A 144,179-nucleotide genomic window follows, 5' to 3' on the forward strand; every position below is an offset into this window, starting at 1 on the left:
GTGGCCTTTTCCTGATAGATGGTATTGAGCTTCTCCATTGTCTCTTTCCACAGATGTAGTTGATTTGATTCCTGTCTATTCCATCTGGTGAGATCCATATGTATAGTCACTGTTTGTTTTGCTGAGAAAACATATTTGCGATGAATAAGTCATGCGTTTTGCAAAATATATCGTATAATCTTCAACATTCTTCATATCACCATTCTTTATTTCAACTACTGCTCCTTTTTGTTTCTGATTTTTAATTTCAATCACCAGTAATTATTATTAGTGCATCTTGATTGCATGTTTGATCAATTTCAATTTACTCGTTTTGAGGATTAGTTTTTGATGCCTAAATTTGAATACTAGTGATATTGACTGGTAAACGGATATTATCCTATTAATGACTACATTGCATTTCAGAATACATATTGAAATGCTCACTTTTGCCAATGACTGTAATGCCATCCTCCTTCAGTTTGTCATTCTCCGCACAGAACACCATATGGTTGTCAGATTCAATAGCAGTTCATTTAAGCTCAGTAATGCCTAGGTTATTGATCTTTATGTCATTCATTGCATTTTGATGACTTCTTATTTCCCCAGATAGTGTGACTACATGTCATGACTGTTAATAAGTGTTTTCAGCTGTTTCTTCTCAGTGTGAGTCATGCCACAGCAGCAAACGAAGGTCCCCAAAGCGTTACTCCGTCCCCATCAGGAAGGCTGGCTCGAATCTGAGGAGGCAGCTCTCTCCTCCAGTCATATTTTGAGTCCCTGTCAACCCGAGGGGCTTATCTTCCAGCCCTCAATCAGACAATGCTTCACTTTTGTAGGTCATTTACATTTTTGTTTTTTTTTCAAAAGTAGATTTCCGTGCCATTCTTTCAGTCCATCTTAGTCTGAAAGCTCCACTGAAACCTCTTAGTCATGGGCATCCCTGCCAGAGAGACTAGCACAGGGATGTGAAGAGGATGGCTTCAGCCTGACAGTTGGCTTCTAAATAGCAATCATGGAAGACAATAATTTTGAGATGCTATTTTAATATGGAGGGGAGGATATTTTTTAAGACAAGCAACACAGGACAGTGTGACACCATAGTCCACCTCCAAAGAGCAAAGATGTCACTTTGAGGACTGAACTGTAGCTGAACCTGCACAGCATCTTCCACACCAGAGGACTCGATGAACTGGGCTTCATCTCAAACTCACCTGTAAGCTTGGACTTAAGGCTGAAACACCCTTGAGTGAGAAGAAATGGATGACTGCTAGCCCAAGGACCTAGAGCTGGTGAGCATTTTACTTTGGTTAGGACCCTTGCCTTGAGGGTGCCAATGAGTGACAAGGTAGAAATACAATATACTTACCCTTGAATGCCCTCCTTGACTTATTATGACATATATTAGTCTGATAGGCATGGCCATGGCATTATGAATGAATATTATATAAAGTTTTGCCCTCTCACCAACCCCTGTTGTTTGTGTAAAGTGTCCAGTCACTTAAGAGTTTCATCTGTATAAGCCAACAAGTCGTGTATTACAGTTCATAGTTGACCTATACTCATATAATTTCTTTTTCTCAACAGTGTTTTAAATTCTATATCATTGGATAAATTAATAATGCTACCAAGAGAATTACTTTATGCCCTCAGGGAATGATTGATAATTTTTTTCTGAGATAAAATGGCAATGATATCTCTAAGATAAACATATATATATATATATATATACACACACACACTACAGATATATGAATGGATGTGGTACTCACACTTTTCTCTAGCCCCAGTATAAGAACAATTATTTCTGCTTGATGGTCACCCTTATGACAAGATCACTGAATATATGGGTGCTATTGCAAAGTATGGTGAACAAATCAGATGGTGCCCGGCTCCAGAAGGAATACTATCTGGTGTTAGAGGCTTGTCTGCAAAACAAACAGCCATCTAAGTGAGGTGTCAATTAAGTCTACATGGGAGAAGAACAACAGCCTATGTGATCCAAAGATTGCGAATAATAAAGCCCGATTCCAAAATCCATTTGCAGGGTGCACCTATGGAGTAAGTCTCTGATGAATCACTTTTGACCATAAATGAGGGATGTGATACATTTAAACTACCGTGTTGGTGAAGAATATCAAAATTACCATGGACTGCCAGAATTACTGAATAAATAAGCCTGTCTTGGAAGAAGTAACCAGAATGCTTCTTAGAAGTGAGGATGGTCAAACTTTTTTTGAACATGCTATCCCTGAAAATGGACCGCGCACTTGGTAAAGTGGCGGGTCGGGAAATAGAGGAAGACCTTCAATGGGAAGAACAGACACATTGGCTTCCCCAAGGGACTCAGCCATAACAACAATGAGGAGGCTGGTGCGGGCTGGAGAGTCTTTCCTTCCATTGTGCATATTGTTGCTATGGATAGGAAATGGTTCCATGCCACCTGTGCTAGTCTGGGTACATTAGAGAAACAAATCCACAGAAACTCATATGTATAAGAGAGAGTGTTATATAAAGGGTAAGTGCACATCAAGAAAACATCCCAACCCAGTGCTGCCCAAGCCCACATGTCCAGTATTAACTCATATGTCCCACACCAGTCCACAAAGTCCTCCTCCATCTCACAAAACACACACTATGATGCCAACTGCGGGAGGAAAGCCGAATCAGTGAACGTGTAAGCATCTCAGCACTGGCAGGGGTCTCCACACAGCTGCTCCAGCACCCAGGGCTGCATCAGGGTAAGTCCATGGGGCTTCTCCTCGGGGGTGTCTTGCAGGAAGTGAGCCTTGCCAGCTGAAGCAGGGAACTGACTAAGGCAGCTGCACCCTGGTCCAACCATCACAAAGCAAGAGACCCAAACTAGAAAGGTGAGGCTCACGGAGCCATTTATCTCTCCGCCCTTCAATTAACCCCACATGTGTTTATGGGCCAGGTTGACACAATAAACTTTAATTCTCTCACCTCCTAACAGTATATTTTATAAATATTATTTTTATACATTGCGCATTTACTAAAAAAATTAAGTAATGCTTAAAAGAAAAGTAATGATAAAGAACTCAGGAAAACCTTCTTAAGTCCATTGTTAGTGTTGATAGCTGCATCAGGTTGGTTCCAGTTGTGTACAACAGCGTGAAACACCTCCCAGTCCCACTCCAGCCTCACCACTTTTCGCGTGTTTGAGTCCCTTGTTGCAGCCACCATGTCAGTGCATCTTGTTGAGGGTCTTCCTCTCTTTCCTGCTCCTCTACTTGACAAGCATGATGTCCTTTTCAGGGACTAGTCTCTCCTGATAATACGTCCAAAGTACAGGAGTGGACGTCTCATCCTCCTGACCACAAAAGAATAATTGGACTGTACTTCATCCAAGACATTGTGGCGCTGGGCAAATTTTTAAGTGGGAATGCCATCATTTTTAATACATATAATAATGATGAAAGTTAAATCTTGAGTTGGTCGGGAAAATTCTATTTATATATTATATTAAAGTGCAAGGGAAAAATCTATTAAAATTAGATTCCTTGCAAAACTTTCTAACTAGTAAAGAGAAACACTTCAAAAAGTAGTAGCATAAGCATGTTATCAATTTTTGGCATCTAATACATAGGGTTTAGTGCCATCAAATCAATGCTGACTCATAGTGAGCCTGTAGGGCAGGGAAGAACTTTGAGTTTCCAAGACGGTTTACCGGAGTAGAGAGTCCTGTCTTTCTCCCAGAGAGAAGCTGGTGGTTTCAAACAGCCAACCTTATAATTTGCAGCCCAGCACGTAACAACCACAGGCTCTTTACTCCCATAAAGAGTGAAAGTCTTGGAAACTCACAGAGGCAGTTCTAGCCTCTCCTGCTATGAATTGGCAGGGAGTAATACATGGAAGGGTAAGTAAAAACTATTGATTCTAGAATTCTGCTTCACGTACACAGATTATTCCAAACAAAACGTGTTTAAACGTGTCTCTGTGATCAGAGGACGGCTGCAGAAGAGGTTTCTCTAGGGATTTTCTAGACCAACTCAATTCAAAGCAGAGCGGTCAGCTCAAAACGTATACTGACCAGGTTGGGAGATCCTAAAAGGATCGTCCGGATAGATTTTTCTCAAAGAATAGAGGAAAATCACTGGACCTACTGTGACTAAGTCTGAAGAAAATGGAAAACAGCTTTGGGGAGAACAAGGCCAACAAAGTCGCACCAGCCATGTCTCCCCAGCACCATGATGCACCTGCTCATTTGATGTGAGTAGCGGGGGCTGTCCTAGGAGATTTGTGTTAGGAAATCTTATCCCATTCACCCAATGGCCCTGATCTTGATCTTGAGATATTTTTCCCCCAGACACAAAAAACATTAAAGAGGAACACTGCTTGCGTCTTTTGAGGATGCCCAAACCACTGTGTTTTGACAAACTGTTCACCAAAGAACACAACGTTCTCGGAGAAAAGGTTAAAACCACTCCCACTGAGTGGATTCTAACTCTAGCAACCCTATCAGAGACAGAACTGCTCCTTTGGGGTCTGATCCATTTGATACCTCATGACCATACAGGCTGGTGTGCTTCATCCATTTAGGTTTTGTTGCTTCTGAGATAGATGGCCACTTGTTTATATTTAAGCCTTTAAGACCCCAGTCACTACATCTTTTGATAGCCAGGCACCATCACTACATTTGCTTATGCACCCATTTGTCTTCAGTGATCATATTGGGGGAAGGGAAACACACAATAATGTTTTTTTGTTCTTTGATGCCTGATAACTGATTCCTTCCGCACCTTGTGATCATGAAGACTGGTGTGCTTCTTCCATGTGGGCTTTGTTGCTTCTCAGCTATATGGCCACTTATTTACCTTTAAGCCTTTAAGACCCCAGACACTCTATCTTTTGATAGCCAGGCACCATCAGCTTTCTTCACATTTGCTTACGTACCCACTTTGTCTTCAGCGATTGTATTGGGAAGGGAAGCATCGTGTTATGCCAGTTTAATAACACATCTGCATTGAGGAAGTACTTGAGTGGAGGCCCAATGTCCATCTTCAGCAAATATTTCTTGTGATATTAATGCTATTGTTCTATAATTTGAGCATTCTGTTGGGTCTTTTTTCTTTGGAATGGGAACAAATATAGATTCCGTCCAGTCAGTTGTCCAAATAGCTGTCTTCCAAATCTCCTGGCATAGACCAATAAGTCTTTCCAGTGCTTCAACAGCTTGTTTAAACATTTCAATTAGTATTCCATCAATTTCTTGATCCTTGTTTTTGGCTAATGCTTTCAGTGCAGCTTGGCCTTCTTTAAGCACCATTGGTTCTCGCTTATATGTTACCTCTTCAAATGACTGAATATTGACCAGCTCTTTCCGGTACAGTGATTGCGTGTATTCTTTCCATCTTCTTTTGGTGCTTACTGTATCAGTCAATGTTTCACACATAGAATATTGCAATTGGAGGCCCGAATTTTTCTTGAGTTTTTTTTTCAATTAAGGTATGCTAAATGTGTTCTTCCACATTTAGGTCTTTAGAGTTAATTTGACTTTGTTTTCTCAAGCTGCCCTTTATATTCCTCTGTTCAGCTCTTTGACTTCATCATTTCTTCCATGTGCCTTAGCTACTTTGTGCTTAATAGCAAGTTTCAGAATCTCTTCTGACATCCACTGTGATCCCTGCTTTCTTGTCCTCTCAGTGGCCTTCTGCTTTCTTCATGTATGGTATTCTTGATGTCATTTCACAACTCATTAGGTCTTTTGTCATTAGTGTTCAATGTGTCAAATTTATTCCTGAGCTGTTCTTGAAATCCAGGTGGGATAGACTCAAGGTTGCATTTTGACTCTTGTGAACTTGTTTGAATTTTCTTCAGTTTTATCCTGAACTTACATACAAACAAGTGATGATCTGTCCCACAGTCAGCCCTTGGCCTAGTTTTAGCTGCTGATATCGAGCTTCTACATCTTCTCTTCCCACATAGGGAATCCATTTGATACCTGCATATTCTGTATGGAGAAGCACACATGTATGGTCACCTCTCATGTTGTTGAAAAAGGTCTTTGCAACGCGGAATACAAGGAAGAAGAAAATGTACTAGAATCGACTGTGGTGATGGTTGTACAATTCTTCTTGATACGATTGAATTATTGAATTGTATGACACGTGGATGAAGTGCCAATAAAATTGTTTAAAAGAGAAGAAAAGAAAAAGGTATTTGTAATCAAGACGTTCTTGGTCTTTGAAAAATCTACCATGCAATTTCCAGTTTCCTTTCTTTCACTATGTCTCTAATTTCCAACAACTGTTCCTTCCTCCATGTATCCAACTTTTGCATACCAATCATCAATAATTATCAATGGGTCTTGATTGCCTGTTTGACCTCTTTTATACTGAAGTCATTTGTAGAATTCTTTCATTTCTTCATTACTAGCTTTTGTGGTTGGTGTATACATTTGGATGATTGTATTGATTGGATTCCCTTTGAGTTGGATAGATATAATCCTATCACAGACTGGGCTGGAGTTGGGACATAGAATCTGTATTTTTAGCTGATGTCCTGCCAGATTTGAGGACCATTGAACTCAGTATTCTCAAAGGTTCCTTCCAACTCAGATTGTCCATTGCTTTTGAAGTGTCTCTGTCCAAATCCATTTTTCCCAACAGCCTCCGGTGAGCTTGATGAACAACCCCCAAATCACTTTCTCTGGGCTTGGATGCATCGTGATTGGCATTAGGCATTTCCGTTTTCGCCCTGAGCAATTGCAGCTGTTGCAGTGGGCACAGGGAGACAGGAGAGCAGATACAAAGTGGATGAACACATGTGCTTACTCACAGGGGCAGATCTCATTTGCCTTAGAAGAGACTCGAATGTGCATCAAGGAACTCCAGCGAGCTGCTCTGAAATGAATGGCCACTGGAGTCTCATTGGGTATGAGTGGACCCTGACCGATGTGTGTCACACCAGGTAAAGTGAGATGCCAGCAGTCAGGAGCAGCTGACAATTCCTGTACTTGGCAGTCTTGCCTGCATCTAATAACCCAGCAGATTACAGACAACTTGCTATGGAATGTAAGTCAAAAGCCAAATGGGAATGGAATATGATGTACACCCCAACCCAGCAGAGGTGACAGCTTCTCCCCCATAGCTGCAGAGAAGACCACGGACTCTGAACAGGGCAGGCGCTACCTCTTCCTGGCAGTGGCTCAAACAGAGACCTGGCAGTCTTTGCAGATGTGTTAAAAATCTTAAATTAGAGGAGTGTTTGGACTAGACGAGCCCCCAGGGATCATCTAGCACCAACGGCTTCATTGTGAAAAAGATGAAGCTGAACCCCTATATGTGTTGAACCACTCAAGCCCAGCCTGGTGCACCCTCTCTACTGCCTCGGATCTCCTCAAAGTTCAAATCTGCTTGCGGCAGCAATCTGGGCCACAATGGGAGGTGAGATTTGTAAAGGGATCATAGCAAGAAGAGAGGCCTGAAAGCTACTCTCAAGGTGTCAACTTGCTTCTGCCATGCTTAATCATCCATTGGAGATGAAGAGAGATAGTGACCTGGAGAAATAGAAGAGCACTCTACAGATTCCTTTTTCCAGGCAAGCAATCTCCAAAGCAAACAGCCCCCAGATAGAAATTGTTTCCTCTTTCTCTGATACCAGATCATCTTGAGTACACACACGTTTGCTTAGACATTGGGTCCACGGCAAACTCAGCAGCTTTGGAGATATGGTATATGCCTAGCAACAGTTTCTAGACTGTCAAAGAATGGGGTTGGGCAAATGAAAAAGAAGGAAGAAAGGAGTAGACAGAGGAAACCTTTGGGTGTCAACCTGGCTCAAAAACTGCTGATCCTGTCTCAGTAACCTCTCGGTCATTCTTTCATCAAATCGTTTGAGTACCTGCTTGCTCCACTCCAGAGTCAAGATTCACAGAGCCCTGCTTTTGAAAGTGGATGAGCCCTGCAGAAAAGAAACCCTACCAACTATAATACAAAGTAGAATAAAAAGTAGAAAGAGATGGATGCCATGATGAGAAATATACAGCACAATGAGGGTCCAGAGGAGGAAGCAATGGTTTATAGTTGGAGAGGAATCTAAGGAGGAGGTATCGTTTCAATAGGGCTCCAAAGTGATGGGGATGAATGAAGGTAGAGGTGGAATGTAGGTGTTTTGGGGGGAAGTATGAAAGGAAGCATAAAAGAAGAAAGGGCATCAATGGAAAGAGAAGGGAAAGCAGAGTCTGAGTCCTAAGGAGTGGTTATTCCATCTGGCTGGGACACAGGATACAAGAAGGGGAGGTGGGCAATACAGCATGTGTTAGTTAGTCCAGGTTGACTAGAGAAACAAATCCAGAGACACTCATATATGTGCAAGAGAGAATTTTATATCAAGAAGGAAGTATGTGCCAATAAAACACCCCAGCCCAGTACAGATCAAGTCTATAGGTTCAATATTATCCTGTGTGTCTGATATTATCCGATGGATTCCTCTTCAGACTCACACAGCACATGCAATGATGCCGAATTCAGGAAGATCACAGGCTGGTGGGTAGAAATTCCTGTGGATCCAATGACAGAGGACACATTTCCAGGGCTCTGGCTGCCATCAGTGTGGCTCCATGTGGCTTGTCAACAGGAGTCTGAAGCAGAGACAGTGTCCCCGCCTCCAGGGAAGACGAGCAGTTCCAGAATCCTCATGAGAATACCATGCCCACAAGAAGGGATCAGGCTAGACTCCACCCTTTCATTCTTATTTATCAAGTTGACATGAAATTGTGAAACTACCACACAGCAGAAAGGGTGAATGGGGTCAAGCCAAGGAGCTGGATGGTAAAGCAAACTTGAAAGCCAAGTTAACTCTATTCTGTAGGCTGGTGCAAGTCACTGCATGTCCCTAAGCCCGGGAGCTACATGACCAGAACTGTGTCTAAGGAAAACTAGTTCAACAATGGGGTGAAAGAGAATTGCACTGGAAGGGAAAGGAGGTCATGTATTCATGAAAAGCATCCCTTGTCCACCGGGATCTTATTTTGCAATTCTACTTAAATCGCTACACAATCTGTCCCAGGGTTCATACTGCCCGCATTATATCGGCCACTTACCACTTCCTGTGCTCTCGCTGCCAAGTTTTCGCTCCCTGAGCAGCCCCAGAGAACAATAACAACATCCTCTGCTTCCCACTCGCCCCCCTTTCCTCCCAATGTCTTAACAATTAGTTGGTCTCTGCTCCTCGATGGGTCAGGGCTGGGTTTCTGACTGATGCCACAATTGAAGTTACATGTAAGAAACTGTCCTGGAGGAGCTGCCTGTGGGAAGGACCATGACTAGGGCAAAGACCGGGGCTCTTTGCTCAGATGAAGAGTCTTGTGCAAACCCATATGGTCAAGATGTGCTGGATTTCTCGGGCTCCTTCTCTTCCCACCCCTTGTAAAATGGTGGCACTGAACCATGCGAGTCGTGAATAAAACACTTCAGAACGTGCAGGGGATGATCAAGGAAACTCCATCACTGCTGTCAGGGGAGGCTCCTCCCCAAACGATTGGTTCATCGAACGAAACATGTCTGATGTCTAAACTTTCCTTTTCGGTGACTAGGTCTTCTTGTTGTTCATGCTCAGATAACCAAATCCAGCCTGTTAGAAGCATGTTCCAGTTTTCTCCTGGTTCTTTCTTTCAATTTTAAGTAAATGATAGTTCTTTCCCAGGCAGTTTTTTATTGCCTGTTTCCTGGCCTGATTAATGACAGGCTCAGCTCCTCAATGGCAAAGGGAAGGGGAGGAACAAATGTGAAGCCCCAGTCAATGCAGTTCTTCTCCGGCCTCCCAGGAGGGGTTACCTGCTGCCAACTGGTCCCTGGTATGAAGCCAGCCTGCAAGCTGACCTGGAGTCCACGGATGGGACTGGATATGGCGTGCATGTGCAGTGGAGCTAATTATCCTTCAGGGCAGTGGTTCTCAACCTTCCTGATGCCACGGCCCTTTAATACAGTCCCTCATGTCGTGGTGACCCCCAACCATAAAATTATTTGCATTGCTACTTCATCACTTTCATTTTACTACTGTTATGAATCATAATGGAAATATATGATATACAGGATGTATTTTCATGGTTAAAAACAGAACATAATTAAAGCATAGTGATTCATCACAAAAACAATATGTAATTATATGTTGTGAAATATTTATTTATAATGACAAATAAATGAAATTTTGTCTTGAAGTATGGTGTAGCATGGGTAACAGTCTTCACGTCGAGTATTCGTATGTGAGACTCGCCTGGAAATGGATTGAGGAGCGGTGTCTCGGTTCCTGAGACCATGAGAAATATGTTTTCCGATGGTCTTAGGTGACCTCTTTGAAAAGGTTGTTCGACTCCCAGAGGGGTCAAGACCCACAGGTTGAGAACCGCTGCTTTAGGGTCTGGTCTAAATTTTTTCTTGAAAAGCCAAGTGGAAACAACTCCCAGGATCCCCAGATCTCTGAGCCATCATGTTGTGTTTTCTATGGGATAAATATGAAGGCATCGATGGAGTGTTACCAATAGCAACCGAAGCCCTGGGTCTTCTCATTCCTGGTGGAGGGACTCAAGTCACTGGCCTTGCTAAACCTCCATTTGGTTTTTTGGTTAATTTTGGTTTTATTTTTACTAAAGCAAGTTTCTTTCAGGCTGGTTCCAAAGCTCCTCTTAGGGAGAGTCTCCCTCTGAACTCGCCTGAACGGCTTTACACGCGAGGCACTTACAGTGCGAGACAGTGAACATTCTTGGCTGCTAAGCAAAAGGTTGGTGGTTCAAAACTATGCAGAGGTCCCTCTGAAGAAAGGCCAGGTTATGCACTTCTAAAACCTCAGCACTGACAATCCTTTGGAGCATGCCCTACTCTGATGCACACACCCGGGGTGGCTGTGACTGGGAATCAACATGATGAACCTGGCTTGGTGCTGAAATTCAGGAAGAAGAGTAAAGCTTCTCTTCTTGAGGCAACATGAGGAATCCCTTAAAGAGAGAGAACTCGTGGTGGAGAGAGAAGAGGCAAGCCAGGGAGATGCTCAGAATGAATGTAGAATAGAAGGCACCCCCCCCAATTTCCCGGTGCCATCCCACCCCTCAACTTCTCAATCAATAGCAAAACTACTAACTAAGAAGCCAAACTGTATTGCAAACATCTTGGAGTGAGTGGAGCATGCATGTGTGGGAGGCTGACTTTCCCTGTGACCATGTCAGGGCAGCTGAGAGGCAGCACTTGAGGCTCCATGACCATGACACCATGAGAGAATAAACCCACATGAATTTGCAGAGATCTTGAAGACTGGTCTAGGGCATCCCTAGGCTTTTGAGGCCCAGTTGCCACCTCTGTTGAATCATTATGGGCACAAGGAAAAATGAGTGTGACCCACTTGGAACACTTCATTCAAACAGTCAAACATCCCAAAGATGGGCTTCCTTGCTGCCATCAAGTCCGTGCCCACTCACAGCAACCCTGTAAGACAGAGTGGAACTGCCCCCACCCCCCACCTCGTGGGTTTCCAAAACTGTACATCTTTACGAGGACTAGAAATCTTCATCTTCTCTGATGTAGCATCTGGTGGTTCAGAACTGCTGACTTTGCAGGTCACAGCCCAACACATAACCCTCTCCACTACCAGGTCTCCAAAGACGAGCTCATGCGGAAAGAATTAGGATGTTTCTCCATTCTATCTTTGACCATTTCCTGACAAACACAACATAAATAGGAACCCCCAGCCCACTGGGCTTGGTAGAAATGAGTGTTCCCCATCCTTTCTTCCTGTGTTATTAAATTTCTGGTAAGGAGGTGGAAAGAAGCGCTTTTGTTTGGGGGACTCAAATGGTAAAGAAGACAGAGCTTCCACATTAAGAGGGGTGGAGGTGGGAATTAAAGATCAGTCCTCATTTCAAGAGGAAACATAACTAACAATTTTACAGACAGGTTTGTTTTATGAGGGACCTGTTCTATAGGTATCCTAACTTCTGCCTCAGTGACATTTTGCACATTTTACCCATGGTGCCTTGCAATAGTCAAGCTTTCAACTGGTGATTGTTTGGCTCTTCTAGCCTAATTAGGAATCTGTCTAAGCCAAGGGAGTGATGCATGTTCTGGCTGAAGTCGCCACCTCAGGACCACAAGCACATGCAGCACACCCACCCAGGGCGTGGAGGGGACATCTTTATGCGGCATTGAAAAAAAGGCTCCCATCTTTCATCTTTGTCTGATGTCTACAGTCTATTCGACTTCATTTGGAGAACATTATCCATGGTATTGCCCAGCAAGTTATTTATCCATTGGGTTATTGTACTAAACTTGTAGGCAGATGGGGTTTTAGATTTTCCATCCTGTCTCCAAGAAAAATGAACAAGGAACGCAAGACACCTAAAATCCCTTATCCATCAACGGCGGCTGACAGGTGATCTGCTTTAGTGATTCACGCTGTGCACATCTCCTGCATTTCTCTCTTTTATTCTGCTACAAGGGAGAGATGTGAATCAGCAGCCTGTCTGATGTCAGCAATGCCCAGATGTGGGACCCGCCCCACTTCCTCTGCAGGTCACACCGGGCTTTCTTTGCAGCGCTCTGATGCTGAAACTTGTTCGTCAGTCCTGGCATTCTCTGCCCTCTTTTCACCTCCCGCCACCAATCGTGGCTCCTCTTTCAAGGCTTCTTGGCTCTGCTCTGACAGATCTAAATGTTCTTATTTCCATCAGGGTCTACTTATACAGGGACACTCATTAACTTCTGGCTCTTCAAATCGCAGAGTGTGTTTGCTGACTCACAAGACACAACCAAAGGAAGCCCATCATTAGCATTCTTGAGCTGCTCTGCTCTGCTCGTTAGCCGACAGGGGAGACTCGAGCCAGTGGAACTGACAACCCCACCCAGACTGCAAGTGACTCTCCTTAGATTAATATCACTACCTCTGCAAGTATTCACTGGGCAACTCCCAAGGACTCTGCACTGCCTAGGTTTTCTTGAGAGATGGGTATCAAGGCGAACTCCTGCCCTAAGGGGCAGGGGCAAGGCACACAGGAATAGATCAAATATAATATAATTCCAAGCAGAATTTAAAAGGCTTAGAAGTTTGTGGGTCTTTCATCCCACCCATCAGGGTGGACCCCAAACCAAACTCAATTATCTGCCATTGAGTCAATTCCAACTTAGGAAGGCCTGATGGGTAAGTCAGAGTGGAACTCAGCACACCGGACTTTCAATGGTAGATTTTTTCAAGTAGATCTACATGCCTTTCTTTCCAGATACCTCTGGGTGGACTTGAACCACCAGCCTTGCTGCTAGCACCCAAATGTGTTCATCTTTTACACCACCCTGAGACTCCTCAGTGCCTGTACAGAGTTGATGAATAATTATTGAATTGATGGTTTTGAGGTTAATGCTTTTAGCTGTACAAAGAACCAGGAACTAAAGGCAATTCATGAAAGAGGTCTGACTGGGAGTATCTGAAACTCTCCTTAAGAATAAAACATTTCACCTCGACCTTGGGCCCCAGTTCTTCAATACATGCCATCTCCACTGCCACCACTGCTCAGGACACTGCATTGCAGTAATTCTGTCCTTTACTTTGTCACAATCTTTCCTACACTGAGACCACTGGTCATGTTTTCCTCTGCCTGGAATGCCTTTATCACCAATTACCCCTGGTTTGTACTCATTCATCCTTCAGGTCCCTGTCCCAATTGCTTCACAGGGACATTCCATGACCTGTCAACTAAACTAGAGTCCCTACTGCATACTCATAATGCCAATGTTTGTCTGCTATAGCACTTCTTCCAGTTTGTAGATTAAAAGACTATTATATTGTTTCACAGTTTGGGATATAATATGTTGAATGACCATTAGGGGGTACCATTAGGGGTCTGTGAAGGGAGTGTAAATCGTGTCTGCCTGCTGGTCTGATAGAAATGTGATTCAGCTCACTCCTTAGAGAACTAATACTAGATGATGAGTCTGTGCTCTGAAAGATCCTTTCTACTGGTGTCCCTGGTCTGCATTTCTTGCCTGGAATGTCCTCAATCTAAATGCTCTCATGTATATACTGTGTCTGCCGTGTTTAGGAAAACTACAGGATGCAACAAACCATATTTCAATGTAAGTGTTTCTCATGCAATATGTGGGACACACAGTGACAAGTCAAAAAGTGTTGCTAGCAGACAGACATTGGGCCTCTACTCAAGCCCTCCCACAATGCAAGAACACTGTGCTTTAATAACCTGGCATTCTGTTATGCTCACCTTCCCAACACGATCACTGAAGGCAAAATGGGTGCATAAGCAAATGTGGTGAAGAAAACTGATGGTGCCTGGAAATAACAAGATATAGCATCTGGGGTCTTAAAGGCTTGAAAATAAACAAGCAGCCAACTAGCAGGGAAGAAACAAAGCCCACATGGAAGAAGCGCACCAACCCGTGTGATCATGAGGTGTCAACGGGTTCAAGTATCAGGCATCAAAAGACCCAATACAATCATTTCAATGCGAACGAGGGAGGTTGGAATGGAGAACCAAAGTCCAAGTGTAGACAATTGGACATTCCCTCACAGAAGGGTCACAAGAAGAGACAAGCCAGCCAGGGTGTGGTATAGCACCATGGAAACACACAACATTCCTCTAGTTCTTTAATGCTTCTTCTCCTGCCCCTGCCCATCATATCCCCAGTTCTATCTTTCAAATCTGGCTAGAGCATGTACACTGGGACAGATAAGAACTCTCCACACAGAATTCAGGACAGATAAAGCCCACAGGGCCAATAATGAAAGTCACGTTATCATGAGGGTAGGGGGAAGGTGGGGAGAGAAGGGGGAGAAAAGGGGAACCGATCACAATGATCAAGGTACAACACCCCTCCCCCAGGGGGACGAGCAACAGAAACATGGGTGGAAGGAGACAATGGATGATGTAAAATATGAAAATAAAAATAATGTATAGATTATCAAGGGTTCCCGAGGGTAGGAGGGTTGGGGAGGGAGGTGAAAAAAGAGAAGCTGGTATCGAGGTCTCAAGTAGAAAGAAAATGTCTTGAAAATCATGGTGACAACACATGTACAAACGTGCTTGACACAATTGATGTTTGGCTCATTAAGAGCTGGAAGAGCTCCCTCCAAAAATGATTCAATTTTTAAGTATTGCTACACAATCATAGGAAAGTTTAAAAAACAAAAAAATCAAAATTGGAGGCTATTATTTTTTTTACTTTTAAAATTTTTGACATAATTCACATATCATAAAATTCAATGGTGGGAAAGATTTTTAAAAACGTGTTCAATCAAGGGAACAACAAGTGATCCAAATTGGTGGTGAGGAGGGTGTAGGAAACCTGGTAGGGTGTGATCAAGGGTAATGTAACTGATAGGAATTACTGTAACCCAAAAGAAGGCTGAGCATGATAGTGAAACATGAGGAAAGTAAAAGAAAATAGAGGAAAGAGCTATGAGGCAAAGGGCATTTATACAGGTCTAATTAAAGGCATGTACATATGTAAATATATTTATATATGAAGATGTGGAAATAGATTTATGTGCATATATTTATAAGTTTAGTATTAAGGTAGCAGAAGGACATTGGGCCCCCACTCAAGTAGTCCCTCAATGCAAGAATACTTTGTTCTATTAAACTGGCATTCCGTGATGCTCACCTTCCCAACAAGATCACTGAAGACAAAGTGGGTGCATAAGCAAATGTGGTGACGAAAGCTGATGGTACCTGGCTATCAAAAGATATAGCATCTAGGCTCTTAAAGACTTTAAGATAAACAAGCAGCCATCTAGCTCAGAAGCAACAAAGCCCACATGGAAGAAGCACACCAGATTGTGTGAATACAAGGTGCTGAAGGGATCAGTTATCATGCATCAAAGAACAAAAAAACAAATCATTGTGAATGAGGGGGAGTGCGGTGTGGGAACCCAAAGCTCATCTGTAGGAAACTGTACATCCCCTTACAGAAGGGTCACGGGGAGGAGATGAGCCAGTCAGGGTGTGATGTAGCAATGATGAAACATACAACTTTCCTCTAGTTCCTCCCCACCGACTACCATGGTCCCAATTCTACCTTACAAATCTAGCTAGGCCAGAGGATGTACACTCGTACAGATAGGAAATGGCAACACAGGGAATCCAGGGCGGATGATCTCTTCAGGACCAGTGGTGAGAGTGGCCATACTGGGAGGGTGGAGGGAGGGTTGGGTTGGAAAGGGGGAACTGGTTATAAGGATCTATATGTGACCTCCTCCCTGGGAGATGGACAACAGAAAAGTGGGTGAAGAGATATGTCGGACAGGGAAAGATATGACAAAATAATCATTTATAAATTATCAAGGGTTCATGAGGGAGGGAGAAGGGGGAAGGGAGGGGGGAAATGAGGAGCTGATGCCAGGAGCTTAAGTGGAGAGCAAATGTTTTGAGAATGATGAGGGCAATGAATGTACAAATATGTTTTACACAATTGATGTATGTATGGATGGTGATAAGAGTTGTATGAGCCCCTAATAAAATGATTTTTAAAGAGTTGTATGAACTCCCAATTAAATGATTAAAAAAACTTGTCCAACCATCACCACTATCAATTTTAGAACATTTTCTTTATTCTATTGATCATTCTCATTAGATCCTAATTTTCCCCAACCTTCCCTATCTAAACCCTAAGAAACTATTAGTCCCTCCACTATTTCTTTTTTTTTAATGGACAACTTTATTGTTCCTTTAGCAGATCATCGACTTGTTCCCTTACCTAACACTGGAACTTCATCATCTTTCCATGACAGTAATGAAACGGCAGCAAAGCTAACCGGTGTAAGCTGCTTCAAGAGGACTAACACAGCCTACTTTAAGCAGCAAAACATAAATATACACCTAGAAAGCACAACGGGTCAGCCACTACAAATTTAAATGGAACTTGAACAATGTGGGAAAAGCAAGGTGTGGTAAAGATGAGCTGAGGTTCTGTGCATCAGTTATGGGTTCCTGGTGTTTCATCTCTCGGCCACTGGCTGAATTTTGACATGGGAGACGATTTTTGCTAATACCAAGTGGAGATATGAAAGAAAGCACTAGTTGCCAGGACTGCACAGGAACCAAGGGCCGGCAAACACTAAACACTGCTGAGAGCATCCACCCCAGGAAGGACTTGACCTTCCAGGAGCTCCAGACTAGCGCCACCCCTAGTGCTCACGTGGCTGACTCTGTCCTCAGTGTTCCATTTGGCACAGCAAGTGGCAGTGTCTCCACCACCTATGATGGCGAGGCAGCCCCTGGAAGTGGCTTTGACCACCTCATCCATAAGAGCTTTGGTTCCCCGGGCAAAACCTACCCATTCAAATGCCCCCACCGGTCCATTCCACACAATCTGCTTAGCCCGACCAACAGCCTCAGCATACTTCTTGCTGCTCTCAGAACCACAGTCCAAGCCCATCCATCCAGCAGGTATGCCTTAGGCCACAGTGGCTTGGCCAGTCTTGGCATTCTCATCAAACTTGTCCGTAGTGACAAAGTCAACAGGTAAGGTAATCTTCACGCCATCCTTCTCCACTTTGGACATTGGGTCCTTGACAATCTTTGCTCCCTCGTCATCAAACAGAGGCGTGCCAATCTCCATGTTATTGAGCACTTTAAGGAAGGTAAAAGCCATTCCACCGAAAATAATTATCTCATTAACTTTATCCAGCATATTATTGATCAGTTGGATCTTATCTGCAACTTTAGCTCCGCCCAGGGTAGCCAGGAAGGGTTTCTCTGGGCTCTCCGAGGCCTTGGCAAAATAATTCAGCTCCTTCTTCATCAAGAAACCACCAGCCTTCTGTGGCAGATTCACTCCCACCATGGAACTGGGAGCTCGGTGAGCAGTGCCGAAAGCATCGTTGCCATAGACATCCCCGAGCTCGCAAAGGGAAGCCTGGAAGGCTTCGAAGTCGGCTGGCTTGGCTTTCACCTTGTTCCCAGAAGCATCTTTCCCCTTCTCTTCCTATGGAAGTGGAGGTTCTCCAGCAGGATGACAGACCCAGCCGCTGGATCAGCACAGGCTTTCTCCACCTCTGGGCCCACGCAGTCCTTCAAGTAAAGGACATCCTTGCCCAGCAAAGATCGCAGTTCTACAGCAACAGGCTCTAAGGCGTATTTGTCAGGCATGGGGATGCCATCCGGGTGGCCCAGGTGGCTCCTAAGAACAACTGACTTGGCTCCATTGTCCAAGCAGAACTTGATGCTTGGGATGGCAACCTTGATCCTCTGGTTGTTTGTTATCTGGTTATTCTTCATAGGAACATTAAAGTCCACCCTCATGATCACGAGCTCCCCTTTCACGTCCAACTTGTCGAGCATAAGCTTGTTAGAAAGAGACATTTTGGCAATACAGCAGTGGCGAGTGGCTGGGAGCTAGGCAGCGGCAGCGCCCGGAAGCAGGACAAGCGAGGAGCACTCCGGCAGCGCGTGGGACCCTCTACTATTTCTATAGATTTACTTATCCTGGGTTTCATTGAAAAAAGGTCCACATACAGAGGTATTGTCTTCATCTATCTAACCCTTCCCCAAAGAATTCTACACTCTTTGATTTGTCAAAACTCAGCAGGTTTGACACCTTTGAGGGTCTCAAATTGCGTTTCTTTTGTGAACAAGAAGTCCAAAGGGGCAAGATCCTGGCTGTAGGGTGGATAGGGTAAGGGTTCCCAACAAATCCTTGTAGGACATCCGTGTCTACCCTGGAAGAGTGAGGAAGTACACTGTCAAGTTGGGAAGGGGTGGGGTCCTTGGCAGAACTTTCCAGGCCTTTTTCTCGCCAATACAGCTTTTTCATTTCCTTAAAACGTCTTCATAAAAACTTCCATGACCATCCTGTGTTTTTCAGGATGAAATTCCACCAAGATTACCTCTTTGAGATCTAAATAGAAAAAGGAAAACAAAACTATAGACTTTTGAGCTAATACCCCTACCTTGGAATTAAGTGCCCCAGTAGAATCCCGCTGAAAACTGGCTCCTTCTTTGAAGGGCTCCTAATAAGACTTGGACCTGTACTTGACTGGGATCACTTGTCTACTGCCACCCGCTGGCTGCAGAGTCATAATTAAACATGGTTTACTTGGAATAAACCCTTGCACGTATGATTTACGGCACAAGTAGCAATAATTTTAAATATACTTATAAAAAATTGTGTATCTGGAATTCAAAAATTAGCTAGGCACCCTTTATTTTATTTTTTTCATTCTAATTTCTTTTTTTAATCATTTTATTAGGGACTCATACAATTCTTATCACAATCCATACATACATCAATCGTGTAAAGCACATTTGTACACTCATTGCCCTCATCATTCTCAAAACATTTGCTCTCCACTCATAGGCACCTTTATTTTATCTCAAAATCCTCTTCTAAGAGTTTCCTTTCTTTTTATTTCCTAATAACAAAGATAGTAAAGAGGTGATTCTATAACCATAATTCCACATTGCCCTCTACTAAGCTGTATTTTATTTTAAAATTCATTTTATTATTTTATTATGGTTCTATTTAATTTACCAATAGTTTTTCCAGTTTTACTTTTTCTTGATTAAAAACACCATTTTATTGGGGGCTCGTACAACTCTTATCAACATCCATACATACATCTATTGTGTCAAGCACATTTGTACATTTGTTGCCATCAACATTCTCAAAACATTTTCTTTTTACTTGAGCCCTTGGTATCAAATCCTCATTATTCACCTCCCTCCCTTCCCACCTCACAAACCCTTGATAATTTATAAATTTTTTTTCATGTCTTACACTGACCTACATCTCACTTCACCCACTTTTCTGTTGTCCACCCCCAGGGACGGGTTATATAGAGATCCTTGTGATTAGTTCCCCCTTTTGCTTCCACCTTCCCCTTCCCCTTCTGGTATTGCTACTCTCATTATTGATCCAGGTTTATCTGTCCAGGATTTCCTGTGTTTCCAGCTCTTATCTGTGCCTGTGTACATCCTCTGGTTTAGCTGGATTTGTAAAGTAGAACTGGGATCATGATAGTGGGGGAGCAGAAGCATTAAAGAACTAGAGGAACATTGTATGCTTCATTGGTACTCCACTGCATCCGGAGTGACTCATCTCCTTCCTGAGACCCTTCTGTAAGGGGATTTCCAGTTGCCTACAGATGGGCTTTGGGTCTCCACTCCACACTCCCCCTCACTCACGATAGGATTTTTTGTTCTTTGATGCCGGATACCTGATCTATCCACACCTCCTGATCACACAGGCTGGTGTGCTTCTTCCATGTGGGCTTTATTGCTTCTGAACTAGATGGCCGCTTGTTTAGCTTCAAGCCTTTAGGACCCCAGACGCTATATCTTTTGATAGCCGGCACCATCACTAAGCTGTATTTTGGATAGGCACATCTGGGAAGGCTTGTATGTTCTTCTCTACTCAGGACAGACTTAGTTTCTATACCGTTTACCAAGTCAGAGCCAGCATCATAATAGTGGAAGTCAGCAGCATGGCAACAACATAAAACCATACCTAGGATCATACGTATAGATGTTACATCACAGATGTCACAACAGACCTTGAAATGATCTCTTTAATGGTTATTTTGGTGTCATTCCTCTTGAATTTGTTTTTCTTGGCATGATAAATCATATGATTAACTCAAAGGGGTCAACCCAGTTTGTATTTTATCACTAATGCCAATTATATCTATCACAATGCACTTCATTTCACTTATTACTTCTACTTTTCCTGTATTCAGACTTCATATATTCCAAATATTCACACACCTTCAAAGAAAATCAGTCAACACAACTGTAACTCAAATTTTCGTAAGAACCACTAAAGGCAATGATCAAGAAATTGGAGAATTCCCCGTCTTCTTCGGTGTAAAATTGATTGAATATGTAATCAAGGTTCATAGGTAGCTACTGGCAATTGGAATGTGAAAGTTAGAAACAAACAAGATGTGCCCGTAATTGAAAAACAATGGCCTTGGTGACGCAAACAAACCTGGAGATCACATGAAAGGATTTTACAAAACCAACACCTCATTCATTACAAATGTCTTTTTAAAAAGCAAAAATGATGACTATATGCATGGACCTTACCAGATGGCATATGCAGAAATCAAACTGACCACATCTGTGGATGTAGTGTTTTTATTTGTTGGTTTGTTTGGATGGGTGGAAAGAGATGATGGAGGAATTCAATGTCATCAGCTAAAACAAGGCTAGAAGCTAGTTAGAGGAATAGACCTGCCTGAAGAAAATTAAAACAAGTCGACAAGAGGGAAAAGATAAGCAGCTTGATTTTAGAGAGCATCGCAAGGACAGATTGGGTGCATTGAACTCAATAACCAAGACCAGATAAGTTGAGGAATTAGATGAAAAATATCATACATAAAGAAATAAGGTCATTAAAAAAGATAGGAAAAAGAGAAACAGTCAAAGTAGATGTGAGAAGAGACTCAAACTTGCTCTGAGTGTACCAAGTTAACATGAATGGAGGAAATGATGATGTGAAAGAGCTGACACACAACATCAATGGAGAGCTAAAGAAGACAAAGTAAGATATTAAAATAAAAAATCACAGCTACAAACCCAGAGAGGAAGAGATTACATGCAGAATTCCTCAGCTGAAAAAATGAAGAAATATTTTAACCTTCTAGTTTCAATATTGAAGCATTCAATGGATAAAATATTGAAGGACTAGGGAAGTATCAAAAGAAGGTGGAAGGAATGAAGTCACGCAATGTCACTGTACCAAAATTAGTTGACATTCAATCATTTAAAGAGGTGTATTCATCTATGTGTGTGCTGTGATCGATATAAATATAGATATATAGATACATGCATATACATATGTAAATACAACAAGGAAGCAGATGGGACTTTGGACCTCTACTTAAATCTTACCTTAGTACAAGAATAGTTATCTCTAATAATGTGGCAATGTATGATACTCACCTTCCCAATACAATCGCTGAAGACAAAATGAGCGCATAAGCAAATGTGGTGAAGAAATCTAATGATGGCAGGCTATTAAAAGATATAGCATCTGGGGTTGTAAAGACTGGAAGTTAAACAAGTGGATAAAGCGCACAGAGAAGAAGCACACCAGCCTATGTGATTACGAGTTGTCAACGAGAATAGGTATCATAAGTTCAAAAACAAGCAGTCAAATCTATGTGCAGCAGTGTGACAAAGTGGAGACCCAAAACTCACCTGTAAGATAATTGGGCAGTTCCTCACAGAGGGGCTGCATGGAAGGGATGATGTATCCAGGGTACAGTACAGATGAAACACATAAATATCCTCTAGTTCTTTAATACTTCCTTGCCTTACTATTATGGTCTTTGTCTCACCTCATTAATCTTGTTAGACCTGTGTATGTTCATTTGTATCCTTAATATCATTTAATACATGATATCCAAGATAAACAAATCCTTCAGAAACAGTAATAGGAGTAATGAATCCCTGAGAGTACAGGAATAGAGGAGGGGGAAGGGGGAGCAGGGAACTGATAGTAATGATGACTGTATAACCCCACAGAAGGGAAACAAATAATAAAAATTTAGGTAAACGGATACATTGAATGGTTTAAGATATGGCTAATCAATATAATTAATATAGTATAATAATAAAGATTCTTGAGGGGTAAGGTGGGAGGGGATAAAGGTAGGGAGGGGATAAAGGGAAATGATATCTAAGAATTCAAGGAGAAAGTAAATATTTTGAAACTGATTGTGACAGCAATTTTATAATTATGCTTGATCTAAATGAATTATGGATTGTTAAAATATCTGTAAGAGCTAGCAACAAAATGACTTTTTTAAAAATAGGCAACATTTGATCAAGAGTAACTGGTATTGAAGGAAAAAGTCCAAGAAATGTGGAAGGCATTCGTGGAAAAGAAGAGTTTATAGAATGCCAATTAAAATACTTCAAAAAACTGATGTGGCACTCACTGAATGCATTCACTACTCTATGCCAAGAAAATTAAAAGTTGACCAACCAACTGAAATAGAGCCCATTCCAAACAAAATGATGACCCAACAGAATGCAAAAATTATTAAGAAATATCATTCATATTACAGGCAAGAAGAATTTTGTTGATAATTCAAAAACAGTTATAGCAGTACATACACAGGGAGATACCAGAAGTTCAAGCTGGATCTAGAAGAGGTCATGGAAAAAGGGGTATCACTTTTGACATCAGCTGGATCTTAACTGAAACTAGATAATACCATAAAGATGTTAACTTGTGGCTTATTAACTATGCAAAGGCATTCGACTGTGTGGATCATAGCAAACTATGGATAACTTTACAAAGAGTGGGAAATCCAGAACACTCTGGTTCTGTTCATACAGAAAGTGTACATAGGCAAATAGGCAGGTGTTTCAACAAATCAAAGGAATACTAAATGGTTTAAAGCCATTTATATCTTCTCACCATGCTTAGTCTGTAAGTGAAGCAAATCACTTGAGAAGCTAAACTATATGAAGAAGATGACATTGGAATCAGAGGAAGGTCACTAACAACCTTCTACATACAGATGACACACCATGCTTGCTGAAAGCTAAGAGAACTTGAAGCACTTAACGATGAAAACCAAAGGCTACAGTCTAGGAATATTGAAAGAACCACGGACTGCCAGAAGAACAAACAAATCCGCCTGGAGCAAGTACAGAGGAACGCTCTTGAGAAGTGTGGGTGACGAAGACGTTGTCTCACCGACTTTGGACACGTGATCAGTAGAGACTAGTCTCTGGAGACATTAGGTGCGATAAAGCCGATGATGAGCAAAAAGAGTAAGACCCTCAATGAGATGACTTGACCCAGTGGCTGCAACAACAGACTCAAAAAGAACAATGAGCATGACACAGGGTGGGCAGTATTTTGTTCAGTTGTACTTAGGATCTCTTTGAGTCAGAACTGACTTGCTACACTTCACAACAGCACTGTTTTCCCTTAAGACCAGTGGTGGTTCAGTAGTTGCACAGTCATCTTCCAAAGAATTGTTTCATGAACTTTTGAAGTCCCTTTGTATCTACACTTCACTTGATTTGTGTCAAAGGAGCCTGGTTGGCATACTGGAATACTAGTTGTGGGTGTCGTTAGATGCTGTGGAGTCAGTGCCGACTCCTAGCCCCGCTACATACAACAGAACCCAACCCATCCAGGCTTGAGTCATCCTTGTATTTTTGTCTTTGTGTCTGAGTCCATTATTGCAGCCACGTCATCAATCTTTCTTGTCAAGGGCCTTCCTCTTTTTCCTGCCCCTCCATTTTTACCAAGCATGATATCCTTCTCCAAGAACTGGTCTCTCCTGAAGATATGTCTAAGGGATGTAAGACAAAGTCTTGCCATCCTTGTTTCTAAAGAACATTCTGGCTGGACTTCTTCCAAAACAGGTTTGTTTGTCCTTTTGGCAGTCCATGGTACTTTCAAGATTCTTCGCCAGCACATCTCAACTTCATTGATACTTCTTTGTTCTTCCTTATCTAATGTCTAACTTTTACATATATATGAAGAAACTGAAAAACATCCTTGCATTTTTACACTTTCAAGAGGCCTTGTGCAGCAGGTTTTCCCCATGCAATGTATAACTTGATCTCCTGAGTGTTGCTTCCATGAGCACTGATTGTGGATCCAAGCAAGACAAATCCTTGACGACTTCAATCTTTCCTCTATTTATCATGATGATAGCTATTGGTCCAATTGTGGGGATTTGGATTTTCTTTACATTGAGTTGTAATCCATACTGAAGGATGTAATCTTTATCTTCATCAGCAAGTACTTCAAGTCCTCCTCACTGCCAGCAAGCAAAGTTGTGGGCATCTGCATATTGCAGGCTGTTAATAAGTCATCCTCCAATGCTGATACCTATTCTTCTTCATATAATCCAGCTTCTTTGATTATTTGCTCAGCATATAGACCGAATATGTATGGAGAGAGGATATAACACTGTCACACATCTTTCCTGGTTTCTCTAGAACAGCAAAACCAAGCTCACTGTCATTGAGTCAGTTCCAATTTAGAGTGATCTTCTAGGATGGAATAGACCGTCTCATGTAGGTTTCTAAGGCTGTGCATCTTACAGGAGTAAAAGCTTCATCTTTTTCTCATAGAAGAGTCAGTGGTTTTGAACTGCTGACCTGGAGGTTAGAAGCTCAACTAGTAATCCAGCATGCCAATCAGGCTCCTTTGACACAAATCAAGTGAAGTGTATATACAAAGGGACTTCAAAAGTTCATGAAACAATTTTATAATTTTTGCTTCCCATTTTTGAATATATGTATAACTTACCAGCTTCAATAACTATATGAACCACTTTCATATAATGAAATTGTTCAAGGGAGAGAGATTTATCCCATCACAATGGTCCCTATAGTTATAGAAGCTGGCAAGTCCCAAGTCTGCATTTCACGTAAGGCTGAAGGCTTCTCTTAACTCTCCCATAGTGGCAGGTGCTGGTGAATCCAAGAACTGGAAGTCAGATCATGATGAACAAGAAGCAACATCCAGAGCAAGCCAGACCTTGCTGGAACATCCATCAAGATAGTGGAATCAGATCCCATCCCAAAAGAAACTCCCTTTGAATGGATGGGTTACTCAAAGCAGATCTCATCAGAGAATTAATGAAATATCAGATCGAAAACTGGAGACTGACTCCATCATTATACATCTGCCAAAATGTCCTTATCTAACTGTGAAACTACATCACGGCCACTGAGAAGCGTAGGCCAGTCAAGTTGACACACAGCCATTTCTCTCATAGGTCTCATGCACAGCCCCTCCTCATCTGTCAGGAGAGGCTCACATGATGCTGGGCAGGTTTCCGTAGAGCTTCAGACTAACACAGATCAGGGGAAAGACTTGGCAATCTACTTGCAAAAGAATCATCCAATAAAATCTAGATGAGTCACTAATGTCAATCACGGGGATGAGACTGGTGTGGACAGCATTTTGTTCCATAAGCCATGGGGTCACCATAAGTCGGGAATTCACACAATGGCATTTTAACAACAATCACTTTGCTTAGCCTTTATGATTATGAAACAAAATTGGATGTTTCCTTCACCAACTACCTAAGATTACCTATAGCAATTTGACCAAGGAAATAATGAAGAATACGTACTAAAATAAGGTATTCAGCCTTCCAAAATGGAAGAACAATTGAATTAAAAAAATAGAAAAAAGTCACAATAGTGAATGGTTGTAAGAGAAGGAGGAACAAGTTTCAAACTACTTAGGGGTGTAAATATCCTCATGCAACAGGGAGAATAAAATGGAGATAGGCGAGACCACAGGTAATGGATAACCTACCTCTGGTGTCTGTTATTTTAAGTGGAAGTTAGCCTAACCATCTGTACTAATATCCCTTCCCTCCCCCATAAATTGACAGCTGAGTCTCAATAATGCTGACTACTTACAGAGTATGCAGCTTGCCTCTAAAGAGGTTAGAAATAAAATTATACGGTAACTAGTTATTTTGTGACTGGGAGTGTGCTAAAGTTTATTAGTCTGATGCTTTGTTTCTTAAAATGTGGTCCATGATTCTTAGCTAAGATAGTGTTATGGTCCTTCCCTAACACATAGCAACTATGACATCAGATTTTAAATATGGATTTAAAATTCTTAAACTGTTCCAAATCAATATAAACACTTTGAGGACAAGCAAAGGAAGAGAAATGCCCAGAAGCATAACAAACCCATAGATCTCATGGCTGCAATAAGAGAAATGAGCAGAGGCAGCGAAGAATCAGAGTTAGGTTAGTTTTATAAAATCTGGGCCTGGAACAGACAGTGCCATGAATAAATAGACACTAAAAAACATTTATTTTTTTTGCTGCTTTCCTTTCAGTGCTGTAGAAGATCCAGGTTCCTGCTTGGTCGGAGTAGTTGGTACAGAGAGACCCATGAAACTAGAGTGTCAGGCAAACCTCCTGTGTGCTCCACACCATGACCAGAGAGTCCCAAGCAGTAACCTTAAAACCGCAAGTCATGAAAGGATATAGGTAGTAAGTTTGAAAATCGAACACATAAACAAAAACCCCACATGCAGGAAGGGCTTGCAAATCCAAATTTCAACAAGGAACTACAAAACAAAACCAGGGAGATATAAATCAAATATATATATATATATATATATATATATATATATATATATATATATATATAGAGAGAGAGAGAGAGAGAGAGAGAGAGAGAGAGAGAGAGAGAGAGAGAGAGAGAGAGAGAGAGAGAGAAAGAGTTAGTTCATTAGGAATTCCTGATGGATGATCTTTGAAATTAAAAACTAAATTTAAAAAGATATGCTATTCTAAAGGTAAAAAGATCATGCATAAACCAGAAAGATCGTACAAAGGTCAACATCAAGGGTTAAGGAATAAGGAGCCGTCTGTGAGGCTTAAGACTTCCATGTGAAGCCGCAAGGAGCTAGCAATCCAGTCTGCCCTTCCTTCAAGCTGGTGTACTGGGACACTAGGACAAGAGAACTTGCCCAAACCCTAATCTCTTCGACCACTTGGAGCCCCTTCCAACGGGAAACAAAGAGTATGATAGATAGGTAGGTTGTTTTTTTTAATCATTTTCTTAGGGGCTCATACAACTCTTATCACAATCCATCCATACATCAAGTGCGTAAAGCACATCTGTACATTCATTGCCCTCATCATTCTCAAAACATTTGCTCTCCACTTAAGCCCTTTGCATCAGGTCCTCATTTTTCCACTCCCTCTTCCCTCCCCACTCCCTCATGAATCCTTGATAATTTATAAATTATTTTGTCATATCTTGCCCTGTCTGACGTCTCCCTAGCCTTCACCCACTTTTCTGTTGTCCGTCCCCCAGAGAGGAGGTCACATGTAGATCCTTGTAATCGGTTCCCTCTTTCCAACCCACTCTCCCTCTACCCTCGCAGTATCGCCACTCACACCCCTGGTCCTGAAGGTATCATCCACCCTGGATTCCCTGGGTTTCCAGTTCCTGTCTATAACAGTGTACATCCTCTGGTCTAGCCAGACTTGCAAGGTAGAATTTGAATCATGATAGTTGTTGGGGGCGGGGCAGAGGAAGCATTTAGAAACCAGAGGAAAGTTGTATTTTTCATCGGTGCTACATCGCACCTTGACTGGCTCATCTCCTCCCCTCGACCCCTCTGCAAGGGGATCTCCAGTGGCCGACAAATGGGCTTTGGGTCTCCACTCTGCACTCCACCCCCTCATTCGCTATGTTAAGATTTTTTTGTTCTGATGATGCCTTATACCTGATCCCTTCGACACCTTGTGATCGCACAGGCTGGTGTGCTTCTTCCATGAGGGCTTTGTTGCTTCTGATCTAGATGGCCACTTGGGTACCTTCAAGCCTTTAAGACCCCAGACACTATACATTTTGATAGCCAGGCACCATCAGTTTTCTTCTCATTTGCTTATACACCCATTTGCCATCAGTGATCATATCATGGAGGTATGCACCCAATGATATGATTTTTTTGTTCTTTGATGCCTGATAACTGATCCCTTTGGTACCTTGTGAACACACAGGCTGGTGTGCTTCTTCCATGTGGGCTTTGTTGCTTCTGAGCTAGATAGTTGCTTGTTTACCCTCAAGCTTTTAAGACCCCAGACACTATATCTTTTGATAGCCGGACACCATCAGCTTTCCTCACCATATTTTCTTATTCACCCACTTTATCTTCAGCAGTTGTGTTGGGAAGGTGAGCATCATAGAATGCCAATTTAATAGAAGAAAGTATTCTTGCATTGAGGGAGTACTTGAGTGGAGGCCCAATGTCCTTCTGCTACCTTAATACTAAACCTATAAATATAGGCATATAGATCTATTTCCCCATCCTCATATATAAATATATTTGCATATGTACATGTCTTTATCTAGACCTCTATAAATGCCCTTTGCCTCACAGCTCTTTCCTCTATTTCCCTTGATTTTCCTCCTATCCCACTATCATGTTCTGTCCCCACCTGGGTTTCAGCAATACCTCTTCATTATATTACCCTTGATCATGCCCTACCAGGCCTCCCACACCCACCTCAACACCAATTTGGATCACTTGTTTTTCCCTTGTCCTTGGGTTTGTTAACACCACTTCCTTTGCCCCCACCTCCCCCTATCCCATGAACCCCCAGAACTGTCGGTCCCGTTGTTTTCTCCTCCAGATTGTTCATCCAGCCTATCTTATTTAGAGAGACCTGCAGAGATAATAACATGCACAAAAACAAGACAGAGCAAAACCAAGCCACAATATGCAACAAAACAACAAACCACTAACAAAGAACAAAACAAAACACAACAAGAAAGAAAAGCTTGTAGTTAGTTCAAGTACTGTTTGTTGGCCTTTAGGAGTGTTTTCCAGTCCAGTCTGTTGGGGCACCATGCACTGGCCCCAAAGTCTACCTTCAGCATTCCCTAGGGACCTTGCCACTCCATTCCCTTGCTATTCCGCTGCACTCCCCCAGTGCTTTGCCTTGGTGTGGCAGGATCAGGTCAGGTGCAATTCCCACACTGTGTCTCTGGTGCTGTCCCCCGCTGGGCCATTGGTCAATGAGGGGGGTCATGTCTCATAGTGGGGCTGGCCATTTGGTCCTCTCTGTGGACTGGCATCTCTAAGTGGGGTCATTTTCCTCAAGGCCTAGTGGGCCAGGATGTGCTCCACTCTCTCCTCCTCTCCCTTCATCTGCTCCCGTGTGCTCCCATCAGATATGTCCCTCTCCTGGAGCTGCAGATTCAATGCCGTCCTTTGAAATAAATTATTCTGGGGGGAGGTACAGGCTTCTACTTAGTATTTGGTACTGGGATCAGCCCCCCAAACCTCTCCACTGGTTCCCTACTCCGTGCCAGAATGTTGTATTCACACCTTGGGGCACTGGGTTGAAGTCTGGTCCCTCTTTCCCTGTGGAGATAGAAATAATACCCTCCCCTTGGGTGGGTGAGTGCTCCATGCCCCCGCTACCCATTTCTTCCTTATTTTCATCCTTTTTTTTTCCTTTCTCCACCTCCTCCCCAGTGCCAACCTGGTCAATAAGAACATGTGGGATTAATAAGGTCACAGTTTGATTGGAGGGCAAAGAGATAAATGACTCAGCAAGTCCCGCCTATCTCTATCTCTATCTCTATCTCTATCTCTATCTCTATCTCTATCTCTCTCTCTCTCTCTCTCTCTCTCTCTCTCTCTCTCTCTCTCTCTCTCTCTCCCTCTCTCTCTCATGATGGGACTAGTGTGTGGCTGCCTTCCCTAGTTCTCTGTCCCACTACCTATGGGACACCCAACCGTGTCGCTAGAACTTGAGAGTCCTTTGAGACTTGCTTCAACACACTGCTGGGGCATACATCACTTGAGCTTGGGACTGTTGGATCCTGTCATCTAGCTGATTGTTGGTGACCCGCCCTGCTGTTTGCTGCCTGTGGCCAGACTGCCTGCATTGCTCCACAGAAGACTCAGCTGTCTGCTTCCTTGACCTTGGACCAAGCAGCCCTCATGAGTTGAAGGACTTCCAGTATATTAACTGTTTCACAGAACTGAGTTGAGCTGAGCCCTCTGTACCACTGTATGGACTAATTAGCTGTTATATTCCTTTTTGCTGTATATATTTATTCTTATATAAAGAGCAAGGGGTAACGGCCTAGTCATCCACCCATCCCATCTTTGTAAGTCTAAGTGTCATGATATTTTCACCAAGTACAACCTATCCTACATTGGAATGAGATCTACTAGTGCAGTGGGTAAGCATTGGGCTGCTGACTCACAAGGCTGTTTTAAACCCACCAGGTGCTCCGATGGAGGGAGATGGGCTCAGAATCCCTAAGGGGGGTTTGGTGGGGAGGGTGGTCCTGTAAGGTCCTCTGTTCTGTAAGGTCACTATGAGTTGTAATGGACTCAATGAAAGTGGGTTTGGTTCATTGGAAGGAAGATCCCATATTGATGCCCATTTGGGATGTTTCAAATGTTAATGACACTTGCAAGTATGGATTCCAACCAATGTAGAAAATGACAATGAACAATAGATAGGACATTAGGAATAAAAATGTCACTACTGACTTGCTGTGCAAAGCCACTTTGGTGCCTGCTTGGCAGGTGCATAGACGCTCTTATTCGAATGATCTGTTTGTCCTGTCTGTTATAAACACTTAAATTCTTTAACCATCTACTGAAGTCACAGCTGTTCCTTTCTTCCACAAGAAACTGAAGAATTGATGGAAAATATAAGAAGAAGAAAGATAGCATAGAAAGAATGTTATATATAAAGAATAATAGCAAATATAAAATGATTACTAGAAAAAAATGATTACTAGAATATGTGAAAATCAGATATAAAAATTTTAGCTCACACCCCAAAAACTCTTTTTCCAAGCATTGACTCTCTCCCCCATTTCCTGAGGCCTTGTTAAGGACACTTGAATAATAACAAATATTCAATGAAGAAGAAGATCAGAAAATTGAGTCCTAGAATCCTTTATTAAACAAAAAAGTGCAACTATTGTTTCCTGACATATCCTCCATCCAGGTGTACACACTTCGGAGGGCAGTGTTTCCACCTCTCCAACCTTCCCCCAAGCATCCTTCACTCTTTGATTCCCACCACCTGAAGCGAGCGGCTTTGGCGCCCTCACGGCACTCTCACTGTGTTCCTTTTAAATACTGTTGGAGTTTTGAGAACAAGAAGAAAATCGAAAACCAAGCTCAGGTCTGTCGGAGGTTAGGGGAAGATTTTTCCAAAGAATTTTTATAGGATAGCTCTGACTACCCTTGAAATATGAGCCAGGGATTGGGGGGAGGGGGAATCTTTGGTGAAATTTTTTAGTCTTTTCCTCACAAATACATTTTATTAAGAGTTCTTTATATTAAGTTCCTATGATTATCTTGTGCCTGTCAAGAAAAGAAAGATTATCTCCTTGGAGGTGGATGAAAAAAGGGAGACATTGAATATCACCTTCTGAGTTAACCTGTCTGCCTTTTAGTTTAAATACTCCAGCAGCTCCCCTTGGAAGCAACTGTATAGATTGTATTTTTTGAAGTCACCCTAATAAGATTAAGACAAGGATATTCCTAAGACAACATGTCTTCAGCTACGCACTGACCACAGAGACATATTTAAACATGCTTTGCTTGGAATAAACCCGTGCATGTACAAACTGAAAGCCAAGAAGCAATACATTTTTGCTTCCCATCACAATGTGTAGGGAAAATAGAATGGAAATTGAAATATAGTATGCTGACATACAAATCTATTACTAACTGTGTCATAAGCAAACCAACCACATTCTAAAATGAAAAAGACAAATATTTCCAGGCATGTTTTAAAAATTATGAAATTCCTTAAAATAAAAACACCTTGGGCATAAGGACACAGGGAATTTGGAAGTTAAGGGACAGAAAAGATAAACCTTGCCAACAAAAGCAAAAAAGAAAAGAAAAACCTAGCCATCCGAAACAAATGGGACACCAAATACACAATGAAGAATATAATGAAGGCAAAAGGTTATCTAGCTGAGAACATGATGGCGCCCTAAGAGAATGGCCAGGAAATAAGAGAGAGACAAAGGAAAGAAGGAAGAGAGAGAAGGCGCTCATGATGATCATAAATGGAAAAGATGAAGTTATTTCAGCTCCTAGAGCAGCCACAGTGTTGAGTCTGATGCACGGCGATGCTAAGGAACTGCCCCTCTGAGTTTGTGAGACTGGAAATCTTTACAGGAGCAAGAGCCTGTAGAGGTCTCCCTCTGGCACAGCGGCTGGTGCGTGGTTCCCACGACTGACCTTGTGGTTAACAGCCCAACGGGAGGCCCTCTCCACCACCAGGGCTCCTGCCTACAGACATTAGGAATACAGTCAACACATCCTACAAATGACATCATGCCAGTAAATATGAAAGTGAGAAATCCCTTATAAAGTACAAGGTGCCAAAAACGACCCACAAAAATAAAGCAAAAAAGAAAATGAATCCATAATTCAATTACATCTTCCAACTACAAAACCCTAGGCTCAAATGGCTTCACCCCTGAAGTATAACTTTAAGGAAGAAGTAATGTTATGTCTTAGAAACTCTTCTACAGAAGAGAAGAGGAAACTTGTCACAATTTATTTTGTGAGGGCATCATAATCTTGATACCAATAATGAAATTAAAAGAAAGAAACCACAGACAATTTTCCTTAAAATTAAATATAGAAATTATGAGAAAGTTATTAACAAACCAAGTCTGGCAATGCATTAACAGATAATACATAAGGACCAAATTATACTTATGCTTCTAAAAGTTGGTTTAATGTTTGAAAAGCAGTCGATGTAATTCACTAGTTTCATAGGAAAAACTGATGCAAAAACAAACTCACTGCAATATATGAAGATGAGATTCAACATTAATTCACAATTTGTTAGGAAACATCTAAACAGCTTTTCAGCCAACAAGCATTAAGAGGGAGGTTTCTTCATCTAATAAAGGAAAGTTCTCAGAAAATTCTACAGCCAACATTGCACTTAATGGTGAATTGTTGAAAGATTTTTATCTGAGCTTAGGAACAAAACAAGAATGGTCATTACCACTATTTTCCAGTTACTGGATATAATGGATATCCACGTGGCAAAAAAATTTGACCCCTACCTCACATCACACACAAAATGCAATTTCAAGTGGATTAGAGATTTAAACATAAGAGGCCAAACAATAAGGCTCTAGATAATAGCATAGAAGAATTGGCCTTATTGGTAGCAAAGATTTCTTAAGATACGAAAAGTACTAACCATAATGAAAAGATGGATAAATTGATCTACATTAAAATGATGAACTTCTGTGGTTCAAAACCCACAACACTGATAGATGAAAAAGCCTTAGAGATACCTGGGGGTAGGAAAGGGGGGAGAAGCTTAACTAGAATATATATGTAACTTACAAATCAATTATACAGACAACTCAATTATAAAGTGGAATATAGGACATACACAGGCATGTCACAAAGGGGCACTCCAGATGGCCAAGACACATGAAAAGTTCCTTAACCTCGGTAGAGACCAAGGAAATGCACATTAAATCTACAATGTGATGTCACTGCCTTCCTTCCAGAATGGCCTAAGCTTTTACAGAGAGTTGATCAGTACGTGGAGCAACTGAACCTCATGTGGTCTGCGGATGGGGGTCAATGGGCTGAATCGTTGTAAGAAAGCAATGAAACAGGAAGTCCCCAACTGTGATGGGGTTCTACTCGGGCAACTCCAGCAGAAGTCAGTTCTGCTAGAAGTCGCATCTGTACCTTTTTTAGAGTTTTCATTATTGTTGTCTGTTATTGTCCAGAGCTTTCTAAATAATAACACTGGATATCATCTAGTGACCATCTGAGAATGATAAGAGCAGCCAATTACCCACTACACCATGATATGGGGCACATGTTGCTAACAGTTCTAAGCACTGCCCCTCCCACTACCACAAAAAGTACAAAGAATGAGAAAAGAGAGAGAGAGAGAGAGAGAGAGTCATCAGTGTGGTCATCACAACGCGAATATGCTGTAACTCAGGGACACCTGCAGCTACAACTTTGAACATGCACTTACTCTAAGTCCTTGTAAACATACTTGCAAGTATGCGTAGACTCCGCTCTTCATAGCAGCACTGTTCACAATAACGATACAAAAATGGAACCAAACCAAATCACAATCGAAAGAAAAAAGAGTAAATGCCTTCTGGTACATTCATACAATGACGTATTATACAACACAAATGAACAAATTCCTACTACCTACAAGCCCATGCAGCTCACACACAGAAGGCCGAGCAAAAAGAGTCAGAGGTTAAAGGTACAGGCTGTAGGATTCTATTTACATACAGTTAGGATATAGGTAAAACAAATCGGTAGTATTGCAATGGAGAATATAAAGGGGGTGGGTGCTGTAGGACAATCTCCCCCCTCCAAAAACCCAAACTCACGATCATCGTGTTGCTGCTGACTCGTGGTGAGCCTGTAGGCCAGGGCAGAACTGCCCGTGTGAGTTCCTGAGACTGGAACTGTTTGCAGGGGTAGAAAGGCCTCTCTGTCTCCGTGGAGAGGCTGGTGTTTTCCAACTGCTGGCCTTCCAACGTGTGACCACTACCCCACCAACATCCTGCAGAATGATTTCTTACGCAGCATTTCTGGGGGAAGGGCAAGTGAAGATCAGTACCAAAATTATCTTCAGGCATGAACACACGTAGAGTTTCCAAGAGTCAGAATCCAGTCCGTAGTTGGTTTCCTGGACATTAGGCAAAGAAACCAGTGCCCTAATTCAGCCAGGGTGCAGTATGGAACTGACGAAACACACCGCATTCCTCTGGTTCTTTAATACTTCCTCCCCTCACTATCATGATCCCAATTCTACCTCACAAATCCTGCTGACTGGAGTATGTGCATTGGTTCAGATAAGAACTTTCAACACACAGAAGTCAGGACAGATAACCTCCTCAGAAACAGTAATGGGACTAGCAATACCAGGAGGGGGTGGGGTGGAAGGAGAAAGGAGGAACCGATAACAATGATGGATGTGTCACACACACACACACACACACACACACACACACACACCTGAGGGGGACAAAAAGCAGAAACATGGGTAAAGGGACACAGGGACAGTGTAAGATATGAATATATATATTCATATATATAAATTGATCAAAGAGGAGCTAATTATAAGGGCTCAGGTAGAAAAATTATGTTTTGAAGATGATGATGGCAACATATCAAGTTTGCTTGATATACTTGATTTATGGATTGTTATAATATCCATAAGAGTCCCCAATAAAATGACTTAATAATTGAATAAATAGGAGAATAAATAAATTTTAAGTTGTTGAATAAAAAATGATGATTTGTAATGTAAAGCCCCACTTAATTCACAATAAAAAGTCAGAAAAAAGAAACCCAGTCCCATTCGCTGTCCTCACATGGAGTTCCCACAGAGCTGGAGACCCAGCAGGGAGTCGAAGGCAAGCTCAGACAGAGGTGGAATGTGGTAGAGGTAGGGGTGGAGGGAGGGCGGGCAGGGAGGGGGATAAACAAGCGTCTGCTCCATCTCTAATAGAGCTGGAGTTTAAGTAGCAGGCAAAATGATTTGGGGCCTGGACCTTCAGAGGATGCTTCTGGAAATCCATCTGGACATTTGTGGTGCTGAAATTAGGTCAAGCCAAGGGGAAGGGTCAAGTGGAGGGGTTGCAACCAAAAGGAAATAAAGCAATTTCCAGTCATGTCTGTTTGTCACTTCTGGACCCACCAGTAATGCGCTTGGCAAAAGAAGCCACCTTTGAACAATCAGTGGGAGACTCACTTAGGCAGAGAGCTCCACACCCTCTGGATAAGTGCATAATGCTCATTTTAACCCGAATAGCACTTAGCAGTTTACAAAGTACACTTAAATATAAGCTATTCCTTTATTTCCCAGGCCATGCTTAGTCAAGTTGGCAGGCTTTATACTGTCCCTTGCTTCTCATGATAAAAATAATACACAGTTAAGTATTCATGAAAGCTGAGAAATAGAGGATAGAAGAAAGGAAATAAAAACCACCCATAGATTATCATTCCTAACATATTGTTACAGTATCTCCTGCTCCATGAATTGATTTGGGTTGATTGATTTCCTCTCATAAATTGCAATCGCACTAACTATACAGATTGGCAGTGGCAGGGATTATAATGCCTATTTTAAAGATAGGGAAAACAAGCTTCAAGTAAGTTCAGTAATTTAGCCAAAGACACGAAACTAGGGAGTAAAAAAACTGGGTCTAGAACAACAACAACAAAAAGACATGCTGTTCTCAATTCTGATGGATTTGTGAGATGGGTAGAATTTCACTTCTTTGTTATTGGGGTGCTTCAAGCCAGTCCCTGCCTCTGTCATACGCTCTTTCTGGCACAAAGAAGCATGGCAGCAATTGCTATACACTTGCAATCAAGAGCAGTGGGGTCATTTGAGGAAGTCACGGTTCACGCACTCCTTCATTTCTTCCATTAGAGTCTACAGTTTAGACAGTGCACTGTTCAGGGGCCTGGCAGAGAATAGATGCTCCCTCTAAAGCAGGTAGATTAATGCACACAAATGTGAAAAGAACTAAGAGATCAAACCCGAAACTTTAAAGTTTAAGGCATCTTGGGCCCAGAGAGCGGTGGCTAGAAAAAGACCTCCTTCTCCCTCAAGCAGACCAGCTGGGAGGGAAAATGAAAAGCCGCCCAGTCCTGAACGATCGTTACGCTCCTCAGAGCACCCTCGCTGGTCTCTCCTGCAGTGTTCAGCATGCCCACCAATGCCTCTTAGGCCTGAAGCCAACCAGAAGAGAAAGGCCTGAGGACTTGGGATGAAGCCCTCGGAAAGTCAGCCTCCAAGGACACATGCAAGGAGGGGACAATGCATCTGGAGAGGCCGAGAGAAGATATCCGAGCCGGGCCTTGCTGTTTCTCCTCGTGATGTTGATTTGTTCGTTATCATCAAATTGGCTCCAATTCACGGGACCTTATGCTAACAAGGAGGCCTATTGGCTTGATGAGGTAAACATTGGGCTGCTAAGTACCTGACTAGCAGTTCAAACCCACTGGTCTCTCAAGGAAGAGATGAGCCCTGCTGGTGTAGTGCCATAAGGCCAATAGTTCAAAACCAACATCTGCTTCACGGAAGATAAGGCTTTCTACGCCTGTAAAGCTTTGAAGCTATCACAGGGGCAGCCCTACACCATCTGAGAGGGTTGCCACAAGTCTAAATTAATTCAGAGACAGAGAATTTTGAGTTTAGTCTGCTTCTGGAAAGATCCACAATCTGAGAAACCCTATGGAGCAGTTCTACTTTCCTACAGGGTCACTATGAGTCAGAATTCACTCCAAAGAAGCGGGCTTGGGTTTGGGGGTTTTATGCTTAATAGAATGAAAAAATGCTTGGGTCAGAGTCATATTCATAATCGTTAGTATGGTTGAGTCTCCTGTTACAAATGCTGAGGACCTTTTAATCTAGAGGACTCACCTTCTGGCAATAGAGTGGGCAATCTTCTCTTAGCTTCTATGGGGCTTTCTTTGACTAATTTTAAGAAGTAGATTGCCAGACCTTTCTTCCTAGTGGAGTGTTGAAGGTCCGCTCAAATTTGCTCACTGTAGATGACCCCGCTGCTATTTTAAATACTGGTGTCACAGCTTCTAGCATCATAACAACATACAATATACAACTGCCCCAAGAAAGGAAGTGGGTGTTAACAAACCCAAGGACAAGGGAACAACAAGTGATCAAAAATTGGTGGCAAGGAGGGTAAAGGAGGCTGGTAGGGCTTGACCAAGGGCAATATTACCAAGAGGAATTACTGTAACCCAAATGAAGGCTGAGCATGATAGTGGGACAAGAGGAAACTAAAAGGAAATAAAGGAAAGAAGAAGGAGGCAAAGGGAATTTATAGACGTCTAAACATAGGCATGTACATATATAAATATATTTATATATGAGGATGGGGAAATAGATCTATGTGCACATATTTATAGGCTGAGTATTAAGGTAGCAGATGGACATTGGGCCTCCACTCAAGTACTCCCTCAATGCAAGAGCACTTTGTTCTATTAAACTGGCATTCCATGATGCTCACATTCCCGACACAATTGCTGAAGACAAAGCAGGTGCATAAGCAAATGTGGTGAAGAAAGCTGATGGTGCCCAGCTATCAAAAGATATAGCATCTGGGGTCTTAAAGGCTTGAAGATAAACAAGTGGCCATCTGACTCAGAAGCAACAAAGCCCACATGGAAGAAGCACACCAGCTTGTGTGATCATGAGGTGTCGATAGGATCAGGCATCAGACATCAAAGAACAAAGGGTCATATCATTGTGAGTGAGGGGGAGTGCAAAGTGGACACCCAAAGCCCATCTATAGGCAACTGGACATCCCCTTACAGAAGGGTCTCAGGGAGGAGGTGAGCCAGTCAGGGTACAGTATAGCACCGATGAAACATACAACTTTCCTCTAGTTCTTTAATGCTTCTTCTCCCCTACTATCATGATCCCAATTCTACCTTACAAATCCAGCTAGACCAGAGCATGTACAGATAAGAGCTGGAAAAACAGGGAATCCAGGACAGATAAACCCCTCAGGACCAATAATAAGAGTAATGATACCAGGAGAGAAAGGGGAAGATGGGGAAGAAAGGGAGAACTGATCACAATGATCTACATATAACCCCCTCCCTGGGGGACAGACAACAGAAAAGTGGATGAAGTGAGACACTGGACAGTGTAAGATATGATAAAATAATGATAATATATAAATTATCAAGGGTTCATGAGGGAGGGTGGATGGGGAAGGGAGAGGGAAAAACTGAGGAGCTCATACCAATGACTCAGGTAGAAAGAAAATGTTTTGAAAATGATGGTGGCAACAAATGTAAAAATGTGCTTGGACACAATGGATGGATGTATGTATTGTGATAAGAGTTGTATGAGCCCCCAATAAAATGATTTATTTTTTTTAAATTGCTATTAGGGGCTCATAAAACTCTTATCACAATCCATACATATATCAATTGTGTAAAGCACATCTGTACATGCTTTGCCCTCATCATTTTCAAAGCATTTGCTCTCCACTTAAGCCCTTTGCATCAGGTCCTCTTTTTTCCCCTCCCTCCCCGCTCCCCCCTCCCCCATGAATCCTTGATAATTTATAAATCATTATTTTGTAATATCTTGCCCTGTCCAACATCTCCCTTCACCTCCTTTTCTGTTTTTCATCCCCCAGGGAGGAGGTCACATGTAGATCCTTTTAATCGGTTCCCTCTTTCCAAACCCACTCTCCCTCTACCCTCCCAGTATCGCCACTCACACCCCTGGTCCTGAAGGTATCATCCACCCTGGATTCTCTGTGCCTCCAGCTCCTACCTGCACCAGTATACAACCTCTGCTCTATACAGACTTGCAAGGTAGAATCCGGATCATGATAGTGGGGGTGGGGGTGGGGGAGGAAGCATTTAGAAACTGGAGAAAAGCTGTATTCTTCATCAGTGCTACATCGCACCCTGACTGACTCATCTCCTCCCCTAGGCCCCTCTGTAAGGGGATCTCCAGTGGCCAATAAATAGGCTTTGGGTCTCCACTCTGCACTTCCCCCCTTCATTCACTCTGGTAAGATTTTTGTTGTTGTTCTGATGATGCCTTATACCTGATCCCTTCGACACCTTGTGATCGCACAGGCTTGTGTGCTTCTTTCATATGGGCTTTGTTGCTTCTGAGCTAGATGGCCGCTTGTTTACCTTCAAGCCTTTAAGACCCCAGACACTATCTCTTTTGATAGCCGGGCACCATCAGCTTTCTTCGCCACATTTGCTTATGCACCCATAAAATGATTTTTTTAAAAGAACTTCTCCAAAGGGTTTTCAAGACTTCAGTCTTTACAGAAGCAGATTGGCCCATCTTTCTTCTATGGACTACCAATGAGTTTGAACTGCCAACCTTTCAGTTTGCAAGGAAGCACTACCAGTAAATATTCTTTGAAGAAAAGGAAAATGAGACTCGAATGCAAATTAGACCAATACTGCACAGCTAACCAATGATTTTGCTGGGGTTTGAACCTAGGTCTTTGCCCAAAGTCAGTGCTGTTACCTTCACAACTATCATCTCCTGAAAATGCAAACATAGCCTCAGACAAGCAATGTAAATTCTGATAAGTTTCTTGTTGGTGCTGAGAGGTAGGTAAGGCTAGTTGTTGTCATTCTCCTGAAGTTGACTCATCCAAGTGCACTCTGTGAGTTACCCACCTGGTAATCCTTTGAACCCCAATCTCCTGAAGCCATATCTAGAGCATCCAATCTACAATAATCAAACAGAATCCTTAGCAGGAAATGCTTTGAGAGGATGACTGGAGTTGGGGGATTAAAAACCAATGTGTAACACTCACGGAATGCAAAGGAGTATTTCTGAGACCATAAACTGGTTTGTCTAGAGAGGCAATTTAGCAAGTGATCATAGAATGGCATTGCTACGGAACACATACTTCCTTAAAGACCAGCTGAGGATTCTAGCAACATCATAGCTATTAGTTTTTCAAGGTCAGACTTTCCCAAATACTTCGAGCCAAGTGTCCTCCTATCCTCCCAAGGCTAGATGACAACCACCTTGATAAGTAGGTTTTGAGGCAAAAGAATATCTGAAGATGACTAATCACAAAACCGAATACCTCTCACTTGTTCATTTCACGATGGCAGCAGCTCCTGTTCTTGAGTGACATGGCCTAGGGAGTTCTAAGTAGGAAGCACTGGGTTATAAAAAGCTTATCATTGATGCTCCCTTAAGTCCATGAAGTCATCAGGCTACCGGAGCTATTCCATTTCAGTGCCAAGTATTAGTACCTTTTCCTGGTTGTAATGATTCAGCCCCTAGTGAGGCTGAATCACAGGAAGAGTTGGAGAGCTGAATGTGGCTCTGGAGCCCAAGCGGTAGTGTTCATGGGCATCATCTGGCATTTACATCAGTCACGCCGCTGGGCCTCTGGAAAAACAATCATCAGCATCATTCCATCTGCCCACCATCATTCCAGCAGGCATGGGTATTTGGTTCTTGCTCCAAAGCTGGGACACACCATATCCTAAAAAGGATGATGCCAGGGACCATGTGAATCCCTGAAGGCCATGCATGGATATTCTAGGACAAAAAGGAGACGTAACAGCATAAATGGCCAAGAGTAGAAGGGTGCAAGAAGCGAGTTACAGGTGAAGGGGGGAAAGGCATAGATGATATCTGCATAACTGGGTTGAAAGAGAATGATATGGAAGGGAATAAGGCTTTTATAATGTGGTGTAGCTTGTCAAGTTGACTGTCATCAGGCAGCTTCTTAAGAGAACTGCAGGAAGCCAGATAGCAGTCACCCGTACTTGTAAACACAATCTCCATGGTGTGCTTCCCACTCCCATGAGTTCTTACAGACACTGCCCCATCCACAGGCCAGCAGTGGACACCTGAAGGCAGGTATCTAAATTTCGATCATGAGTGATCAGAAACATGGGATAAAAATAATAAATAATAGACTGTGCCACTGAGATCTGAGGAAACAGTTAGGGTGGTTTACATCAGAGGTTCCACTGGATGAAAGCCATCAGGGGCTGTGGGCAGAGAAAAAGTGGGCTGATGGCATTCAGTTCGTCTGAGCCTCAAGAGAAGTCAAATGGCATTGTTAAAATCTCCCTGGAGTCTTCAGCTTGTTGGAATGGATTTCTCTTTTTTGAAACTTACCCATGTTGGCCTAAAAGGTTTGTGCCCTCTGTTGGCCTTTGTGGAGCTTGCAGATGAGGGGAAGGGATGCGTTTCTTTTCAGAAAAGAAGACAGCAGATAAGGAAGAAAGGGTGACGCCAGAAGAAGAGAATAAAGAAGAAGGAGAAGCAGAAGAAAGAGTTTCCCAGAGTCTGTAAATCTGAGTTTATAAACAGTTTCTGAACTATTTTAACATAAAGCTTTGAGTTGGCCCCAACTCTTCTCCTAGTATTAATTTCCTATTCAAGAAAAATAGGGGTTGGATAAAATCAATAGTTCCCAGCATGAAGCCCACCAACTCACCCTACTTGCAGTAGGGACTTGCAGATAATAATAGTGTCTTATATTGCATGATATAAGAAAGATCACATGATGGAACTTTGCAAGACAAGTGACTTCTTTATTGAAAATGTCTATTTTCATCAACACAAACAGTAACTAGACATGTGGACTTCTGTAGATGGAATACACAGAAATCAAACGGACACATCTGTGAAAAGAGGCCATGGAGAAACTCAATATCATTGGTCAAACGAGGCCAGGGGCTGACTGTAAAACAGACAATCAATTACTCATATATAATTTCAAGTTGAAGTTGAATAAAGTTAAACCAAGTCCATGAGAGCCAAATTATGGCCTTGGGTGTATTCCACCTGAATTGTGAGAATATCTCAAGAATATATTTGACTAATTGAACACTAATGACAGAAGACCTGATGAGGACATCAGGAATATCCTACATGAAGAACGCAAAAGATCATTTAAAAGACAGGAAAAAAGAAGAGCTAAAAGTGGATGTTAGAAGACACGCTGAATCATAGGAAAACTAAACAAGTAGAAGATGAAAAAGAGCTGAGCAGAACATTTCACTTTGAGGCCCCTTTCTCCAGGAAATGAGCATTCAATATCAACGGGCCCAAGAAGAAGGAAAATGTCCCCAAATTGGTTTTGATGATGATGACACGCCCCTTTTGCTCACAGTGTGGATGCCCTGAAACACTTACTGATAGGAATCCGAATGACAGTCTTCATCTAAAGAAAATAAAAATCTTCCCAACTGGGCCAACAAGCAATATCACAGTAAATGGAGAAAAGATCAACATTGTAAAGAATTTCATGTTACTTAGATCAGCAATCAATGCCCATGGAAGCAACAGTGATGGAATCAAAGGATCTATTACATTTGACAAATTTTCTGCAAAATACCTCTTTAAAGTGTTAAAAAGCAAAGAGCACCCTTTAAGAAGTCAGGTGTGTCTGACCCAGGGTCATGTTATGTATGTGAAAGTTGGGCAGTGAGTCAGGAAACCTGGAGGAGAGTTGATACCTGTGACTTACGGTGCTGGGCAAGAATACTGAGTATACATACCGCCAACTGCCAGAAGAGAGAACGCTTCGGTCTTAGAAGGAGTACAGCCAGAATGCTCCTTAGAAGCAAGGATAAATGAGACTTGGTCTTAGGGACTTTGGACATGTTATCAGGGGGGGTCAGTCCCTGGAGAAGGACATCACGTTTGGTGAAGTGGAGGTCAGTAAAAAGAGGAAGAACCTTCCTGAAGTTGATTGGCAGGGTTGGACATAGCAACACTGGTGCGAATGGTACAGGACTGAGCAGCGTCGCATTCCATTGTCCACAATACGGTCACTGTGAGTCAGAACCAACTTCCCAGCGCCTAGCAACAGCAACGACGTATCACACAATATCGTCAAAAGCTTAAAAAATATTATGTACACTTGCACTGAAAGATTGCAGGCTCTCACCCTACCTCCTTCCTGGGCACACCTCTGTGACCATATTCTCCATCCACCCACTCTAGCCCCACTGGCTGCTCCAGTCAGAAGACTGGAAGAGCACTCAGAAAACAAGGCCCGTGTTGAAACCACATGATAGCTGTAGGGAAACCCTCTGCTCAGGCACTTCCTAGAGAAAGGGTCGAATGATAATGTTGTTGAATCACCTCCGACCCTGACACTAGGTGAGCCCCGTCACTCCCCCATAGGCTTCTATTTTTTTATTTGCCCAAAAAGGCAGGCTAGTCACTTAGTTTCATCATTGAGTTTCCTATTCCTGCATAATAAATTGTTGAAAACTTAGCTGCTTAAAACAACCCTTGTTTTTTTAGCACATCCTTCTGTGAGTTAAAAGTCCCAGGTGAGGGTTGGATTTTATGGGTTCCAAGCTGAATGAAGGAGCCATTCAGAGAAAACACTACCTTTAGGGAGTTCTATAATTAGGTTTACCCTAATCTCCAAGGAGCCCTCATGAGGCTGCCAGGTAAAGGTTGGACTGCTGACAGCAAACTCCTCTGTTCAGAGCCAACAGGTACCCTGAGGGAGAAAGGTGATATGGTCTACTTCTGTAAAGGTTTACAGCCTTAGAAACCCTAAGTGGACTCAGTAAAAGTGAGATGGGGGTAGGTAACCATCTCCAGTCCATGGTGGTGCCAACAATTAAGCTCTGAGCTGCTCACCAAACAGTTGGAGCTTTGAGTCCACCCGGAAGCACCTAAGAAGAAAGGCCTGGTGAACTACTTCTAGAAAATCCATCATTGAAAACCCTATGGAGCTCAGTTCTATGTGAAGACATGAGTTAATGTTGCCATGAGTTCATTTAAAGGCAACTGGATGGTTCATCTAATGCCTGTCTTAAGGTTAACTGACCAAAGCATTAATTCCATCTGTGCGATTTGCTTACCGTGTAAGATAGTGTTATGTCCAGGGGTGAAGGTCAAGGTTGTGGAGACCATGTTAACATTCTGGCTACCACACTCTACATAGCTAATTCCTCCCCCTTCCTTCATCATATTCTCATTAATTAGACAAGAATGAGGACACCAGCTTCTTGCATTTGTATGCCAGCACAGCATCATGGGGTGACGTCAGCTTGTCTTTAGCATCAGTAGAGTCATTTTTAAATAGGTATAACACCTCCTTAGTTGAAAGAGAGAGAGAGAGAAGAAATAAACATCTCTGAATGTTTTCAATGATGGATTCTCTACTGAGCTCATGGAAAACAATAATGATGTAAAACCCTCTGTCTTAATATTTTGGAATCATATTTGCTGAAATATATTCTGCCGAACACTAATCTCGCCAGAATCCCCTTAATGTGGGTGAAGGGAGACATCAATGTAAAACATGAAAAAATAATAATAATTTATAAATTATCAAGGATTCATGAGGGAGGGGGTGGTGGGAAATGAGAGGAAAAAATGAGGAGCTGATACCAAGGGCTCCAGTAGAAAGAAAATGTTTTGAGAATGATGATGGCAACAAATGTACAAATGCACTTGACACAATGGATGGATGGATGGATTGTGATAAGAGTTGTATAAACCCCCAATAAATAATGTTTAATTAATTAAAATATTAAATAAAGAAGTTCCATGGTTAAATCCGTTTTCAATACGTTTCCATGCCTGTCCTCTCCCAGTGCCTGGCCTGCTCCTTCTGCCCTCTGGAAATTCGTAATGCATAATCACATATTAAAATATGAAAGTCCACAGTACATAAATGTATTTGGCCAGAATTTTAATTTTTAAATTGGTTCATATCTTCACAACTAAATCATAAATCTCCCAGCGAGTACAGACTTTGTTTGAGCTCCTACTGTAATCTTATTACAGAGTCGGGTACATAGTAACGGTTCAAAATGTGGGCATTAAGAAAAGGCAAGTACTAGTGTGGCAGTGAACACACTGCTTGTCTTAGAATCACACATGGTAGTTCGGACCACAAAATCCTGTCTGGTGCGAAGAGAGGAGAAAACGGTGCTTTGGACTCTGTTAAGGTTGCTTGCCCTGAGACTGATTTCCAAAGCAGGCAAGGAGCAGTGAAAAAGTATTCCCAACACGAAGGGGACTAATTGCAACAAAATGAGTCAGAGTCGTTGGCTATGACCAAGCAGAGTCAGGTTAGAGCAACGTGTCTCAGACCTGAATGGGCCCCACCTGAGGCCTTGTTAAACGGCAGGCTCTGATCCATTAGGTCTTGGAGGGAGGACTGAGACTGAGCACGTTGAATAAGTCCCAGGTGACATGATGCAGTAGGTACACAGATCACACTTTGATTGGGAGTGGTAGAAGATTCCTGGGCTGAGGCTGTGCAGCACTCTGGGCTCCAGCCTAAAATTATGTAACAAAATTCTTGCTGCATCATAGTGACATGTTTTCTGTTCTGTTCTGTTATGACGCACCATACTCAAGGAAGAAAACTCAACCTGTTTGGGAATAACATTTACCCATCGTGCAAACCCTCAGCCAAATGGGTCCACCAAATTTTTAAAAAGCATTGTTCCTTTGGCTTAAGGTATGGGTGTTTCTAATCAAGACTTTAAAATGCTAAAATCCACATACTGAGCTGCTTTCATTAATGTGCTAAGAGGACTTGAAAGGCTTCCTTTCTAAGGCTTAGATGGATAAAGAGGGTAAAAGGAAGTCAGTTATCTAAACAACAATGGCTTGAAAGTGTCAATGTTCCAGAGAACCTACCAAATTTTATTTTAAAATGCAGATTCCTATTGAAAATACAAAACGCAACACACATATATATCTGTGGTCAACTGATATTCAACAGGAGTGCTAAATCCATTCAATGAGAGAACTGTCTTTTCAATGAATGGTGCTGTCTAAACTGCATTTCCATGAACCTGCAACAATTGATTTCTTCCAGCCCAAAGCAGAGTAAAGAAATTCAAAGATGCATATCCTACAAAAAGTCCAAAGAACTAGTGGACCGCAGAAACCCCAGTCACCCATGTCCCTAGGACAAGAAGAACTATGTGGTACTAAGTAACCAGTGCTGACTGCTATGAAATGGATCACAGTAAGGGGTACTGAGTAAGTGGGGAGAACTGCAGAACAAAACCCAGAATCATAAAAAAAGACTGATTCATTTGTTCAATAGAGACTTGTGAACCCCCTAAAACTTTAACCCTTTTCTATGCTTCAAGCCTGCAATTGAACTCACCCCATGGCTCAATTTTGACTCAAAATATAGAGGCTCTCAGGTGAACAGCAACACCAGGAAGGGACACACTCACTGGGACAGCCAACCTGCAGGGATAAGAGGGGCAGCTTTGGGGTAGGGGTGGGGGAGGGGGGTCAATAAAGCTCAGAGAGCAGGAAGGGACAGAAAGAAGAGCCAGGGGCTGGCGGGGAGTCCGGATGGGAAGTGCAGGGAGGGGATTACAACAATATTAAACATTTTTCATATTGGGGTTTATCTCAGATGCATTTTGTCATTGGGGGTAACCCTCTCGAATTTTTGATATATGTTTTTCAGGATATGAAACCCAGGATTAATGAGCCCATTGAGATAGCAAGTAGAATAAGCGGTCCTGGGGGGGTGGTCCAATGGGGTGGTGGGTGCAGTAAAGGTAACCTGATATCAAGGAGTTCAAGAAGGAAGAGAATGTTTGAAACTGCTTGTGGTAGCTGTTGTACATGACTCCTGCTGTGATTGAACTATGGATCGATATGCTATCTGTATTAGCTCCTAATGAAATGATTAGAGGGAGGAAGAATAAAATAAACTATGTATGAATTGTTGAACGCAAGAGGGACAACTCAGAAAAGATGGGTGAGACAGCTTACACAATTTGAACATAATCAGTGTCGAGGGATTACACATGTAGAAATTATTGAATTGATATGTAAAAAGTTGCCAATTTCTGAGCCATGCATACCCCCAGAGATTCTGATTCAGCCAGTCTAGAGTGGTATATAGATTCTCATGTTGCCAGCCCTCTGGGAAAAGACTCTGTAGGAATTCATCTGGGCCAATCCTCTATGACCAAAGAGCGGCCAAGAATATTTCCCGAGGCTAGTTTAGGTGCCTACCCAAGTCACTCAATCTGCTCAAGCACCGGCACTTTTGTATTTGCCCAGGACAAAAGAATGAGGCATCTTCTCTTCATACGCCTCTCCCAGGCTCCTCTCTCACTGGAGAAACGCATTCATCATGAAAAGTAAGAGATTTAAGTCTAAATTTACTCTGACATCATTGAGTATTTATAGACCCTGGGGGTCATATAAAAATGATTATATGCTTTGCTTTTGGGTGAGGGTTGCTATTAAAATGGCTTGACAATTTGAAAATAGATCAATTCATGATTTTGTGTGTGTGTGTGTGTCTTCTACATTTCATAAAAGAAACTATTTCTGGTCACCAGACAGAATAGTTTTGATAGATAAAATCCATTACTAGTTTAGGCAACAAAACTCAATCTCTGAAGAAATATGAATAAAAGAGCACCATCGGCATAACAGTGCTGCTCTCCTATCTTATTGTTATGCCTGCTTCTACTTATAGATTGTTTCCTGACTCGCAATTGGTGACAAAAGTAATAGTCCATTAGATTCATCACCCAGGCAGTGATTTTTCTTCTTTGCTATTCCGCTTTTGTTTGTTTTGGTTTTTTTTAAGAGATTGGTTAGTGTAGTAGATTGAATAGAAAGAAGCCTCCTTGAGCCCCTGTCCATACCCTCACCCCTCAGACCTGTGAACGTGACCTTATCTGGTAAAAAAAAGAATCTTTCCATATGGGATTAAATGACGGCAGTTCAGATTAGACCATCCCAGTAAAGCCAATAGGAAAAAGAGGGAAGACGCCACCTGGAGACAAAGACACAAATTGGAATTAAATGGTCACAAGCCAAGGAAAGACATGCCTGGAGCCACCAGATGCTGGAAGAAGCAAAGGAGAAGGGGCGTGGCCCTGCAGACTTCTGGATTTCAAACGTGTGCCCTCGGAACTGTTTGAATCCTCCAAATAAATAAACAAACCCCTCACTGCTACTGAGTCGGTCGACACATAGTGACCCTACAGGACAGGGTGGAATTCCCCCTGTGGGTTTCGGAGACTGAGACTCTTTACCGGAGTAGAAAGCCCCCTTTTCTCCCAAGGAGCAGCTGGCAGCTAGCAGCCTGACGCATAACCAAGGACACCGCCAGGGCTCCTACTTCAGCCAACAAGTTGGTGGCAGTTTGTTACAACAGCCCTAGAAAGGAGTACACGTAACGTTCCTTTACTTACTTTTTATGGGCTATTCATGGAAGAACATTTCAGAAGCAAACAAGCAAAGAGATGAACAGCTTCAAGCTCCCACTTCCAAGCCCCTGACTATTTTAAGCTCTTGCTTACCATTTTCAGAGGTCCATATGCCTACTACGTAAACATATAAATGCCACCACACTATGCGCTCTGGACTACAAAATGACCCTTGGAGCGGCGAGGTCGAGACTTCATTTCCTGAACAGCAGACGTGTTATCAGGCGAGACCAGACCTGGTAAAGGACATCGTGCTGGGTGAAGGGGAGGGTCCACCCAAAAGAGCAAGGCCCTCGGTGAGATGGGTTGACCTGGCAGCGAGAACAAGGGACTCCAATAGAACAAGCATTGGGAAGATGTGCAGGATTGGGCAGTGCTTCATTCAGCTGTACACAAGATGAAACAGGAGCCGGAACAGACTCTACAGCGCCTAACAAAAAATAACAACAGCATCCTATAAAACAGATTAACACGCATAATCTAAACCTATATCTTTATTTTTTCTATTATGAATATTCACTGATTTAGTATTCTGACGCCATGGCTCCTTGTCTGAAAGATCACTGCCTCAAACTCATCCGTAGTTCCAAGAGAGATATGCTCTCCTAAAGCATCTGGCCTAGGACACCCTGTGGAGGATACAGGATGCTCATCACTGGTTAGTAGATTCTGTCTCATGGTAACCCTAGAGACCAGAGAAAGAGCTGCCACATGGAGTGTCCTTGCTAAGTGCTTAGTGCCACATCACTCTCCTATGGGGCAGCTGATGGGTGTGCTCACAGCGCTTTTGGTTAGCGCCTGGGCACTTAACAACTTCTCCAGCAGGGCTCCTAAGATGTGCATCTACCTGGGTTCAAACCTGGCCTTTTCTGCTTGCCTTCTAGGGGCTTTGGAGTGAGTTAATGCAGCTGCTGTCACTGCCTAGACTCATTTCCCTCTTGGGACACAAACATTTTCATCAAATAAAGGCAAAACATTTCTCATTCCTTAATGAAAGCTTAAACTTAGCTTCCTCAGTACTTTCAAAATATCTCATCAGCCATTGTGTGGTGGCTGCCGTTCAAGTCCAGAAGACATCATCATGTAAAATGTGGAAGTTTTTCACTCCAGGAACATGGTCATTTTTTTAAATTTTTGATCAAATTGAGCGAAAAACTTTTTTCATGCTCCAAAAGCCATTTTTCACCTGATAGAAAATAAGAACACACCCCTCCCAAAAAATTCTCCACAGAGCTACAAAGAATTTTAAAAAGAAGTTAAAAAATGGAAATTTCAATCCTAACCACAATTTTATGCCTTGTAAGAAGCGTGCATTAGGCAGAACTAGCACAAATGACTAAATTATCAAAGTTTCCTTCGTAATGAGTGGTTTTGTATGTATATATATGTGTGTATATATATATATATGTATATATATATAGAGAGAGAGAGAAAATGAAAGTAAAATGCACTCCCCCATTCTACCTGTAATCCTATTTCTGAGAAGAAAATGGTTATTTTTTAAATTGTTATTTAGAGACCTCTCAATGACTATTGACAAGGAAAAGACAGGCATTTCCAGGGAGATAAACCCCTGGTATTTATCTGTGCTCCATGTCATTTAAATGACAGTTAAAGACTATGAAGGCCAACAAAGAGAACAGCATGCCAACAACATGTGTGGGCAACAAAGTTCCCAACATGTCAGAGGATGGGAATAAGTCAGTGAGTGCCATTGTATCCAGACCTGAGATCCTGACTTGTCCACTTCACGTGCTGCTTGGTGGGGGTACGTAAGATGCCGCCACCAAGCAGCAAGCTAAGTAATGATGCATATTTAGGCGGGGAATTCATCCCTGGTCATGACACGCAGGAGAAAGCTAAGCATTCCATAATTTGAAGAAAGTGTTATTATAGACTATCTAGACCCCCGGGGCCCTCCTACAGTAAATGCTGACTACCCTACCCCCAACCCGAGAGAAGGCAAGAGGTTTGCTGTCTGGAAAGGCTACGTAGAGGCTTAAAACTGGGAGACACTAACACATGGTTTGTGCATTACACAGAAAAGAGAGAATTTAGGGAAAATCAAGGTATTGAATGAGGAAGTCCCCACTTTCCTTCCCCCACTGTCTATACAAAGAGAGTTTCAGGTTTACTTCACTTCATCCTTCGGGTAAGAGATCAAGTCTTCTTTTGGGAAACTGACCAGTCCAATGAAAAAGATGTACAGACACTGATATCTGAGGCCCCATCCTGAGCTGCATGAGTGAGACTACCCTCTGAGTCTCCCTACCACACACTGAACTTCCAAGCAGTCCTCTGGGGCCTCCCTGTTAAAGGCTAATGAATAGACAAAGAGCAGCAAACATTTATGGGAATGAAAGTCAGCAGATACTGTATAAACTCATAAAACATCAGTATAGTGTATATTATTACAAGATATAGCATCTGGGGGTCTTAAAAGCTTGAAGGTAAACAAGCGGCCATCTAGCTCAGAAGCAACAAAGCACATGTGGAAGAAGCACACCAGCCTGTGCGATTACAAGGTGTCGAAGGGATCAGGTATAAGGCATCATCAGAACAAAAAAATCTTACCAGAGTGAATGAGCATGGGAGTGCGGAGTGGAGACCCAAAGCCCGTTTGTCGGCCACTGGAGATCCCCTTGCAGAGGGGTCTAGGGGAGGAGATGAGTCAGTCAGAGTGCGATGTAGCACTGATGAAGAATACAGCTTTCCTCCAGTTCCTAAATGCTTCCTCCCTTCCAAGTATCATGATCCGAATTCTACCTTGCAAGTCTGGATAGAGCAGAGGGAGCTGGAGGCACAGGGAATCCAGGGTGGATGATACCTTCAGGACCAGGGGTGTGCGGGGCGATACTGGGAGGGTAGAGGGAGAGGGGGTTGGAAAGAGGGAACCGATTACAAGGATCTACATGTGACCTCCTCCCTGGAGGACGGACAACAGAAAAGGAGGTGAAGGGAGACATCGGACAGAGCAAGATATGACAAAATAATAATTTATAAATTATCAAGGGCTCATGAGGGAAGGGGAGCGGGGAGGGGGGGGCAAAGAGGACTTGATGCAAAGAGCTTAGGTGGAGAGCAAATGCTTTGAAAATGATGAGGGCAAAGAATGTACAGATGTGCTTTACACAATTGATGTATGTATGGATTGTGATAAGAGTTGTATGAGTCCCAAATAAAATGTTTTAAAAAAATATATATCACTGAAAATATGAGTGCTACAGCAACAGCATAGTGTGGTAAAGAAATTAGATGGTGCCTAGGAACATTAGCACCTGGGCCTTCAAGGCTTGTCTTAAAACAAGCAGCCATCTCAGCCAGGCATCAACTAAGTCCACATAGAAGAAGCCCACCACCTTATGTGATCCGAGAATTGTAAATAATGAAATTCAAATCCAAAGGAAGAGCTTAAACTCTGAGCACCCAGTTTGCACAAGGCTATGGATGGCAGCAGAGTCCAAATCCAATTGCAGAGGCCACACATGGACTAGCCTCCAGAGAATTCATTCTCAAAGCAGTACCGGAATGTGAGTCACCGTGCTATCACATAGCGAACATTGCAAAGTTCATGGTGGCAGATAGAGTTAGGTTCAAATGCAACACATTATCTCCCTTTGACCCATTTTAAAGTTGTTGCAGTTTTTATTTATTTATTTTTAATCATTTGATTGGGGCTCATACTACTCATCACAATCTACACATCCATCCATTGTGTCAAAAACATTTGTATACAACGATGAAACATACAACTTTCCTCTAGTTCCTAAATGCTTCCCGCCCCCGCGCCCCCGCACTATCATGATCCCAATTCTACCTTACAAATCTGGCTAGACCAGAGGATGTACACTGGTACAGATAGGAACTGGAAACACAGGGAATCCAGAACGGATGATCCCTTCAGGATCAGTGGTGAGAGTGGTGATACTGGGAAGGTGAGGGAGAAAGGGGGAACTGATTAATAGGATCTACATATAACCTGCTCCCTGGGAAAAAGTGGGTGAAGGAAGACATCAGAGAGTGTAAGACATGACAAAGTTATAATAATTTATAAATTATCAAGGGTTCATGAGGGAGGGGGTGGCAGGGAGGGAGAGGGAAAAAAATGAGAAGCTGATACCAAGGGCTCAACTAGAAAGCAAATGTTTTGAGAATGATGATGGCAACAAATGTACAAATGTGATTGATACAATGGATGGATGGATGGATTGTGATAAGAGTTGTATGAGCCCCAATAAAATGATTTTAAAAAGACAACATTTGTACATTTGTTGCCATCATCATTTTGAAAACATTTTCGTTCTGCTTGAGCCCTTGCAATCAGCTCATTGCTTGCCCAAGCATGGAAAGTGCTATAAGAGAAGAGTCTCACCATGCCTCCTTTGCCCCAGTCCGTTTCCCACCCAGTGTAAAGAAACTCACCTGGCAAGAATCGAGGAAAAATAATACGCAAGTGGACTTCAAAAAGTTCATGGAAATTTTCATTGTATTTTAACTCCGTTTTTCTACCCACGTTTTGAAGGCCTCTCGACTATGGGGAAAAAATAAGAAATAATAGAAATAATGGAAGTATGCTTTCTAAGGTGGCTTTCATGGCTCTTAGAAGAAATTGACCGAGGTGTTTACTGATACCCAGGTGTCATCTTGTCTACAAAAGTTGAAACATAGGAGTGCAGAAGTGATATTCCCTGGAATATGTGATTTCTTGGCTTTCAAGGTGGCAATGCCGGTGTCATGAGAATCCGGGTGGTGAACCTGGGCACAGCATGTGCCACACTCACCACCCCGGGCCCCTCACTTGTAACCTGCACCGTCACAAGACAACCCTCACAGACGGAGCCTGCTCAGCTCTGTTTGTAGCCTTTGGAAAAACAAAACAAAGCATTTTCCGTGACAGCATTTGCAAATCATGTTTTGTTTTTCTTCTGCAGAACAATTTGCACTGCTGAGATTCTTCCATATGTCAGAAGTTGGTCTCATCATTTTGCTTGGAGGAAGGGGGCAGGGAAGAAGACTATAGTTAAGGAACTCATGTAAACCGGTCCATGTTTAAATTTTATAAGGGAATGTTCAAAACTTACTGTTCCTAGAGGCAGTACCTCATCTCCATTGCGTCAGTGATTTCACATTAAACAACAGGCTCTGACACACAAAAAATATGGCAATACAACTGAAACATAGCTTAATATCCTGAAGTTTGAGAATACAAATACCTTAACTGTTATTACATACTACGTTAGCTAACATGATCATAACAATACTGTGAGGGTTGCAGGCAAAGTTTTACTTTACTAAATAAGGTATCACATTGTCTTCTAGATCACTATGTACATTATCTATCACCATTTCTTCATTGTGGTCATTAAGGGTTAATGGGAAACCGGGTCATATCATGAACTGCCAATGAGGGTCTGCTTTGGTGTATACCTCTCTCTCCCTCTATCCTGCCTCTCAGACCTGGAAGCTCCCAAGCATCATAAGTGCATGAACAACGAGTACCTATGCACATGCAGAGCAAATAAAACCCAAGGATAGCTCAGTACTTCTGTCTATCTCCTCTGTCAGCAATGGTATGTAGAAATCAGGATCCAACAAGGCACAAGGAATGAAGGTTTATTTATTCCTTCTGCATCCGCTCTTCAAACTCACTGTCATCAACTTGATTCCATTCAATAGTGACCCTGTGGATTTCTGAGACTACAGCTCTTTATAGGAGTAGAAAGCCTCATCTCAACACATTATGCACTGTACCACTTAGGTTCCTGCAGCCCCTCCTCCTCCAAACTTCCGTGTCCTCCCACACTGTGGGGACTGGCAGGGGGGGTGGGGGCTTGCATATAAATAAACTATGAAGAACATGCCAACAAATATTTTATACCCTCACTTTTTATCATTTTGTATAACTTGACCACGGTTTTGCTTTATAGAGACTATATACAACAAAACATACATCAACTCAATCATTTCTACATGAACAATTCAGTGGCATTGATGACGTTCTCCAAGTTGTGTAAACCTCCTCACTCTCCTTTCCCCCGATTGCTCCTCCCCCATTGGCATAAACATAATGTCCAAGGCAGACAGTTTTCACTAATTAAAATAAGCCAATATTTGATTTGAAGAAAACTTCAAAGGATATTTTTTACTTAAGTTTGAAAGATGATCTCAGGGCAATAGTTTCAGAGATTCGTCCACTCTCTATGGAACCACAAAGTCTAGGGTCCATGATCATTTGAAATCCTGTTGTGCATCTCAAAGGAGCCCAGATTGTGCAATTGGGTGAGCATTGGGCTGCTAACCACAAGGTTGGAGGTTCAAATTCACCAGCCACTTCTTGGAAGAAAGTTGAGGCTACCCGCTGTTTTAAAGATTTATAACCCTGGAAACTAAATAGCGTTGCTATGAGTTGGAATTGAGTTGATGGCAATGGGAATATGTTGTGCATCTTTCCCCTCTGGATGGAGACTATGCTATGGAATCTTTGATCAAAATGTTCATAATGATCGCTGGGCACCATCCAGTTCTTCTGATCTCATGACAAAGGAGGTCATGGTAGCAATTAGCAACATATTCCTTTATCTTCCTCCTAATTCTAACTCTCTTTCCACTGTTGCAGATGTTTTTAAGTGTTTGTTGTTGTTGTTTTGTTTTTTATCAAAGCAATCCAAGTCAAAAACTTCAGAAAGCAGCATCAATAGAGATTCTAGTAAGATGGAAATCTCTACAATTACCTGACCTTCCTGGTAACCTCATGAGGCCTTTGTTGCCCACTTGTTTCTAGATCCGTGACCATCAACCTTAACATTAGGCTATTGTCACTGCCCTTTATGTCTCCAAGGCCTGGGATCCTGTCCCAATGACGCTGTCAGAATTTCAACTGCCACTAACCCATCTGAGCCTCTACCCATACACTCCCCGACCTCCACACAACACTACCACGGCCATCGCCTAACTGGGATTGTTGCCCTCTGACACCATCCCCTGCATAGTATCAGTCAATGTTTCAATCACAGTTCAAAAAAGTCCGGTGCTATTTGTCTGACCAAAAAAAATGTATCCCTCGTTCCTCACAGTTCCTTTACCTGCCTTCCACCAATCTCTCAAGTGGGCAACCTACTGCCTCCAATAAGACCTCTTCCTGGCTGGTCAATTGAATTACACACTAATGACCAACCTCCCACGTGTATCATTGTTTACTTAGCACACAGTTTATTAGCCCGTGTTCACAGTTGACTTAGCTTTAGTCCAGTGCTCTCAACCCTGGATCACATTTAAAATCACCTGGAGAGCTTTTAGAGCACGCAGATGCTTGGGCCCCACTCCTAGAGCTGCTAACTTAATTGGTCTTGGGGAAAGCTAGGGCACTGGTATGCATTCCAAATGAGTCTGGTATATAACCAGATTGAGGACTACTGTTTTATTACCTTTATGTCCCTGTCTGTACGCAGCAGCAATTGTGCTTATCAATGCTACGATGTCTTTAATGCTGCGTTGGTCTGCCTAGTCCCTTTGCCATGCTAACAATCATTGCTATGTTTGCGCTCGTTGTTGCAACCACTGTGTCAACCCATGTGTCAATTCCTTTTTTGCTGGTTCTCAACTTTACCAAGCATGATGTCCTTCTCTAGGGACTTGTCCCTCCTGATAACTTGTCTAAAATGTGTGAGTAAAAATCTCATTAAATTGTGCTGCTGACACACCTAATCGGTGAGCTTTAGGTAGGGTCCTGAGTTTATGGTCCAGTGGCACCCTCCCTCGGGCTTCACCATAGGGTCACCACAGTGATCAGAACAGCATGCTAGAGTAACCCAGAGGTGCAATCAATGCCCTTCAGGCTCTAATCATCCCTGATTGTGAAAATCCCCACTCACTAAGAACAGGTGATAGAAAACAACTTGTAAAGGTGAAGAGAAATGTGCACATCATCCTCAAAGGGTATGTGTTCATCAACATGACGAATGGAAGATAATTAACTGCCTTATTGGATTTATGGATTACTTCTTACCTTGTGTTGACCCCCACCCCTCCCTTCCAACTACGTAGCTCTGAGAGTTCTGGGAGTGGAAGATTCTCTGAGGACAGTGTTGGGAAAATGTTCTCTGCTTTCCCATCCAAGGCATAGGCTAAGAGAATGCTCATTCAGCTTCATGGAGTCCAACAGTCTCACCTCAACATTCCAAAATCACAAAAGAGCTGCCACTGTGGGGTTCATGGTCTGAGCACCCAGGCAATGAGTCAGAGCATCAGAGCATGAACTTTGAAGTCTTAGGGTTCTTCGTTAATAGCCCATCCTTACTACTGTTCATGGGCTTGGATGCTAACTGTAAGGACAAAAGTTTATGTCCTGATAGTGGGACAGGAGGAAAGTAAAAGGAAGCAAAGGAAAGAACGAGGAGGCAAGTGACATTTATAAAAGTATAAATATAAATATGTATGTTTGCAAATATATTAACATAGAACTACATGGATATAGGTCTACATACATATATTTATATATTAAGTATAAAAGTAGCAGATGGACATTGGGCCTCTATTCAAGTCCACCCTCAATAAATTCAAGAACACTTTGTTCTGATAACCTGGCATTTCTGTGATGCTCACTTTCCAGACACAACCCCTGAAGACAAAGTGGGTGCATAAGCAAATGTGGTGAAGAAAGTGGATGGTGCCCAGCTATCAAAAGATATAGCATCTGGGGCCTTAAAAGCTTGAAGATAAAGTGGTCATCTAGAAGGGAAGAAACAAAGCCCACATGGAACACACCAGCCTGTGTGATCACAAGGTGTTGACAGGATCAGGTATTAGGCATCAGAAGACCCAAAACAATCATATCAATGCGAATGAGGGGGTTAGAGTGGAGACCCAAAGCCCATCTGTAGACAATTGGGCATCCCCTCACAGAAGGGTCACAAGGAAGGAACAAGCCAGCCAGTGTGCAGTATAGCCCCAACAAAGCACACAACATTCCTATAGTTCTCTAATGTTTCTCCCCCCGACTATCATGACCCCAGTTCTACCTCACAAATCTGGCTAGACCAGAGTATGTACACTGGTACAGATAAGAGCTCTTAACACACGGAATCCAGGACAGATAAACCCCTCTGGAATAAGAATGGGAGTAGCAATACCACAAGGGTAGGGGGGAGAAGGAAGGGAAAAGGGAAACTGATTATAATGGTCAATGAATATCCCTACCACCCCCAGCCCCTGAGGGGGATGAACAACAGAAACATGGGTGAACGGAGACAGCGAATGGTGTAAGATGTGGGAAAAAACAATAATTTATAATTTATCAAGGGGTCATAAGGGTGGGAGGTGGAGGAGGGATAAGAGAGGAGCTGATACCAAGGGCTCAAATAGAAAATGTTTTGAATATGATGATGGCAGCATATGTACTAGTGTGCTTGATACATTTGATGTATGGATTGTTATAAGAGCTATAAGAGCCCCCAATAAAACGATTTATAAAAAATAAAATAAAACCAGGTATTGAAGGGGGAAAAAAGTTTATGTCCACCCAGAGATCCCTGCAGAAGAACAACCTGACCATCAACTACTGAAAGACCCCAGGAACACAGTTCGACTCGAAACACAAGTGTAGTCCCGAGAGACAGAACCAGAGGGACCACAACTGGACCTGGGAATGAGAACCTCAACTGGACCTGGGAATGAGAAGCTCCTCTGAGCTACTGCACGTCAAGCCACCAACTCTGTGCAGTACTGCAGTCAGCAATGACTGTTCCATCATCGTGCACATCAAAGTTTTCACATTGCCTAACTTTAGAAGTCATTTTGGGAATGAAAACTAGGGCTGGGTGACAATCATATCCTAAACATGATCTTTACTGTTCATTTTTTTAGACAATTTCCTGTAGAAAAAAAGTGAGTCCTTGCAGAAGATGAAGATGAACGGGCAAGAGGTGTTTCTGTTTCGTTGCGGTGGTGATTCTTGTTTTGTTTTGGTCTGACACCTTGCTCCTGTGAGTCGCCAGGAAAGCTCTTCTGACCCGGACTGAACATCTCTCTCCTGGTGAAAGATGGGGGTTGAGGAGGAAATAAGGAGAAGGCTGAACCCGGAAAGTCAACCGAATTGAAGCTAAGCGGATGGCCTTGGCCCCCGACAGAGGCCGGTAGTGTGGGTAAGCTTGGTGACTGCCCCCAAGGCCTGTGGCAGAGGCCGCTGAAATCACCTCCATGTCAGCAGCTGAGCTGCCACACAACCTCGGCAGCCAGGACCAGCGAGAAAAGTTCACTGTGTTCACTAGCCAATCGAGTGAAGCCACTCTGCTGCTCCAGCCAGGGCATCCTTTCCTAGGTGTTTATGTGCCGTGGCAGCAAAGGCAGGCAGTGATTGTTCTAAATGGACTCAACCCAAATCTCCCAATGACCCTACCTTTCCTCCTTGCTGAACAACACTCCGCAAAGAGAAATTCTCTCTCACCTTTGGTAAATACGACGGGGGAGGAAAAATCAATAAAATAAGTTCCAATCTGTTCCTTCCAACTCGATGCCCCAGTGATCAGAGTGAGTCGGGAACAAATACATTAGCTCCGAAAGAAAACAGCTTTTAGAAATAAGATTTTATCCAGTTGACTGAGCAATCATTATGCTTGAAATTCTCTGTGCCATATCTGCCAGTCGATAGAGCACAGGGGGACAGCGACCACAGGGACAGCTCCTTTCGTCTGGCGCCCGCTCTGGACAGCGTTTATAATTGCCGTGAAGGTCACCAAGCCACCCAGATACTTCAGGGAAAAGCTTGATTCTAACCAAGATGAAGCAACAACTAGTTTGTAGCAAAATAACAGAATGTCCCTGGGGAACCCGCTCTTCATTTGAGCGCCTCCATTGGAAATGCTATTTTTTCCTTTTATTAGCTATTTGAGTTGAAATTTAGCTCCAGTTGGTCCCTGCCTTAGACAGCCCTGTCAGCAAAGTCTTTGAGACAGGGCACCTCCAGTGACTATCAGGAATCCCATCACTCTCCGTGGAAAGCGTGTAGATAAGTTATACAGACATGGACCCAGAGCCTGGAATTCTTGAAGTGGTTCTGGGGCCCTTTGGGCCCTGTTCTAAACCACTGTACTATTGCCAACCTGACCTGAAGAATACCATTCTCCAGAAACCCCTCTGTTGTTTCCACTCGCTGGATTAGAGAATTTCTTGGCTATAAACAGCCTCCCTGTCTCCCTCCCTTTTATAATTAGTCAGGTCCAGTAGGGCCAGTCCTGGCTCATTCTTTTCCACATGTGTCTATTCCCCAGTCCAGAATTCCCACCACTAAGCCTAATTGAGTTATGATAAATATTTTTGCGGGGAGAGGACATGCTTTACTCACTATAACTCAATCTAAAATAAGCATTATAAACCACATGGCCTTTGGTAAATCGCCAGATACCATCTTTGTTGGTTTTGTTAGCTACTGTCAAGTTGGTCCGATTCCTGCCCACCCCATGTACAATACAATACAACAAAGCACTATCTGGCCCTGTGTCATCCCCATGAACGGCTGTAAGTCAGACCATTGTGATGCATCGGATTCTCATCAGTTGATTTGGGGGAGTAGACCTAGTTTATCTTGGTCTGGAAACACCACTGAAATCTGTTCAGCAGCATAGCAAACATATGCCCCCAAAGATACCCGGGTGCGATTGCTCATGAGGTTCATTGGCAAGGTTGAACCCAGGTTTCCCACGCAGAAGGCCAAGATTCTATCACTGAACCAGCACTGCCTCCAGATATGCCAACAAGCAAAACTAAAGTTAAGGGATTCAAGGATATCTGCTCTAGTTACTCTCTTGGCAAGTCAGTGGATACAACTGGTGCTCAGCCCAGATCCCCTTTGCAAGGACAGGTGTCCCATCCCAAGTTCATTAACTCTGTCTCATGTTAGATGGGACCCACGTCAAACTGGCACAGTGAGTTTTATCTGCTGGGGTTGGTGGTCTGAGAAATGCCAAACAGAGCAAAGAGTGACAGAGTTCATTTCTCAAACAACCAGATTTCAAAACTACATCATCTCCCAGTTCTTCAGTAGGAATTTAACACAAAACTCCACTGGGGATGCAAAGACAAGTCTCTTGGTTTTGAATATGGCTAATTATGTACTGATTATCCAGGGACGATTTATAATCCTGAGCCATCTGTCCCCCACCCCAGCACAGAATCAATAGGTGCCACAAGAATGCAAACTAAACACGGCTGGAAGGCAGTCCGACTTCAAAGGCATGTGTTGTTGTTGTTGTTGTTGTTGTTGTTAGGGGCCATCAAGTCAGCTCGGCCTCCTAGCCACCTGTGTACAACAGAGCAAAGCACGGCCCTATCCTGCACTGTCCTCACAATCGTTATGTTTGAGCCCATTTTTGTAGCCACTGCATCCACCCATCTTATGAGTGGTCTTCCTCTTTCTCACCGCCCCTCCTCATTACCAAGTACCATCCCCCTTTACGGGGACTAGTCTCTCCTGATGATAACATGTCCAAAATCCATGAGACAAAGTCTGGCTCCCCTTGCTTCCACAGAGCATCCTGTTTGTACCTCTACCAAGACAGACCTGTTTGTTCAATGGGCAGTCCATGATGCTTTCAATCGTCTTTGGTAACATCCCAAACCAGATTGGCCTGCATCCTGCTTCACATTTCTGTGTCATTGGCCTGCAGCTGCATGAGTCTGAAGAGGCTCTGGCTAGCATCAGGCCCACGGTCGTGAGTTGAACTGGACCAGATGACTTCTGGATACAGAATTACTCTTGATACAAAGTGCTTTCTTATACATTAAAAAAAAAAAAAAAGATTGGTCTTGGGTCTAGATATAATTTCCAGTCAATATGGACTTTCGTATCTTTTCTTTAAGGAAGTGCATATGCCAATTCTCAGTTGAGGTTGGTAGAGATATTCTCAAGTATTTATTGCTCTCTATGAAAAGATTTTCCCGTTTTCCTTTTTTAAAAAAGTCTTTTAAAAAATCATTCTAAATAACTTCCTAACCTCACAGATGACCATTGGCAAATGACTACTGTCCTGAGATTTCCACATTGGCATTAGTACTCAATGCCTGTTGGTCATATAGACATTCGAGCTTTCCGTGTAGGGTCTCTGAGAAGGGAAACGTGCAGACGTAGTCTCCAGAGCCTACAAATTTTCAAATCTGAGAAACACTGAATAATCGATTTACTTCTGAAGATGATCAGTGTTTACAAATTCCAGCTGCCGACATGCTAGCAAGCTCGAGACAAAGAGCTGCTGCTACCTGTCCCAGTGCAGAGAAGGACAACCTGGATGAGAAGGCGAAGGGAGCCTTAGCCGCTGTAAAAGTTGAGTGGTGTCGCGTAGCCCCATCCCAGGACTGTCGTGGGTCCCCTTGGTTTTCATTTAAAATACTACAGATTCTTGGCCAGATGACCTTCCGATAGGCAGGACCTGAGTCAGTTCTGCGTGCAAATATCTCTTACTGCTCCATGACCGACATTTCTTCCCTGGCTTTTCTTTCTTACTCATTATTTGCATTTGGGTCTTCATATTATTATTGTGTTATGATTACCACCTTATTTTGATTTGGGTTTTATTGTTTCTGTTGGGTTTCCCAGATTGTGACCCACAGGAGCAATGGATGTATAGTGATAATAACTGATGCAGGGTTGATAAGGAACGCAGGGCTGGGGACTGGGGGACAGGAAGGGAAGGGGGATTTCAGGAATGGGAAATGAAGGTGTGTGTGTGGGGGGGAATACTAGAGCTGTGGTTACATAACTCATTTTAAAGGTGATTTAGCCAAGGGGGGGTAGATTGATATGATAATGATTGTACAATTCCTTCTTGATATGATTGCATGAACTATTAAATCATATGCTATGTAAATTATGTGCCAATAAAACAGTTCAAATAAATAATACAGATTACCAAAGAAGACCATTAGGTTGTTCTAACTTGAGGGAAGGCCTACTTTTTATTTCTGTCTCCTCAGAACCCCCGGGTTAAGCTCTTGGGGGGTGCTCAATAAACATTGAACAGAAGAGTAATTATGCATTAAACTGAAGTATGGACTGAATTGGGTCACCCCAAAACATGTATCCAAGCCCCAGCCACAGCCCCTGCAAAAGTGGTCCTATTGGAAATAGGGATTGCCTTTGGTTACATTAATGAGATCGTGCCAGCGTAGGGCAACCCCTAAACCAAATTACCTCTGAGTGATCCAGGCAACACAGTAGGCAGAGCCACATACTGCAGGTGGAAGGCCATCTACAAAGAGAGCTCCAGTGAGCCCAGGAATACCAAAAGTTGCTAGCAGGTGCCAGAAGCTTAAATAGAAAGGGGGACACCTCCCCTATAGCCACATGCTGAATTTGAATTTCTGGATTCCTCAACAGTGAGAAAAGACATCTTTGTTCTTTAAGTCAGCTCTTTGTGATATCTATGTGACAGTAATACAAAGTAACCAGAACAAGTCCCTTCTGGTGACAGGCATGGTCCCTCAAGGAGCTTAGTCTCTAGACAACTTCCCAACAAGTCTGGGCAACCCTGAGTGCAACAACCAGAATGAAACAACCACAAGCAAACACAAACAAACAAGCCATTATCATCATAAAAGCCAAGGTCCTGATGTTCACTGCAGGACAGAAGCGTGCAGTGAGGTGTGTGGATGCCTTCTGGGATCAGGAACCTGGTTTGACTTCTTAACCTGGGCCTTAGTTACATAAATGCTTACTAAAGCTATTCAATGGACTCTCCATGGATATTTCTGCAACATTATGCTCTGCAAAGAAATGGAAATTGATGAGGCCACTGTTATGTAAATAATGACTACTCACCCGCCAGAGCCAAGCCAGAGGAGTCCGTGCCAGCACCTTGCCCTTGGCCCATTGTGGAGGACTGTGGTGGGGCCCTCACAGTGGGCACCATGGGTGGTGGTATCTTCCAAGAGATCACAGGTCTGGGGAATTCTCCGGTGGAAGTCAACCATTGACTAAGAGCGCGTTTGACAGCATTAACACCCAGGTGCCGCAGCTGCAGGGGCAGCTGTGCAGTTTGGGGAGGTCTGTTTCCCATGATTGGCTGACGTACGGTTACAGTCCAGGGCAGAGAAGATCCTGGAACTCCAGCACAGCGGTGCCTTAACCGCAAGAAATGGGCTGGCGGCGATGGTTGGGCCAGCGGCAATGGATGGCATTCCCTATCTTTGACAGTCTTTGCCTCTGTGCAGTTTCCCAATCGCACTCCATTTGCTGTCAATCCCTCCCAGTTGCCCTCCACCCGGTGACCGTCCTCACCTTTTGGAGATGATGGACAGTACCAGTAAGGACTGCGGGCACCTGGATTTAGCATAATGAACTATAATTCAAGAAGGCTTTTGGAAGACCAAGTTAGTCTGTTTTTAAAAGAACAGGTGGGACAGCTGTGGCCAAGTAGGCTCTGAGAAGACATTGAGCAACTTTTTGGTTTTTTCCCCAAAGGAACTTGAGGTATAAAAATATAAAAACATTTATTTATTCACACTGCAGCGTGAAAAGGAAAAAGAAAGATGACTGGCCCAAAGTCCGGGATTCCCAGTTGGAATTCCAGACTTGCTATCAGCTGTACCCTTGGGGAGTATATCACCTCTCTGAGCCTATGCCCAAACGAGAGCTACAGTGAGAGTCCTCCGGTGGGAAATACCTCGGTCCTTGGATTCCCACAAGAAAGAATCCATGCGGAGCCTGGTTAGTGATCCAAGTGGGGTTTTAGAAAGGACAGAAGCAGTTTCAGGTTTTACACAGGTACTCTCGGGCACTGCACCCCCACAGGTGGCAGCCCGAGGCCAAGGAGCAGCTGGGAAAGAGGATGGTCTCTGTTCAGGCTTTTTAGGGCCTTCTGCTAGGAGGCGTGGTCCATGGCGCTGGTTGACCCCATTGGCTGAATGAAACCCGCCTGGCCTAGATTGGGGCTCACCCAGGGGTACCGCCCACCTGGCTCAGAGCCTGAATTTGAGCATGCCCAGTAGACACCTTGGTCCCTGTTCTGGCTACCTAGCCCTGTCACCTACCACATAGGATGCCGTGGCCTCTCGAACAGGAGAACGTGGTATGTGTGCGCATGCTCCATTGCTCTGTAGCGTGGAAAGCACTATGTAACTATAAGCTCGATTGATATTGCTTAAGGTTGTTGTTACAAGAGGCATCGGGCCTAAGAAAGGATAGCCCAAGCCCTCTTCCACTGAAATGAATTACTCAGTTTCATAGCCTGTGAAGCTCATCTTCCGAAGTTCGGTTGGTCCCGAATCTGCCTCCTCTCCCCTCACCCCCCACTCCCTAACAAGAGACCCTAAGCCCCTGCCAAACTGCTCCCTGCCCTTCCTCTACTGTGCCACACACTCTCGAACCCCCCTGAACCGTGTGTGTGTGTGTGTGTGTGTGTGTGTGTGTGTGTGTGTGTGTTACACTGTGTATAAGTTCCTGCCATCATGGAGCTCACCTCAGGAAATGATCATGTTCTCCCAGGAAGGATCAACTCAGGATCACTACTGTGAGCTAAGACAATTTTCAGGTGCCCTCTCCTGACTCCCCACCCACAATCACCAGCCACTAGCCCCACTGGCATTCTGTATCCTCCATTACTAGCCTACTGTGCCCAGACAAACTTCTTGAGTGTAGAAATGGCAACTTTCAACTCATTTGCAGATAAGGGCATGTAGTAATAAGAGCTAGCGCTCTGTGGCAGTCCCAGCCCCAAACACATGTACATATTGATTTCACGCTCACAAAAACCCTAGGAAGTTGGCATGATTGTTGACCCCAGTCTAAACACAGCAAACTGACTTGCCCGATGTCGCAGAGCTGGCGATGACTGGATGGCAGGCATACCCTTTTGACTAATGGGTGAATAAGGGGCGGGAGGAGAGCCATGCACGTGGTCAACAAGAGAACAAAGACACCGTTGGTGGTAGGTGCCTTGCAGTTGGGATGATCCTAAGAGAAGCAGGAAGAAAGTTTTCGATGTAGACTTGTGTAGCTATTCCTGTTTCCTTTATTCTTTCCTTCCTTAAACTGAAGCTTCCTGGGAATTATCTAGTCAATTAGACTATGCTTTAATTAATGTCAATATTCAAGATGGTCTGTTTGGGGGGTTTTGTTTCAAGCCCCAAAAGACAAACTCAGGAAGGATGTAGGAAACGGAATCTCTCCATTCTGTCAGTCCACCCTGGATCCGTAACAGTACAAGAGCCCCCTGGGAAGCAGTGTAAAACACGGGCTTTCGGGGCTGGATGAAACTCCAGAGAGCTCAAAAGCCTGTGAGGTAGTTAACAGAATGAGTGAAGCAGGCAGGGAGTTGGACCAAAACAAAACAAAAAGCATACTTGCTGACACTGAAGGATTCTGAGTCCTCGCCCCTATCAGGCAGGCTGGAAGTGCCCTGCAGAGTTCCAAGGCGATAACTCTTTACAGGAATAGACAGCCTCATCTTTCTCTGAGGAGCTGGTGGTTTCCAACTGCTGACCTTCTGGGTGCCAGTTCAATGTCTAACCATTATGCTACCAGGGAGTTGGGTAGTAGGTGTCTAAACAAACAAACAACAACAAAAACCTCTCGGCCACTAATTGATGCTGACTCCTAGGGACCTTCTAGGACAAAGTGAAACTGCTCCGGTGGGTTTCTGAGGCTGTAATCTATTTTTCCTTGTACAACGAAACACTCAATGCACTATAAGGAGCTTGACAGTGCGGTGGGGTAAGTGTGAGGCTGCCAACGGCAAAGTCAGCAGATCAAGCCACCAGCTACTCTTCAGGAGAAAGACAAGGCAGTTTCCATGAAGATCTAGTCCTGGAACTCGTATAGAAGGCTTATGAGTTGGAATCAGCCTGATGGCAGTGAGTTTGGTTTGTTGAAGGAATTACATAGGAAAATGATAGTAAGTGCAAGGCTGTAACTCTTTACAGAGTAGCAAGCCTCGTCTTACTCCCATCGAGCAACCAGTAGTTTCGAACTGCTGACCTTGAGGTCAGCAGACCAACACATAACCGGCACTTATAGAAATCAAGCATAACCACCATTACCTAGTTATACTGTTTTTTATAACTTTATGTGGGCATTCTGATTAAATGCAACTGATTAAATCTTCGTATTTCTCTCTGATTCCTCTTCTACATATTTAAATGTGGGACCTTAAGGAGCAAGAGAATGAAAAAGGAAATGAAAATAGACTAAAGATACACAGACTATGGAAGTGAGAGATGTCCAAGGAGTACAAAGAGAGCTGAAAGCTAAGCATGAAGAGGGGGCAGTCATCAAGAAGGAAGCACATTTGCACCTCAGAACCACTTAAAAGCTCTGTGCTGAGAGGTGCTCTCAGCAACTCAACGGCCCTGGGTTTGGTTTGGAGGATTGTACAGAGTGGCAACTTCCTTATCTTCAGGCTCATTCACAGAAAATGAAGAAATTTGAATCACTTGCTGATAAAGACTGCAGCCTTCAATCTGGATTACACTTGAACTTGAAGGAAACGAAAATCTTTACAACTAAGCTGATAAACAACATCATGATAAATGAAAAAGAAATTGAAGTTGTCAATGACTTCATTCTACTTGGATCAACCAATCAATGTCCACAGAAGTAGCAGTTGAGAAATCAATCAACGCATTCCATTGGGCAAATCAGCTACAAAAGACCTTTTTAAAGTTTTAAAAAGCAAAGTCGTCTTACTTTGACGACCAAGGTAAGCCTGACTCAAGTTATGGTCCTTTTACTTGCCTCATGTGCATGCAAAATGTAGACAATGAAAAAGGAAGATCCGAGAGGAATTAGTTCTTTAAAACCTGGGGATTGGAGAAGAATATGGTCTATATCGTGGACTGCCAAAAGAATGACCAAATTAATCTTTGAAGAAAGACAACCCTGCATTGCTCACATGAAGATGGTGAAAAGCTGCCTTACTCTCTTTGGATATGTCATCAGGAATGAAGATCCACTAGAAAAGATTACGTTTGGTAGAGGACCAACAGAAATAAGTACACTCTCAATGAGATGGATCGGTACAATGGCTACCACAATGGACTAAGAAGTAACCCCCATCATGAAGCTGGCGAAGGAGCAGGCAATGTTGGCCATGAGTCAGAGCCAAGTCAACAGCAATTAACAACAATAAATAACTCCAAAGGCTGGGATAAGGGAATGAGATTGAAAATGAATGGATGTGAAGCTAGTAAGGACCACACACACACACACACCAAGTTGTTATATCTCCTTAATTTAGAGTAGAAGACCAATGACTTACAAGTTAGTCTGCTAACCACAAGGTCAGCCGTTCAACCCCCCAGTTTCTCTGTAGGGAATAGAGGAGACTTTCCTTTTTCTGTAGAATCGCTGACTTGACGATGGCAGTGGGCTTTTGGTCTGAGTTTGGAGAAGACTGACACTATAAGCATTGACATGAATGAATCAAAGAAGCTCTCTCTTCATCACATCACACCCACTGTTATCAAGTCAATTTTCCCTCATCGTGACCCTGTACAGTTTCCGACACTGCAAACCTTTACGGGAGCAGATAGCCTCATCTTTCTGCCACAGAGCAATGGATGGGTTTGAACTGTCAACTGATTAGCCCAACACTTTCCTGGGCTCATTCACATCACACTTTTCAGAAAACAATGGTGAGATAGTTCACTAAAAATAGTGGCACTATCTAGCAGAGATGCAACAAAGCTCACATGGAAGAAGCACACCAGCCTGTGTGATCATGAAGTGTTCATGGGGTCAGGTATCAGGCATCAAATAACAAAAATATCATATCATTGTGAATGAGGGGGAGTGGGGAGTGGGGACCCAAAGCCCATCTTTAGGCAGCTGGACATCCCAGCCAGGGTGCAGTGTAGCAACAATGAAACATACAACTTTCCTCTAGTTCTTAAATGCTTCCTCTTTCCCCACTGTCATGCTCCCAATTCTACCTTACAAATCTGGCTAGACCAGAGGATGTACACTGGTACAGAGAGAAACTGGAAACACAGGGAATCCAGGACAGATAAACCCCCGAGGACAAGTGGTGAGAGTGGTAATACCTGGAGGGGGAACAAAGGTAGAGTAGAAATGGGGAATGTATCATAAGGATCTACATATAACCCTCTCCCTGGGGGAAGGACAACAGAAAAGTGGGTGAAAGGAGACATCGAACAGTATAAGACATGACAAAATAATAATTTAGAAATGTTAAAGGGTTCAGGCGGGTTGGGGAGGGAAGAGGAAAATGAGGATCTGATACCAAGGATTCAAGTAGAAAGCAAATGTTTTGAGAATGATAATGGCAACAAAGGTAAAAATGTGTTTGACAAAATAGATGTATGTATGGATTGTATAAGAGTTGTATGTTTAAAATCAATAAAATGATTTTAAAACAAAACAAAAAATATTTAATGAAATAAATATAAAGATTTTTCACATTTTTCTATGTGTTCCTAATATTATCAATGGTATTCTTATTTTTTTATTTATTTTATTTTATTTATAATGGTATTTTTAAATCCCACATTTTAATTGCTTATTGCTATTGACCATTGACCTTGAATCCAGTGACCTTGCTAAATTCAACTAATAGTCATAATCATACTTCTGTAGACTCTTCTGAATTTTTTATGTATACAATTAAATCCTTTACAAGTAGTTTCATATATTTATTTTTTCAATCTTTTTTCTTTTCATTTCTTTTGCTCTTGCTTTTTTAATTTCTTTTTCTTGACTTACTCTTCTTGCTAGGACTTATAGTGTGATGTACAGAAGTGGTGTTGTGGGCATCATTGTCTCCTGACTTGTTCAAGAAAAATGTTAATTTTACTATTAATTATCTTTGCTATTGATTCTATTTTTATAAATTCCATTTATTGAGATAAGGAATTTTATTTTTACCCCTAATTATTTAATGTTTTGTAGTGAATAAGTGTTGAGCTATATCAAATGTCTTACTTCCCCTTTTGAACTGATCACATGCATTTTTTCTCCATTACTACACTGACTGACATATTACATAAGCTAATTTTTTATGCTAAACTAACATTGATCCCTTGGCCTCTACTATAAGGTCAGCTTGGTCATAGATAATATCTGGTGTGTATGCTACTGGATTCAACTTGCTAATGTTTGCTTTCAGATGCGTGTAGCCTGGCTCACGAGGCCTGGTGAAGAGCACCGAGAGTGCCATGGACCGACAAAGGACGCACAGACTGGTCTTGGAAGAAGAACAGTCGGAATGCTTCTTAGAAGCAAGGAAGGTGGTACTGTCTCATGTGTTTGGACGTGTTATCAGGACAGGCTGGTCCTTGGAAAAGGACATCAGCTTGGTAAAGTGAAGGGCAGTGGCAAAGAGGAAGATCTTTGGCAAGATGGAGCGACATGGTGGCTGCACCAATGGCCTTGAACGTGACAGTGGTGATGAGGATGGCACAGAATCGGGCGACGTTTCATTCTGCGGTGCGTAGGGTCACTGTGAGTCGGTATCAACTGGGTGGCATCTGCCAACAACAACCATCCTGCAAGAAGATTTACTTTTCATGTTCTTTCTGGAAATGATTCCTTAATGGAGTTTGGTGTATTGTATAACATCTCTGCGCTTTTATATACCTTTTTGTAAAATGGAGGCAATTAACTATTGTATATGGGGCCATATGAGGATTAAATGAGAGACTATAGATGCAATTAGCACATTTCCTTGCATATAGTAAGTGCCTAATAAATGTGAGGGGGCTTCAAACAGGTAATGTGAAAGTGAAACAGAAAGACAATGGAATTTTCCCGTGAACTTTTTGAAGCCCCTTCATATTTTATTGAAAGCTTAAATTGGCTTTAGGGTCTAATCGGCGAAAACTTCAGAATAAAATGTACACAAAACAACTCCAACAAAAAAAATCAATGAAAGTAACAAAAGCTTCATTTCTAAAATCAATTGGTGAAATTTGAATCACAACAATCTAATTTGTAGACCCTCAGCTGCTGTTCAAATCTTATTTAAGATTTAGAACCCAGAGAGGCAAACTCCATACCAGGAGGAACAGGGTGGAGAGGCTAATTCTCACTAAGCCCCACCCCCAGCCCCGGACCCACACATACCCCTTCCACTCCCCAGCAGTGACTTCTGCTTCCACGGTCTCTGTAAAAGTGACCTGGTAAGAAGCAACCTGAGCTGACCACCAGCAGGCCACCCTTTCCCTGTGCCGGGACCTTATACAAGTCATCTTTCTGGACCACAAATTCCTCACTTGTCACCAGAGCAACAGTAAACCACATCCTGTCCCTTTCGTGGCACTGGAAATAAAAATGAAACAAAAAGGCTTATGAAACATGAAAAACAGCTATGTGCAAATGTAAGGCATTGTGTCATTATTATTACTAATGCCATGCTTTAGACTGGTTCTATTAGTTACTACTTAAAGGAGGAGTTGTGATGGGTCAACAGTTAGAAACTACCAGCCTCCTCAGCAAGAAAAAACAAAAATGAGGCTTTCCACTCCAGTAAAGAGTTACAGTCTTGAAAACCAACAGGGGCTGATGCATTCTATTTTTGGAGTGGGGAGGGGGGAGCTGTTCTATTCTAACTGATAGGGCGTCATGGGTCAGAATGAGTTTAATACTTACACACGTCCATGAGGTAGGCATAGATCTAAGACACAGACTGACTAGGCAAATTGCCCAAGGCTCTATAGCTAGTGAATGGCGAGGCCAGGATTGGAGGCCAAAGTCAACGCTCTGAACCACTATGCTACGAAGTCCTAAGGAAAATGCCGCCTCTCCCCCCCTCATAAAACAGAAACAAGCTCTCGCATGTTATGGGGAGACTGATAATGTTACAGTGCTAAGATCCAACATCAGAGGACTGAAGAGCATCTATCAAGTAAGTGGGAAATTGCTTCCTCTTATGCTTATCCCTTTTCTCCTTTTGAGACTTTTCTCTTTTATTTAAAAAAGAAAGATACACACTGTCACAGGAAATGTTTCATCCCATAAAGCCCCAGCTAATCAAAAGTTTCCTCGGCCAATTGCCCCAACTGTGCGACTGGAAGACATTTAGACTTGAGGGAACTCACAGCTCTCCTGTTAATCTAATATTAAATTGTTCTAACATTTCATTGATTCTGAGATTGCTCTCCAACCTACACTAGCTTCCGCCCCTGGATGTCCTTTGTCAGGTCTCTCTTGTCTCATTGTGAAGTCGGCCAAGAGCCACGGGCCTCCTCAGATACATCATTCCTGATACTTGATATTGGCCCTTTAGCCCAAGGTCTCCCCTAAGAGGCAGGAGCTGGACTACAGAGCGTTCCAATCCTGGGGGCATGAGGCAGTCTCCTAAGCTCTCTGAAGCCTCAGATCTCTAGTGCTCGTTAAATAGGGTTCATCAGTGTTACAGCTCTTTTAGAATTTGTCTAGCCGGTTTTCTGTTTGTTTGTTTTTTCCAGAAAACCCCTAGGAATAAAAGAATAGTGTTCATCAAGTCGACACTGCTTATTTCACAGGGCTAGTGGCAGATACCACGAGGCAATGCTAGGGAAAGTACTGTAGAGACTGCAGGACACAGTTCAAAGTGTGAAAGGACCCAGGTCATCTACCCTGCTGTGTGATGTCCTGCAAAGAGCACTGTCCTGGGATTCAGGAGTCCTGCTTTCTTATGCAGAAATCTAAGGACCCCTAGCTTAAGCTATGGTCCCCTCATAAGGAGCCCTGGTGACACTGTGAATGCTGGGCTACTACGGTGAGTCCACCACTTGTCTGTCCGTTTGCTGTGCAGTGTGTGGCTGTGATCAGAAAGGTATGTCCCTGGTATTTCAAATGCCAGCAGGGTCACCCAACGTGGACTGGTTTCAGTGGAGTTGGCAGACTAAGAACAGACAACAAGAAAGACTTGGCTTCAGAGGAAGAAGCCACTGAAAATGCTGAAACCCTCAGCAAAGGAAACAGATCGTGGTGGGAGATACTGGCAGCAGATGGACCTCCTCGAGTCTGAGGACGCTTGAAATGTGACTGAAGAGGCAAGGATTTCCTGGAGGGGAATCAACCATGGTGGCAGGAGTCTGGTAAGGCCTGTGGGAGCAGAGCCTTTGAGGTCATTTGTTAATGGGGCACGCCTCAAGGTCAAGGGAAAGAGCAACAGACATCTTCTAATGAATAGAACTTTCTATTATAAATCTAGGAAAATTGAAAGTGGTCAAAAATGAAATGGAACGCATGAGGATCCAGATCCAAGGCCTTAGCAAGCTGAAATGGACTGGTATTGGCCATTTTGAATCAGAAAATCCTATGATTTACTAGGCCAGAAATAACACAATCAAGAGGAATTGGCATGACATGCATTGTCAAAAGGATCTTGCTACATCCATCATGGAGTACAATGCTATCTGTGATCCGATGATATCTATCTGCCTTTAAGGAAATCCGATCAATACAACTATTATTCACATTTATGCTCCAACCAGAAAAGCTAGTGATGAAAGAACTGAAGAACTCCACCAATGATCTCAGTCAAAAATTGCTGAAACATACTATCAAGATGCACCGATAGTTACTGGTGACTGGAATACAAAAGTTGTAAAAAAAAAAAAAAAAAAAAAGAAAAGAGGAAGAAACGGTAGTTGGAAAATATGAACTTGGTGAGAGAAATGAAGTTGGAGATGGCATGATATAATTTTGCAAAACAACGACTTGTTCATATACCTTTTTTCAACACATGGACCTCCCCAAGTGGAAGACACAGAAATCAAATTGACTACAGCTGTGGGAAGACACGGTGGAAAAGCTGAATGTCAGCAGTTAAAATCTGACCAGGGGCTGGCTGTGAAACAGAGACTATCAACTGATCATATGTAAGTTCAAGATCAAGCTGAAGAAAAGTCAAACAAGTCCACAGGAGCCAAAATATGACCTTGAGTCTATCCCGCCTGAATTCCGAGAACATCTCAAGATGCATTGCACACTAACGACAGAAGACCTGATGAGCTGTGAGAGGCCATCCAGAACATCACTCACGAAGAAGGCAAAAGCTCATTAAGAAGACAGGAAAGAAAGAAAAGATCAAAGTGGATGGCAGAAGAGACTCTGAAATGCGCTCTTAATTGTCGAGGAGCTAAAGCAAATGGAAAAAAGGATGAAGTCAAAAAGCTGACTAGAAAAGTCCAAGGAGCAGCTCGAGAAAACAGGGTCAAGTATTAAAATCAGAAGTGCAAGGACCCCGAATTAGACTGCCAAAAGGGAAGAGCTTGCTCAGTATATCTGAAATGAAAGAAATCAATGAAAAATTCAAGCTCAAAATAGTAATTTTTAAAGATTCTAGGCAAAATCATGAATGATGTGGGAAGCATCGAGAGAAGATGGAAAGAATGCCCTGAGTCTTTTGTACCAAACGAACGAGTTGACATGCCACCATTTCAGGAGGTGGCATATAAACATGAACCAATGGTGCTGAAGGAAGAAGTTCAAGCTGCACTGAATGCACTCATGAAAAACAAAGCTCCAGGAATTGATGGACTACCAATTGATATGTTTCAGATAGATGAAGAAGCACTGGAAGCACTCACTTGCCTATGCCAGGAAATTTGGGTGAGAGCTACCTAGCCAACTGACTGGAAGAGATCCATATTTGTGCCCATGCCAAAGAAAGGTGACTCAACACAATGCTCAGACTTTAGAACAGTATCATTGATACTGTAAAATGTTACTGAAGCTCATCCAACAATGGTAGCAGCAGCACATGGACAGGGAGCTGCCAGAAGTTCCGGCAGGTTTCAGAAGAGGATGGGGAACAAGGGATATCATTGCTAGTGTCAGATGGATCTTGGCTCAGAGCAGAGGATACCAGAACTATGACTTCTTGTGTTTCATTGACTATACAAGGGCACTTGACTGTGAGTACCATAATAAACTATGGGTCACCTTGAGGGAATTCTGGAATACTTCACTGTGCTCATTCAGGATTTGTACATGGATCGAGAGGCAATTATGTGAACAGAACAAGAGAATACTGCATGGTTTAAAATAAGGAAAGGTGTACAGCACCAGGGTTGTGTCCTCTCAACATACTAGTTCAATCTATATGCTATGCAAAATTCAGAGATGTTGGATTATATGAAGAAAATGGCATCAGGACTAGAGGAAGGCTTATTAACAACCTGTGGTATGCAGATGACACAATCTAACTTGCTGAAAGTGAGGAGGAATTGAAAAACTTGTTGATGAAGATCAAGAATTGCAGCCTTCTGTATTCTTTAAAATTCAGTGTAAGGGATACCAAAATCCTCACAACCGGACCAATAAGTAGCAACATGATCATGAAGAAAAGATTGAAGTTGTCAATGATTTTGTCTTCCTTGGATCCACAATTAATGCTCGTGGAAGCAGCAGGCATGTGATCAGAAGACGTGTTGCATTAGGTAAACCTGCTGCGTGAAACCTCTGTAGAGTATTAAGGACAAAGAAGGATATTTAAAGCGCACTGGACTGCTAAATGGACAAACGGATCTGGATTGAAAGAAGTAAGGCCAGAGTGCACCTTAGAGGCAAGGATGGCAAGACTTCATCATAGTGCGATCCATAAGGTCAGCAGTTCGAATCCTCCAGCCTCTCTGTGGGAGAAAGAAGGGGATTTCTACTTCTGTAAACATTTACAGCCTCAGAAACCCACGGGGGTGAGTGGGGGGGGGTGGTCATTATGAGTCCAAATTGCCAATGACAGTGCAATGAGATGGTGATCAGGACCCTGGTGATGTAATTGTTATACATTCAGCTGTTAGTTAACTGTAAGGTGAGCAGTTCAAAACCACCAGTCACCTTTGAGATAAAGGTGAAGCTGTCTACTCTCTCAAAAAGAGTAATAGTCTCAGAAGTCCACAGGGACAATTCTACCCTGCCTCATAGGGACATAGGGGTCAGGGTTGACACAATGGCAGTGGGTTTGGTTTTAGTCTGAACAGCAAGGTCAGTAGTCCAAACCCACCAGCTGCTCCACAGTAGAAGGATGAAGTGATCTGCTCCCATAAGACTTGCAACCTTGGAAATCCTATATAGGGACACAGACATTTGAACTTGCCTTCCCTCGCTGACCATAGTTCATCTACCTTCTTCATCTCACCAAGGACCTTAGAGTCTATTAAGAGGGACAGATTACTAAATCAACAAATAAGTATATAGCCTGACTGATGATAAACCTGACAAAAGAGAGCACACTAGGGAGGAGCTCCGAGGTCAGAATGGCACTGTGGTTGGGAAAGATGCTACAGAGGAAGAGCAGCGTGGGCTTAAGCGTTAGCGAGTTGAAGGAGGAAGACAGGGGCATCCCAGGACTGAGGTACCAGCATGTCTAGAGACATGAGTGAGCCCTGTAGGTAAATGCATTTGAAACCTTCTGGAAAATAAGATGTAGAGATGCGTCAAAATAAATTAAATCACGCGGCTGCTGTTTGTAGAGCTAAGTAGTTTAAACGTGGTCTGAAAAGCCATGGGGAGGGAGCCAGTGGAATCGGATCGTGTTGGAACCTGATTGGTGCTTTACCAAGCCCTGTCTGATGGTTGTGGGAAGCAAAGACTGCAAATGTCTTGGCTGGAGGCGGGGAGACTACTCGGGAGGGACACAGAGTGAGGACCATCTTGATGGAGGGGGTGACCGTGAAAAGAAAAAGAAGAGTGGAATCAAGAAATATGAAAGAGGGAAGTCCTGACAAGTGCTGATTCATTGCACATGGTAGAAGATGGACATGCGACAGAAAGGAGCCTGGGTGGGTGTGTCAGTCTGGGTAGACTAGACAAACGAATTCACAAACACTCACGTGTATATAAGAGAGTTTTATATAAAGGATAACTGTACATTAAAAAAGCATCCCAACCCAGTCCAGTCTAAGCCCATAAGTCCAATATGAGCTCATATGCCTGATACCAATCTATAAAGTCCTCTTCAGATTCATGAAACACATGTAATGACACTGAATGCAGAAGGATCACAGGCCAGAGGGTAGAAAGTCTTTGGATCCAGTGGTATTGTAGGCATCTCAGTGCTGGCAGGGGTCTCCACACGGCTTCTCCAGCTTCCAGGGCTGCATCAGGGTAGGTCCATGTAGCTTCTCCTCTGGGATGTCTTGCAATGAGTCCACAGAGTGAAAGAGTGTCTCCTGTCTCCAAGGAGGAAAATCAGCAGTTCCCAGAATCCTCAGAAGGCCACGCCAACACAGAGGTCTCATTGGCTATCTCTGGACTGACAGGCTGGACTCCACCCCTACACTCTCAATCCTCAAATTGACACCAGATTAGTTAACTACCACAGTGGGGTAGCACCCAGGTTTCTAGCTTAGACATCACAGTGCCATCACCAACAGGCCTGGGGGGAAGATATGCTCGATGTTTCACATATTAAATGAATGAAGTTAAGTGAGGGAAATCAAACACAGCAGACCATATACACCAGAGGACTCTGCTTCATGCAGTTCCAGAAAAGGCAAAACAATAGAGCGGCAGAAGGTAGACCAGGAATTGCCTGGACTTGGGGTTCAGGCCAAGAGAACTGCAAAGAGTGACAGGGATACTCTTTTAGGGATGAAATACTGAAAGGCAAGACTATGATATGAAAATTATAGCATGAGAGATACTGCCATTTTCTAAGGCCAACATAATGACTGAGGTCTGAGTTACTGACCTGTACATAATAACCAAATTTCCTGAAACACTTCAATGACTGGATTTTCACACCCACACAAAGAGACCAAGTTCACTGGTCACCTATAGACTAGTGGATCCCTCAAGGTTATGGACCCTAGTCACCCTGTTAGCCTGGGACTGAACTCCCTTCTGTGTCTCAATGTTCAGCCCAACAACAGACAGGCCTATCAAGGGAGCAATCACACGTGGGAGGTGGGCCCTCCATAGAATAATCAGCCAGGTGAGATGGAAAGATCAGAGAAAGAAGAAGACCTTCGATGAGATGGGTTGACATGGTGGCTGCAGCATGGGCTCACACATAACAACTGTGAGGAGGGGGCAGGGCCAGGCAGTGCTTCGAGGTTGCTGTGAATCTGAACTTGAACTTGATGAAATCTAGAAACAACATCATCCTCAAGCTAAAGTTCAGACGGGTTAGAAAAGAAGGAAGAAAAGCAATGGAAAACAGGGAAGGATGAAGATGACTGCTGAGACAATGTAGCGACCGCCATTTGTGACAGGAGCCCTGGCAACTACTTCAGTTAGGCGGCTAACTCAAGATCAGCAGTTGGCAACTTCTAACTGATCTTCGGGAGAAAGCTGAGGCTTACTTCTCCTGTAAAGAGTTAGAGTCAAATAAAAAAGAAAAGAAAAGAACGATGGTACAAATATGCCTGATACGTTGATTTATCGATTGTAATAAGAGTTGTAAGAGCCCCCAATAAAATGATCAAAAGAAAAAAAAAGAGTTAGAGTCTGAAAACCCCACAGGGGCAGTCTCTCTTGTCCTCTAGAGTCAGTATGAGTCAGAATAGAGCCAATAACAGTAAAAGAGAGCAATGCATGACGGGTATCAAACTGGGTAGGAATTGTTTGAATAAAGACGTGATTTTCTCTGTGTTATCTCCATCCAATTCAGAACAAAATATCTTAAAATAATTTTTGTCAGTAGATGAATTTCATTGTGTGCAAATAACATTATTTTTTAAAGCAACACACCTTTGGGAGACCCAGGTGATAGGGCAATCAGCAGAGGTAAGACAGAAATTTAGAACCACTGGGCCAGTAGCTTGTAGAGGTTGGAAGAATAGTGACATTTCAGGAGAGACAGCATTCGGGAATAGGACTCCGCAAAGACACATCTGTGAAGAAGAAACCAGAGAACTGGAGGCACACCAGGAGACAACAGTGAATACCAGTGGAGGGGGAAGAGTTTATAAAGGTGGATCGTGGTCAGCAGAGAGCTCTACACAGATGGACGTTAAGCTGGGTGTCCCTCGGCCTTGTTCATCCAGAGGACTCTGCTGGAGGGGAAGCCAGAGAGACTACCTAGGTCACCTGAGCCCTTGGTTCTAAATCGTTTTTGCAGTCAATACCTCAGTGAGAGAGGTAGCAGAGGAGCTCCAAATCTACTGCCTTTCAAAAAGATACTGACATTTGGTCTTGAAATTCGGTTATACAAATGCTTTGCTGGTTATGCTTTGGTTAGTAAAAATGATAATAAAATACCGTTTACTTGAAAGCAAAGGCCTGAATGATGGGTCCAAGTGTTGTTTCCAACCCATCCCACTGCTTTTGCGGGGATCCTGACTTACAGTGACCCTATAGGATAGAGCAGAGGAGCCCTAGTGACATAGTTGTTATGCTAACCTCGAAGTCAGCAGTTCGAAACCACCAGCCACTCTGCAGGAGAAAGATGAAGCTCTCTACTCCTGTAAAGAGTTATAGCCTTGGAGATTCACAGGGCAATTCTATCCTGCCCTGTAAGAGTCCCTTCGGTCAGCATCAACTTGAAGGCAGTGAGTTTGGTTTTTTGTTTGATTTTGAGAAGCATCTCATCTGGTTTCAAAGGCTTGACCGAAGCAGACTGCCACACCTTTGTCCTGGTGGGTTTGAATTCTTTCAGTTGGCAGCCAGCCTTGTAACTGCTGCCCCACGGGGATGTTTGGTTTGTTCCAGGAATTCTAAAACTGTAGGGAACCTCTCAGGCGGAAACGGAGACCTGCCTTGCTCAAGGCTGTTGTGAAAGGAAGTTACACAGAGCAAAAGAATTCACACTTTTAAGGGCAAGAGTGACACCCAGTGGTCATGCAAATGACTTCAAGTTCTCCACCAAACCCACAGCCATCAAGCCCCCCCCACAGGTCTCAGAGACTGTAAAACCTTATGGTAGCAGACATCCTTCTCATTCACCCACCGGAGGGCTGGTGGGTTTGAACCCCTGGTCTTACCTGACAGCATCGCCGGGGCTCCTCAAGTTCCCAAGGGCTTCTCTTTTTATTCAGGGACCAGTAGAGGGACAGCCACCTGGCATCACCCAGCAGGCTGCTGGGAGCTTCCCAGGCTGGGGCCAAGCAGAATCGCGGTAATGAAGGTGAGAGTTCACAAGTCTCTCCTTTCTCATGAGGAGGCCTCGATGAGAGGGAGGCTGCAGTTGCTTGAGCACTTTGACCTTTATGACCTCATTAGATCCTCAGAGCAACCTCCTGAGGCAGGAAGAGCGAGTTCCTCCCTTTTATGGAAGAAAAACTAAGACACAGAGAGGTTAAAGTATATATATATCCACAAACGCAGGTCTCCAAGTTCTATGTCAAGTGCTCCTTCCATAGCCCCACTTCATCGGGCGGCAGCCTGAGATTTGGGGTGGCTGAGTGGAGTCCCACATCTGGTACCCCGGTCCCCAAATCATTCCGTTAACACACGTTTCCCGAGCCTCGACTCTGTGGCTGACTTTGGCTATGAAAACAAAGGTGCCGGGCTCAAACTCAGTTTTCAGTGTAACCACGGGGTCAGACAGGTGCACCACCGTGGCATGGGCAGGTCCAGGGGGCGGGGCGCAGGAGGGACTGAGGAGCAGGCAGAGGCACCTCTGCCCAGTACTGAGGCACGGACCTTGGCCCTGGGCAGCTCCATTTTGTTACTCTACTCTCCACACAAACTAGAGAAGAAAATCCATCCTAAAGTCCAGCTGATGGGGCACAGTTGCTGTTAGAACCAAGTCAAGGAGGCAGAGAGCAGCCGAGGACCTCTCTCACCTGTGATAGGTGGTTAGAGGTTCTGTAGAATTCAGTCCATCACAGAGTGCTGAGCAGCAACTTCAATGGTGAGCAGCAAAGAGGAGGCACCTCAGAACGTGCTGGGCAAAGGAGACAGGCCGAAGAATGAATCAGGCAGGCGCACTCTCTTTGCAGGAAGCCAGATGAGAGCTCAGCCAGCCAGGTAGCACACAGCTCTGCCACTACTGATGAAAGGGAGTGGAGGCTGAAGCCCATTCCGAGAAACACATGACAGTCCAGGGATTTGTGTGGAGCAAGCCTCCGTGCTGCTCACTCTAAAGTGAGGAGTACAGAAGACAGAAAGCATGAAGCAGAGGTAGACGCGCTACAGAGGGCAGAGTAGTGGCTGCGAAATAGAGTCTGCGGACTTCTACTTCTGGCAGGTGTTATGGGGATGACAAGGCGGAAGAGGACTTGTATGATAAATGCCTAAAAGTATAAATATATATATATAATAAACACCTTCTAAAGGTGTAGCTGAGCTCCTAGAAAGTAAGAAGAACCACAGGATCTAAAATTGAAATGGGAACAGAAACTCGTCTGATGAGGGGTCTAAGAGCAGCCCCGGGAACCTCTGTCCAAAACCTCGAGACCTTGTTCTAGTAGCTTCAGGAATGATCAGGCCCTCCCTGAGCGGCCCAGGGTGAAAGTTAAAAGCGAGGCTTTTCCATGAAGCCAGGATCCCGCAAGGGCTAACTCCTTGGAGAAAAGTGAGTGAGTAGGAAAATTAATGTGGTTCCGGACAAGGCCCATAATCTATCTTGGAATTAAAAGAGAAAAAATAAAGGCTCCCTGGAAATTCATAATCCCAAGTCTTCCATCTCATAGACAAGGTTTGAAACTGTAGGCAGGAATCCTAGTGGGAAAATGAATTCCAAGTGCTTCTCAGTCAGACGCACCAAGGACAACCAGCTGACGTAAATGCAGAATCGATCAGGCCTCTCAGGAGTCCCAGTCATCAAACTGTGATCATATCCAAAATTACCCAAAACTTAAGAAAACAAAGCACTGAGGAGATGCTGCACTAGAAAACAAATGATTCAAATGTCAGAGGACTCTGATATTAAAATGATCAGACAGAATTTTTTTTTTAATAAGTCATAGTAGGAAAGGGTGTATGTCACAAAGATGTGCTCAAAAATATTTTGGCCACTTTATTCATAATGACCCAAGCCTAGAAACAACCTATATTTCTAACCACGGGAGAACAGGTAAATAAGGTGCACTGTTCTCATTCAATGAAACACTACTTAACAATGAGAAGGGATGAGTGTGTCTCAAGACGTTACTTGGAGCAAAAGAAAGTAGTATGAAATCTGTAGCCCTTATAATTCCAAAGTATGCAACTTATAATGTTCCAAAGCATGCAAAGCAAATCTATGGGAAATAAAATCAGATGGGGTGTGGGGGGGAAACTACACAGGAGAACTTTCTAAAATCCTGTCAATATTCCATATGTTTCTTGAGAGAGTGAGTTATTTCATGGGCATTGTGCAGTTGTCAAAATTCATCAAACTGTACCCTTGAGATATGTGCATTTAAATTTATGGTAATTCTATCTTGATTAAAATATACACACATTTAAGGAAAGACAGAATTGAAAATACATGCCAGGTTATAAAAAATAAGTAGGAAATAATGTAAAGATCCAGAAATCATTCCAGAAAATTTTTTAAAATACAATCATTGAATTAGATGACTGAGTAGGTTCTGTTCAACTTACAGCATATATCAGACCAAGGCTTCTTCCAAGAACATCTCAAAAAGTAGGGCAACATTTTTTTTAACTTGAAAATCTGTTCTCAAACATCAGAGAATGAATGAGATCAGCTAAAACTTGAGCCTCAACCTCAAAGAGAAGCAGGACGATGTGAAGCACATCAGCTCTGCTTTGTCCTCTTGAGGCCTTTGCCGACTCTGAGCAGCTGAGAGCCTGAGAAGCAGAGAGGAAACAACAACACAGATTGAGAGGTTAAGCAAAGTTTTGGGAAGTTCAAGGGCTTGGGTTAGATAGACAGTTGAGTTCAGGGCTTACCACAGAGGCTGTAAAAGATCCCCAGCTTCCAGTTGGGAGGCTAGCAGGAGTCAACGTGAACGACTCATAAAAACTAAAATGTGGTGTCAAATCAGCTGAATGTCAAAGTGGATCACATCTCTGCCTGGTACAACTTCAACGACCTGACTGAGGCAGAAGTAGATCACCGCTGGAGGAAATCATCCAGGGCTTCAAATTATCCCTGCAGTTTTCCATGCATGAGCTCAGCATTCAATCCGACGGCAGGCCTGGGCTCCCAAGGGAAGCCTTAGACAAAAGAAAATACAGTGGCCAACACCTGGTGCCTAGTTTGGCTCCTCCAGGTCCTTTGCCATGCTCTGGAGGGTCCTGACTGCCGGGGCCATACTCTGTCAGGTATGAAACAGTAAAAGGAAACGTATGACGCAAAAGTGGAGAAAGGGCTTTTATGTGTATGAGGAATAATTCTTAGCTACTTCATCCCCGAGAGAAAAATGTGGCAAGAAGACCACTCTCTTGCTTTCGTGGCAATATTTACAAAAATCCTCAGATGACAGGATCCACCTCATGAACCAGGACAGTGTTTAGCAGGGTTCTCTAGTAAAACAAAATCAGGACACTTATTATTGATAGATAGGTAGGTAGATAGATAGATGGATAGATAGATAGATAGATTTATACAGCAAGAAGGAATATAACAGCTAATTAGTCCACACAACAGTACAGAGGGTTCAGTTCAACTCACTTCTGTGGAACTGGAAGTCCTTCAATTCATTTGGGCTGCTGGGTCCAAGGTCAAGGAAGCAGACAGCAGAGTCCTCCCTCCACCTCAGACCTCAAAGTAACCCCCTGATTCTCAAGACTAAAGAAGTCTTGGGAAAGTACATTTACCTAACGCAACTCATCTTCTTATCTCTTGACTGCTGCTTCCATGAACATCAGGTGTGGATCCAAGCAAAACAAAAATCCTTGACAACTTAAATCTTTTCTCCATTTATCATGATGTTACCTACTGGTCCAGTTGTGAGGATTTGGGCCTTCTTTACATTGAGTTATAATCTACACTGAAGGCTGAAATCCTTGATCTTCATCATCAAGGGCTTTAGTCCTCCTCACTTTCAGTAAGCAAGGTTGTCGCTTCTTCAAATGGCAAGTTGCTAATAAGACTTCCTCCAATCCTGAGGCCACACGCTTCTTCATGTAATCCAGTGTCTCTGACGATGTGCTCAGCGTGCACATTGGAGACGAATGGTGAAGGGGATACAGCCCTGATGCACACCTTTCCTGATTTTAAAGCAGCCAAGATTCCCTCGATCTGTTCCCACAACTGCCTCTTCACCCATGTACAAGTTCCACATGCGCACAATAGAATGTGGTGAAATCCCCATTCTGATCAAGGCTAGCCATGTTTTCTTTATGATCTGCATAGTCAAATGCCTAGGTATAATCAATAAAACGTGAGTAAGCATCTTTCTGATACTCTCTGCTTTGAGCCAAGATCCATGTGACATCAGCAATCATATCCTTTGTCCCATGTCCTGGTCTGAATCTGGCCTGAACCTGTGGCAGTCCCCTGTCCATGTGCTGCTACAACCACTGTTGAATGATATTCAGCAAAACTTTGCTTGCACGTGATATCAATGATACTATTCTATAGTTTGAGTATTCTGTTTAGTCAGTTTTCTTTGGAAGGGGTACAAATATGGATCTCTTCCAGTCAGTTGGCCTAGTTAGATTTCTTAAAATTGTCCTGGCATAGATGAGTGAGCGTTTCCAGTGTCAACTGATATTGCATCAATTCCTGGAGCTTTGTTTTTGGCTAATGGTTTCAGGGCAGCTTGAACTTCTTCCTTCAGCACCATTGGTTACTGTTCGTACGCTACCTCCTGAAATGGGGAATGTAGACTAGTCATTTGGTGTAATGCCTCTGCATATTCTTTCCATCTTCTTTTGATGCTTAGTGCGTCATTCAATATGTTGTCTATAGAATCTCTCAATATTCTAACTCAAGGCTTAAAATTTTCCTTAACAGTTTTATTGGCATATGATTCACATATCACACAATTCAATAGTTCAATCACATCACAAACAATTGTACACTCATCACTACAATCGGTTTTAGAATATTTTCTTCATTCTTTTTTTTATTACCCACCCCGATTTTCTTCATTCTTATACTCATTATTAGCTCTCTATTTCCCCCATACTCCCACCCCACCCCAAAGTCATTAATCTACTTACTGCCTTTATAGATGTACCTATCCTGGATTTCGCATACAGAATATATTATTTTTTTTAAACCAAGAGCAATAACTCAATCAAAACGAAAGCAGAAATTATTAAAAACTAGAATAAATTTAAATGCATCATAAGGGAGATCTAATGATAGGGTGCTAAATTTTAACCTAAGTTGATCTACAACAATCCACTTTCCAATGCATTCAGCATGATAGGCTATTCACATCTTTGGCCCATGGCCAAGGGGATTCTACAGGGGGTTAATCCATGTGTAATTCCCCATCACTTTTAAAAAAACTGAAACAGCTTTAAAATAAGTCAAAAATGTGATAAAATGATAAGATATTACATTTTAACCTAACTACCTCCGCCATAATAGACTTTACAATCTCTCTGATAACAGGGCTGTTCACATCCCTCAACTATGATTAGAGGGGAGTCACCGGAGGTTTATTCCAGGTGAATTTGGGGTTTCAACTGTCATCCATAGCCTTCTGCAAACCAGCTGTTGACAATTTAAGAGGCTTGGTTGTTTTTTTCAATAAAATATGTTTTCCTATCTTAGAAGAAGATAAAGATTAGAGACCAACAATAATAATTAAGCATATGTTATTAGGAATATAGAAATGGGTTATGGTAGTTATATATAATAGCTGGTCAATTCAAGATTAAGAATGAAGGGATAGAGTCTAGCCTGTCAATCAGGTCATAGCTAATGAGGCCTCTATGTGAGCATGGCCTTCTCCTGTGGATTCTGGGAACTCCAGTATTCCTCCTTGGAGGAGGGATACACTCTCTGTAGGCTCACTCCCTGGGAGACATTACAGTTGACAAGTCACATGGAGACAGGCTGGTGGCAGCCAGAGCCCTGGAGCTGGAGAAGCCACATGGAAACCCCTGCCAGTGCTGAGATGCTTACACTGCCACTGGATCCATAAGATTTTCCACCCACTGGCCTGCGATTGTTCTGCATTCAGTATCATTGCACTATTCCATGAGTCTGAAGAGGACTTTATAGATTGATATTGGATATATGGGCTAATAGCAAACTTAAGGACTTGATCTGGACGGGGCTGGGATATTTTCTTAATGTATAATTACTCCTTTTTTAATTACTCTTTATATAAACCTCTTTCTTATACACATATGAGTTTCTATGAATTTGTTTCTCTAGTCTACCCAGTCTAACACATTAGTTTATTGGGCGGGAGGTGGGAGCAACATTGTATATATAGAATTTTGTGCTTCCCTAAGATTTAACCAATAACACCTTTAAAAGGAACTGATACTTTCAGTAAAGTACATGCTTAGAAAATACTTGCTAGTGTTACTGTCTAAAACTACTATTAACTTAGTGACAGACTTATATTTTTGCCATTTCTCAATTGTTGTGCTTTGTATACAGTTCTACATTTTTCTGATTTGCCCTCGCTTTCTCATGTATGGTTTCTCCCTTAAGACTTCCTATTGGGGTATTATATAAACCTTGTTTTAATTTAATATTAACTGCTCTAAAACCAGGTATATTTACATTGTTAAGATTTTGATGTCTGGTTTCCTTTGCTTTTTTATTTTTCCAGTTATTAAGCCTCCTCTACTTTCTTGTGTGCTGCTATGAATGATATTATATACTACATTTCTATTTTAACAACTGATTTCGTGTTTTAAAAAAAATGCAAGCCCCACCACTATGGAGTCAATTGTGACTCACAGCAGTGTGTGAAGGCAGTAGATTTGTTCCATGGGGTTTGGAGGCTGTAAATCTTTACAGAAATTGACAATCTCATCTTCCTCCCCCAGGAACCTGGTGGGTTCAAACTGCTAACCTTGCTGTTAGCCACCCAACATCCATTACATCATCGGCTCCCCAGGCTCTGCCACTAGGAGGCACCAGAGTAAACCTGAAAAGATGGAGGAGGAAGCGGGACTTTCCTCTTGACTTCCTGTTTCCTGTTCCTGTGGGCATAGTTTTTGCAACCCAGCACCAGCAATACTTTCCCATTGCAGTTGCTGGATTCCCCATGCAATGTTTACAACTCTAGCAGAAGGCCCCTAATTGTCCATCCATCTGGTGTAGAGACACCAGAACCAGCCTGCTAGGTCCCCCTTCCTCCAAGGTCTGGATCTCAGATCCAAGAGACACTTCTTCAGAGCACAGATCCAAATAAGCACCAGGTGAGCAGTGCCCCTTTCTCGAACGTCTAACATTCACCTTCATAGTGCGCCCCCCCCCTTCAAGCTTACCCCCAAACAAATAAACAAACAAAACTTACTGCCATCGAGTTGATGCTGACTCATAGCAGCCCTGTAGGAGAGGGTGGAAATTCCCCTGGAATTTCCAAGACTGTAACTATTTCTGGAAATCCCACAGAGCAGCTGGTGGTTTTGAGCTAGGAACCTAGGGACCCAAGGTAGCAACCCAATGCATACCCACCACAGCACCAGGGCTTCTCCGAGCAACTCCAACCTCTGCCCACTCATTTCCCTAACTTGCCATCTTTCTCACATATATAAGTTATTGTCCTGTTTTCAGTAGTCTAATTGAAAAATGTGCACCTAGGTAACAAATCTTCACATTTAGATCATCTCAGTTAAAGTAACTTGCTTGATTGCTCTCAAGATTAGATCCTAACTGATAGAAAAACTGTTACCAGGAGTGGTACCAGGAAAAGAGGCCCCAAAAGATGAGAATTGGGGGTACGTTTGGTGTGTTCTTAGGCTTAAGCACATTGTTGAACCCCTCTCCAATGGAAACAGCAACCCACGCCGTCTGGTGGCATCCTAATTGATCAAAATGATCACTGCAATTGACTGTAATGTCTACATTAAAGTCTATCTTTAAAGCAGTATGTGTTGTGTCTGTGAGTTAATGGAGACCCTTTTTTTCTTTAAAATTTTAAAATATACTAACTTCTGGCTCACTGTATTAAAAAACATGCTACCTACCATCGCCCTCCCATGCGGTGGATTTCTGCATTAATCTAAACAAAATACAACTGAAGTGAGAGAAACCCGATTAAAAATACAGAGGATCACTCACTCTCCAGAGGAAAAGTGTAATTCTCAGGATGACAGAATAATGCTAGACTCATCTGCAACAATTTATCTTTAAAATGTAACAAGCAAGCAAAAAATTAAATTAAATTAAAAACAATGTAACAAGCAAAAATTCATTGAATTTTATTTCATTGAGAAATTCAATTTCATCGTAGAAAAGGAGGACAAGTAAAAAATTATTGCTACAACCTGCAAGTTAATTGGACCTTCCCTCTCAGAAAGGCCACATGAAAAGGATGACACGTCCAGGGTGCGGTAGGCCACTGATAAAACACATAGTTCTTTAATATCTCCTCCCCTTACTAATGTGGTTTTCATTTGTTTTACCTCATTAGTCATGGTAGACTTGTGCGTGTTCATTTGTATAATTAAGATCGTTCGATACATGACAGCCAACATAGATAACCCTTCAGACACAGTAACAGAAGAACGGGAAGTGAGAGGGGGAGCGGAGGGAGCGAGACAGCTATTTAGTAGCACTGATGACTGTATAACCCACTCAGGGGAGTGAACAACAGAACTGTACGTAATGGAGACATTGGATGGTGTAAGATGTGGCTAAATAAATCAATGGGTTCTTTGGGGCTGGGGTGGTGGAAGGGGATAAAGGGGAACTGATAGCAAGGAGTTCAGGTAAAAGAAAATGTTGTGAAACTGACTGCACTAGCAATTGTACAATCTGCTTGATGGGACTGAGCCATGGAATATTTATGCTATCTGTAAGAGCTCCCAGGAAAATGATTTAAAAAATAAACATGAAAAAGTATTGCTACAAAATCATTGAAACTTTTGTTAAACAGAAATATTAAAATGTGAAGCGATCGCTTCCTGACATGTCCTGAAAGTTTCTACCCTTCTGAAGGCAGGGTGCCATCTCTCCAGCTCTTGCCCAAACAATTTTGAGCTCTTCAGTTTCCAGCACATCAACAAAGAGTGTGGCATCCTTGAAGGATGCAAATTATGTTCCTTCTGTCCCTTCTCAATGTTCTTCGAGTTTGAGGAAAACTAAGAGTCTGAAGGAACAAGATCAGGTCTGTGGGGTGCAAGGGGTAAGGTACCCCAAGGAAATTCTCATAGGAGAGCCCTTGCTACCCTCAGGAATGAACAAGTGCATTATCATGATTGGGGGGGGTGGGATAGTGGGGAGAGTCCTTGGCACCAATGCAATTTTCCATTGTCTCAAAATGCTATCATACTAGTCCCGTGTCCTTTGAGAAAACCTATCAAGGTGATATCCTTGGAATCTCCAAAAACAGTCGCCATCACCTTCTGAGCTGGCCTGTCTGCCCGCAAGGTAAGTAGGCAGCAGATTCGCTTCGAAGCCACTGTTTGGATTGGCCCTGTTTCTGCAGTCACCTTGATGAGACTAAAACAACTGTATTATTAACAGAACTTGTCTGCAGCCACCTACTAATTGAAAAGGCATGTTCAAACACATTTTGTTTGGAATAAACCCATGCATGTATGACTGAAAACTGCATATCAATACTTTTTTACTTGCTTTTATATTTCTCTCAAAAAAGCTCACTGCTATCCAGTCACGGCTGACTGCTCAAAGCGACCTGTGGGACAGGGTAGAACTGTCCTTGTGGGTTACGAGCCTCTAATTCTTTACGGGAGTGGAAAGCCTCGTCTTTCTCCAGTGTGGCTGGATTCCAACTGCTCATCCTGAAGCTCAGAGCCCAAGGCATAACCATGACACTAGCAGGGCTCCGTCTTATATTTCTCAGTTACTGGGGAAAAAATCAGCTGAATCTAATAGGTAATTAGTTATGGGAGGAATGTTGGTTCAGGAGTAGAATTCTCATCTGCCAGGCAGGAGACCCAGGCTCACTCCGTTCCTGGCACCTCATGCTTTGCTACAACATCTCTGTCAGTGGAAACTCAAGCATTAGTCTGAGGTTGTTCATGCTTTCTACAGAGCTTCCACATCAAACCAGACTACAAAGAAAGGCAGAGTGGTCCCCTTCCTTAAAATCAGCCAATGAAAACCCTTCTAATCACACAACCTTCCAATTGCCAACCAATCACAGCCATGTAACAGGACTGGACAGCACTCTCATAGGTTGGGGGTTGACACCAGGGCAGCTGATAACAAGGACAACCACAGACAGGTATAGAATCTTTGCCCCCAAAATTATCGAATTCACGTTCTTTCAAGATTCATGCTGAAAGATTACAAAAATTGACCACACATTAACATCAAGTGAGATGCTGTACAGTTCAAATAACATACATAAAATAATTCACATTTTTCTAACAATTAATTTGGAAATAAAAGTGCAAAAAAAGTTTTTAAAAGACCCATTATCTAACAGACTAGCTGGTACCCTCCACGGGCCATGTTTTCAGAGCAAAAATTATGAGATGCCTGAGCGTTACAACCACATGAGAAGAAAGTCAACAAACAAAAAAGCATGCACTCATCTCAGAAAGAAACCCTGGATCCAAATTGAAGAGCACAATTATAGAGCTTACTTTTTAAATAAGCATACCGGGTATAATTGTATGGTAATAAAATATTAATCATGAAAAACTAAAAATGAGAAACTATGAAAAAATCCAAGTGGAAATATTAGATTTAATTATTGTAAGGGTAGAAGTTAAAAAATCGCAATAAATGAGAAGGTGATAAATAGATAAACAAAAGAAGGTGATACAATGGAGAGAATGAAAATTAGAATGAAAAACTGACCCAAAAGCAAGCAGTAAAATATTTACATGAAAAAGGTTTTTTGTTTTAGTTTTTTTACTTCAGTTCAACAAAAGTGAGACTTTACTGAGAGACCAAAGCCAGTGGGCTCAGGAGAACCTCACCAGCAGGAGGCAGGAGAGCCAGGGAGGGCAGAGACCCAAAGCCCATCTGTAGACATTAGGACATCCCCCCACAGAAGAGTTACAGGGAAGGGATGAGTCAACCAGGGCGCAGTAAAGCAACAAATAAACAAACAATACCCCTCTGATTCCTTGAGGCTTCCTCACTCCCCACTATCATGACCCCAGTACTGTCCTCCACTGTGTGCTATACTGGAGCATGTACACAGGTATGGAGAAGACATAAGAGCTCACAAAACACGGAATCCAGGAACAGGAATGGGAGTAGCGATACCAGAAGGGTAGGGGGGAGGTAAGGAGAGGAGGGAGGAAGGGTGGGTTCAAACAGCTGGCCTTATCAAAATGGTCAGGGATTTCATTTTGCTTGGATTTATCATCAACGCTCATGGAAATAGCACTCATGTAATCAAGACGCATTGCATGGGGTAAAGCTGCTGCGCAAGACCTCTTTGAAGTGTTAAAAAGCAAAGATGTTGATTTGAAAACTAAGGTGGGCCTGACCCAAGCCTTGGTACTCTAGCTGCCTCGAATCCCTGTGAAAGCTGGACAGTGAATCCAGGAGACTAGGGGAGAAGTGATGTCTTTCAATCACATGCTGGTGAAGAAGGTTGGAAGTGCCATGGTCTGCCCAAAGAACAACCCACTCCGTCCAAGAGGAGGCACACCTTGGAGTAAGGATGTCAAGATTTCACCTCACATATTGTGGATATTAACCCAGAGGGACTGCCCCTGGAGAAGGACATCATTCTTGATGAAACAGAGGGTCGCTGCAAAAGAGGAAAGCTTCTAAAAGATGAAGTGTCTAAAACAATGGTGCAAATCCACAACTTTGAGGCTGGCCAAAGACGTGGCCATGCGTCATTCTATTATACAGAGGGTCACTGTGAGTCAGAACTAGTTCAGCAGCACCAAACAACACAGGCGTGAACTGGGAAGCTAGAAGGTGGCTGTTGTGTATTTAATTGTGTTCCCCAAAAGTGTCCCCTAATTGTGTCTTCCCAAAATTTCTTGTGTTATAAATCATAACCTCTGTGCCTGTGGTTATAATCCCATCTGGGAATGGCTGATCTTTGTCACATGAATAAGGCAGGACTAGTGTAGGGTGTCTCCTGTGTCACTCTCATCTGAGATATAAAAGTCAGATTAAATACATGCACAGAAGAGAAATTAGGGAAGATAGATGCCAAGCCATGTGAAGGTTGTCCCAGAGCAGCAAGTTATGGTCCATTAATATGGCCCTTCTAGCCATAATTCCTTATGTGATAGATTGTGATTCTGGGCTTCATATACCTGTGGTTACAGTCCCAGTTTGGAGGACATGCTCTACAGGACAGGAATAGGGTAGGATTCAGGTGGGATTACAGTAGGTAGGATTAAGACCTGACTTTACTAGAGGGTGGGAATAAGCCATGGCCTTTGGTTCTTTGGTGGTATCTTTAAGACCTATCATGTAGAATAAGATATTTGGGGGACCTAGAATTTGGGGGAGAATTCTTAGTTATGACCCCAATCACCTGATACATAAAAGAAAAAATCGGTAAATTGTCCTTTATTAAAATGTAAAACCTTTGCTCTAGAAATGATCCCGTTCCAAAGTTGAAAAGATAGGCTACAAGGTACAGGCTGGGGGAACTATTTTCAAACCCCATGTGTGCCCCTGGGTTGCTTAGAGAATCAAAACCAGTGACCCTCATCTATGTATAGGAAGGACCTCACATCAAGAAAGCAATCCAGCCCTGTCCAACCCAAGCCCATGGACCTGATGCTAGCTGGAGCCCCCTCCAGACTCATGCAGCCGAAGGTCAATGACAACGAAAAGTGAATTGGGAAGCAAGGAGACACAGGCCAGCAGGTGCAGAGTCCTGTGTACCCCAGGTCAATGGACACAGACTGGGCACCTACAGCTCAAAGGTCAGCAGCCCACCTGAGGCCACACGGAGTCCCAGCAAGCAGGGAAGGCACAGGGGCAGAGAGGGGTGGGGCCCCAAGTGTCTCTCTTATAAAAAGGCCACACCTCCCAGGAGGCATCCTCAGGCTGTGATCTAACTGATAGGTTGAACTCCACCCCTACCCTTTCATACACATTCAAGTTGATGTACAATCTACCAAACCACAGATCTGACAAAGAACTGCGATCTAGAATGCATAACCAAAAGGAACCCAGTGCCCTTGAGTCTACGCTGGCTCTGTAGGAGTGGGAAGAGCAGCCCTCACAGGAGTTCCAAGGTTGTAAATGTTTATAGGATCCCAGGTGTTGGTATTGGGTTACACATTGGCCAGTTAAGTGCTGACTCATAGCTACACCCTGTGGGTTTCTGAGACTGTAACTGTTTATGGAAGTAGAAAGCCCAGTCTTTCTCCCTCGGAGCTGCTGGTGGTTTCCAACCCCCAACCCCCTAACACCAACCAGTCCAAGGAGAGGTAGTTTCTCTTAGGGGCTTCTATGGGGGCATCCTTGATGGGACTGCTATACTGGGATCACAGGGTCATGAGTCATGCCTTAAGTGCCTTGGTCCTGACGGTCTGGGCCAACCTTGTAAGCTCTTCTAACATAACGTACGTGTTCCAATGATAGTTCTGTGCCTGGTTCCATAGCCCCTGTGATGTACTGATCTACTGTCAATCATGCATTTGTGACAGCTTCCTTTGCCCTCCAAGATCTCTTTTAAGTCTCAATATCAGCAATCCCTTGGATCCTTTATGACCTCAAGCTAATGCTGTCCCTTATCCGGACGATGTGTCTTTCTCGTTGTCTATGTCCTATGTAAGACGCCGCACTGAATGTTTTCCTTCAATTCTATTTGAGATTGAGGATCTCTTTTGTACCCCAAAACAATTTTAAAATAGGACAAAGACATATCATTGGATGAGAAAGACCCTCATCATGATGTCCAAAGGATTCACAACCAAGTGGTTAATTATAGCACATGGCAAAGGGTATTACCACACAATCATGCCTGTGGCAGACATTATTGCAGGTGCATCAGTGGGAAGGTACCAGAATAGGGATATTCTACACATGACTGTAGATGAGAAAGCTTATAGAATTGGTTCTGGGGTCTTCTGGCCACCTACGTTGGGGGTGTTAATGCATGACCATGCAGCCCTGGTACCGAAATTTGCATTAAAGGCATACTCAGGCAAGTTCCCTGAGGAAAGACTGTCACTCACTCACTGCTATCTAGTCAATTCTGACTCATAGACCTCCCATAAGGCAGAGTAGAATGGCTCCTTTGGATGTCCAAGGCAATAAATGTTTATGAGAGCAGACAGCCTCATCCTTCTCCAACAGATCAGCTGGTGGTCTCCAAGTGCTGACCTCATGGTTAGCAGTGTGGGATGTCACACACTCCCCCACAAGGACTCTTCCCTGGGCCAGCTAGGGAAGCCAATTTGAAACACTCTCTGCCTGAGAGCCAAGCTTTCTACACTGCCAGTTCACAATTGTGTTAGTCTGGGTAGACTAGAGAAACAAATTCATAGACACACATGTGTATAAGAAAGAGCTTTATATACAAGAGCAGTTGAATATTGAGAAAAAATCCCAGCCCAGTCCAGATCAAGTTCATAAGTCCTATATTAGCCCATATGTCATACCAATCTATACAGTCCTCTTTAGACTCACAAAACACATGCAATGATGCCAAATGCAAAAAGATCGCAGGCCAGTGAGTGGAAAGTCCTGTGGATCCAGTGGCAGTGGAAGCATCTCAGTGTAGTTGGGGTCTCCACGTGACTCCTTCAGCTCCAGGGCTCTAGCATAGCTCCATGTGTCTTGTCAGCAAGCATGTCTTGCACAGAGCGAGCGTGTATCCCACCTCCCCCAAGGCTAGTTATCTCCTTAGCGCCTCCAAAGAAGGTCGTCAAGCGGCGACCTGACTGACAAGCTAAACTCGACCCCTTCACTCTTAAGTCTCAAGTTGACAACAGATGATGTAATGACAACAATCAAAATGAAATGGAAGCTGATTTTATATCAAGACTCAACACTGGAGTTAGGGCTCCCACTGTAAAGAATCCCTCATGTCTATCCAGTCGAACATAAAATGGCCAAGCCCCTCCTGGTGTCCAAGAGTGTGAATCTGTAGGAGAAGTCCAAAGCCTCATCTTTTCCCCATGGACCCTCTGGTGGTTTCAAACTGCTGATCTTTCAGGTAGCTGCCCAACACTTAACCCCTCAACCACCAGGGCTCCTCCCTGTGAGTTGAGACTTCTGCAAACCACGAGCCTAGACAGTAAGCTCAAACACACTCCCCTCCAAAGTGGGGAGCATGTCCCTCCCTCCTGCGGTGCAGGGCAGCTCTTGGCTCCTTCCTCTCAGAGAGGCACCTCTCCTCAGCAGCTCCCGTCAGACCACTTCGCCAGGCGACCAACTTTACAGTTGTGGGGTGGGGTGCAGGCTTTTAATGTATGGTTTTATGGGTAAGGAAAAAAAAAAGACAACTTGGAAGTAAATGTCTAGCAGAGCCTTAAAATGAAAGTGAGGCGTCTGCTATTAGCTTGTTGTTTTCTTTCACAACTGTCTCCCAGAATTCCCTTGCAGGACTTAGCTCCGGTCCTCCAGATGGGTAACTTGCTTGGTAATTTACCCTGTATGGTCTTCCTTCCCACCCGTTTCAGTTTCTGACTCCTCTCAAAATGTTTCCTGCTTTCATCTCTCAAATTAAATCCATGGCCCAGAGTCTCCTGAGGGGAATACAAACTGAGACAACAGGTACATCACAGAGGCATGGGTACACAGATGCTCAGAGACCATGCAGCCCCCCTCCAACATGTGAGAGATAAAGAAATCGAGGCCTAGAGCCTCAAGTTAGGGGCTGAATTACCCACAGCAGTGACATTTGACAGCATCGCGGGCTAGTAAGGGGCTAAGGAAGACTGCTGAGGAGCAGGCATGGGAACTCAGCTCTCAGAACCTGTTTTCAGTCAGCTAGGCTTTGATGGTGCTTGTGCTTCAATGCAGCAAAGCATATCGCTAATTTGGTAATTATAGGCTCAGTAAATATAATTGATAAAGTAATTTCTTTTCCTCGTGATGAGAAAACTCCACTTCTGCACTCAACTGCTAGCTTCAGAAATGTGTGGCTCAAAAAAAAAAAAAAAGAAAGAAATGTGTGGCTCATGCTCAGAGGAATGAGAATGAAGGAGTGGTTTATTTGCAGGATTATGAGGCATACCGGAAGGCTCCTTGCCCTAGTGGAGGGGAGTCCAGTCAGTAAAGAAACAGAAGGGAATTACTCGCACCCACCTTTCGCTCAGAGACTGTACTGCGTCTCCCCAGGCGTTGAGAAGATGACCTTGGTGGGGTTGGAACATGCTGCAGGAGGAGCCCTTGGGAGTCATCTGCCTGAAGTAAGTTTATCTCTCTCCAAGGAACATGTCGCACAGACCCCCGACACCGTGAGAGACGGCCGTGTGTACCTGTCCTAGTTAGCTTTTTATGTCAACTGGTCTTTGTGCAGGGGTGGAGCCAACCTGAAAATCAGGTCAAATAGGTCATCGTCTGATGATGCCTCCTGGGAGGTGTGGCCTTTATATAAGAGACACTGGGGACCCTTCCTCTCTCTCTTGCCCTTCACCTTCAACTTTTCTGAGACTGTGTCTGTCTCCAGGGGTGGGCCCACTTGGGTGACTCACCCTGGGAGCCAACCTCTGAGTGGTTGGCACTTCGCCGGGTTCCGATCGACCTCTGTTTCCCTGGACTCTGCACCCACCTGCAGGTCCCCTCCCTGGTTCCTGCTCCATCTTTCTGTGGCATCAGCCTGCAGCGATGTGAGTCTGAAGAGGGCTCCAGCGAACATTATACCCATGGACTTAGACTGGGCAGGGACGCCTTCTTCACAGAGCATGACTTCTTGATATAAAGTTCTTTCTTACACATATTGAGTGTCACTGGTTTCGTCTCTCTGGGCTACTGGCCTGCAGCACTAGACAGAGTACCTACATTCAAATGTCAGTGCACCAAACACCTGCAGGCAAGCCACCTACCTGGAAAATTAACTTCCCAAGATTATAATGAGATGAGTCAACCCTAGGAGAGCAGTTAATGTGCTCATCTTGTTCCTTCTTTGAAACCCACCGCTCTGGTGCCCTAGTGAGTTAAGCATTGAACGGAGGGCCCCGGGTCAGCAGTTCGAACCCTGCAACTGCTCAGAGGAAGAGAGACTGCCTATTCCCATCTCAGAAACGCAAAAAGGCAATCCTGCTCTGTCTCGTAGGGCCACTATGAGTCAAAATTGATTCAGCGCACCAAGCCAGCCTCATAATAAAGGCAGCATGCCAGGATGGTTACATCATAGCTCAAATCAGGTCATGAAAGTGAAATGAAACTAGAAAGTACACAGCAACTGTTAGAGACAAGTACTTATTTTCTGACTCAGTGGACCCCTTTTACTTCCCACCTTTGTTACTCCTTAAATGTGAAGATGGAAAGACTTCATCTCAAGTACTTTGGACATGTTGTCCCATATGTTAGTCTGGGTAAACTAGAAAAACAAATTCATAGACACTCTCATGTGAATAAGAAAGAAGTTTATATACAAGAGCAATTGAATATTGAGAAAACATCCCAGCCCAGTCCAGATCAAGTCCATAAATCCAATATTAGCCCATATGTCTGATACCAATCTATAAAGTCCTCTTCTGACTCATGAAACACATGCAATGACGCTGAATGCAGGAGGATCACAGGCCAGTGGATTGAAAGTCTTGTGGATTCAGTGATGTTGTAAGCATCTCAGCGCTGGCAGTGGTCTCTACATGGCTTCTCGGCTCCAGAGGTCTGGTTGCATCAGAGTAGGTCCATGTGACTTCTCCAGTTCCCATGGCACCGGGTCTATCAGCAGAGTGTCATGTGTCTCGTCAGTAGAGCATCTCTAAGGGAGTGAGCGGAGAGAAGTGTCTCCCATCTCCAAGGAGGAAGATACAGGAGTTCCCAGAATTCTCAGGAGAAGGCCATGCCCACATAGAGGCCTCATTGACTATGACCCGATTGACAAACTAGACTCCACCTTTTCACTCTTCATCCTCTCAAGTCCCAAATTGACACCAGATTATGTAACTACCACATCTGATAACAAGAAGCCAGGCCCCAGAGAAGGGCACCATGCGAGTAGAGTCGGAGAACAAGAGGAAGACCCTCCAGGAGATGGTTGACACAGTGACTGTTACAGTGGGTTAAAACACAGCATTGATTGTGAAGAGGATTCAGGGCCTGGCAGCAACTCATTCTATCCAGTTTAGGATCGCTCTGAGTTGAAACAGACTCAGAATTTCACAACAGTAATCATCGCTCTAGCAGCGACCCTGTGTGATGGTTAGGGATGGTGTCAGCTCGACACCTTTGGGGAAGAGTGGGGGCTTAACTCAACCTGTCAATCATAACCTGATGATACTTCCTTGATATCAATCAGCCTTTTGGTATAAGAAAGCAAGGCCGAGGAAGGTCAACTTTTCTTTGGTCCTTTGCCTTCTGACAGAGCTGGATCTTACTCTGGTTTCTCAATCTCCTGTTGCACCACCTACCAATCCCAGGAGCCAGGAGCAGACTACCGACGGTGGATTCATCCAGCCAACTTTGGACCTGTGCATCCGCCAGCCTGTACCCCCTGCTGTCCCTGTTTCATCATCCTGCTTGCTGTTCATCAGCTTTCACGTGTCAGGAGAAGCCTGACTTGAACCAGACTGGGCTTGCCTACCTCTACAACTGTTGCCCTTCCTTCCCCAGACTCCCAGCATCCGGTTGCAACCTCCATCAGCAGCCTGGCTCTTGAGCGCTCCCACAGATACTGTCCTTCTCTTATCACAGGAGGAATTAAGTCAGCAGCAGTCGGTCACTTTCTCCTTGCTCGGCCCTGAATCACCCTGGGTAGCACCCATCTCTCACAGAGGCTCATGCACAGACATCAAGCAGATTTCCCAAGGTCACACAGCTCCTAAGAAGCGTGGCCAAGATTCGATCCTAATTCTATAGAACTCCAGAGTCTACATTATATGCCTCTCACTGCACTTTCATTCAAAGGGGTGCATGTGAATTAGACTCACAAACAGATTCAAATGGCATTACAGCGTCAAAAAAAAAGGAAGTCATCCTTCTGGAAGGGCAGGGTTTCTTGGAGGAAACCTCTCTGTCCTTGTAGCTCAGTCTCCCGCCTGAGTTTCCCTCTCACTCCACGAGGTGGCAGCATTCAATCAAGCTGGGTGGAACGTAGTGCAGTGCAGTCCCTAAGGGGATCATTGCGACATTTGTATTTTTTTGTCTGTGCCTGGCGCTCCTCGTGTTTATTTAAGGGACAACCCTCTTTCCCTTTAAATGAAAATGGCAGCCCCCCATTTTTATTTAAGGGGAGACACTCCCTAGAAAGTACCTTGAAATACAAGAGCAAACATGAGTATGTCAACAAAGGCTTCCTCCAGACTCCCCTCCACACCCTACCCCTCCCACAAGGAACTCAAGTAAGACAACTTGGCTCCTACGCTGCAAGAAAAACGACAAGAAAAAGAGGGAAAGGACAAAAGGAATGAAAAGGAAGAAAGACTAAACGGAAAGATGAAGGTCCCAAGCCCACTGCTATCCATCTATTTTGTCTCCTAGCAACCGTATAGGACAGGCTAGAACTGCTGCACCTGGTTCCAAGTCCGCAAAGGTTTACAAGCCCAGACAGCCTCCTTTCTGTCCAATGGAGCGGCCCTGAGGTTTGAACCAATGACCTTTCCTTTAGCAAATCAATACCTCCCCTACTTTTCCCATTGGGCTCCTTGAAGATAAAAGAGACAGGCAAGTGAGAATAAGGAGAGATGGCTAGAAATGGAAGGACAGAGAAAAGAAAATGTCTTAAGATTCAGGGCCTTACATTCCTCATACCCACGGGTACTGCGTGCTGGCTGCAGGAAACAAGGGTCAGAAAAACACAGCCGGTCAGCTGGCCCCGGACATACACACTCAGGACAAACTGCATTTGGGCTGAACTGCTGCTAACCACAAAGTCAGAGTTTGAAACCACCGGCTGCTCCATGGAGAGAGATGAGGCTTCCTGCAGTCTCGGAAACTCCCAGCAGCCGTTCTAGCCTGTCCTGCCGGGGTGCTCTGAGTTGGAATAACTTGGCCACAGTGAGTTTGAGTTTGACCTTGCAGCTCCAGCACCACTGGACCCCTGGCTGAATTCATAATTAACTTCCAAAAGCTCCCTGCTCAAAGACTCATCCATTCCTGGAGTTCAGACTGACCGTGGGACAGCTGTTTCCATAAAGATGGAGTAGGTGTGTGTTTTCCCTTTCTCCTGCTAAGCACACTGTAAAACCCGAGACATCCAAATAAACATGAGAAGACCACAAAAGGTAGAAAGAAGCAGGTGGGTGCGGGACCAGGAAAACCAGGATGGAGCATGGTGGTCAGCTCCCTGGGTTTTCTTTTTGCCTCTGGGTTGGACCCTGGAGAAATTGTCAACGTGAACTAGCTGTAAAGAGAGGCTCCAGGCTGCTTCCTTCCTCCAACCCCTCCCCCGACTCAGTGGTTTCAGAGAACACCAAGCAGGAAGCTGAGCTTTTTATTCCTGCTGAAGATAACAAGCCCCTGGCTGTTTCAGCAGAGTCACGTGATGAGACTGGACTTCACCTTGAGGACTGGTGTCAGAGGGAGCTTAGTGAAGAAGTGTGCCACCAATCACTGATCGGGAAGCTGGCCCCCTCACTCCCTCAGGGTCAGTAGGGTCAGTGGGGAGCAGAATTCCCATCATTCCATTCTAAGCAATACTAAGAAGTCCCTCTTCCTGAAAAAAAAAATGTCAACAGAGGCCATGTGGACAGTCTATGCTTCTAACTAGGCCTGGTCCCCTTGCCTCCACCACAGCTCTAGCAGGAGAGGCGTAGGAAAGCTTGCAAGAGTTAAATAAAATCCACGGTCTCATAACATAACACCCAAAATAGCCAAGTTTCAATCAAAAATCATTCATCACACCAAGAACTAAGATCCCAACTTGAATGAGCAAATACATTCAACAGACAGCAAAAGAACACAGATGCTGGAATTATCTAACAGCATTTTAAAGCAGCCATCATAGGAATGTTTTAATGAGCAATTAAGAGTGTCCTTGATGGATGGATGGATTGTGATAAGATGTTAAGAGTTGTATGAGCCCCCAGTAAAATGATTTTTTAAAAAGAGTCCTTGAAACAAGTTAAAATAAAGCGCCTCAACTGGACATCCCCTTGCAGTAGGGTAGCTGGGAGGAGATGAGCTATTCAGGGTACAGTGTAGCAACGATGAAACTTTCCTCTAGTTCCTCAATGCTTCCTCCCCCACCCCTCTACCCACCCACCCCCACTATCATGATCCTAATTCTTTTTTTTTCCACCCCCCACCCACCCAAGCGATCCCAATTCTACCTTACAAATCCGGCTGGACCAGAAGATGTACACTGGTACAGATAGGAACTGAAAACACAGGGGATCCAGGGCGGATAATCCCTTTAGGACCAATGGTGAGAGTGGTGATATCGGGAGGGTGGAGAGAGGGTGGGGTGGAAAGGGGGAACTTATTACAGGGATATACATATAACCTCCTCCCTGAGGGATGGACAACAGAAAAGTGGGTGAAGGGAGACATTGGACAGTGTAAGATATGACAAAATAATAGTAATTTATAAATTATCAAGGGCTCATGAGGGAGAGGGGAGCAGGGAGGGAGAGGGTAAAAAAAATGAGGAGCTGATACCAAGGACTTAAGCAGAAAGCAAATGTTTTGGGAATGCTGAGGACAACAAATTGATGGATGCATGGATTGTGGTAAGAGTTGTACGAGCCCCCAGTAAAATGATTTTAAAAAACAAAAAGCCTCAGCAAAGAAGTGGAAGACATAGAGAAGAACCACAGAGGAATTGCAGAGCTGAAAATCCAACCAACACAAACAAACTGCAGTGAACAGTAGTGTTTGAGGGTACAGAGGAGACCCCAATCTCAAATACAATTTAAAGAGAACATTTGCTAATTCTCGAAAGGAACAAGGACAACACCATGACAGACACCTCATCCAGATGAGGAAGGCCATTAACATGAGGTCATGATAGCATTCAATGATTCACAGCTGCTGGACTCTAGTTAATTAAGGTGTGGGACAAGAAACTGCCACAAATCCATGGCTGAGGGCACATCAACACTTCACAGCTATCACTCCTGGAGCTAGCTGGAGAGGGGTGGAGATAATCCACTTCCCAACACTGCCTGAGGGCAAGACCCTTGGCATCCTTGGCTCCTGATCAAAAGGAATTTAATGGCGGCTTAATCTAGGCAGAGGCCCTGCGAGTGTTTTCGAGCGTTCACTGTCATCCACAGGCTGGAAACTTCTGAAAAGCAGAAAGTACATGTAAATAAGCTGTGCAAACCCACAGCCGGATACCCGCCCCCATCCTTCCAAAAACAACAAGGTGCACTTCAGAGTCAAACTTCTGAAAACTAACAACAAAGAACAGATCTTAAAATGTAACCAGAGACCGGCACCTCCTTACTTACAGGAGGAAAACAATTCAAATGCCAGCAGACTTTATAGCAGAGGCAAGAAGTTGAAAGGAAAAGAAAAACAACCATAGACCTGAATCATGTTAAGAACTGAACTGTGCCCCTCCCCCACCCGCCAAAGTGATACATGGATACTCCAATGCAAGTGGCCTCGTTTGGAGAAATGGTTTTTCTTTATGGTTATTTTTAAACAGGTATTTTCTTCCTATGTTTTTCTTTATAGATGTTGGTAGGTGAGTTAATGAAGACACACTGGATAGAGGAGGTTGTAATCCTCATCTCGTTGAGTGGCATCTTATAAAAGGGCAGGGCAGACATAGAAACAGGATCATAGCAGGAGGAAGGCAGCAGAAGAGGATTCATCTGCAGGCCAAGAAATTCCCAGGATACAGCGCAGCCCTGCCACACTCCTAGATGTAGAGTGGGGGCGTCCAGAACCGCGAGGACATCTATCGCTGTGCCTCTGTGACGGGATGCCTGGGAAACCAAGACACGAAATGTCCTCCGGGGCTGAAGGCAAAGTCAAGACATGTCAGATGAAGTCTGGTTAAGAACTGTGGTCACTAACCCACCTACTCTAAAAGACTGTTAAGGGAATTCTCTAAAGAGGAAAATGGTAGAAGCAATGCCGGGGAGCCAGGAAGCAGCAAACAACACGGTTAAGGTGAACGTGGGGCATGTGGTAGACTCTCCTTCTTCCTTCGTTTGGGGTTTTCTAGACTATGTTAAGGGTCGAAGCAAAAATTATAACACTGATGTGATTTCTCTTCACCTGTAGAGGAAATAGATCTAAGAGACTTCTTTCTATTCATGTCTATAGAAGGAAAGAGTATGCTTGTTTGTTTTAAACAACTCGACAAGCCATGTAATTAAAGCTGTTTGTTTTCTCATAAGGAAGCCGAGATAATGTGCCCAAGGTTGCTCACTTGCTGGCAGAGCAGAATGGGAAGCTCTGCCTACTAAACAAACAAACAAACAAAAATCTACCAAACTCCATCCAGTCGATGCCAACTCATAGCAACCCTTTAGGGCAGGATAAAACTGCCCCAGTGAGTTTCTGAGGCCCCATCTCTAAGATGCCCTCATGGGATAGTGGTTACAAGTTGGGCTGCGATCTGCATGGTCAGCAGTTCAAAGCCACAAGCACCTCCACAAGAGAAAGACTGGGCTTTCGACTCCTGTAAACAATTCCAGTCCCAGAAATGTACGGGGGTGGGGGTGGTTGCTATGAGTCAGAGCTGACTCGATGTCAGTGAGGTGGGTTGGGTTGGTCTCCCACTGAGCAGCTGGTGGCTCCAATCTTGGGGCTTTACGGTGGTTCAACTCGTCAGCACAACTTCAGGACATCACAAGACACAACACCCTCACTGCCATCAAGTTCATGCTGACTCGCAGCAACCCTGCAGGGCTGGGTAGCCCTGTGGGTTTCCCAGATTGTAACCAAAAAATTATTCATCTGTGAAATATGGGGTGTGGGGGCCTGATTTTAGGAAGGAGATCACCAGGCCTTTTTTCTGAGGTGCCTCTGGGTGGGTTTAACGTACCAGCTGAGCATGAGAAACATTTAGATCAGCCAGGGACTCCACACAGTTTCCAATCACAAAACAAAAAACCTCACTGCCACTGAGTCGGTGTTGGTATGTACGGACCCTATAGGACAGCGTAGGACTGCCCCTGTGTGTTTCTCAGACATAGGATCCCTGTCCTCTGCCCTCAGAGGGGATGGTGGTTTCAAACTGCTGACCTTGTGGTTAACAGCCCAACTCATAACCACTAGACCACCAGTCTCAGACCTCCATCAGGGCAGAGGAAACCAAAACCAGAGGAAGACAAAATGTTTTCACTGGCCAAAAAAAATCCCTGATCTCTTACAATGATTATTATTCTGTTCCTTTACAGGCTTCTTTTTAATTTATATATATATATATATATATATATATATATATATATATATATATATATATATATGAAAGTTGAGAAAGAAATTATGTTTTTTCTAGCTAATCTTACAAATGTCTGTCCAGGCTAAGTTAGCACAAGAGCCTTTATCTTAACTGCCCTGACTGCCTTGGTCTGAAGAATTCTAAGTAGATTTGTGATTAAAATTTATCATTGAAAACAAATGTATATTCTAAGTAGAAACATTCCCCTTCTGGGGGAAAATTTGTCTGAAATCATTAGTCTGGAAAATGGCTATGATGAAAATGTTAAGTTTACTTAATCTGTCTCACAGCTAGGGTTTCTCCTCCCTAAAGTAAAATAGCATCCCAAACATCCATATTCAATACTTAGCTTGGCACAATTTGGCTTCTCAAGTGCTTGCAAAGCTTAAAACCTGAAAACCCAAGCCCACCACTCTGGAATCCATTTTGAATCATAGTTTTCAGTTGGGGACAAGTGAAAATATGGGCAAATACCAAAAAAAAAGTCTTAACTGGTTGATTTCTATCTTACAGGATTAAAAAGACCACAACTTAAGGGGCACCAGTTAAAAACTACACTATAAATTGGGAAACACTGGCTTACAAGTGTCCATTTTCAATCAGGGTAAAAGAAAGTCCATCTCTTTGTCTCTTTAAGTCTCTGCTGCCTCACCTGCACCATGGAGAAAACGGGCGTTCTCTGCCCTCCTCAACATGCTGTGATGCCCCCACTGCACACATACCTGAAGTTTATTAAGCACATCTTGCTCTTTCTTGTAGCCTGGGTGAAAGTTTACAGCGCAAATGGGCTTTCCATTCAACAATGAACACCTTATTAGTTTCATGACATGGGCTACAGAACCCTGCATGTAACCACCCTCTGGCTACTTCCTCCGGGCTCCCCATTTCTCTCTCCCTTCATTCCTGCCCCTTCCTGACATCCAAAATTTGGTTTTGGACACTTCTGATCTTGGGTGGTTCCTTGTTCTGAGGAGTACCTCCCTCCTGGTATTCCTCACGCCAAAGGCAAGTCTGCTGTTTGGGGGAACAATTCCTGAGGGTGAGTTCAGTTCCAGACTTGGGGGATTACTCTAGGACCCGCAGTCTTGGCGTTCCACCGGTCTCTGTTAAAGCAGGAAGTCCATCATTTTTATGGTTCTCAATTTTGTTCTACATTCGTTTTCATCCCTCTGCGTTCAGGATATGGTCGAGCGCACACTGGGGCAGAGTAAGGAAAGTAGCTTAGCCATAAACCAACCCTCGGAGGGCGCAAACACTCCCTGGGCTTAGGGATCTGGGACCACAGTCTCGGGGTTCATCCACAGGGACAGGGTTCTACATCCTCCTTTGGTAAGCAGCATCTGACTTCTTAAAAGCTTGCAAGCAGCCATCTAAGCTGCAACTACTGGCTTCTCCTCTTCCGGAAAACATGGAAAACTGGAAAACAAAAACAGTTTTCCTGAAAGGAAAACTACTCAAGGTTATAGACCAGTTAGCAAACTCTTGTCTCTCAGCTTCAACCCTGCTTTCTCTCCTAGCACTGAGATGGGACTCTACTTTCCCTGTTGTTGTTGTTGTTGTTTTAATTAAGCCAAATTTGCTGCATGGAGTCAATTCTGACTCAGTGTGACCTCATAGGTCTCAAACTGCTGACCTTATGGTTGGCAGCCCCACACATAACCCACTACACTCCTAGGGAGGTTCTGGCAAGGAGCCACTAGAGGGAGCTTGCAAGGCTGGCGGAGGAAAGGCCACTTATTCTTTCCTTTTGGTTTCCTGATTCTGAGTGGTAGCCCAGCTATGGGGTGGCATACTTATACATGGGTGAGAGACAGCTGTGGGAACAGACCAAGGGAATACTGCATGGTTACAACCACGAAGAAGTGCGTACCAGGGATGCATCCACTCACCATACTTACTCAATCTGTGTGCTGAGCCAGTGGTCAGAGAAGCTGGGCGACAAGAAAATGCAGCTTCAGGCTGGAGGAAGGCAATGTGCAGATGACACGACCCTGCTCGCTGAGCACTACTTCCATATAGCATTAAAGACCTGGAAGCACAAAGTGCCATCCTCTTATGACGGAAAGGACCTCGGGGGCTGCTCTGCTTTAAGCAGAAAAGAGAAGAAAAAACCTGAACTGCTATCAAGTCCATTCCCACTCACAGCAGCCCCCTGTGGGTGTCAGAGACTACCTGCTTATGGAAATAGAATCCCCAGTCTTTCCCCTGAGGAGCTGCTGGTGGTTTTGAACTGCCGACCATGCTGATCACAGCCCAACTCCTAACCATGCCGTCTCCAATCTTATAATCTTCCTCCATCTCCCTAGCTATTTGCATGTTACTGTTAAAATCTCAGAGAACATTCTCTTCCGGGGTCCCCATGGCTTCCAAGGCCAAATACACCTAATTCCAACCATTCCTTCACTCAAATCTTCCTCTCCACCCATCACACGGGTGTCCTCCGGGTTTCCCCAGAGCCTAACAGATCTCTTCCTCAAAGTACTCTTTCCTCTTAGTCCCTAGAACCTAAGCCCTACCCATCCTCAAGACCCAGCTTAATTTTACATCCTCTGCAAATCCTTTCTTGGCTTCACAACTAGACACTAATCTGTCTTTCCTTCCATTAAAAACCTATCTATAGAGTCTATATTTCTGAACCCAAAATTGGGACATGTGGATGTGGAGCTTTGTGCTGTTGACAGATGTGAAAATATTGCAGCTTTCTATGCTCAGATACCGGGATTTGGTAGTTTATGGGGCCACCAAATATTTTAAAACCGGACTGTGTCAGACGTCCAGAATACATGGCCATGTCAGTCATTTGGCTTTTTATTAAATTATTGTACTTCTATCTGTCTTAGTTATCAGGTACTGCTATAGCCTTTGTACCATAAGGGGATTGCTTTGACAAGTAGAAATCTATTCTTGCAGGTTTCAGAGGCTAGACATCTCTAGGCTCTCCTTTCTTGATGGCAATAGATCCCTCTGATCTCTGCTTGTTTATTTAGTCTTGTTTATATCGCAAAAGAGATGGACTCAAGATAGAACCTAACCCTGTAGATTATATCCTACTTAATTAACCTAACTGCCTCTAATCCTGCCTTACTAACGTCGTAGAGATTAGGATTTACAGCAAATAGGCTAATGACATCAGATCATAATAATGATCTGATAATAATAATAATAATATCAAAATAATGCTAAGTATAGAAGAGAATCCTGGCCTAGCAAATTGACACAATTAAGGGGAGGGGAGGATGCAGTGCCTGGCATAATTACCAAGTTATGCACTGCTTTCTCGCAAACCACTTGTACTTACTGTGGTAGTTACATAATCTGTGGTCAATTTGAGACTATTAAGAGTGAAGGGGTGGAGTTAGCCTGTCAATCAGGTCACAGCTTGATGACCTCATTTGGAGACACTAAGGAGATCAATAGCTTGCTGGAGGCGGAACACAGACCCACTCCCTGTGAGACATTCCTGTTGACAAGCCACATAGAGTTATGCCGATGGCAGCCAGAGCCTTGGAGCTGGAAAAGCCATGTGGGGACCCACACCAGTGCTAAGATATTTCCTCTGGATCCACAAAACTAGCCACCCACTGGCGTGTGATCTTCCTGCACTCAACATCACTGCATGGTTGTGTGAATCTGAAGAGAAATTTACAGACTGGTATCGAATACATGGGCTAATATCGGACTTATGGATTTGATCTGGACCAGGCTGAGATGTTTTCTTCACATACAATTGCTCTGTGATATAAAGTTCACTCTTACACACATATAAGTGTCTCCCTGGATTTGTTTCTCTAGTCAACCCTGACTAACACAACTACTATAGGATCTTAATATCACAGCTATAACTTATCTTGCTCCTGAAACTATAATGTGGACAGGACTCCCAGTGAACATCTTGTCTCTAGTCTTTATGGCCATCGCTGGAGCCCTCCAAGGCTAAGTGTTGACTTGACAGTTGGGAGTGGGAGTCATGTCTGGACTGATGCTACTGTTGACTTATGTCTCAACTGGACTGTCAGCCAAAACATCTGTATGCTTTGTAACCTTCTCATGTGGCTCCTTGGACTTCCTCCCATCGTGGTGGCTGGGTTCTAAGAGCTAGTGTCCAAATACAACCAACTGGAAACTCCATTGCCCTTTATTACCTATCCCCCAAAAGTCATAGAGCGTTATTTCTATTATAGTCTCAAACATCCCCAGATTCAAAGAGAGGAAACATCAGCTGTACCTCTTGATAGGAGTCGACAGAAGGTCACTCAGTACAAACTGTTGTGGGATCCACAGTATTCACTGTCACATTCATCTCTGAACACTACAACCTTCTGTACTCTTTCACCTGGAACACCAAAGCTTTTTCATGACCGTGTGGCAAACCCCAGGGAAGCATTATGATCAGCCTGCCTGGTGGCCATGCCCACAACACCAACAAACCAAGATTGCCAAGAGGATGCAGTGGGCAGGCTAGCCCAGCCTAGCTACAAGCACTGATGCTCTGCTTCCCAGCCTCCTCTCCACCCGTCCTGCCTGCGCCACACCACAGTGTACTTTCCTCAGGATATAAATTTAGCTCCTGCAGGAGGATGAGCCAGCCTCCTGACAACTGGGCTCTGTGCAGGTGGTGTGAGTCACTCAGCCTCAGGCAGGTGGGAGGGGGGCTGCCCTCACTGGCTTGTCAGTGCATCTTTCTGTCTGTCTGTTGTCTGTCCATTGGTTCGCTGGAGCTGGTACAACACGCAAAACGGATATCTCATGAATTCTTATCGTCACTCACACAGGAAAGAAAATCTATCATTAAATAAGAACAGGTGTGCCCTACATTTGGTTTTCTTACCTTCAGTTAACCTCCTTTCAGCTTTATTTTCCATTTATTGACAACAGACATGTCACTCGGGTCAGACGGTGAAAGTAGCCCCCACTTTGCTGTCCAATAGTGGACAGTCAGGTGAGCTCCTGGTGACACAACAGGACAGAGTAGAACTTCCCCGAAAGGTCTGGGTTTTATTCTTATTATTACTGTTAGCTAAGGCCTGGGTTTTCATGGAAACAGGCAGACACATCTTTCTTCTGTGGAGAAATGGGTGGGTTGGAACCACTGACCTTTCTATTCCCAGATAAGCGCTTTATGCATCGTGGCACTGACGCACACATTCCCAACCACCTCAAATTCTAAATGCTTAGGCGATTTTCCACCAGCTCTGATATTCTCACCTTCCTACCATGTGGCATTCCACGCTAGTCTGCTTATTGCAGGCTTTGCCATAAACATGCATAGTTCACATCTCCTCCTCAGTCCTCTGACCCATGGTTTCCCCTGATGGCTCCCACTTGCAAAAGGCCTGGGAGAGTAAAATTCTGGTGAGTCTTTCTTTGAACACGGGAGAGGAGATCACCATCTAGTGGCAAAAGAGGGGAAACATGGAAATGATTTTTTTTTTTTAAGTCAACTGGATCGCTCCTGACCTGCGAATTCCTGAGATCATCTGCTGCATTTCTCACACAATCAGATGCAGCAAACATGGGAAGCAACATTTTAAAAAAAATGTCGTGTAGGGAAAAAGGATATTTCTCTGCTTTTTTCTAGGACAGGGTGACCAACTAGGCCTGTTTCCTGGGACTTTGGGCGCAAGCGTTTCAGTGCTCAAACCAGAAAAATCTTGGGCACTCTGAGACAGATCGGTTAGCAGAGACATGAAATGGCTCTGGAAGTAGAAACTGTAAAAGAAGGAGACTTCAGGCCCCTGGCTGGGGACACTGAATTGATGAAGAAACAATCTGCTTTCGAGGATGAGGAGTAGACTGTGTCCTATGGGTGTCAGAGGGGGAGGAGGCCCAGCCACAAAGCAGAGACATTACTGCAGGCACTGGTCAAATCACCAGGATTAGGAGCCCAGGCTGAGCTCGGTGGATTCCATTGGAGTGTACGGATAAAGGACAATCTATCTGTTCCCACAGACTTGGGTACAGTAAGCCCCCTATCCACAGGGTCACTTTTGGGTATGTGCTGTCAACCAAGGGATGAACATGTTTAAATCACCACCTTTAGATGGTGCCTGGGAACCAGCTTCCTCCACTAGGCACAAGCCTGGGAAACGAGGTGCATGCGCTGCTGGCTGAGCCCTCCCGCAGCTGCGTGATTACCGCTGCCCCAGCACCATGGCCCCTACCATATGTCTGCACAGAAGAAGCACAGTATAGGACAGCAGAGGGCTCAGCACTACGTGCGGTTTCCGGCATCCACCAGGGGTCTTGGAGTGTATCCCTGCAGATAAGAGGGCACTATTACAGGTGGTTAAGGAATGCTACTAGCATAATGTTGCACTGCCAACCGCAAGGTGTGTGGTTCAAACCCCCCAGCCTCTCTGAGGCAGAAAGTAGGGATTTTTATGGCCTTAAAGAAGAACCCAGGGACAGCTCTACTCTGTCCTGTAAGGTGAGGTTGAGTTGACACTGACTTCCTGGCAGTGGGGTACTGTGTGAGGTTTGTTATTTGGTGTGGTGGTGCTGCTTGCCCTTGAGTTGATTCCGACTGGTGACGGTCTCATGGGTCACAGGGTTCCTCTGTAGGGATTCTCAGCTGTCAGCTGAACCTAAGAAGACGAGCAGGTCTCATTGAGTGGGGCCTGGAGGTCTGCCAGCTGAACACAAACCATTGTCGCCCTCTAGAGACCCTCACCAGGGGCCCCTGCTTGGCACAGGGCTTTCGTACTACACGGTTAACTGCAAAGTCAGCGAACGAATGCACTTCCCAACCCACTCTGAAGCGAAAGTCCGGGCCCCTTCCTTTTCCTCAGTGAGACCCCAAAGGGAGGCCATGTTCTTTCTATTTACACTTGTATAGGCAAATCACAACGAGGTGCTAGCAACAGAGCACCCCAAAGGCTGTGGAGATACAGAAAGAAGAAGGTCTCAGGTGGGACTCGGCGAGGCAGTCGTTTTTTGAAACGGAAGGTAAAGCATGGGGTTATGAACAAGTTTGTCTGCCAAAGAACGGGGTGGGCAGGAAGGCAGAGAGAGTTCCCAGCAGCAGGACGAAGGTGAGAAGGGTCAATGCAAGGACTAGCAGATGAGGGGAAGATAGCAGAAGAGGGGCATCCTGGGAATACTGCCATGAACAAGAGTCCAGGATCGCCTGCCATTGGTTTGGCCAAAGACGGAGACTAGGTTGATTTGAGAAATGCTAATCAACTCATTCTGCAAGAAGGGAGATTTTACACCTCCCAAAGGCTTCAAAAGCCAGCGGAAATCAAGCAAGTTATATACCCTAAATTTTAGGGCCTAAACCATATGACAAAAAAGTAAACAGATTTTGTGATGATCACAGGACACAATTGATACTCTAAACAATGTGACCAAAAAAAAAAAAATCAGGTTTTTAAATGGTCATAGAAAGCACTTCTCTATCCTTACATTCTACAGACCACTATCCCCCTGAAGTAACAAAATCCATTGTTAGTTAGAACACCCCTACTGATTAAGGTTAACAGGAATTTTTACTACAAGGGACAGGGGCGATAACATTTTGTATTTTAAACAAATTAAATCTTAAATCATGTGAGACGTCTAGTATTTTGATTAACAACAAGTGAACTCTTTCACCCCTCCAACCGGAAGAGGTGAAGCTGGAGAAGAGACGTGGGGGACCTTCAGAGTCTTGGTAAGGACTTTGAACTTTTTTCTGAAGGTCATGCGAAGCCCTCAAGAGCTTTAAGCAGGGGATTAATGATCCAATTTGAATGTGGAAAGCTCACTATTTCCTAAGGGAGAGGTTTATCACACTTTATCTACCCTTTCCGTCAAAAGCCTTCTTTTCATTAAAGAGAAGATGTAGTCAGGATGGAATCATATGTTCCTCCCATGCGTAGGTTGTTCAGGTAGGTAAATCTCATCCCCTAAAGTGGGGGGTGATGAAAATCGAATGCACTTCCATGGAGTTGATTCTGACTCTTGTTGGTAGGTGCAGTCCAATGGGTTCCGATCCAAAACAACTCTATGCACCACAAAACGAAACACTCAGGGTCCTGGGCCGTCCTCGCCATTGTTCCGATGCCTGAGCTCACTGTTTCAGCCACGGGGTCCATTCATCTCCTTGAGGGCCTTCCTCCTTTGCCACTGCCCCTCCACTTGACCCAGATGATGCTCTTCTCCAGGGATCGGTCTCTCCAGACATGACCAACGTATGTAAGACAAGGCTCGAACGCTCTGTGCCTCTGAGGAGCACTCTGGCTGCACTTCTTTCAAGACAGATTGGTTTGTCCTTTCAGCAGGATGTGGCACTTTCAATATGCTTCTCTGGACAGGGTAGAACTGCCCTGTGGGTTTCAGAAATTGTAACACGTTCTAGGAGTAGAAAGTCTTTCCTGTCTCCCTCACAGCAGCTGGTGCTTTTGAACTAGTGACCTTGTGGTCAGCTGCCCAATGTGTAACACTACACCACTGGGACTCTGCATGTAGAATCACCACTACCAGTTAATATCACATGCTTCACCAAAGAGCAACAGTTCCGGCCATGCCATTAGGGGTGAGCTAATTGAATAGTTGATCAATATGGACTGAGAATGATGTCATAAATATCCAAAGGTCCCAGTCTCCCCACCCCTGCCCTAAAGGTTTCCTGAGTAGGAGATTCAACTTTGCCTTGAAAGATCCTCTCAGGCAACAAAGTACATTTCTTTTCAGGGATTCACTCCAAAGTGAGGGAATGTACTCAAAAATGGGGCTCTGCCCTGGGGCCCCAGATGGTGGGGGGCTGGGAGCTAGCAGCTAACCAGCTGCAGTGCCTCCGCACACCGCCTTTTTCTTTTTATAGCTAATTTGATTGCTAATTTGCACGATTAGTAAATAAATCCAGTTTGTTCTAGCTTTTGTGCTTTTCCTAAATTCGTACTTTCTGTACCACTTGTTCTGACATGACTTAAGCAAAAGGGCCCCTTTTGAGTATGGGTGGGAAGATGAGTTGGGAGCTGGGGAGAAGTTAGATATAAAACAGGGGCTTCAGTCCAGTCTTCAAAGCGCCTGTAATCTAACAAGGAAGGAAAGGGGGGTGGGCAGGGGATGCATTCAGTAGGAGTGGTTTAGTGATATAATTTCATGTCAACTTGATAAGTAAGTGGAGGAGTGGAGTCTAGCCTGTCAATCAGGTCACAACCTGATGATGCCTCTGGGTGGACATGGCCTTCTCATGAGAATTCTTGGAACTTCCTCTTCCTCCCTGGAGGCGGACACACTCTCGCTCTGCTTCAATTTCCTATTGAAGAGCCACACTCCGAAAGCTGGAGGAGCCATATGGAGGCCCACACCCGTGCTGAGGCATTGGATCCACAAGACTTTTCACCCACCGGCCAGTGATCTTCCTGCATTTGGCATCATTGTATGTGACTGTGTGAGTCTGAAGAGGAACTTATAGACTAGTATTGGACATATGGACTAATATCAGACTTATGGACTTAATTCAGACAGGACTGGGATGTTTTCCCAATATACAGTTGCTCTTTGATATAAAGCTCCCTCTTACACACGTGAGAGTCTCTAGATTTGTTTCTCTAGTCAACCTGGTCTAACACAAGGAGAGAAGATGGTGCTAAGCTCTGCACTTCACGGATGGGGAAACTGACACCAGGAATGTAGCCCAAACTTCCCAAGATTAGAATAGAGTCAATCCTGTCATGACTCTGTTGGTATATGTGTATGTGGTTCCACTGGCCTTGCTAGCAGATGGCATGGTGGTCAATGTAAAAAAAATCCCAAAGAATCTTAATTTTTAAAAATTAGGACTAATAAGTGAATTACTCTAGGTTATGGGATGTTAAGATCAACATTGAAAAAACAACTATTGTACGTCTATATACTAGAAATGAACCTGCAGAAACATGACATTAAAAACAAAATACCATTTATAATTGCTCAAAGACTAAAACTCTTGGCTTTAATCTAGCAAAATGTGTACAGAATTTGTACACTAAGAGCCACAAAACACTGATGAAAGAAATCAAAGGCAATGTAAATAAATGGAGACACACAATTAGAGAATGGAGCCAGTAGAGAAGACATTAAAATTGTCCCTAATTGCACTCTACTTGGCTAAACAGTCAGCACCAATGGACACAGCAGTCAGAAATCTAACAACATGTTGCCTTGGGCAAATTTTCTGGAAAAACAAGGACAAAAAAGTTCTTCAAAGTTTGAAAAATCAAAGGTGTCCCTTCTATGACTCAGCTGTGCCTGACTCAAATCCCATTCTCACCGGTTACCTCACATCTGAATGCAAAAGTTGGGGGATGAAAAAGGAAGCGAGAAAGAATGACTGTGTTTGTGTTTGAACAGTGGTGTTAGTGGAAGATGTTGAAAACACATGGCATGGTTCGGGTTGCTAATAGGACCAACAAATTGGGTCTTAGAAGAAATGCACCCAGACTACTCTCTGAAGCTGGAATAGCAAGACTTCAGTTCATTTACTTGGACCGTGCCATCATGAAATATTAGTCCCTAGAAAAGGGGTTCATGTATGGTAAAACTGAGAGTAAACAAAAATGGAGGCAACCCTCCATCAGATGAATTGACCACAAGAACGGGCTCAAACATACCAAGCAACAGGAAGACATTCCCTTTTGTTTCACCTAAGGACTTAAGGTCACCAAGAGCTGAGTCAGTGAGACCACAGCTAGCAAGAGGAACCGAGTGGGAGATGCAGCAATACGGTGGCAACATGGAGCCTCTCTCTGTGGCCAAGGGAATGAGCTGGGGAATGATGGGTAGCTTGGCTGTGCTCGGATCCACAGCCTGAAGGTGATGTTCACACGTAGTTTTTTAAGATAACACCACTGGATGGAACTGCATAAAGAGCATATGGGATCTTCCATATTATTTCTCACAGTGCATTCCAAACTATAATAATCTGAAGGACCTTGGGTCTCTACTCAACCACTCCCTCAATGCATGAATACTTTCTTTTATTAAATTTGCACTCTATGATGCTCACTCTCCTGACACAACTGCTGAAGCCAAAGTGGGTGAACAAGTAAATGTGGTGAAGAAAGCTGATGGTGCCCGGCTATCAAAAGAGATCTTGTCTGGGGTCTTAAAGGCTTGAAGATAAACAAGCGGCCATCTAGCTCAGAAGCAACAAAGCCCACATGGAAGAACACACCAGCCTGTGTGATCGAGTAGTCCCGAAGGGATCAGTTATCAGGCATCAAAGAACAAAAAAATCATATAATTGGCTGCACACCTCCATGATACGATCGCTGAAGACAAACGGGTGCATAAGCAAATGTGGCGAAGAAAGCTGAAGGTGCCCGGCTATCGAAAGAGACAGTGTCTGGGGTCTTAAAGGCTTGAAGGTGAACAAGCGGCCATCTAGCTCAGAAGCAATAAAGCCCACATGGAAGAAGCACACCAGCCGGTGAGATCACGAGGTACCAAAGGGACCAGGTATCAGGCATCATGCCAAAAAAAAGGAATATATGTGTGTGTGTGTGTGTATGTATATACATATACATACATATATATACCATAGTGAATGAAAGGGGAAGTGCAGAGTGTAGACCCGAGGCCCAAGTGTCGGCCAATGGAGATCCCCTCACAGAGGGGTTTAGGAGAGGAGATGGGTCAGTCAGGGTGTGATATAGTACCGATGAAGAACACAGCTTTCCCCCAGATCCTGGATGCTTCCTCCCCCCAGCTACCATGATCCGAATTCTACCTTGCAGGACTGAATAGGGCAGAGGTTGTACACTGGTGCATATGGGAGCTGGAGGCACAGGGAATCCAGAGTGGATGATACCTTCAGGACCAGGGGTGTGAGGGGTGATGCTGGGAGAGTGGAGGGTGAGTGGGTTGGAAAGGGGGAACTGATTACAAGGATCCACATGTGACCTCCTCCCTGGGAGATGGACGGCAGAGAAGGGGGGGAAGGGAGACTCCGGATAGGGCAAGATATGACAAAATAACAATCTGTGGATTAACAAGGGTTCATGAGGGAAGGGGGAGCGGGGAGGGAGGGGGGGAAAAAGAGGACCTGATGCAGGGGGCTTAAGTGGAGAGCAAATGCTTTGAGAGTGATTAGGGCAAAGAATGTACGGATGTGCTTTATACAATTGATGTATGTATATGTATGGATTGTGATAAGAGTTGTATGAGCCCCTAATAAAATGTTTTAAAAAAGGAAATAAATATTTCACAATATATAAAAAGTATAATAATCTCATTTTTAAATGTATAAAAGTCACATTTTTAAAAAGAGAACAAGAAGAAAGTATTTAAAATACAAAAGTGGGTTTTTTTTCATTTTCATTTTGCTGAATGAAATAAGTCAATCACAAAAGGATACATTTTAAATGAAGCTATAATAAGTCAAAATAAAGGTCTAAAGAAAGATTTTTAATGGTGACAGAGGTGAGGGATGGTTTGTAAATCAACCACTAGAGAGTAGTAGATCCATATTCACTTGGGTGAAAGCAAAAAAAAGTTTTTAATTAAAACAAAAGATCACCTGGTTAATTTTTGTAAGTAGAAGCACCATCTAATATACTATTTGAATCCTACCCGGCCTTACACCACCACCACCCCATATACACACACACTTAAACAATAGTGTCTGAGCGGAAACATCTGTGTTTGGGGACTTCCCTTCCACATTTGCATTATTGTCATAGTTGTGAAACCAGAGGAACATTTTTAAAACCCGATGTTTGTGTTGAAGGTAGAGGCAACCAGACCCTCACCCCCACCTCCTCCCCAGAAAAGCCAAGCCGATTCGGACTCCAGGACCCTCTAGAAAAGAGAAGAACTGCTCGCTTGGGATTCGGAGGCTGTAATCCTTACAGGGGCGGATGGTCCACTCCACAGTCCCTCCACGGGGCAGCTGGAGAGCTTGAACTGCTGACTCTGGTTATCGGTCCACTGAGCTACCCAGGCACCTCCATGCAAAGTGGGTCTCATCTTCTGTTGCTGGCGGGGTCCATTCACACAGTGTTTATGAAAGGCAAAACTGACTACTTTCAAACATAGGCAGTTTTTACTCTGGGAAAATATACTAGAAATACATTGACACAAATGATTGTTTCTAGCAATAGGTGTAGTGCTGACAAAACATTTTTCACTGCTGTAAGAAATGATGCATGATGGCATAACCATGTAATGGAACATAGACATTGATTAAAAAAATAAGATCCTGACATGGTAAAATGTCCCAAAGATATTGAAATATAGTTATGCAGTTGTGCAGGCTGCATAACTATGATAGTATACTTCCACCCTTAGTTTAAACCATGTAAATTCTGTAAATAGATGGACATTGCTATTGCACAAAGAACGAGAGCAGCACACCCCAGGTCCCTGATAGTGCTTTCCTGGAGGCCAGACAAGGCAAGTCAGAAGGCTACGCGAGTTACTGGTTTATTCCAAACCAGTTCTGTTTAAATCTGTTTCTGCAATCAGTGAGTGACTGCAGACATGTTCTCTCTGTCTAAGCTCAAGAACAGCTCAAACTGTATTGCTACAAAACCTTTCTTAAAGAAATGAATCCATATGTGAGGCTCTTGTTTCTAAACTAAACCTTGTTCTAATTTTACGAAGGGGGTCCCCCACCCCCACAAAAAGATACTCATTTATTCTTTTTGATGTGAGGGGGATAGCGCATTTGGAGTTTGTTCCAACAGGTCAGACTATTAATCAAGCTTTCTTTTCAGAGGTTCTGAAAAGATTACGTTACAGTGTGGGACCAAAAAAGGTCTGATATGTGGCAGACAGGGGACTGGTTTTGCCACCATGACAATGCACCTGCTCAAAAAGATATCACTGTGTGCCACTTTGGGGCAAAAAATTAGCATGCCTCTGTTGCCCCATTCCATGTGACTTCTTTTTGTTTCCCTGAATGAAGAGGGGCATGAAAGGATAGTGATTTGATGACATAGAAGAGGTGAAGAAAACAACAAAGGAGGTGCTGTCAATCATCCAAACAGATAAGTTTGAAAAATGTTTCCAAGAATGGAATCACAGATTGGCAAATGTATTAAGTGTCATAGAGAGTATTTTGAAGGTGATAAAGTTGTTTTGTGAAAAAATTTAAATACATAACTTTGGAAAAAATTCTGTTTGTGAAGATGGTGTTTCCATCTCTGTAAACGGTCCCCTAAAGAACTCTGTACTCTTGCTTACACCACGTCAAAACTATACTTCTAGCAGCCTGGAAGGACACAAATCGTGTACATTTAAATTTCCTTTGAGTTTTTAGGGGGGGAGGATCTAAAGGGGCATTATCAGGGTTGCAGAGTGGATGGGATAAGATTTTCCAGTATAACTGTTGTAATATAGTCCTTGCTGCCCCCAAAGAATGAGCAAGCTCATCACCATGATCAACAAAATCCTTGGCAAAACTTCCCTGACCTTTTTCTCACCTGTGCAGTTTTCCATTTTCTGAAGACGTTTTAAAGTAAAGCTTTTCAGATCTCCTTGAAGAAAATATTCCCTTGGGAATTCCCCCAGCTAATCCCAGAAACCTTCTGAGCCTGCCCTCTCTGCTTTCAGTGTAATAGCCCAGCGGATCCTCCCAGAAACTGGCCCTGTTCTTAAACAGAGGCTTCAATCCCCATTCTTCAGCCTGTAGAAGTCCCACTTTCCCAGCATTATTTATGGAAGAGATTCTTTCGTTCCCTATTTAATGAACCAACACCCTAATCAAAAGTCAGTTGATAATAGAGGTACGAGTTTTTCTCTGGATTATAAAGTCTATCCCACTGGTTCATATGAATATCATTACTATAGAATGAGGCTGGGTTTTTTAACTCCATGAAATTGAGTTTATTAACTGTGTAGCTTATATAAATTTATGATATTAAATTTTTCTTGTTTATAAGTTTTAGAGAAAAATGTGTTAAAATCCTTTCCCTTGATTGTGACCATCTCAATTTTTTAATATTTTTATCACTTATAGTAATACATATTTACATGATATAGCAAATTATATTACTAGGTCTTCTTACATATTTTAAGGCCATGGTATTAGAAACATACAAGTTTATAAGGTTTTTTAGTTTGTTTTTATTTATTTTTTTATCTTGGTTAGTAAAGATTAATATTATGATTATAAAATAAATTTCTTTTCTAATAATTTTTTGCTTAACATTTATTCTACCTGATATTAACAGACCCACACTAGATATGCTTTGGTTCATAACTGTTTAAAATATTTATTTAGTTTCTTCCAGCTTCAAAAAAATTTTATCCTTTTTACTTATTTTTTAATCATTTTACTGGGGGCTCGTACAACTCTTATCACAATCCATACACACTTCCATTGTGTCAGTCACAGTTGTACATTTATTGCTATCATCATTCTCAAAATATTTCCTTTTTTTAAATAAAATATTTTTTATATTTAAACATTTGAACTGAGTTTCTGTTTATGATAATGGAAATTTAAAAAATAATTTTATTGGGGGCTCATACAACTCTTATCACAATCCATGCATACATCAATTGTATAAAGCACATCTGTACATTCTTTGCCCTCATCATTTTTAAAGCATTTGCTCTCCACTTAAGCCCTTTGCATCAAGTCCTCTTTTTTCCCCTCCCTCCCCGCTCCCCCCTCCCTCATGAGCCCTGGATTCCCTGTGCCTCCAGCTCCTATCTGCACCAGTGTACAACATTTGCTTTCTACTTGAGCACTTGGTATCAGCTTATTCTCCCCCCCCCACTCCCCACACCTTCCTCCCTCATGAACCCTTAATAAGTTATAAATTATTCTTATTTTGTCATATCTTACACTGTCCAACATCTCCCTTCACCCATTTTTCTGTTGCGTATCCCCCAGGGAGGAGGTTATATGTACATCCTTGTAATCAGTTCCCCCTTCCCAGCCCACCCTCCCTCTACCCTCCCAGTATCGCCACTCTCACCACTGGTCCTGAGGGGTTCATCTGTCCTGGATTCCCTGTGTTTCCAGTTCCTATCTGTACCAGTGTGCATGCTCTGGTCTAGCCAGAATAGCTATTAGGGCTCCCTTGCTTTTCCATTTATGTATGGGCTTTTCCATTTCTGCTGTTTAATAAACGAATACCTTGAGGGAATGAGTTGCTGGGCCTGAAGGATAGGTACCAGAGTCTCAGGGACACCAACACCAATGGGAACAACCTAGTTCACAAAGACAATGTTCTACATCCTACTTCAGTGAAGAATGTCGTGGGTCTTTAAAGCTCATGAGCAACCTCTGAAGGTGCAAATGCTGGTCTCTCCCCATCTGGAGGGCACAGACAGAATGAGGAACATTGAAAGACATATGGAAATAAGTGGACCATGAAAAAATCAATCTCCAGGGCCCTGAGACCAGAAGAACTAGATAGTGCCTTCTACAACTACCAACTGCTCTGAAAAGGATCGTATGAGAAGGTCCTGGATAAAGTGGGAGAAAAATGTGGAACAAAACTCAGAATCATAAAAGACTCTGCTTATTGGTTGGATAGTGCTGGGACTTCCGCTTCCCCCCACCCTCAAAACACACACCAATATTTTAGTCACCCTTCAGCTCGGGAACGGAACCGACTTCCGTGATAGAAAAATGAACCATGTAAGACCTACATGGCAACACTTATTCAAGAAAGAGGGGTCAGGGGAAAATGCGGCATGGAAACAGAAAACACAAGGAAAACGTGGGACAAGGGATAATACAGCGAGAGAATTGAAATGGATGAGTTGAAACAAATACATATAAATTTTTCCATGTAAACTTGATGGTCTTCTCTGTAAACCTTCACATACTTCACTATAAAGTTTGCTGGGAATCCCTGAGGACTTCCTGCTCCTGCTCAGAGCAGCCAATGCACAGAGAGGACTATAGGGCCGGCCCCACCACCACCACCACGAGACACGATGTTCCTCACTGAGTCATAGTGCTACGGGGAACAACACTGGAGACACAGTGTGGGAATTGTGCCTGATCTCACCCTACCACACCGGGACAAAACGCTAAGGGCGTGCAACAGAGCAGCAAGGGGACCCAAGCAATGAAGTCGCCAGGGAATACCAAAAGCCGACTTAAAGGACAGGGTGTGGCACCCAATCAGACTCAGCTGGAAAACACTCCTAAAGGTCAACAAGCTATTTATAGGCTTTTCCTTTTTTGTCCTTGGTTTTGCGTCATTGCTTTGGGGTTTGTTTTTTTTTGTTTCCTTTTGTTGGTTTTGTTTTGCTGTCTTGTTTTTGTGTTTATTATTGTCTATGCATGTCTATCTAGATAAAACAGGCAGGATAAACAATCCAGAGGAGAAAAAAACGAGACCAACTGTTCTGGGGAACAAGGGAGAGGGGGAGGCAGGGGAAAGGAAGGGGAGTGTCAACCAACCAAGGGGCAAGCAACAAGTGATGTAAAGTCGACGGCGAGGAGGGCATAGGAAGCCTGGTGGGGCTGATCAAGGGCAAAGTAGGTGAGAGGAATTACTGAAATCCGAATGAAGGCCGAACATGATAGTGAGATGAGAGGAAGTAAAAGAAAACAGGAGAAGTAGGAGGCAAAGAATGTTTATAGAGGTCTAAATACAGGCATATACATATGTAAATATATTTATATATAACGGTAGGGAAATAGATCTATATACATATATTTATATATAAAGTATTAAGGTAGCAGATGGAATTGGGTTCCCTACTCAAGTACTCTCTCAATGCAAGAACACTTTGTTCTAATAACTGGGCATTCTGTGATGTTCACCTTCCTGACATGATCACTGAAGACAAAGCAGATGCATAAGCAAATTTGGTGAAGAAAGATGATGGTGCCCAGCTATTAAAAGATATAGCATTTGGGATCTTAAAGACTTGAAGATAGCTGAGAAGCAACAAAGTCCACATGGAAGAATCACATCATCTTACATCATGAAGTGTTGATGGGACAGGGATCAAAGACCCAGAACAAAAAAAAATCATATCAATGTGAATGAGGGGGAGTATGGAGTAGAAACCCAAAGCCCATCTGTAGGCAACTGGACATCCCCTTACAGAAGGGTCACAAGAAAGAGACCAACCAGTCAAAATGCAGGAAAGCATCGATGAAACAACTTTCCTCTAGTTCTTTATTGGTTCCTCCCCCGCATTATCATGATCCCAATATTACCTTACAAATCCAGCTAGACCAGAGCATGTACACTGGTACAGATAAGAGCTGGAAACACAGGAAATCCAGGACATATAAACCCCTCAGGATAATGAGAGTAGTGATACCAGGAGGGGAAGGGGAAGATGAGGGAGAAAGGAGGAACTGATCACAATGATCTATACATAACCCCTTCCCAAGGGGACAGATAACAGAGGCATGGGTGAAGGGGAGACATCGGTCAGTGTAAAACATGTAAAAATAATCATTTTTAAATGATCAAGGGTTCATGAGGGAAGGTGGGTGGGGAAAGGGGAAAATGAGCCAATACCAGGGGCTCAAGGAGAAAGAAAAAGTTTTGAAAATGATGACAGCCACAAATGTACAAATGTTCCTGACACAATGGATGGATGCATGGATTATAAGAGATGTAAGAGCCCCCAATAAAATGATTTTTAAAAGTTTGCTGGAGCTGCTGAGATGTGGACAGGGATTGCATCAGATCGATAGATTACCTTGGGAAGTACTGACATAATCACATTAACCCTTCTGATACATGAATATAGACTGCCCTTTCCATGTATTTAGATCTTTCATTACTTTTTAATAATGTTTTCTAGTTTTCTGTACAAGACTTTCACTTGCCTGGTTAAGTTTATTCCATTTGTTTCTTTGGATGCTGTGGGGCAGTTACATCGTCTCCTGTCAACTTGAGCAAAGGGATGCTCTCTTGTCTGTCAATCAGGGTACAGCCAATGATGACTCTGTCTGGACATGGGAATTCCTGTATTCCTGCCTGGAGGGGGGATACTAGCTCTGCCTTCCCTTTCCTGCTGTTGAGACTCTTGGAATGCAGGAGGAGACACATGGAGACCCACTCCAGCATTGAGTTGCTTCCACTGCCACTGGATCCACAAGACCTTCTACCCACTGGCCCCTGATCTTCCTGCATTTGGCATCATTGCATGTGTTGGGTGAATCTAATGAGGACTTTAGGGGCTAGTATCAGACATATGAGCTAATATGAGATTTTTGGACTTGGTCTGGACTGGGCTAGGATGTTTTCTCAACCTACAATTGTTTTTTATATAAAGCTCTTTCTTAAACACATATGAGTATCTGTGAATTTCTCTAGTCAACCCAGACTAACACAGATGCAATTGTAAATGTAGTTTCTTTGCTTTCCTTTTCCATGCGCTGATGTATAAAAACCCCACTAATTATATGCTGAACATATGTTCTGTAACCATGCTGAATCTATTAATTAATTCTAATCACTTTCTTGTGGGTTATTTGGGGTTTTCTATGTATAGAAATGTGTCAGACTGAGTCTTCTAGAGAAGCAAAACTAGTAACATTTATATATGCACAAGAAATAACTTTATATTCAGAGAGAGCAGCCCGCACAGCAACAGAAGTAGAAAAGCCCAGGTTGATTCAAGTCTGTGGGTCAGAAGCCCTTCTTGACTCACACTTGCTTGCCAGGGCTGATGAACCTCGAAGTAGCCTGGTAGAAGTTGAGCCCAATCAATCCAAGGTCAGCAGGCAACATAGCAAGCCACTGATAGCTCCCAAGGTCAACACAGTGGGCCACTAGCCCACATCCCTATAAGCCAGCTGTAAGATCCAGGTCAGCAGGAAGAAGGAGAGCAACAGGAAGGACCTATACATCACATAGGCCATTCAACAGTCTTATCCAACACCACAATTCAGATGCCTCAATTCTTCCGTGGACTTCTGTATTCAGTGTTCAGCTTTCACATACATAGGAATCCAGTTACAATGCTATAGTCTGGCTCAGGCTCACCTTAGTCTTCAAAAGACATCTTTACTCTGTAGCATTGTGAAGAGGTATTGTACAGCAAATCCCCCCCCCCACAATTAGCTGTTTGAGTTGTTGAGTTCCATGATTGTTGATTATGGATACAAGAAAGACAAAATCATTGACAACTTCTATGCTTCCATTTATCATGATGGCATCTATAGATCCAATCATGAAGATTTGTATATTCTTTACATTAAGGAGCCCTGGTGGCACAGTAATCATGCAATGGACTGATCCATAAGGTCCCAGTTCAAAACCACCAGCTGCCCCAAGGGAACAAGACAGGACTTTCCACTCCCATAAAGAGCTACAGTCTCAGAAATGCAATTCTACCTTGTCCTACAGGGTCACTATGAATTGGCATCAACTTGATGGCAATGAGTCTGGTTTTGGGTCTTGTTTTATATTGAGTTGCAATTCACACTGAAGAATAACGTCTTTGATTTTCATCACCAAGTACTTCAAGTTCTCACTTTTAGCACGCAAGTCGGTGTCATCTGCATATCACAGGTTGTTGATAACCCTTCCTCCATGCCTGATGTTGCATTCTTCCTCATATGGTCCCGCTTCTCAGATTATAGTCCCAGCATACAGATTGGCTAAGCATGGGGAAAGGATGCAACCTTGAGGCACATCCGTGCTGTCCATGTATCATGCTGTGGGTGCTTGCATGCTGCTGTGATGCTGGAAGATATGCCGCCAGGATTTCCAAATGGATCAGGGTCTTCCATGGTGCGGAGGTATCACTGAAGCTTCTAGACTAGAACCGGACTACAAAGAAGCACTAGGCTGTCTTCTTCTAAGGAATTGGCCACTAAAAATCTTATAAATATCGGAGGAACACTGTCAAAGCTAATGCCAGCTTATTGAGCTCCTCAGGATGGAATGCCCACAAAATCGGACTGGGGAAGAGCTGTCCCCTCAAAGTAGAGTCAACGTTAATGACATGTATAAAGTAAAGCTCTCAGGACTTTCATTTACTGATGTGGCATAACTCAAACTGAGAAGAACCACCTGCAAACATCCTGTAACTGGAACATGGATGATGCAAAGTATGAATCTAGGAAAATTGGGAGTTATCAAAAAATGAAATGAGATGCATAAAGACCAACATCCTAGGGAGTAATGAGCTAAAATGGACTGATGTTGGCCATTTTGAAACAGATAATCCGGACAACAGAATAGTGGGTGAAGGGAGATGTCGGACAGCACAAGATATGACAAAATGATAATTTATAAATTATCAAGGGTTCATGAAGGAGGGGAGAGCAGGAAGGGAGGAGAAAAAATGAGGAGCTGATGCCAGGGGCTTAGGTGGAGAGCAAATGTTTTGAGAATGATGAGGACAATGAATGTACAGATGTGCTTTACACAATTGATGTATGTATGGATTGTGATAAGAGCTGTATGGGCCCCTAATAAAGCAAATTAAAAAAAGAAATAGATAATCATATGGTTTGCTATGCTGACAGTAACAAAAAACAGAGGAATGGCTTCACATTCACCATCAAAAGAACTTTTCAAGATCTGCCTTTTTATTATTATAATTAATTATTTTACTGGGGGCTCTTACAAATTTTATAACAATCCATCATTCAATTGTATTAAGCACACTTGTGCATACTTTGCCATCAGCATTTCCAAAATATTTTCTTTCTACTTGAGCGCTTGGTATCAACTCTTCTTTTTTCTCTCCTTCCCTCACCCTCGTGAATCCTTGATCAATTGTATATTATTATTGTTGCTTTGTGTCTTACACTGTCAGTTGTCTTCCTTCACCCACATTTCTGTTATGTATACCCCTGGGGTGTGGGCTATGTATCCAACCTGTGATGGGTTCTCCCTTTCTCCCCCACCATACCCCTATTCTCTTATCACAACTCCCACTACTGTTCCTGAGGGTTATTATCTGTCCTGAATTCCATGTGTCGAGAGGTCTTCTCTGTTCCAATATGTGTACTCTGGTCCAGCAGGATTTGTAAAGTAGAACTGGATCATGGTAGTTGGGGGTAGAAACAGTCATGAACTAGAAGAATGATGTGTGTTTCATCAGTGCTATACTGCACCCTGGTTGAATCTTCCCTTCATTATAATCCTTCTGTTGGCAATTTTCTACAGATGGGCTATATCTTTTGATAACTGGGCACCATCTGCTTTCTTCACTACATTTGCTTATGTACCCATTTTGTCTTCAGCGATCATGTCGGGAAGGTGAGTATCAAAGATTGGCAGGTTATTAGAACAAAGTGTTTTTGTGTTTAGGGTGACCTTAAGTAGAGGCCCAAAGTCCATCTGCTATCTTAACAGTTAACATATAAATGTATGTACATTGACCTCTGTACCTTTCATTATAAGTTAATATATTTACATATATACATGCCTAAAGCTATACCTCTATAAATAGTTTTTGTCTCCTACTTCTTTCCTATATTTCCTTCCACCTCCCTCCTGTGCCATTATCATGCTCACCCTCCATCAAGATCTGTCCTGAAGCACAAAGTTGACTGTGATATGGTAATATCTATACTCCTTACAAGGATACTTAAATCTACATACCAACAACTAAAGCTAATGGAGAAACAATGGAAGGATTCTACCAATTTCTTCAGCCTGAAATTGATCAAACATGCAATCAAGATGCATCGATAATTATTAGTCATTGGACTGCAAAAGTTTCCCAACAGAGAAGTAAAGTTGGTAGAGGGAAAATATGACTTTAGTGTTAGAAATGAAAGTGGAGATTCACTGATAGAATTTTGCAAGACCAATGACTATTCACAGCAAATTCCCCGTTTTATCAAAAATAGTGACTATACACATGGACCTCCCAATAAAAAAATACACAAGAATCAAATTCACTACATCTTTGGAAAGACACAGTGGGTGTGGTGGTAATATTTTAAGTAAGCTGGGGGAAGGTACGAGTGGAGACCAATGTATCAATCAGGTTGACTCCTTATGACACCTGTGTCTGGGAATGTGGCCTTTTGTGTCAGAGAGACCCTGACAAAAATAAAGCTCTAAGATTCTCTTTTACTTTCCGCTTGAACTGGATCCTATATCTGTTTTGTCAGTCTCTTGCTGAGCCCAGGAATCATCGGTAGACGGCTAACTTTGGATTCATTCAGATCTACATCTATCAGCCTGTGGTCTTTCTGCTTCATCTTCCTGCTTCCTGTTCATCAACTACTGCAGCCACACAAGTCAAGAGAAGCTTCCAGTTTACATCGAACCCTGGATTTACCTACTTCTGTTACTTAACACAGTAGATACTCTCAATACCATCAGTCAAAACTAGGTCAGTGGGTGGCTGTGTAGTAGACTATCAATTGCTCATATGTATGTTCAAGTTGAAGCTGAATAAAATTGAATAAGTCTACAAAGACTAATATACAACCTTGATACCACATCCGAATTTTGAGAAAATCTCAGGAACAAATCTCATGCATTGAACACCAATGATGGAAAACCTGACAAACTGTGGGACAACATTAAAAAATGTCATACATGAGGAAAGCAAAGGGTCATAGAAAAGACAAGACAGAAATAATGGACCAAAGTAGATATCAGAAGAGTCTCTGAAACTGGTTTTGGAAAATAGATTGACTGAAGCAAATAGAATAAATGATTAACTAAAAGAGATGAACAGAAATTTTCATTAGCTCAAGAAGACAAAGTTAGTAATATAATGAAATGTGCAAAGACCTGGGTTAACAAAAAGAAAGCAAATGCTCAGCATCTCTCAGTCTGAAAGAAGTAGAGAAAACAGCTAGCCTTTCCCCCAAAATCAACCATTGAACAATATAGTTAACATCAAAAGACAATGGAAGGAATACACAGAATCATTCTACAAAAAAAAACCAAAACCTCCAAACAACTGGTTGACATGCAGCCATTTCAAGAGGTAGCATGTGATAAAAAACTAAAGGTGGTCGAGGAAGGAGTCGAACTTCACTGCAGGCACTGGTGAAAAGAAGGTTTCAGGAATTGACAGAATTCCAATTAAAATATTTCAAAAATTCGATTAAGCACTGGAGACACCAGAGATCCCTATTTGTACCCAAACCAAAGAAAGATGACACAAAACCATGCAGACAGCTTTGAAGAATATCACTGATTTCAAATGAAAGTAAACTTTTGCTGAAGATAATTCAAAAACAGTCAGAGCACTACATGAACAGGGAGCAGGTAGAAATTCAATCCGGATTCAGAAGAGGAAGTGGGAGAAGGAATATCAGTGCTAACATCAGATGGATAAAAGCAAAGAATACCCAAAAGATGTTGAGTTTTGTTTTATTGGCTATGTAAAGGCATTCAACCTTGTGGATCATAAAATAGTACGGACAACATTGAGAAGACTAGAAATTCCAGGACACCTCATTGTGCCCATGTGGAACCTGTATATAGAACAAGAGGCAGTCATTATAGCAGAACAAGGGGATAGGGTGTGATTCAATATTAGGAAATATGTGCATCTTTCAGCATACATATTTAATCTGTGCCCTGAACAAATCATCCTTGAAGGTGAGCTAGATGAAGAAAAATGTGGAATCAGGATTGAAGGCACACTCATTAACAACCTGAGACCAGCGGATAACAGAATCTTGCTTGCTGGAACAAGGAAGACTGGAAGCACTTATTGCTGAAGATTAAATACTGTAGTCTTAGATGTGGATTGCAACTCAATATAAAGAAAATCCTCAACAACTGAATCATGATAAATGGAGAAAAAGTTGTAAAGCATTTCATTGACTTAAAACAATGGTCATCATTCATTGAAGCAGCAACCAAGAAATCAAATGGGTAATTGCGGGGACAAAACTGTTACACAAACTTTCTTCAAAATGTTAAAGAGCAATGAAGTCACTTTGAGGAACAAGGTGCACCTGGCTTAAGCCAGGGTGTTTTCCATGGATTCATATGTGCATGAACCAGGGCAAAAGGAAGACCACAAATAAATGGGGGTTCCCCCCACCCCTACCTTTTATATGTGCAACTTTGGGGTACTATCTTGAGTCTTTACTTTTCCTTTGGGATGATTTCTTCTAGTACTTTTTATAAGATTAACCTGGTGGAAACAAATTCCCAGCTTTCATTTATCTGGGAATGCCTTTAGTTTTGATCTCATTTTTGTATGACAGTTTTGGCAGCTAGAGGATTCGTGATTGACAATTCTTCCTGTACAGAGGGATAAGAATGTTGTCCCACTCTATTCTTGCCTGCGTGGTTTCTGAAGATAAATCGACACTTGGTACTATCTTTAGGTAGCCAGCATAGGGACTACGGAGGGTTGTCTCCCCAGATGCCTGCACAGGGCCACAGCATGGGCTCCAGAGAAAGCAAGCACCCATTAGATGCCCATGGAAAGATCCAGCCTGAGCATGCTCAGATAGAGCCCCCTAGGCCCAGGTGGGTGCTCAGTCTAGGCCCAGCCACATGACATCACACAGGTGGGCCTAAACACAGTCAATGAGGTCAGCCAATACCATCCACCATGCCTTCCCAGCCACAGGAGATAAAAGCAGCCTGGGGCAGGCCAACAGTCCTGCCTCTCTTTCACTCTTCTCTTAATCAGTGGGTGCCCTTGCAGGTCGGAGAGCAGGGGCTCACATGTGCTACCCAGGCCCCCTCTCAGGCCTCTCAGGGCACTCTTTGCTCTTGGCCCCTGGGATTTCCTGTGAATACCTGAAACTTCCCTTTTCCTCATCGAAGTCACTTGTATCACAAACGTGCTTCTGCCGCCTGACTTCTTTCATCATTACAAAGCAAGAACCAAGATATACCGAAGCCTAACAATATCAAAGACGTTTGTACATGATCACACTTTACGCGGGGCGCCCGCATATTTTCTCTTTGTCCTTGGACTTACAGAGCTTGATCACATTATGCGTTAGCATGGCTCCTCTTGGTGCTTTAATCTTACTTGCAGTCCACTAAGCTTCTTGGACACATAAGTTCTCATCTTTCATTATATTGAGGACATTTTTAACCATAATAGTTTCCAGGTTTTTCCTGTCCCTTTCTCTCTCTCTTTTCTCCTCTGGGACTCTCATAATTCATATCATTGGGTCATGCCTGCTGCACTATATTCCCGAGGACCTTGCCTGGATAGCTCTCAGAGGACCCCTCTGTCTCAGGCTGTCTGCTCAAGTATTTCCTCTGTGCCTCTTAAATGAGAGATTAAATCCTGAGCACCAGGTTGGCCAAAGGCCACAGATAGCAGTGAAAGCCTGTAATCCATTTGCATTAATCCAATCCATTAAGTCTCCATTGAGTTTCTTCTATTAATCAGAAATGTGAACCGTCTTGCCCTCATGCAGAGCGCACTAGAAGTGGATTAGTACCATCCAGGGAGGGGCAGTCTCCCTTAGGGGCTGCATTTGCCCTTGATGGAGATTGGGGCTGAAGTCACATAGTCATGATTCATGCCAACTCCCTCGTTTGGAAGACCCTGGTACATTCCACTAGTCTAGCAAAGAGATCTAGTACATTCACTGTCTAGACTCTGGCATAAGATGCCTGGCCCATTCTGTCTCTGCCGTCCTGCCTATAACTGTGATGTACTGATCTGTCACCAGTCGTGCTTCTGTGAGAAAGTTTCCTTTGTCCTCCCATAGCCTATCAAAGCCATCAGTTCTCTGTAAGTCCTCAGAGGCCATTACAACCTCGTGCTAATTGTCTCCTGAATCCAGATGGTATATTTTTGTCCTTGTCTTGGTTCTGTTTAAGACTTAAATTATATTTGAAATTCAGGGTCTCCTTTGTACCCTAAAACACTCTACTGGGCTAAACTTGATGTGATGATAGTATGAGGCACTCCCACCTGCATTGTGATTGCGGGGCTAAGCTTCCCCAAGATGACCATGCTGAACCAGTAAGTGGGTGGTAGTGAGGAGAGGGCAAATTTACTCTTTCTTCTGTTTGATTATGTTTCTTAATTCAATGTCCACTTTGGTCTACTGGCACATTTGTTGTTATCCAGTTGTTGTTGTTGAGTTAGTTCTGGGCCACTGAGTCAGTTCTGACCCACAGCGACCCCAAACAAAACACTGCCTGGTCCTGCGATGTCCTGACAGCTGTTGCTTTGCTTGAGCTCCTTGTTGCAGCCAGTGTCTCGGGCCTTCCCCTTTGTCACTGCCCCTGCACTGTACCAAGCATGCCTTCTCCTGGCAACATGTCCAAAGTATGCAGGGCTAATTGTCGCCATCCTGGCCTCTAAGAGCACTCCGGCGTGCTTCTTCCAGAACAGATCTGTTGGTCCTCTTAGCAGCCATGGAGCTTCCCATATTCTTCACCAGCACCACAGCTCTGAATTTCACTTTAATCCTTTCAATTAAATTTCAATTGAATTCTATCTTGTTTTCCTCTAGGTTTATTTTCAGGGTTGGGGGAACGTGAGCAGTTCTGCCGTCATCTTGGTTCACCTCAAAATGCGTGGGAATAACTCTTGCAGAGCCACGGTTCCCTCTGTAAGATGAGAGTCGAACGACATCATCTCCAGGGACCCCCTTTCCAGATGGTTCCGTGAACTGAATTTGTTGAGATTTCACATCTCAGGATGTGGCCTTTATGATCAAAGAGAATGAATGAATATTCTTTAAATCTATTAGCCAGTACAGTTAAACAGGTACAAGTCTTGAAAACATTGCAGTTATTATTCCCAAGATGTGGTGACTTCGGCAGAGGAGAGCAGGGGCATAAGGGCGAGGGGGCGAGGGGGCACTAGGAAGCTGTGATGCAGAAAGGAGACCACCTCTGGGCTCATGCTGAAAGCCAATCTATCTTACCAGCTTTGATGTCTTCTTTGTGAAAACTACACAGGGAATCTAAAGGAAGAAAATTTTCTGAGCCCACCCCCCCCCATGATGACACCATTCCTTCCTTTCAGTTCTGGCCAGACCGGAACATCTACACTGATAGAGATAAGAGCTCATGACACATGGAATCCAGGTCAGATAAATCCTTCAGGAACAGAAACGAGAGTTGCAATACCAGGAGAGTAAAGGGAAGGTGGGGGGAGGAAGGGGGAACTGATCACAATGATCAACGTAGTCCACCACCTCCCCACACCCCAGGGAGATGACCAACAGAAACCATGGGAGAATGGAGACAGGGGTTGGTGTAAGATATGAAAATAACAATTTATAATTTATCAAAAGATCACGAGGTGGGGGGGAGGGAAAAAAGGGGAGCTGATACTCATACCAAGGGCTCAAGTAGAAAGTACCGTAAATGTTTATAAAATAATGATGGCGAGTGGGGTGGAAAGGGGAAACAGATTACAAGGATCGACATATAACCTCCTCCCTGGGGGATGGACAACAGAAAAGTGGGTGAAGGGAGATGTTTGGGCAGGGAAAGATATGACAAAATAATAATTCATAAATTATCAAGGGTTCATGAGGGAGAGGGGAGAGGGGAGGGAGAGGAAAAAATGAGGAGCTGATACCAGGGGCTTACGTGGAGAGCAAATGTTTTGAGAATGATGAGGGCAATGAATGTACAAATGTGCTTTACATAATTGATGTATGTATAGATTGTGATAACAGTTGTATGAGCCCCTAATAAAATGATTTTTTAAATAAATAAATAATGATGGCAACATGTGTACGAATATGCTTGATATAACTGATGTATGGAGTGTTGTAAGAGCCCCCAACAAAATGATCTTTAAAAAACAATAATAAAGGAAGAAATTTCTGTGTATTCTGTATCATCTCAAAAAACAAAACCAAACTCACTGCCACCGAGTCAATTCTGACCCTTTAGGACAGGGTAGAACTGCCCCTGTGGGTCTCTGAGATGGTAATTCTTGATAGGAGTAGAAAGCTTTGTCTTTCTTCTTGGAGAAAGACTGGCTGGTGGTTTCAAACTGCTGACCTTGGGGTTTTCAAGTCAATGCATAACTGCTATGCCGCCAGGCCTTCTCTCTTAGATAGCTAATTCTAAGGACCTTCAGGTCTTCTTTGTTCTTGACTGTTATTAATTTCCAAATTATGAGAATAAGCTATAAATATTACAGGGAATGATTACAGTCCTATATTTCCAATACAAAAAAAAGAGTATGACAAATTCAGAGCTCTGCCTCCTCTTAATAAATAGTTTTAGGAGGAACATTCTTCTCGTATGTCAAAGCTACTAAACTTGAATATAATGTTTTATTAATAAAAAATACCACAGGAAGATCTTCATAAATATTATAGACTCTTCATATAAACAATGCATAAATTTTCTTTGGCATATCTAATTATGTTTTCATCATATAATCTCCTATGGAAAACATATTAAACTTTAAACAATTACATAGGTTTCACAAGATCTTTCGAAAAGTATCAACTTACCAATGTTGAAATTTAAACTCTGTAAGGGATATTATGTTCACAGTTTGATGTTTCTCCTTCTAGACTCCTCTCTAGGATATCCAAACCCAAGCATATTTATACTTATTACTTATTTTCTCTTTTGAACATTAAAAATTATTGTTAATTTCCCCCCTTAGAAAATCTGAAAGAGTATGGAGAAAAGACTGTATATACCATTTCACATCTCTCTAATCTCAACGACTTCCCAGGAAGTAACATATACATGTATACATCCAACCACTGATTTGATGTCTCCACTTATGTTACTTGTATTTCTGCTGAAACTTAGCAAATCTAATGCAGGACCCTTGGCTATGTCTTACCTCACCCCTCTCAACCCATGCCTCCCGTGCTGACCTATGAAATAAAGGGATCTAGACACCTACCTAGTTACATAGGCTAACATCCGGGTGCTTGGCTGGATTCTTCCCTTTCTCTCACAGACCACATCTAACACACCAGTATGTCCTTTTACTATTTTCCAAAGAAAGACAAAATTCTACCATTTCTCCTGGAGTACAGGGTGGACCACTCACTGTGTACTCTTCTCTGAATGATTGTATTAGTTTCTTGACTCCAAAGATCACCAGAGGTATCTTTTAAGAACACAAATCACAAGGCTTGAACTACCACGTTGACTTTCTATTATGCTTATATTTGAAATAAAGTTACCGTATGAGGCATCTGGGTCACTTTCTTCGAATTCTTTCCTTTCACCCCTTCGTTGTTGAGCTGCTAGGGCAGCCCTGGTAGCATAGTTGTGTGAGTTGGTCTGTTAAACACAAGTTCAGCAGTTTGAAACCACCAGCTGCTACAAGGGAGGAAAATGAGGCTTTCTACTCCCATAAAGAGTTACAGTCTCACATGAGTTCGCTGAGGTAAGAATTTTAAAATTTTTTTTAAAAGCAAAAGTGGCATAGGGAAAAAAGCTAATGTATACAAACATTTTAGGGGTGAAGACGGTGTAGTATGGAAGAGACCAGACCAAAACCAGGGATGTACATGGTAGACAATGGTGGAGGAGGTGGGGAAAGGAAAACAAAAGGATGAATACAAGGAAGAAAAGGGTAGTGGGGTCATGGGGCATTAATCCACCCAAGGGGAGGGTATTGTTTATATCTCCACAGGGAAAGTGGGACCAGACTTCAACCCAGTGTCGCAAGGTGTGAATGAAATATCCCGGCATGGAGGAGGGAACCAGTGGAGAGGTCTGGGAGGCTGGCCCCAGCACCATAAATTAAGTGGATTCCTGCCCTTCCCCGAAAAGAATGTGTTCCAAAGGACGACATTGACTCTGCAGCTCCGGGAGATGGACATATCTGATCAGAGCACACGGGAGCAGATGAAGGGGCAGGAGGAGAGAGTGGAGCACAGCCTGGCCCACCAGGCCGTGATGATGATGTTCCTGAGTAGAGCAGCCAGTCCACAGAGAGAACAACATGGCTGGCCCCACTATGAGACATGATGCCCCTCAGTGACTAAGGGCGATACAGGGGACAGCACTGGAGACACAGTGTGGGAATTGCACCTGACCTGATCCCACCACACCGAGGCAAAGCACTGGGGGAGTGCAGCGGAACAGCAAGGGAATGGAGTGGCAAGGTCCCCAGGGAATGCTGAAAGTGGACTTTGGGGTCAGGGCGTGGTGCCCCAACAGACTGGACTGGAAAATGCTCCTAAGGGCCAGCAAACGATCCCTGAACTAACTACAAGCTTTTCTCTTGTGAACTGTTTTGTTCTATTCTTTGTCAGTGGTTTGTTTTTGTTGTTTTGTTGTCTGGTTGTATACTGTTGCTTTGTTTTCCTCTGTCTTGTTTTCGTGCATGTTAGTGACTCCACAGGTCTGTCTGAATAGGACAGGCTGGATGAACTATCTGGAGGAAAAACAACGGGACCGACAGTTCCGGGGGGATTTGGAGTGGGGGGGTAGGGGGAGGTAAGGAAGTGGTGTTAACAAACCCAGGGACAAGGGAAAAACATGGGACCCCAAATGGTAGAGAAGGGGGAGTGGCAGGCATGGTGGGAAATGATCAAGGGTAAGGTTGCTTAGAGAAGAGGTATACTCTAGCCCAGGTGGCAATGAAGCATGGTAGTAGGGCAGGAGGAAAGTCAAGGGAGATGGAGGAAAGAGCTAGGAGTCAAAGGGCATTCATGGAGGTCTAGACAAAGACATATACATGCAAATATATATAGGAAGATGGGGAAATAGATCTATGTGTCTATATTTATAGGTCAAGTATTAAGGTGGCGGAAGGACCTTGGGCCTCTACTCAAACACTCCCTCAATGCATGAATACCTTCTTTTATTAAATTGGAACTCTATGATGCTCACTCTCCCGACACAACGGCTGGAGCCAAAGTGGGTGAACAAGTAAATGTGGTGAAGAAAGCTGATGGTGCCCGGCTATCAAAAGAGATAGTGACTGGGGTCTTAAAGGCTTGAAGAGAAACAAGCGGCCATCTAGCTCAGAAGCAACAAAGTCCACATGGAAGAACACACCAGCCTGTGTGATCGAGTGGTCCCAAAGGGATCAGTTACCAGGCATCAAAGAACAAAAAATCATATCATTGACTGCACACCTCCATGATAGGATCGCTGAAGACAAATGGGTGCATAAGCAAATGTGGTGAAGAAAGCTGATGGTGCCCGGCTATCAAAAGAGATAGTGTCTGGGGTCTTAAAGGCTTGAAGGTGAACAAGCGGCCATCTAGCTCAGAAGCAAAAAAGCCCACATGGAAGATGCACACCGGCCAGTGAGATCACGAGGTGCCAAGGGACCAGGTATAAGGCATCATGCAAAAAAAACAACAACGATATAAGTGTGTGTATATATGTGTATATGTATATATATACCATATTAAATGAAGGGGGAAGTGCAGAGTGGAGACCCAAGGCCCAAGTGTCGGCCAATGGAGATCCCCTCATAGAGGGGTTTAGGAGAGGAGATGGGTTAATTAGGGTGCGAGGTAGTACCGATGAAGAACACAGCTTTCCCCCAGATCCTGGATGCTTCCTCCCCCCAACTACCATGATCCGAATTCTACCTTGCAGGACTGGATAGGGCAGAGGCTGTACACTGGTACATATGAGGGCTGGAGGTACAGGGAATCCAGGGTGGATGATACCTTCAGGACCAAGGGTGTGAGGGGCGATGCTGGGAGAGTGGAGGGTGAATGGGTTGGAAGGGGGGAACTGATTACAAGGATCCACATGTGACCTCTTCCCTGGGAGAGGGACAGCAGAGAAGGGGGGAAGGGAGACTCCGGATAGGGCACGATATGACAAAATAACGAGGTATAAATTACCAAGGGCACATGAGGGAGGGGGGAAAGGGGAGGGAGGAGAAAAAAAAAGAGGACCTGATGCAAGGGGCTTAAGTGGAGAGCAAATGCTTTGAGAATGATTGGGGCAGGGAATGTGTGGATGTGCTTTATACAATTGATGTATGTATATGTATGGATGGTGATAAGAGTTGTATGGGTCCCTAATAAAATGTAAAAAAAGAAAAGAGGAGAAAAAAATGATTAGGGCAGGGACTGTACAGATGTGCTTTATACAATTGATGTATGTATATGTATGAACTGTGATAAGAATTGTATGAGCCCCTAATAAATTGTTAAAATTTAAAAAAAATTTTAAAAAAAGATTAAAAAAAAGAAAATGATTAGGGCAAAGAATGTACAGATGTGTTTTATACAATTGATGTATGTATATGTATGGATTGTGATAAGAGTTGTATGAGCCCCTAATAAAATAAAATACAAAAAAAAGTAAAAGAAAAAAAGAGTTACAGTCTCTTTACTTTCTATTGTTGCTTCATTGTACTCAGTCTTGTGATGGTACATAGCATGTCTACCTGGAAGTGATAGGCAGGATAAACAAGCCAGAAGAGTGAACAACGGGATAACAGTTCCAAGGGGACATGGGAGAAGGGGAGGCAGGGGAAAGGAAGCGGGTGTTGACAAACTGAGGGACAACGGAACAACAAGTGATCCAGAATCAGTGACAAGGAGGGTGTAAGCAGTCTGGCAAGACTGGATCAAGGGCAATGTAACCGAGAGAAATTCCTAAAACCCAAATGAAGGCTGAACATGATAGTGGGACAAGAGGAAAGTACAAAGAAATAGAAGAAAGAACTAGGAGGCAAAGGGTAGTTATAGAGATCTAAATACAGGGATATACAAATGTAAATATATTTATATACGACAAGGGGGAAATAGATCTATGTACATATATTTATAGGTTTAGTAGTAAGGACAGTGGGCCACTGCTCAAGTACTCCCTCAACACAAGAATACTTTGTTTTAACAATTTGGCAGTATGAAATGCATACCTCCCTGGCACAATCGCTGAAGACAATGGGTGCACAAGAAAACGTGGTGAAGAAAGCTGATGGTGCCTGGCTACCAAAAGATATAGCATCTGGAGTCTTAAAGGCCTGAAGATAAACAAGTGACCATCTAGCTGAGAAACAACAAAACCCACATGGATGAAGCACACCAGCCTGTGAGATCACAAGGCATCAAAGGAATCAGGTATCGGGCATCAAAAAAAAAATCATAGCATTGTGAATGAGGGGGAGTGTGGAATGGGGACCCAAGCCCCATATGTGGGAAATTGAATATCCCCTTGCAGAAGGGCTATAAGGAGTAGATGAGCCAGTTAGGGTGCCGTATAGCAATGATGAAACATAACAATTTTCCGCTAGTTCTTGAATGCTTCCTCCTCCCCATTTATCATGATCCCAATTCCACCTTACAAATCCAGCTGGACCAGAGGATGTACACTGGTACAGATAGGAACTGGAAACACAGGGAATCCAGAGCGGATGAACCCCTCAGGACCAGTGGTGAGAGTGGCGATACCAGGAAGGTGGAGGGAAGGTGAGGGAGATTACAAGGATACATATAACCTCCTCCCTGGGAGATGGACAGCAGTGAAGTGGGTGAAGGGAGACATCGGATGGTATAAGATATTACAAAACAATAATGATTTATAAATTATTAAGGGTTCATGGGGGAGGGATTGGTGGGCAGGAGGGGAAAAATAAGGGCTCAAGTAGAAAGCAAATGCTTTTGAGGATGATGACAACATATATACAAATGTGCTTGACACGACGGATGGGTGGATGGATGGATGGATGGATGGATGGATGGATGGATGGATGGATGGATGGATGGAGATAAGAGTTGTACTATGAGCCCCCAATAAAATGATTTTTTTTAAAAAAAGAGTTCCGGTCTCAGAAACCTCCAGGGGCAGTTCTACCCTGTCCCAAGGGTTGCTATGAATCAGAATTGACTCAATGGTAGTGATTTGGATTTTGTTTCAGTTTTTGGTTTGGTTTGGCCCTAGGCTCACTAGTCTAATCGAAGTTCCTTCCTACATAACCAAAACTAAACTGATTGCTGTCTAGTCAGTTTTGACTAAAGATGACATCCCCTGTTGAGGATGGGAACTGCTTCATAGGTTTGGTTGCTGTCATTATTTTTGAGAGATCACTAGGCCTTTTTGTTGTTGTTGTTGCAATACCTCTGGATGGACTTGGTCCACCAATCTTTAAGTTAATAGTTGAATTACAAACCATTTGTGCCACCCAAGGAACTTCCCACCTAGGTCCCTTCAATGTTCTGTTCCTTCTGCCTGGAATGATCACCTTCCAAATATACACATGTCAGATCCTGTACAAATGTCACTTCCTATTCCACTCCAACTCTACAAATAAAATCCAAACCCAATGGAAATCCAGTCTCTTCTGATCCCCAAACAACCTTGAGTATATTCCACCTCAACTTAGAAAACATCTCAAGAACCCTTTTGACATATTGACACTGACTGAGACCCAATGCTTTGTCAGACTCAATGGACATCAAGACCATCACTCATGAAGAAAGCAAAAGATCACTACAAAGACAGGAAAGAAAGAAAAGAGCAAAGTGGATGAAGTCAAAGGGTGCCTAGAGAAACTCAAGTCAAAGATCACAGGTGTCTGAAACGTGCAAACACCTAGAGAGAGAAAACCAAGAGGAAGAACACACTCAGCATATCTTAAATGGGATGAACTCAAGAAAAACTCAAGTCTTGAGTTACAAGATTTCTATAAGTTATAAGTTTTATTAAAAGATCATTTTATTGGGGGTTCTCACAGCTCTTATCACAATCCATACATCAGTTGTATCAGGCATATTTGTACGTGTGTTGCCATTGTTCTTTTCTAGACATTTACTTTCTACTGAGCCCTTGGTATTAGCTCCTCTTTTTGCCCCTCCCTCCCCACTCCGTGGCCCCTTGATAGATTTTAAATTATTATTTTCATATTTTACACCGACCGCTGTCTCCCTTCCCCCATGGATTCTTTTCTTTGTCCTACTGGAGGGGTGTGTATGGTTATGTGCCAATCATTGTGATCCGTTTCCTCTTCTTCCCCTTCTCTCCACCCCCACCTTTTTCCCTACCCTTCTGGGATTGCTATTCCCATTCCTGTTCCTGGATTCCATGTGTCGAATCTTGAAAGATTCTATGGGCAAAATATTGAATGTTGGAGGATGCATCAAAATAATATGTCAAGAATACACAGTCACTGTACCAAAAAGAAATAGTCAACATCCCACTATTTCAGGAGGTAACATATGAGTAGGAACCAAAGGTGCTGAAGGTCAAGCTGCACTGAGAGCGCTAGCCAAAAACAAGGCTCTGGGAACTGATGAACCCCTACTGAAAGATTTCAACAAGTTGATGATGCACAGGAAGCACCTGTGATCTAGGCAAGGAAATTTGGTAGACAGTTACTTGGCTGACAAGGTGGAAGAGATCTATATTTGTGCTCATTCCAAAAAGCATGCTCCAACAGAATACTCAAATTATAGAACAATATCACTGATATCGCATGTAAGTAAACTTTTACAGGCGCTCATCCAACAATCATTGTACTGGTACTTTGACAGGGAGCTGTCAGAAGTTCAGGCCAGATTCACAAGAGGATGTGGGTCAAGGGACATCATCGCTGATGTCAGAGGATCTTGGCTCAGTGTAGAGACCGGAAAGATGCTTCCTTGTATTTAATTGACTATACAAAGGTATTTAACTGTGTGAATTATAACAAAATATGGCTAGCCTTGAAAAGAAGCAGAATTCCCAAACCCTAGCTTTGTATCCATGCAGAACTTGTACGTGAATCAAGAGGCAGATGTGGGAATGCAATGAGGTGATCCTGCATGGTTTAAAAGCAGGAAAGGTGTGTGTCGGGGTTGTATCCTCTCACCATGTTTATTCAATCTGTGCGCTGAGCGAGTCGTCAGAGATGCTAGATGACATGAAGAGTGTGGCATCCGGGTTGAGGGAAGCCTTATCAAGCACCTGAGATACGCAGATGACACAATCTTGCTTACTGAAAGTGAGGGGGACTTGAGCACTTGCTGGTGAATATTGAGGATTGCAACCTTCGGTGTGGATTACAATCAAATATAAAGAAAACCAAAATCCTCACAACTGGACCAATAGGTATCATGATAAATGGAGAAAGAGTTTTATCTTGCTTGGATGCAAAATCAATGTCATGGAAGCAGCGGTCAAGAGATCAAAAGAAGTGTTTCATGAGGCCAATATGCTGCACAAGACCTCTTTAGAGTACTGAAAATCAAGGATGGTACTTTGAGGACTAAGGTGTGCCTGACCCAATCGATGCTGATTTCAATTGCCTCATAAGCTTGTCACAGTTGAACACTGAATAAGGAAGAGCAAAGAAGAATCGGTGCATTCGATTTGTGGCGCTGGAGAAGAACGTTGAAAGTACCAATGACTGCCTAAAGGACAAGCCAGTTTGTGTTGGAAGAAGTAAGACGAGAGCATTCCTTACAGGCAAGGTTAGTGAGACTTTTTCTCCCATACTTTGGGCATGTTGTCAGGAGAGGCCAGTCATTGGAGAAGAACATCATCCTTGGTCAAATAGAGGAAGAGCCAAAGAGAGGAATGCCCCCAAGGACATGGGTTTCATAGGTAGCTAGATTATGGAGAAAGGGCGATTATCTCCCCCAAACGTTTGTGCTAGCAGAAATTGGAGGGCAGGGCCACAAGAAAAGGGTTGCTGGGAAATCAGGCACACTAAGCAGACACTTTTGGGAACATCCAAACTGGGCATGCACAGACCCAGGCCCCCTAGGTCCAGGTGGAAGCCAACCTGGGCACACCCGCCATAGGCAACAGTGACATGACATCACACAGGTGCACCTAAAGTCAGCCAATAAGATCAGCCAGTACCCTCAGCCATGCTCCGGGGAATAAATACCAGACTGAGGACAAGCCACACTCTTGTTCAGGTGCTCTCTCAGGCCAGAGGGTGAGATTCCTCCCACAAGCAGGCATGCGTGCACCTGCATGCCAGTGCAGGGTCTGCTCCCTCTCATGGTACTTCCTGCTCTTGGTTCTGTATGCTTGTTTTTCACGCTCCCCTGAAGTGGCCATCTTCAGATGAGAACTCTTGCGTGGTCCCCACGTGACCTGAATGCTTTCCAGAGATAGTGTGTACCCTTTCAGACTAATACCCGAAACTTCCCTTTCCCTCATCAAAGTTACTTGGATTTACAAAAGTACTTTTGCCATGTGAATTCTTTCTGTTGAGAAGCAAGAACCAAGGAAAACCACCCCAGGAACCTAGCAGGTTGGCACAGTGGCTGGGCTAGTGGACTCGAGCATAGGGACAATTGTGTGGATGGCACAGGACCAGGTAGCATTTTGTTCCGTTGTGCATAAGGTCACCACAGGGCCAACTGACTCAGTGACACTTGAAGACAACAATAGGTCACTAGAAGTCAGGATCAGTAGTCACAGCACCACCTCGCCTCAGTTAGCAGCCAGACTCTCTCTGGTCCTCAGCCTCTCAGCCATGTGGTCCCTTGACTTCTGCCTCTGTGGGGCCTAGAAGCCCACCTGCCTCACTTTCAGTCTCCACACTGCTCCTCTGCACTGTCTCATTGTCATCTTGCTTCCACTTCTGCTGTCTGTGCCATTTCAGGCAGGGTCATCAAAGTGCTCTGGGAGGGACTCTGCTCCTTTGATGGTCCCCAGATCTCTTTCTTTCTGATGTCCCATAGACAAGGGAGTAGCAACCCAAACTGATGAATCCCTCTGTTAGTGTCTCACACAGTCTATTTGCACTTACAGAGCCCTGGTGGTATAGTAACTCCTCACAACCAGACCAAAAAACCACATCATGGAGAAGATATTGAAGCTATAAAGCAGCGGTTCTCAACCTGTGGGTCGCAACCCCTTTTGGGGTCAAACAACCCTTTCACAGAGGTTACCCGATTCATAACAGTAGCAAAATTACAGTGAGAAAGTAGCAACGAAAATAATTTTATGGTTGGGGGGGTGGTCACCACAACATGAGGAACTGTATTAAAAGGCCGCAGCATTAGGGAGGTTGAGGACCACTTATGTAAGGGATTTCATTTTGCTTGTGTGTACAATCAATGCCCATGGAAGCAGCAGGCGAGAAATCAAATGACTTATATCATTGAGCAAATCTGATGCAAGAGGCCTCTTTAAAAAGTGTTAAAGAGCAAATATATCCCTTTGAAAACTAAGTGGGAAAGGACTTAAAAGGAAACTGTAGACGAATTTGCAGGGTCACTATGAGTCAGAAATAACTTCATGGCAGCCGGTTGGGAGTTTTCCTGAGGATGCCTTTGAACTGACTTGGCAAATGACAATGAATCTACCTTACAAGGACTGCCGAAAGAACAGACAGATCTGTCTTGGAACAAGCACAGCCAGAATACTTCCTAGAAGTGCAGATGGTGAGACTGCGTCTCAGACTTCGTCTCAGACTTCGACCATGCTATCAGGAGAGACGGGTTCCTGGAAAAGCACTGTGAACGTGATCTCGTGAGCAGGCAGTTCCCGGAAAAGAGCACCACACTTGGGAATGTAGAGGGTTAGTGGGAAAGAGGAAGAGTCTCGAGGAGCTGGATGGACACAGCGCATGCCTCAGGGAGCTCAGCTGCCGCTGAAACAGTGAGGACCCAGTGCAGGACCCGGTCAGTGGTTCGTTTTGTTTTGTTGCAGGCAGCGGAGCTCTGAGTCAGAGTCTGTCTGACAGCAGCTACCAACAGCAATTAGCCTTCTTTAACTTGAGCTTTTCATTTAAATATAGCGCATGAATCATTCGATGTCTATATGTAGGAGATCCCACTCGGACACAATGTCTCATACGAGGCTTGTGCCATCATTTATTGAGTCATCCTCCTACTTATATTGAAATGATTTCTAATTTGGCTTTTGATTAGGTGTTTTGTTTATTTTGATATTACAAACAGTGATGAATTTTATTCTTGCACCCTGGATAAGTGTTTTCATAGACTGCATTCTGAGTAGCACAAGGGCTTGGAGTTTTACTTGCCTGTAAAGAGAAACTTATGGGGTAGGACAACG

General features: G+C 43.4%; 3 pseudogenes; 2 read left to right on the top strand and 1 right to left on the bottom strand.

Moving 5' to 3' along the window:
• Positions 1–17,019: 17,019 nt before the first annotated feature.
• Positions 17,020–18,295, bottom strand: LOC142430763 (phosphoglycerate kinase 1-like; annotated as a pseudogene).
• Positions 18,296–21,405: 3,110 nt separating this feature from the next.
• LOC142431037 (mitochondrial import inner membrane translocase subunit Tim17-A pseudogene) lies at positions 21,406–64,497 on the top strand (annotated as a pseudogene).
• Positions 64,498–72,549: 8,052 nt separating this feature from the next.
• LOC142431167 (U7 small nuclear RNA) lies at positions 72,550–72,618 on the top strand (annotated as a pseudogene).
• Positions 72,619–144,179: the final 71,561 nt, after the last annotated feature.

The sequence above is a fragment of the Tenrec ecaudatus genome, chromosome 17, assembly GCF_050624435.1.
Source record: "Tenrec ecaudatus isolate mTenEca1 chromosome 17, mTenEca1.hap1, whole genome shotgun sequence".
Lineage (NCBI taxonomy): Eukaryota > Metazoa > Chordata > Mammalia > Afrosoricida > Tenrecidae > Tenrec > Tenrec ecaudatus.